This window comes from Manacus candei, unplaced genomic scaffold (genome assembly GCF_025592945.1).
Source record: "Manacus candei isolate 608988 ecotype Guabito, Panama unplaced genomic scaffold, ASM2559294v1 h1tg000028l, whole genome shotgun sequence".
In the NCBI taxonomy this organism is placed as follows: domain Eukaryota; kingdom Metazoa; phylum Chordata; class Aves; order Passeriformes; family Pipridae; genus Manacus; species Manacus candei.
In genome coordinates, this window is record NW_026138076.1 from 41,924,189 (window position 1) to 42,068,367 (window position 144,179).

A 144,179-nucleotide genomic window follows, 5' to 3' on the forward strand; every position below is an offset into this window, starting at 1 on the left:
AGCTCTCTTCATGTTGGTTTAACAGCAACTATCTTATTTATTTCAATCAATTCAACATGATATGTGAAATTATTTTTTGCCTGGGAATATTTTTTATCCCACTGGTGCATGTTAGCTGTCCTCCTTAAAGAGGATTGGGTCCATTTTCTCTGGCAGTTGTCTCCCAAATGATGCTGTCAAGCTAGGAATCAAATCAGCCTGTAGAGTGCTAGGATCTCAGTCTAGATATAGCTTAGGTCTTGTAACAGTCGAGGAATTTATCAGTCTCTTGTAGAGGTGTAAAAACTGTTGTAAGGGAGTATGTTTTTAAGTGTGTTTCATTGTTTCCATGCATTGATTGCAAGCAGTCTTGTATTCACATCCTCCATTTCCACCTGCCAGGTGAACAGACTCCGTCTTTGTGTTTCCCTGCTCCAGATGTTGATTGGAATTCCCTTTGTGTAGTGTTGCCTCTCTACTCTCACTTTCCTTTAACTAATATTATTGATTTTCTTTTTTTTTTCTGGATGATTAATTCATTATGAGGATGTCATCATATTAAACTGTTGGGAGAATGGCTAATGATGAAATCGTCAGCAGGTGCCATCACCCAGTTCATTACTGAATAGCTTGACTACACATCTGCTTGGTGAAGATGGCTCTGCCAGCCAGGTGTCTGATTCTGTGTATCTCCCATTTTTCTGTTCCATTTTTCTGTTGCTTTCTTTCAAAATCTGTAGGGCTTTGTCATATAAAATTTTGGAGTTGAATGGATGGAATGTTTGGGTAACAGTACAACAAGCAAACAAGAAGTTTATGCCACTGTAACAAGTATAGTGACTCATTTTGCTGAGTGCTTTGTGGTGATTGTGGGTCAGAGGCTCAGTCTTGTCCAATTAGGGCAGCTACTGCAGGAAGTGAAGTACCTCTCAGTGCCCTTTCATCTTGACCCACATGACTTCTGCTCTTGGGGCCAGCTGTAGCAAAAACGATGATAACCAACTTAAAATTATCTCTAACCTCTTCCATAAGAGGTTTGTTTGCGGGCTTTTGTAGCTTTTTTTTTTTTTTCTTTTTGTCTTTCTCTGCCTGTCCCACACTGGTTGTTTTAGCTGTTCCCTACTGCTAGCTGCCAGCTGCTTTTGTTTTGCTAACAGTTCACTCCCTCAGAGAGAAATGTGAGGGATGCAATGCCCAGATTGCTACATTTCTCCTCTTTTAGAATGGGTGCTGTCTGAAGTTGGACAGGTTATCACAATAGCCACATCTTGACATTTTGTAGGCCTTAGATGTGTTGTGTTTTTATTAAAGCGAAAGGATTAAATTCAAGACTTACGCTTGTATTTTATTTATTCACTGTTCGAGCTCTCCTGGTTTTGCAGAGAAAAGCTTTAAAACGCTACTTAAGTCTCAAAGACCAGAAGGCAAGTAAGAGGATCCCTTAACTTTTTCCCTAGAGCTCAGGACATTGGAGTGTGACTCGTGATTCTGAGTACTTGAGATAAACAAACTCAATACTGTCAGTCTCGCTTCTCTCAGCTGTTAGCTGCTTTGTACTAGCTAGGACAAACTAGAGAGCTCAATGGGGTGAATCACTAAGCTTTTCCTAGTAGAGGAGGGTCTACAGACAGTGAACACAATCCTGAGAAGAATAGTGGAACACTGGCACAGTCAGGTTTTCAAGGGGAATTCATGGCACACTGATACCTTGCCAAACTGTATTGCTGTGACCATAAATTGCAGTGACTTGAGGTAAACACACTGTATTTTTTCCTCTGATTTCCCTCTTTCTGCCCTTATATTCTACTCAGAAAGTAGTTTGCTTTTTCTTAGGACACTTAGCCATAGTAAACCCAGAGCACAATCACTAATTCCCCTTTTACTTAAATAAAATAAAGCCTCCATTTAGCATAGAAATGGCAAATAAATGAAGAAAGCTATGTCATAAAGCTTCTCACTAAATTTTGTTCTACAAGACTGTCTGCAAAGGCTTTTTTTTTTAAACTTAGCATTTAAAGGGAAAACTATACTGATTTTGGCAATCAAATGTGTGGGTGCCATTTTTGTGGTTTCACATCATGTATTTAAAAAGGGTGGCTTCTTAGTTGGAGTCTGAGCATCCAAATCAAAACAAAAGGGTGGAATTATGTGCAAAACTGGAAACATAGATCTAAATATTCAAACCTGTCTGATAAAAACTAAAGTATGAATTCTTGGTTAGGCATGTAACTGTGAAGTCTAATATTGTGCTGCACTTAGCTGATTGATTCTAGCCAAATCTGTCTAAAATTGTTGTTAACAGTTCTAACTCCTACCGAGCAGGCACTTGGCAAGGATACTTCAAGTGTATTCAACTTTGTTACAGATATACATATATATATATATAAAGGCAAAACCTTACATTTATGTAATGGCACACCTGAATCTAAGAACTGCTAACAGTTGCTCTGGAGAGCAACAAGTCAGATTGGTTGTAGCTTTATGTTTTCATTAGCAGTAAGCAAATAATTTTGGAAGTGAAAGTGGAAAGAAGTTTACTAAAAACTAGGAGTTTCATTACTTTCCTCTTCCCTAACCTTGCTTTATTAATGTCAAATAATTAGTATTTTATTGACAAAATTATTCAAGTTCCTTTATATCAAATAATTAAAACACCTTTAAATTTACTGCAGTTTGGTTTTCATAATTTTAGCTGAATGGGTGAGACAACATCCCATATTTTATCAAACCCCCAATAATGCTGTTATTGTGGTGATAGGTGGCAACTTACCAAGAGTGCACAGGTGCAGCTCACTCTCTGGGAGATAGCTCCCTGAAAAGACAGTGTATTTTGTCTGATGAAGAGAGATCCACCCTTCCTTAGTAACTTATTTTATATATATGCTCTATGAATGCTTTTCAGAGCAATTTTAAATTGGGACCATTATGTTCTTTAGTGTTTACAATGCATTATTATTATTATACAGTACTAATATTTACTATGTATTACTCAGTATTTAGTGTTTATCTGTTTCATAAAAACCATAGACTGTAAAAAAGGTAATCTATAATCTATGAAAAGCATAAAACCAGTGCCTTGGAGACTGTAAAGAATCTGTTCACTGTTCATTTTTTTTGACCACAAGCATCACCAGATACAACAACTAAGTACAATTTTACCGATTTCATGTCTTCCCCATCTTCCCCTCCCCCCATTATTTCTTCGAGTGAAGAATTTACTTAATGCTGCTTTTCATGTGAGTCTTCTGCATAGGTTCCTTCCCAGGTTATTTATGAGAAAAATGTTTTTGTAAAATATGTTAAATTTATCTTGTCTATATGTCATTTCTTTTGATCTGGAAGCACCTGCTGTACAAGCTGACATCTGTACACCTTTCTCGTTGCAGAGGAAAAAGGAATCATTGATCTCCTTTTGATGATTTGTTGCTTCACAGAGCTGTCATTCCATCTTGGGCATCCCTCTCTACAGCAAGAAGTTGCATTAAGGCTCAGTTGCTCTGTTTCTGCCTAAAAAATGCAAAATTCCCTGCCTTGTCTTATTGGTAGTAAATGCTTCATGGAGAGCTGGATTCATGGAATCTGGATTGATGGGGGAAAAAAAGAATAGAATACTGGTAAGAAGGTTAGAAAAAAAAGGATTACCCTCAGCCTTAAAAAAAAAGACAGTGAAAACAGGGGGAAATGAGGAAATGTTTGGAGAATAGCAAATATCAAGAACTTGTCTAAATATGACTCAATATCTTAAAAGCAATATTGACTTACAGATGTATGTAAAAGGAATGAGAACTGAAGAGAAAAGAGCAAGGACAGGAGCTATGTAAATTTGGATATCTAAAATGATTTCTCTAGTTAAATGTTTTTTAACATTTGGAAAATATTAAAATATTATTCACACACTGAAAAAACCCCTCACAGATTCCCTGGTTTGAGCACTTTGGTATCCATCCACACATTAGTGGATGGATAACTAAAATGCATGTGACAAAAGCTCAGAGAATCTAATAAAAACCTTCTTTCAGAAGAACTCGATGAGATCAGTAAGTCAGGAGAGGAAATACTTGGTCACTGTTTTGCCAAGTTTTGCTAAAAACCTTTCCAATAGCTGCTCATTCCTTCCCCATGCCAGCAAAGCCTTAGTTTTCATGCTTCATTGTCCTAAAAATAGAACACTCATTAGTGTTTTGAGATTGAGCTAGAATATAGTTTCATGTCCACAGCTAGGAAGTCTTCCTCTAACATCTTGAGAACTGAGAGAGAAATATTAACTTAAAAAGCGATATGATGGTAAGTTATTGAAATGTCTTTGTATTTTGTATTTGTCATTTATGTCTCTGTCCCTGTCATGGAAGCTGCTGTTGAAATCTTTCAACATCAACACTCTGCCATTTAAAACTTACCCTGCCAGCATGCCATCTGTTTTGATCAGGGAACCACTTTCTACGTGAGCTGACTCCTACACACATTGCACTTTGCAAGAGAAAAATGTGTTTGCTCAAAAGTAAAAAAATGTAACCCTCCCTTGAAAAGCAATGCTCCTTGACACGGTTTAAAAAAAAATGAAATCTTATATTTAGGTAAGTTCACTTTCTTCCCTCTCTCTCCCATTGCTTTAAATTTCTAGACAATGGGAAAAAAATCATAGTAAAGTGAGTCAAGCCCTCTGTGTAATCACATTCTGTATCCCCAAAGCTGGTTGCACACGTTGATATATTTCCATTCAGAAGGGAGATACTGGCTCTGAAGTCTATTTCTACAGTAAGATAATTTTGTAAGTTAAAACAGAAGATGTTTTTTCTATGTATGGCTTCTTCAAAAAGCCATGGAAATAAATTTCTCAAAGTTTTTCTAGCTTTTTGAAAACAGCTGTAACCAATATAATTTTCTAATGGTTGTATGTTATTTTTCATAACAGATACCTTTAGAGTAGGTACATCTGGATGATATACTGGTCTTCATATTTAACCCCATTATGCCTTGATAAGCTTTTCTGGTTGACAGTGTATCTCTGTCTTTCACAGACTAAAAAGTGCTCAGTGCTTGTGGGTGGAGAGAGACAAGAGAGGGAGATGAGATGTATATCCACACCCTTCGCTGAGGCAACACGTTAGCAATCCTGCTGCTGGGTCTCAGCACCTTGCTCTACACCCACAATTCCAAAGTCTGAACCTCAAGTCCATTGAGTCTGAACCTCAAGTCCCTAAAGTGATCTGGTGGATCATAAGGATTACTTGATATTTTATACTTTGGGGTCATTTTGTAGTGCTGAGCCTGAGAACAGTTCTGACTGGTGGCAGTTTCTGACTACAAATATCTCTTGGCAGCACTGCATCATGGAAAGACAAGTAAGCACAGAACAAATGGTGGTGGTAGTGATAGTTGCTGCTTTCTGTTGTGGAAAGCCTGACTACTTGTGTTTTAAACTGTCTTACCAAAAAGGAGAACAATTACCAGGGGACAAAATACTTATATGGGTAAAGGACTCTGCATTTACAGCCTATTAAGTTTAAGTAGCACGAAAGGGAACTGCATTATTCCCTTACCCCCTCTTTGAAGCTCACATTAGAAACAGCGTGAGGATTTCCAACTTCGGTTTCTTGCCTCTTCTGGAACAGCATCATGTAACTCTTTCCATGAAGTTATCAAATTCCATTTTCTAACTGCTTAAGTTCCTTGTCAAGATCTATATTCTTCTGTTTCTAGTTTTGACTGGCTTTTCTTCATGGCCATGTTCTAGCTAAAATAGTTCTTCTCCCTGTCTGCAGTTTACATATAAAGTAAAAATAAAGTGCATATCCCACCATTTCAGCAAACTAAAATAAAATACATTCTTTTTGTCTTTCCTTATTGAAGTCACTGTTCTTCTAAATTTTTAAGATTTACTAAGGGTCCTATAAGTACAGTGCTTCTTCCTTGCAAGCTCAGCAGAAATCCCACTCATTACCTATTTTAGGGAATAACAAAACAGTAAAGGACCATCTTTGATTGCTACAGAGCTGTGTGAAATGTGTGAAGGGTATTATATGAGTACGCCAAAAGAAAAGGAAAAAAAAAAGAACCAACACAACAAAATGTCCTATTGTTCTTCTGATTCCTACCCCCCAAATTTCCCTGAGCAGTTTTATAGACTATTATCCTGAAATTTATAATTTTCTGTAATTAATCTTAATACTGCACTAAAATCCCTAATACAATAGTGGTGACACAGATGAAACTCTCTATCCGCAGAAATATAAACACTTGGCCTGTGAAGAGTGGCTCAATGTTAGGAAAATTGTGAGGCAAGCTGTTAGTGAATTATTGTCAAGGTCAGAGAATGCACATTTATTTTTCTGGTAGTTGTATCATTATCAGGCTCTTATGATATATCCACTTGCACTGAAAATGTAGCTAACTTACCTTGGTGAATTTGATTTATTAGCATTGCAACTGACAAGGTTGCCCGTTTGTTAGTGCTTATTTTATATTTGAATAGCTTTCAGCACATAAATTTGAGGAATTGCTTGAATACTTTAGCTGTTCCATATTTCATGGAGAAAGCTAGACTAGAAGAGTTCTGCTGTTGATATTTCTATTTTGATACTGACCAATTTTTTAATAAATTAAAATGATGCCTGTATTTGTCCTTAAGTGTGCTTCATGAGCAGAATTTATTGGAAACAGTAAAATTTATATATAAAAACTCATTATCTTTATTCTGAATAAACTGTGACATAACCTTGAAATATAGTTTATTTTGCATTCAGAGCATATATTAAATGTCTTTTTTTTTTAAAAGACATTAACTAATTTCATGTGTTCTTCATGTTAAACTTAAGTGAAAGAATGGATGGAGAAAGTATAGATGAGTAAGAATATGTTGCAGGATAGAAGAAGCATCTCTCAAATGGGGCCAGAAATGAGGCCTTTAAGTTTTCTATTGACTTCAGTGGTGTAACATCAGGCAGAGGAGCACAGCTTAATTACAGCCAATAATAGCTCATCATCTTCCCAGAAGGATGCACTTTCAAGTAAACACAATTGTATAAAGAGACAAATAAAGAAAAAGCAAACCTAATTACTCGCCCTTAACATGTTGTAAAGTTTCTTTAACACATCTCTATCCTTTCAAGTCACCTTCTTTGCACTGAGGAAGAAATGCTTAATTTAACTCTCTTTATTCCTCTCTCTCACTGTGGGCCGTCACCTGCATACCTCCAATTCTATAGATCTCAGCTTGTCCTGATTTTCTAGGTATCAGGAGGAAAGCCAGTCAGAAGCAAAACTTAAACTCACAGTGTGATGGGAAGAAGGGGTAGATTTCTTTTGGGCCCCATGTCATCTTGTTGACACTCAGGATTTCTTAACTTCCAGACTGTCTTCTGAACCAGTTCTATCACAGTGACTGCATTCTTCAGAAAGGTGGAGAAGGAAGACAGGAAGACTCATCTCCTGTCCTCCACTTTAATCTTTCCTACACAGAAGGTGAAGGTAATGTCAACTATAGGAGCTGACAACCAGAGGTTGTTTTCTGTTGGATTGTTGGATTTTAGTAGTATGATTCAAGCAGCTGGTAATTGTAGGCTTTATTGTGAACATCCATGTGAGCATCTATCTACTATAGAAATCAAAGGCTGCACGTATACAATGCCAAACTGAGCTGGGCATGACAGCTCAGTGCTTTTTCTCAGCACTAAGAATATTTAATCTCACTGGTCTTTTCTCTAAATCCTGTGGGTCAAATTCAGACACTGAGTTTTCATAATTTCAGGCCTTTGCTGTGTTAATTGGTATTATCTGTAAAACTGCCTTTCTACTGCTTTTCTGCATGGCTTTCACCTCCTGTAAGAGCTTTATTCCACTGGGGCAACAGAATAGCCAGTGTCAGTGGAGAATTATATGTGTGTAGGTAGTAACCCAAAAAAAGGTCAGAAAGCAAAGCAGCGATTTGAAAATTTCAGTGAAATCTCAGTGAAATGCTGGGCATCACAGACAAGGGGTTGCCTCAATACTTCTTGCTGGGAAAAGAACATGAGAAAGTATTCTGTTCCTGAATTCATTAGTAGTGTTATGACTGGTGGTTGTCGAATTTGTCTATGTACAGAACTGCATGAAAATTAAATCTAAGCTATTTAAATTACAAAATATCCACTGCATAATTAGCAACACTCAATACAAAATATGCTCAATATATTTAATATGTAATAGAAATTCTGTAAGATTAAACTGTAATAATATAAATAATTTTTCAGGATGAAAAGTAGGTTAAAATAAGCAAATTTCATGCTTTAAACATTGAGTTAAATATTCCCTAGTGTTTTAAAATATTGTGTTTTTTAGACTGTTAATAGTTTCATTGAATAATAAATATGAGTTTCCCTTTTATGTAATTAATGTAACCCATATTTTTCAGTAGAGAAATGGAATGTTGAATCACATAAAAAAGTAGCTATGACTATTTTATTACCAAACTTAATTCAGTCATTTCCACAGTTATGGAAAATGTTATTCACTTCTTGGGGAAAACTTTCGGCAATAAAAAGTAGTTTTGGTTGGCATATATTTTGAGTTGCCTGAATCTCTGGTTAGTTAGTACCTTCTGGGAGGGGGGTGCATGTGGGGCTATAATGCACAGGCTGGTTCAGAACAATAGTTAGCTCTTTGAAGTATCATATATCTTCAAAGCCTTGTTATTAACATTATATAGGGCACCCTTAATAATTTCTGAAAGGATATTGAGAGGTTTACCTGCATTTTCTAATATTTTAATTTTCACTTATAAAACTGAGGGCTAACGTCACTGTGTGAAATCTGTATGCAAGAATGATTATCCCCAAAGCATTTCAGGGGACCATGAGTTTTATTTATCAGGCCGTTATTACATTTTCATGCAGCCAGTTCAGTGGTGTAAAATAAGGACATCATTTGAAGTGTGATTATGCTTTGAATGCCCAGTGAAGCTTTTAAAATGATACCTGACATCCAGCTAGATGTAGATAGACATTGATTTTTTTTTTTTTTAAATTCAGTTTTTTTCCAAAGGAAGTCTCTGTTAGAATCCAGGAGAAATGGATAAAAGAAACTTTAGTGTCTTAACATTCAGTGTAACCCCAGCCATGCAACCACTTGTTCACTCCCTGCAACAGGATGAGGGACAGAATTGGAGGTGTAAAAGTGACTATGGTGGTGACTCTGGGTAGGAGAGGTGCTGTATTGTGTTAAGTTATTGGGCATCAAAGACAAATCAGGTTGTGTCACTGCTGCACTTGCACTGCTTCTCGTAACACTTGTCCTCCACTGGTTTGAGCAGCTCCTGCTGTGGTAACTATTGCAATCTCCACCCCTGGTCCCTTTGGACTGAGTTATAGGGTTTAACATTGCAATGAACTCTTCCCCTTGCTCCTTTTCTGATTATCAACAAGGAGCTCCTGCTACAGGAATTCCCATACCATGCAATTCAAATCATAGGTTTCAACAATTTAAAAGGTATTTCCACTACAATCTCACACATTACAGTGACTTGGGAAGACAAATTCTATCACTCTAGAAGTCTGTCTGTCCCCATTCCCCCCCACTTTCTTCTTCTTCTTCCACCAGCTTTATATACTGAGTATGACACCATATGGTGTGGGATATACCTTGGGTCATTTGGGGTCAGCTGTTCTGGCTGTGTCTCCACCCAACACTTTATGCACCTGCAGCCTCCTCATTGGTGGGGTGAGTTGAGAGAGAGAAAAGGCCTTGACTCTGTGTAAACACTCCTTGGCAGTAAGGAAAACATACCTTCTTTATTAACTCTGTTTCCAACAAAAATCCAAACCATAACCCTGTATTGGCTACTGTGAAGAAAATTAACTCTACCCCAACCAAACCCAGTGCAGTAGCTCAGAAAAGCTGATACCAAAGGCAATTCAATTACACTTCCTTAATTCTGATTTGGCTTTTGTAAGTAAAGCCCTAAAGATTAGTTGGACATAGTTCTTCTTATTAAAATACTTTTGGTTTTGTGTAGCGTGGGAACTGGTACCTGGCATCCTTAGGCAGTCGGGAAAACTAGAGGCTTAGAATTATTAGTGTAGCACATACTCATCAGAGTAGTAGAGAACTACACTGCAGTTTTAAACGGTCTACACTGGCTTCTCCTAGCAGAGTAGCAGCAGGGACAGAATGCAGTATGGACTACAAAAATGTGTTTGAGGAGACTTATAAGTATTTAGGATGGCAACCTTTTCTGAGTTTTGCTCTGTTACAGCTGCCCACTACTCAGGCTAGTTTTGTCAAAGCTAGTTCAGATGCATCAATTCTAGCAGCAGCTGTGCCTGGTGTACAAGTATTAAAAGGGAATCTGAGGTATGTATTCTCCAGAGAGAAAACGTCACAAGATCAGGCCCTAATTATTTTATAATTGTGCAAGACTTTAATTATAAGACCTTAATGATTGGCTTCATTTAAAACACTTTAGGGATGTTGAGTTAAAAAAAAATGCTGTTGTTGAATTATTTTCTTACCCAGCAGTGTGAGCACTTTGTGTTTCTCTCTTTCTCAGTAATCTGCCGTGTCTAACAAGCAGAAGAATTATCCATATAATTAAGAGATTCTGGGTGCAAGTTCTCTGATTACCCTTACAGCATCTTATCTAGTAGGCACATACAGCTAGAAATGTTGAAGAGGCCATTGAAATCAGTTGTTTCCAAACTGGAGGGATAAAGTGGGGAGACAATACTTATGAAATTTTGATCAGGGTCACCAGTCAAGGATAATTAGCATCAGATCTCAATAAATTTACATGGAAAGCATAGAAAATCTTCTTTTGTACAGGTGCCATTGGAAATATTTTTTTTTTTACAAATGCACTTTATGTAGGTAAGTATTACCTCTTCATATCTGAAGTGTATGCTGAGAGTACTAGAACTGAAATGAAAACAATGTAAATGAAATGTTATAAACCACTGCAGAACTTTAATGATGTTGGTTAGGGATACCTTATGAGCCCCTGTAAATACTTTCTTTCGACCTCACTGTTTTAAGGTTAAATTCAAGTTTTAAATGCGAAACAGCTAGAAAAATCTGCTTTGAGGAAAAAAACTGATCTTGATAAACTGAGGTTTTTGTCAGTAGTTGGGCAATTTATGATGCTGAAAGGTAAAATGGTATTAATACAGTTCCTAGTACTTTCATCCTGGAATCTCTAAAGATATGAAGTTGTGATGGTAACACTTAATGATAAGAAACAATATTTAGCTATTTTTAAGATGGTCAAAACTCTGAATTTCTCTCTGTTGATCCTGAATCAAAATAAAAACCTAAAGGTTTAATAAAAAAATTCCAGACACCTCCATTCAGAGAATATTGAAAAGATGCGTGGAAGCATTTTATTTCAGTAAGACTGAATCCTTTTGAAGTGTATTTATGTACATTTCAATAAAATATTTTGAATTCATGTAGTAATCATCCTACACAGGGTAATCTGGGAGAAAAAATAAAGCAGTCTGAAGTAAAGGATAATAGTATGGTTTTTAGTTGGACAGGTTGTAAAATACTATGGTTGTGAAGAATATATTTCATTTTCTCTCTGGTAAAGAGACAAGTAGTAATGGCTTCTCTAGGTGGAAACCTTCCTTTGGGCACTTGGAGTCTTAATGCTTGTAAGTTTAAGTATCTAAGCTGGCTGTGGGTTGCATGTCCAGCTTCTCTGCTGTTCCTTGTAAGTAATTCTTGAGATATTAGTGGGAAATGGAAGATTTAGGAAAAATTCTGTGTTGTCTAACAGTGAATCATGTATCTGTATATAAAAAAAAAAGGCACTTAGACTCCACTACTGTAAAAGTTCATAAGCTAATAAAAATTATATCAATAAAATTAAATGTTGGGGTAATGGCTGGTGTTATTGAATGATATGAACACATTCGAGAAAATGTATTTAAATGAAACTACTGTTCTTTAGGTTATGCTAAAACAAAGAATAAAGCAAAGCAGTCATCAAATCAAATAGCAAATCAGATTCAATATTTAATAGAAATGGAACAATCAATCATCAAAATATTACCTAAAACTCCAACACCATTTTGTTATGAATCCGAAAATTCTAGTCATTGATATAGATGTTTATATAGCTGTGTAGACATATTTTGAATTTGTATGTGAAATACTGTCTTTCATCTTAGTTCTTGTGCCTTTCTCAAGTCCAACCTTTTTTTCTGCCCAAAGAAGGTTTTATAATGCTGATCTTAACAAAATACCCATTAGAATTTTGTTTTATAACTCCTGTGTATTAGGAGGTATCAAACATATTAAAAGCAAGGAGAAAAGTCTTTCATATCCCCAGGAACCATCTTCATCTCAGTCCTTAGAGCAGCATAACTGTTTTCAAGCACTGAGAATTTCACAGCTGCTGAATCCAAGCTTGGAAATTATTGTTGTTTATGTGATACATGTATTTGCCAGCTTGGACATCTTTGTATGTTTTCCATGTATGGTATAGAACGTGCTTTGGATGCCTTTCAGCTCTGTTTTCCTTACATCTTTGCTAAGCCATCCTTGGAAGTTAGCAGCTTTGCAAATAAGACAGGAATGATTCACTTAAGTTTGTAAGATGTTGAAAATGTAAGTCACCCTGTTGCAGAGCTTACTGAAATTAGTATAGATTGCAGGATCAGCTTTTCATCTGTGCTCCAGATAGAGGAAGATTAGTGGGACAAGTTCATATTTTGATTTTGTGGAAATATGGGAAGGAAATCAGACAGACTTTATTGCATTATTTTCAGTGTATTTCATTCTCAAGCTATTAGATCACAACTACCCTACTGCTCTCTCTTACAAACAGCAGTGTAGAAAGGGGTTTTAGACAGAACCCTGAATGTCATGTTTTTTGGAGATAGAGCCTTCTGCCACAGGTAAGAAGAACAATCTCTTGTGTGTACTCCTGTTATAGATGCAGTCAATCTACATGTGCTGAGTCAGACCTCTAGACTGTAGGCTTAGTGTAGGTGTTCCTCCACAAGGAGCTAGTTTTCTTCTTTCACTTTCTATCTGTTTGTGCCATGACATTCTTTGGCTGAAGTGGGATCCTTATGGCTGTGGAGATATATATCCTCATTTAATTGTGCAGGAAACCACTAGACCAACCTGTTACACAGCATCAAGGCACAGAACTTTCTCCAGTTATTTTTATAAGCCTTTGCTTGAAGCAGGTTCTTCTATTCTGCTGTGAGTTTTTTAAGCAATTAGAAATTCTTTGGGGGTTTGTGAGGACTTTTTTTTAATTTGTGTTTGTGTTCTTTTGGCATGCTCTTTCCCTTTCCTGTTATGGGGAGAAATCAGTGATACTAAGCAGCATTTCTTAAATGCCACTGATATAACGAACTGTTTCCTCAAGCACAACACAAACAAAAGAGGTGGCAATTTATTTTCTATGTTTCATTCTGACTTCCAGACAGCAGAGACTACCTGATAGTCAGATGGTAAGTGTTTCTCTTGCTTTTCCCTTGGCTTTTCTGGCTGTTTGGCTGCCTCTTCTGCACGCATCTGTAGATCATCATCAAGTGATAATCAGGTCATTATCCTCAGTCCACAGTAAAAGCCTCCTCAAACATATAGTCTTACTGCTGGGCAGATTTGTCCAAGTGCTGTGTTTTAGGGGGAAAGTCTTACAGCTTCAGTTATGATTAGGCTTTTAAAGAGCTTAGCTGCATGTGAAATGTACTACAAAAGAAAAAAAAGGATGTTAATGTGCACCATATTTTCAACAAAGCTTCCCTGAACCCCCCTTCTAGCAATTGCTTCTGAAAATACATCTTTTCTTCATTTGAGAGATAATGAAGGGAAATCCTATTTTTATTTATCAGCAACGATAAACCCAATAAGTGATTAATTATTTGAGTAATATAATTGTAAAGATTAGAATACTTATTTTTTTCTTCTGTTTCTTATGTGAAAAAGCCCATAAAGTGATCTGTGATGTAAAGTCCGTGCTTTTGCCAACATGAATCTCTTATCAGGAGACTCATTTCTTTAGAAGAGGCATTGATTCTTGTTCCTGGAATCAAAGCATGGCAAAAAAAAAAGTTATGTAAACTGCATTGTTGTTAGAGCCAAATCATTTCTGTGAGATCAAAGCCTGGGGCATGAGAGTCTGGAAGAGAGATTCCAGACAGGAGATGCTCAGGCTTTCATATATATTTACTTTAGAGTAAATAAACTTGGGATTTAAGGAGCCAGTAAGATGAAGTAGCCACTGTATTTAAAAATCTCTGTTTTCAGTTAACTTCTGGTTTCTTAGAAAATTACCTTTTGAATTTTAGTTTTGCATGTTTTGGTTCAGTTTAGGGACAGATCTTTCTGTGTACATGTCTGTGTGTGGGTGTATGTACATGTCTGTATGTGTATATTTAAGACTTGAAAAATGCTAAGCCCAAATGCAAAAACCCTTCATGTTAATAACTTTTGGCTTTATATCCATCATTATTTGGAATGTGATTAAATCTCATTTGCTTCATTGGGCCCAAAGCATGTGTTTAAAGTCAAGCATAAGTGTCTTCCTGAATAAGGATGCTTTCCTGAATGAGAATTTAAAGTGAATCCACTCTATATGAACAGTAAACATCTTTTTCCACAGAATTGTTCAGTGTCATACCAAAGTCTGAGTGTCTGTTAATATGTTTTTCCTTTAGTTAAAAAAAAAAATAAAATTGGATCGCATGGATTGAATTCCTTTTTAAACTGCATATTGTTTTGTTTAGTCGTAGCATATTATATTACTGTTAGAGCAAACCTCTAATTTAGGGCTGCTAAGGAATAAAGAAATATTCTTTAAATATCCTAGCATCTCATCATTGGTCTATAAATTTATTAACTTGCATGAATATTGGAGATTTTGTTCAGAGAGATTATGGGCTACCTTTGGTTATTTTTTTGAGAAACCTCTTTCATATGTCAACCGTGCAGTCATTTATAAAACATTAAAGCTTATATATTGCAAAATCAATGATGTAGTGTTAGGTTTTGAGTTTTTTAAATGGATTTTTAAAGGTAATATGTTTGTATCTTATTACTACAGAGAAAAATGGCTCTTTAGGATTAACTGTTATAACAATAGCTGTCTTTTTAAAAAAATTAAGGCAAATATTTGTGACATGAAAAATGAAATATTTTCAGCTGAAGCCCAGCAGTAGGCCACTTTTAACTTGGTAATATTTTTGTCTTGTTTTTGGGAATATATTGACTCCTGGTTATGGTAATGCTATTTGCAATGTTAAAAAAATCTCATACCAGTTATCAAACTTTAGAAGGTATTTAAGAATACACATTGTTTCTAGGAACCTCTTTGTGATACTTATTTATTTATTTTATTTATTTTCCAGAAAATGCATTTGAGGTTGTAAATTACTTGAACCATTAGACTATTTGCCCTCATTAAGAAAAAAAAAATAAAATCTGTAAGTCTGTGTTGTATTTTTCCTCAAAAATCCTCGTGTATCCTTTACCAAATTCAGGTATCTTAAAACCTACAGTGAAACTCTAATATTGTACTCCTGAAAAATGTTGAAAAGCATATTGATTTTAGCCAGTCTCTGCAAAAATAGTAGTCCAGTGAACCTCTTTTGGTGTTTACATAAGGAATTCTGGTTTATACCTCATTTATAAAAGGAAGAAACAAAATGATCGAGGAATGATTGTATTTTAGAACATATAAAATTGAGGTTTAGGATTTCAAGTTGTCTTGATTTTGTCTTATGTTTACTTCAGAATTTGTCTTCTTAGTTTTCAGTATGGTGACTTATGTAGTCAAATTCATTCCCCCACAGGCATTTACTGGATTGAGGATGGAGTATTTTGTGATACACAGCAATCTTCGTTACCTTGGAGGTACCAGCTTTCAGTGCAGCAGAATGGTAGGATATTCTGAAGAGTGTAAGTTGCTTTCCAGGAGTTAAAAAAATATGATACTCCTTTTAAGAGTGTCCATATGCTTTCAAATCCAGTTCAAAAACCTATTATAAATTTTGAGCCACTGAGAACTGCTGCAATGCTTTAATTTTTTACAGTTTTCTTTTAGGTTTGGCGTTTCCCCAATTTGCCTGATAGCTGGCATTCTGACGTATATGTATGTTCAAGTACTTTCAAATCCAATTAATGCACAGAGTGCAAAATGTAAATCCTGTACCTTTCAGTAATAGCAGGAGTTACTTATGGCATCAGATGAACAGAAAAAGAAGACAAGTCTAAGGAGATACTGTGGGTTCCTTTGATGTCTTTATAGGACATCCACTGTAATTCGCTCTGAAACTTTTGGGAACTACTGTAACAGATACAGTAAAAATAACTACAATGAAAAATAATATTTTTATTGGTGTAAAAGAATTTAATTTATATTTCAAGAATCTCTACGTAGACCCCTCTGCTGATTATGTTGTTCAGCAGCCCACCAAACTAGCTGAGTACCTCTGTAAGTGTCTTGACAGAAGTCAGAGGTTGTTACATAAATGTACATGTTAACTGTTTCTTAGGCTAGAAAAACCAAGTTCTGTGTAATTGCTTTTGCAAATAATTGGCTTTTACCCTATGGCAGCTAATCTTCTCAGGCTGTCTCTACAGCGAATGGAGTAGATGGGCTCCTTGAAAAGGAAATTGGAAGAGGCTGCTCTTGATCTCCTTCTAGAGGAGCCTACCTCTCTTCACTAGAGAGAAAACCCCAGAGATTCACCTCCTTAGGTGAACCTTAGTCCTTTGAAACTCCCTGCAAGGATGCCAAACAGCCACATGATATATGGCATTTTTGCCATGACATGCAAGGCTTTGGCAGCCATGAATTCCATTACTACCTCTGCTGATTATTTTACACTGCAACTGCTTGTTGCTGTTTCCTATTTATATTCTGCTCATTTCACTGGAGTGCAAGGTTATACCCAGAACATTCAGCACGTCTGCAAGTCTGTTCTTTGTGGAGATACCAGGCACAGCATTTGATGTTTATCAGAAATGTGCAGATAGGCGTTGTTCGGGAGTCTACTGAGTCAGGAGAAATACTCCAGTGGAGTTCTCTGTATTTTGGATCAGGCTAATGGTTCTGAAATTTCACCCTGAAAAGTGCTGTTCATATATTTCATTCTCTGTGAACATCAAAATTTAAGGTAATTGAGAGTTTTAAAAATAGGGCATAGTGTAGTGTTACAATATATATGAAATATATTAACTCTAATTTTTTATAGTTGTTTGCTATTATATGAATGTAATTTATTGTGCCTGCAGCAACCCGAGGACATGCTGGAAAATTAGATGATTCATTTCAAGTGTTTTATCCTAGTGAGCAAAATTTTAATCAGTCAGTTTTCAAATCCCAGCTCTGTTATTGGCACACTGTAAACTTGGCAAGGTCAGAGAAGGACTCCATTGTAGACAAAGCGCAGCATCTGAGCTAAATCATTACTGCATATGTTTTAATTTATCTGCATTATAGAATTTTTAAAGAAATAGAAAGGTACTCCTTGGATGAGCTATGCTAAAGGTAATCTAACAACATAAATTATGATGAATATAAGATTTATCTCAAACTATGGTTTCTATTTCCTATGCAAATGTTTTACAACTTCACCTTAAAAATCCCGACCCTGTAACCTGGTATAAAAGAAAGTAAAAACTTCATAACACATGGACTGCTGTCTTGTCACTCTTACGAATTTGTCACTGCATTGTTCACTGAGCATTGTGAATCGTACCATGCAGTGAACAGGAACTGTATTATCAGTTTGCTCTACCTCAAATCTTGCTGTTAGCTTTTATCAGGAAGATTCTACTTTTGAAGGTGTAGAAGTTAATTCAGAAATGTATAGTCCAATATCCACAAATTAGTTATGTCAAACGCATGCTAATGATGCTGTAGAAAAAAAATCTGATTGCCTTAATTATCACACAAGAATGGCCATGAAGTAAAAACTTCAGAAGCATTCAGTGTTCTAATTTTAAAGGGCATAAAGTAGCCTAGTGTCCATTAGAAGAGAATAAAATTAGGCCCCAAAACTCACAACTGGCTTTTGAGAATGTGACATAGGCTCCCAAGGAATGTTAGGAAGTTTTACCCTCAGATGACCATGAAAAGCACAAGCTCTTCAGAATGATAGACTGACACATCCCAGCGTTATACTGAGAGAGGGATCATGAAACATATTATATACTCCATCTTTTGAGGCTGGGGTTCCTTTTTTTTACAAAGTAAATATGTTTTTTTCCTTGGCTATCAAACCAGAATGCATTTCAAATTAACTGCCACATTAAAAAACAAAAGCAGACCAACACAAACCAGTGGATCAGTGGATATTATTAGTAAATCATAGAATAAGAGAGTAAAAGCCATAAAGCAAAACATATATAAAAGAAAAAGCATTTTATAAAGACACAAAGATGTTTAGTAGGGCATTAAATGAGGTAAATGTGTAAGCATGTTTTTGCAGACTTTGAGTGAGAAAGGAACAAGTAAATAAATTCTAAGCAGCGAGGGATATGAGGATTACATATATTGTAATGCACACGTATATTTTATACAGATAGATATATGTAGTAAATATATATACACATATATACCTACACACACACACATACATGAGTGTATGGATATTATAACTACAAAAATCAGATTAGAGTTAATAAAAATAAATTACTTAAGTCATACATACATCCTGAAGATTTTTTCAAAAAGAAGTTTGTATTGAAGCACTTGAATTGACTGGTAAATCAGCTCTGAATATTGTCTCAGGGAATATTGCTTTTCTATTATCTCATTTTCAAAAGTTTTAAATGATACTGCTCTCATGCCCCCTGTTTGCTTTTTTATTGCATCACTTATGTGGCACTTAGGGATTTGATTTAGTGATGAACATGGTGGTCCAGGGTTGACAGCTGGACTCATTGATCAGAAGGACCTTGGCAGGCTGGAGAGATGGGCAGAGAAGAACTGACTGAAATTCAACAAATGCAGGGCCCTGCACCTGGGGAGGAATAACCCCAAACACCAGTGCAGGCTGGGGACTGACCTGCTGGAAAGCAGTTATGTGGATAAGGACTGGGGGGTCCTGGTGGACAACAAGCTGTGTGTCCTTGTGGCCAAGAAGGCCAACAGTATCCTGTGGGGCATTAGGAAGAGCATTGCCAGCACTTCAAGGCAGGTGATCCTGCCCCTAGTTTGGCCTCACCCTGAGTTCTGTGTCCAGTTCTGGGCTCCTCAGGACAAGAGACACATGGATCTCCTGGAGCAGGTCCAGTGGAGGCTACAGGGATGATGAAGGGACTGGAACATCTCTTGTATGAGGAAAGACTGAGGGAACTGGGCCTGTTCAGCCTTGAGAAAAGGCAACTGAGAAGGGATCTCATCAATGCCTATAAGTATCTGAAGGGAGGGTGCCAAGAGGATGGATCCAGGCTCCTCTCGGTGGTGCCAAACAATAGGACAAGAGGCAATGGGCAGAACTTGATGCACAGGAAGTTCCACCGGAATATGAGGAAGAACTTCTTTACTCTGTGGGTGACTAAGCACTGGAACAGACTGCCCAGAGATGTTGTGGAGTCTCCCTCACTGGAGAGATTCACGAACCCTCTGTATGCCATGTGATGTGCTCTAGGATGACCCTGCTTGAGCAGGGAGGTTGAACCAGATGATGTGGTCCCTTCCAACTGTGATTCTGTGATTTTCCTGTCTTCTTAATTAAAAAGGCCTGAAAAATATAGGTGTGTAAATTGGAATGAATTCTGGACCACTTATTCTGGCCAATAATTGAGGTAATACTTGATTCCTCACAATGGTGGAAATGGAGTGATGCTAAGGAAACTAACATTCCAATGTAATCACAGATTTCAGTTTTCCCAGGAACATACTGGATGTTAAAATTATCATGTGTTCTCAGGTCTGGAACTTCCAGGACAGATATTCTGGAAGTAGAGTGACAATTGAGTTGTTGAGATATGCAGTTTTAGTTACAATTCAGCGTAAGAAATTTTGGAGAGATTTTTAGTAATGATCTTTACCTTGTTGGACACCATGTCTAAATAATATTAACGGATATTGAAATAAAAAATGTGTATGTTACATATTCTTATTTTCTTGAGTGAATATATCTACTTTACTGAGCCTTTCATTAAGTTTTGTTTTTTTTTTTTTTCCAAATATTTAGTCATTTTTGGGGAGTTGCTGCCTTTTTTTTTACCTGTTAAATGTAAAATCTCAAATAAGTGCCTGGGTCTGACTAATAGTGATGCAGTGATACCTGCATTTCTTTGAAAGCCCTAGTGATACAACCTTACAAGCTAAACAACAGCATACAGTATCATCACACACAGACTGCCCATTTCTAGTCTATTTTTACCTGCGTCTTCTGCCTTTCTCTAAAATCTCTGCATTTTTAAAGAACTCTTCAGAAGTTGATATATGAGGTTCTATGAATTGAAACAAATCACTGATCCGTTTTAATAAATACTATATTGTCATGCATTTGCTAGCTAATTTATCTAGTGATTCATCAGTTTAGCTTTCAATATACGTAATACCATTAAGATTTAGTAGATCATATATTTGATTCAAAAGATGTATTAGATTTGGTAGGTCCCGACTTCAGTTCAACATAAGATGACTTTATCTGTCTTACGAGGATATATGTGATTTCCAAAAACAATGTATCTGGTTTTGAAAAATCCTACACTGGAAAGGAAAAAAAAATTATTGTAAGGAATGAAACATTAATTTCAGAAATCTGAATATAGAAGTGACCCACATTTATATTAGAATTTCCTAGCAAAGCAGTATACAGTGCATGTCTTCACATTTCATATACTGAAAGGAGTATTTTGATCATGATAACTTCACTACATGTATTGTTGAGTTCTGAACTGAAGAGCACTTTGCTCTATAGAATAGAAAAATCAATTTAGCATAAAGTGATCTCATTAAACTCTATTTATCCAGGATTACAACAATTTAGAAGAAGATTTAGAGAGTGAAAGTAATTGTTCTTTTATTAATCCAAGTACCATTTAAAAGAAATCTACTGATTAGGAACTTCTGCTTGACTTCTAACTTGAATCTCCTAGGACTTATTCTGGGAGGTTCTGATTTCAGTGATGTATTCTGATGATATTGTAAGCAACTAAGGCCACACCCTGCTGAAGTTACAAAACCAAGATGGAATAACAGGTTAATATTCCAGTGTTAATTAGCCATAGAAATGTTAATAATTTTAAATGTTGTGCACATTTTTGCTCTCTTACCACAAGAGATTTACAAGCTGAAGCTGCAGGTAACCCTTTCACTTTTTAGGGATGTAGGTTTGTGGTTTTGCTTCGAAAAATTAATACAGTGCTTTGAAGATACAGTGCAATCCCCTGTGCACCAAGGTTCCATTGTTGACCCTTATGGATGTTAAGTCCCTCCCTCATATCCCTTTACGTGCAATATTTCCTGCCAAATGCAAGAAGAAAAGAAAGAAAGGACGCCTAGTGCCAGGAAGTCCAGACTTTCACATTACACCTCCAATATCAATATCTCTGGAAATGCCTTTGAATTTGAATCAGAGGTTTTTCCTTTTCCTTCCCCCCCCCTTTTTTTTTTCTTTCTTTGTTTTTCTTTTTGTTTTCCAGATATCAAATCCTTTACTTTGAATCCTTCTTTAGTTACTGTATTAGTAAGAGTGACAGGCTGCAATATACTGGACACTTAACAATTAAAATGTTCATAAAAATCGGCTGAAGAAGTGATGGCTATGTTTTCAACTTGCAACTACAAACATTAGCTCACTGTGGAAATTAAGTTGCATCTGCCAATTTTTGTTTCAACTCCAGTGAATCAAATAATATAGCTGCTGAAAGTGGGATCACACACTCTCTACAGGCTTCTATTCACATAACTTTTCTATCTTATAAAAAGCCCTCAAACCTCCTTGTAGACTCACACAAAATTCAACCATTTAGGTAAAGAATGTCAAAGAAGGGAGTAATTTATGCAGTAATTTAACCAAATATTTCCTTACTTTGTGGGGAAGAATGGTGAACAGAGAGTAACAGAGTTTCTGGTTTACAGGTATAAGTCAAAAATATGCAAGGATCTCTCTAATGGAGCAAGCCTATGGTTTCTGTGTCCCAAATGCCACTTATGCTTGGATTGTGACCTGTTCCTGCACTCTGCCTCTTTGCAGGCCCAGCCCTGTTAAGCTGTATCCTAGTCTGGAGATACATAACCTTTTAGGAAGCAGAACTTGCACATTTAGTGAAATCAGGTGCTCTAGTTGCTTTTGTCTTTCTCATGCATTTTGCTTTTGATGTTGGCAGAGAAAATTTGTGGCAAACTAAGTTTTTGTATTACACCGTAAGAGTAAGGTGCATACTTAGTTGGTGGTTTAATAAGTGAGCTGTAGAATAAATGGAGAGAAGACTTACAAGGACTGGTAAAATGGAGTATTAGTTTAGAGGTACCTTTTTGTTTATTTGGAGACCTCAGACTGAAAAATGTGCTGCTGCCTTAAAAAGAGCTGTACATTTTTTTACATAAGTGCTAGATAAGTTCTTTTTTGGTATATAAGGCCATGTCAGTGTTTTGTAAGGCTGGAGAGATGATCAGTGACTATGACTAATACAACTATTGTGCTTTTTAATGTTTTTGCTATCAAAGTAGTCTTTTAGTCCTGATCACGGAAATTCCAGTAGTGATAGTCAATTGGACAGTGGGGCCAGTCTTCAAGTGCAGCATAGAACCTGTAAAGAGGTTCTGAGGAAGGAAATCTTATTATATTTGAATAGATTCTTAGTTCTTCAAATTGTAGTGACATTTGGCTTTGAGGAGTTGAATTGAAAAATCTTCATAAGTTAAATTATTTCTGAGTAATTCTAAATTAAAAGTTAGCAATGGTTAAAACTGTAACAGATGAGCAGGAAAAGAAATATTTTTAATTGATTCTCTCTCTCCTTTCCAGAACTAACTGGAGAACTTTGTGCTGCTTCCGTACTTCACTATCCCAGAAAAGGTCTCTGAAGAGGTACTGTTGCTGATGTCTTATCATCTTTTGTTGTAGTTACTGTCTTTATTTTTTTTTTTAATTTTTTTTGGGGGGAGGGTTTGGGTTTTTTTGTTACAAGAAGTGGATAAAAATGAAGAGTCGAGCTAAATTTACAGAGGAGAGAAGTTAATATGGGGCTTGAGAGTATGCCTCAGAACTACATCTTTAGGTGGTGTTGGGCTAGAGAATCTGCTGAGTAAAGAATGCAGGTTTCTTCAGACTGAGTCAATTGCTATTGTGACTTCACAGAGACATTTTGATTTCCAGAGAATTGATAATAAATGTAAATGTGATGTTCCACCTTGTATGGTAGGACAGCATGTGGTAGACTGGTTGGTTGATCAAAAAGAACTTGACTGGCAGTCTTTACACATTGCTTGAGAATTAGATTCTAAGATGCCTACGTGTCCCTGGCTGTGCTAAACAAGCAGTTTATGGTTAACAATGTCTCCTTCCTTTAACAAAATGCTTAGTAAGTCTTCTACATGGAGATTTAAAGTAGCTACAGGATTCATTGGGGGTGGATTTCTCTATCAATATGATACGCTGTCCTAACTTCTGATACTGTGTGCAGAGTGATAAAAGTAATATTACTTTAAATATTTGTTGAAATGATCTGTAGATCCCAAGTTCACACTTCTTCAGACTTTAACTTGTTAGAATATTTAGCTAAACAGAAGTGTTGACTTCAAAAAATTGGAGAAAAACTGTAGTATGTCTATACTGGGGTTTTGAAAGGAAGATTATTCTGCACCTCTGAAAGTTGTTTCTGAACAACTTAAATTTAGATCTTTCATGTTATGTCTTGAACTTGGTATTTCTTTTTGAAAGACTACTCTGCATATCCCTATGGCATAGGTATAAATGACCTATATACTTTCAAATGGAAACAACTGTATACATCTGTCAATAGTGATGATTTTCGCCATCTCAAACCACTCTTAGCAAAGCTTTAGGATTTCTGTTTTGAAAAGTTAAACTACAAGGGCTCAGAGCTGCTACTAAATTCTCTCATAGATTTATTTTTACTTCAGAGTACCTTTGCTTTGACTTTTCCTCCATTTGTCAGCCATATCTATTATATCTGATATTGTATTTCTCTCATGCTGTACATTTTCTAGTTGTGTGTCTTGTTGCTAACACTATTCTATCTCAGATGTACCTGTGATGTGGTACCTATTCTGTTGTGACGTTTTCCTGCAGTACTGGTTTTTGTCCTATATTTTCTTCTCCATAGATACAGGTATCTTTAGACTGACATCCCCTCCCCTCAAAATATCATGTTTACAACCTGGTACTTGTTTGGAACTGTTGTTTATGCTATAGATTACTGTGCCTCAGCACCTGGAAGCTAAAGAGAAAAGTAGACTCATTCCCCTGTTGAGATAACAGGCAGGACACAGAGATTCCTAAATCCTGTGATACAACCAAAGAAAAATGGCAGAATTTTGGAAGCCTAGAGCTCCCCCAAACACAAACCACTAGAGAACAGACAGCATTCTGGAGCACGTTCCTTCAACTGACAGTTCAGTGCTCAAATATGTGTTGGTACATGTTATCCATGTTACACACAGAAGGAGAGAGTTTCAATTATTCCTTTGGAAGTTATAGCTTTTTTTAGATGTAAATGTATTTCTTCACTTATTGCAAGTCATATCCCATAAATGATGAAAGGCAGACAGGTTTTTAGCAGTGAAAGAGAAACTTATCTTACCTGTTAATTTTATAGTCTTGGAAAGGAACCATTTGTTCCAGCTGACCTGCACCGTATTTAGTATTCACCAGCAATTTTTTTTTGAAATGCAGTATTTTCATGCTACTTTTCTTTCTTCAGCAGGTTCGGATATTTGCAGCTGACCCCATAGTTTCATCTTTTTTCTTAGCCTTTAACATTTGCAGTTGTAAGTCAACCTGATATTTTTATTTCCCAAGGGACTGCTAGAGCTAATACCATTTTGGGATTGATCTGCAACTTTGTAGAAGGTAGCATTGCTGTGATGTCATTGTTGTACTTTTCTGCAGTGGCTTCAGAGTTTTCTCATCTCTGCTTCCCCTTAAAAAACAAGCAAACAAAAAACTCCCCCAAAAACCCAAAATACCGAGAACAGTTTTCTTGGAAGAACAGTTAAGAGAAACCTCTTTGTTTAAAATATTAGTTGTTTAAATATACTAGATTAGTAAAGCCTTTTGTAACTGTTAATAAGTTGGTTTTATGCATATTAGGAAAACCATGAGAAGTCAGGAGGTCTGTGGGTGATGTTCAGGACTATTGTTAACATTATGACAGACACAGAATGCTTTGCAACAGCTCCAGGGGTTGTGGTGGTGTCCATAGCACCCTTCTATAGATGATGAAAACAAGATTGAGTAGTTTAGTCTGAAACCTTTAAGTATCAAGCCTGTCTGTCCCATAAATAGTCAGGGGCTCCCCATTCCCTGATCCTCTTTTCAGGGAGTTGGCCAAATTCCAGGCTCTTTGCCTTTAAAACTATAGCTATACCATCCTAGCAAAACTTCTAACAATGGTGCTCTGCAGATTCCCATGACAATTCAGGAGTGTGTCCTATCTATTATAGTTTTCCCTCATAATCAACCTATATCTGCCCTGCTGTCAAGGTACTGGTTTGTTTCTTGTTTTGTTGTCACTACACCATACCTTTTACATGTAACTGTGTACAAAAGCTCTTTGATTTTCCTGTTCAATTTTTTTATTAGTGATCCTTGGGAAATTAAATCATCTTTGTGTGCATGTGAATGAGAATGATTTTCTGTGAACAGCAATGCAAGGAGAAAGGGAAATAAAATTACAGTCTCCCCAAAATTTGCTTTTGCTTTCATCCTACATGTTCTGTGCCTTCCCATTATCTTCCTTCCAAACATATTTTGAGAAGCAATACCTTTGATGACAGCACTGCAAGGTTATTCATTGCTCTTTAATAACTGGTAGGAATGCACTAGAGAGCGCAGATAGAGTGAGTCTAATCTGGGTTAAAATAATAGTTTGGAGGTAGAACAGTGTGGTGAATTTATAAAGAATTGCAGATTAATTTCCCAGAAACATCCAAGAAAAATAAGGCCCTTCTTGCTGCATCTGCTCTTAATAAAATCCTCCTTGGATTAAACACTACTCCCTTAATATTATCATTTTCAAGAATCAGATCAAGAACTCTAGGATCATTTTGATGAAGAAGTCATCTTTTCAATGATTAGAATTAAGAGGTTTCTCACAGAGTCCCCTGCTGCTCGAGTAGTCATTGTTTCTGTAACGAGAGGTTACCCTGCAGTGATGGTATCAAACTTTTCTGCTTCCTATGGTGCCTTCAGAGGTCAGCTGCAATGAGAATACAGACATCTGGTTGACAGAACAAAAGGGAAACTGCAATCTTATAAATCATCACGGAAGAGGTAAAAATTGATAGCTTAAGAAAATACAATTTCTCTTTTGTTCAGATAGGAGGATAAGTGAGCAGGTGATATGTCTGAACATCCTTGGGAAAAGAGAGAGGTAAAGGCTCTGTAGAATTTACAGTCATAGAGAACAATACCCGTTTTGGCTGGATTGCCACAATGTGAAGGTTGAAGGGGAACTTTATTTCTGCATTCCCATTTTGAAAAATTATTTTCACCTCTGCTGTAATTCTAAGATGATTTTAGGTGAAAATAATCCACAAAGCTTTAAATTCAGGGTCAGTGATGTTGACTAAAGCCTTATTTTCAAATACAGTAAGTCCATATTCAGGAAGAAAATAGTTATGACATACATCTAAATAATTTGATAATTTTTATCTTGGCTCCTTTGCTTCCCTCCAATTTGCCTCCTACCAACTATTTATCATGGAACCTGCTGTCATAAGAAATATAACATTTTATTTTTTACATAATTATAGATTTCTTCTCTGTATATATTTTCTTTCCCTGCAGAAATCATCTACATTGTTATTATTATTTATTGCAATAAACATTACCATGTATTTGACAAAATAAAATCAGCGTAATCTAAAATACATTACTACAGAGTAATATTTCATTCTATTCCCTGCAACAGAGAATGTTTTAAAGATACGAAAAGAATTTATTTGGAAACATCACACAGAATACTTCAGGCTTATAATAAACAATATTTAAACCTTTAAAAATTAAACTGATGCTGAAAACCCAACAAATTAAAAGTATTTCTAGGTGGTTAGTCAATATGTGTACAGTAATTTGAAACGAAGTGTTCTATCCTTGCTTAATTATGAGTGTCCTTGGAATTATTAGATGCAGTCTGAAGAAATATGGAAACATATGGATGTTCATTTTAACTTCTGATGCCCCTCTTACCCTTCTGAGTCGTCCTTCCCCCCATTCCTCTTATAAAGTGTATTTTCAAGAAAGCTAGAAAATTCTGGGTCACCACCCCTTCTCCAGCAGATGAGGATTCATTTAGTATATGGTCTGTCTGTATATGATACTTTTTCTCTCTGATGCAATTTATCTTCTCTGTTGCAGTGGAATTTAGGAATCCTTCTATTTTTCACAGTTTCAATTAATTCAAAGCTGGAAAAATAATCTAGACTGGCTTTCTGCATAACATCTGAGGAAATCTTGCATGATGCTGGAACTTCTGAAACATATTTTTTAGATAAACATCAAATCTTGATTTAAAGATTCCAGGTTATGGGAAGTCTAACATATGAGTTTTATCTTTCAACAGGCACCTTCAGTGTAAACAAGTACACTTCGTTCTCATTCTACCTGTTGGGTTTTGCTACACTTCTCAGTCTGATTAAAAAGCCAGTCACTGTTTGAAATCTTTTCATGTAGGCACATACAGACTATGATTTGTTGCACAAAACTTCTGATATTACAGAAGATTTTCTCTCTTACTGTCAATAAGTAAATGAGAAGATGATAGCTGACACACAGGGTTTACTGAATCTTTGTTTGTTGGTTCACACAGTAAGTGTTATTGGTTTGCAAGCAAATAAACCATTCAATTTTTATTGATTTCCTTAGAGATATTGTCTGTATTTGGTGAGATGGTTCTAAAGGAATCATCCTTTCAACTTTCTCAGTATCTTTTATTTCCAATGCTGTGGTTTAAAAAACAACACAACAGATCCAAAAATACACCCCTCCATCCTCTGAACCCCATATTTAATGACACCATATACTGTTTCATCCCCTTTCCAGATCTGAATTTATCTTAGTCCTTCTTTGACTGGCTACTCCAGATTCCTTTGTCTCTTCTTTATGAAGGAGTGGTGAAAGAAAACATATTCCTCACAGTGTTTTCAGATGGTGACTAAACCTGTTTCTTTACTGTCTGGTTTGAATATGGTTGGTGATAAGGTAACATTTTCTCCTTAACTCTGGGATTGGCTGTTTTCCTGATTTCTGGGAAACTAACACTGCTAATTGCTCATTTTAAGAGCAATGATACCCTTTATATTGAGTAGTGTTCACAGGAAGCAAGGGAAAACACCTTCTACATCTAGAGAATTTAACTATTTAACAGCTTTTAGTTGTCATCTATCTTTATGAATTCTGTATACATAACATATACATTTTCCTCTAAACAGCTGAGACTTTAAGATTATTTCCTTCCCTACTTTCTGCTGGTTTAGTCTAGCTTCTCTCAACATGATCAAGTAGTTTTCTAGCATTCTCTTGATTAAACTGAGCATATTGACCTTATCTGACCTTAAAATGTATTTTTCTGTTGTCAAAATATGCTTTAGTTGACCTCTGAATATTTTCAATTTTTTTTAATATGTTTTTAAAAATTCAAATTCCAGACCAAACAGTGTTCCAGCACTGGTGACATCAGTTTTCGAATTTGGAAATATTGAAAATAATCTACTTATTTTCAATATCCCTTTACTTTTCCAAGGATCAAATTAGTTTTCATTTAGCCATAGCTTTACACTGGGAATTCCCAGACAGTTCCTTATCCACCTACAGTTTCAGAATCACTTTTTCCAGTGCCCCATCCTATAACTATAACTTGCATTCCCTGTGCTTAGATTAATGACTTTGCATCTGTCCTTATTTAAATTTATCTTGTTCAAATGAAGCCACCAAACCAATCAAGACGGGTCATTCTATAGAACATTTGCCTTATTACTTGCCACTCCATCAATTTTTGCATGCTCTTCAAGTTTTACCAGCAATCGCTTTGTATTTTCTTCCAGAACATTGAAAATGATACTTAGTACTTAAGGCTTCAATACTGGCTCATACATATTCAAAATACTGTTATTGGAGAGGCCTTCCTATAGACTCCTATATAGCTGAAGAGGAATGTAAAATATATTTATAACAACTGTGAATAATAACAAATTTATAATTTTAAAAACAAACCTTAATCATTCAAATACTATTTCAGCCATTGTATATAATACTATCCAACCCTCACTCCAAGAAATCAGCAAGAATACGGTAGCTCAGAATGTGGAAATAAACCAAATGCTTTACAGTCATGTAAGTGCAGTATATTAACTAATTTTCCTCTCTCAAGAAAAAACTCTAAAGCTTGCAGCCAGAGTGCTCAAGGTACAATCCTCCATTTCCATAAAATCAATTAAACTTTTGAGGAAGATAAGAAAGCCACATTTCCCAATTCTTTTTTCTAATAGTAGGATATAAGCTCCAAAATATTATTTAAATTTTAAAACAGCAGTTTATTCTAAGCTTGCAGAAGATTGGTGCATTATAATGTCTCTGCTGGACTGTGAAGGACGAAATTTGAAACTAGAAAATGGTGTCGGGTGTTCTGGTTATGGGGATGGTGGCACCTTTGTCTCCTTGTTGGTCTGTTGCTGTTGAAGCAGATCCAAAATAGAGTAAGCTGATCTAAGGCAGAGATGCTGCGGTCCCTTCTCCTTCCCACTGCCCAGACCTGTGTGCTTTGTGTCCATGTCAGTGTTCACCTGGACCTGTGTCACGCGGGCTCCGGGAGTTAAACCAGCTCAAAATTATGTGTGTGGCAATGATGAAGAGAAGGCAGGAACCTGGCCAGCTGAGCTGTGCTGTAGGAGTGTGACAGTATGGTCTGAGCTGAGAAGGTCAGCATCAAGTATAAATTGGATTTAATGGCCTGTGCAAAATTTTTTAGGTCTGTTGTACCTCTCTATTTTGTAAGCTAGAGTCACATGATTTTCCAATTCTTTGAGTGGTAGGATCTTAAAAAATATTTGGGTTTATCTATCTCTGTTTTCTTCTGGAGTTAATGGGACTTGTCTTCCTGCTAATGATGGGAGAGGAAGGAGTTATTTACTCAACTGCAACATTTCCTTATGGAGCTAGTGCTCACGAATAAGTTCAAATGTATAGGCAGCTGTAAGAAGAAGAGATAAATCATTCTTTATCAAATTGCTCATTGGTTTTTCATGCAGGCACCGCTTTGGTGATAATTTTTTATCTGTAATCAACAAAACAAAGTTATGTGAGTAAACATAGAAATGAGGGAGAGAAGCATGATATAGTAGGTGCTTACAAGGTGAAGTGACAATGCATTCACAGATAATTTTTTCTACAGGTAGATGATTAGAATTAAATAGATGACATTGTTTTCCATAGAAACATATACTGTAAAGAGTGATTCAATCAGATTAAATAATTTATGGATGCTATGACCCACATAATTACCTATTTATACACAATACCTCAAGCTGCAAGCAAGTTTCCCTTCAATAATTTCCACCGATCCATCTCTTTAGAAATCTAAATTCATTGGCTCTGCAGATATAAGCATTTGCTTAATTTCTGTAAATACACCTCGGGTCACTTCTAGTCAACTTTTAGTCTCAACACTTTACTGAAACTCCTCTTAGCTAGTCAAATATTGGAATTGCTTGGAATGTCTTTCACTTTTTTCTCCTCCTTTATTTTCTTCATTCCACTGGCACTTTCAATTCAATTTTTCCTTTCAAAATATTAGCCTTCACAGAGTTTGCTGAAACATTCTTCTGTTTTTCTGCCCTACCCCTCTGCTTAGTTCTACAGCATCTCTTTCAGTGCCTTGTTCTTCACACTGAGTGTGCCGGGGCTTTCTGTCTGTCCCTAAAGGGCATTCCCTCTGCACTTCATCCACTGCCATTTTATATTGATGACTTATTTCTGACCCATCTTCTGTAACTATCAATCTTGCTTCTCATCACCCACTTTGGTGGTATTCCTGTCTCCAGCTTTCCTTTCCCCAGGTTGTGTATCTCTCCAGATTGTCCATATTGTCTATCATACCCTTTCAGTTCTTTAGCTGTCTCTTTCCTTCTTTCTAAATTACATTGTTTCTGTTCATTATCTTTGAGTTTCTTCCACAGCTCTACTTTTGTCCTATGTGTTTTTACCTCTACTACATCACTGGTGCTCTCTAACCCTCTTTAATGAAAACAAATTTGATAAGTGCTGTATTTGTGCCTCTCCTGTGCCTGACAAGATCATATGCTTCTTGAGACGAGCTACATAGGAAACTTCTCCCTTTTGCACATCCCTTCTAAAGCTGGTGTCAAATTAAATGTCTCACAAAAATAATTAGTTCATAGTGTTTAGGGTTGAGGATAGCTGCATTTTCTTCCTTTTCCCTCTTATTTCATATTGTTTTTCTTTGATTGTAAGTTCTTTGAATTTGGGGTTGCATCTGTACACAAGTTTGGAAAGCGACTAGCACAGGATACAGAAAATACTTTTAGAATATATTCTCTTGACTTATGAAGAACAAAGCCCTTCATAGTATTTAAATATTTAAAGTATTACTACTTGCTGTGTTTAGCACGTACAGCCAAGTAACTGCAAGCTGACTTCTCCAGAGAGTGTAGTGTTATGGCAATTTATATTAAAATACTTGAAAACTCACATGATTCTCCCAATTTACACAATTCTACAGATTTGACATCAGTAAGCCAAAAAGCTCCTAAGTGTAAATATCACCAGCAGTTCTAAGTTACTAAGCAGAAGACAATGTTGTTTCTGACCATTGAAAAGATTTTCAGCTGGGCACCAAGGAAAGGATAAAGGAAGGAATGTGACCCCTTCAAAGGGATGAAGTCAATGGGAGAGTGAAAAGGCTCTCTCACTGCATCTTGAACAACAGAGTGTTGGTGGGAGAGGAAATCACAAGCTTTGAGGAGCCTACGACAAAACCCGATTAAGGATAAAGCTCTGGAGGAAGGTCTCAGACAAGCTTGGTTATAAAAGATCCATAGGACATTTTCTCCTACTGATAAGAGTAATTGAGGCCTTGTGAATGCACCCCTCTTTTGTGGTATAACAGCCTGCAGCAAAACCAGGCTCAGAGTTTAGATGGAAGAAGGACTCTCTAAAATACTGTGCAAATACTACAGTAATTCACCTCTGTTGAACTACCTATAGATAATGGGTGTAAAATGATTGTCAATTAAGCTTTTCTTCATTAAAGCTCTGGTAATTTTACCTACATGAGCATTACAAAATGCACCAATACAGTGGCCCTTGTTAGAATAGGGACCTACACTGTATGTTCTCTAGATAAGACAGGGGTTTCTGTACTTCGTATCTGCGAGCTACTGATCGTGCCACAGGTGTGATAGAATACTAAACAGCATTAACATATTTAAAATATAATTACAACTATTGGACGACATTCATCCATAGCATAATGGGGCAGCTGTATTATTAGATAGTCCTTAGGAAATTGAATTACTCTAATAAATGGAAATGACTGTTATTTAAATGGAAGACTATTTGCATAAAACAGGCCAATGCTAAGTGACCAGCTGCTAAATAGGTGTAAAATCTAATCTCAAAGTTCTGGGTAAAAGATGGATGAGTTCTTGCCAAAGACTTTCATATTTGGGCTCTTAGCCTATAAATAAAAATTTTGTAGCAGAAGAAGCTTCAAAATCTGAACATTGCAGCTGAATTTATTAATTTTCCTTTTTCATAAATTTTCCTTACAAACAAGCTAATGATTGTCATTCAACAAAATCAACAATTTCTCTGAAGTGGAAATCAAAAGAATAAAAAGTTGATGCAGTTTCTTTTCATAATGCCACTGTTGGACTTGTGGCATTTCTGAGATAGCTGTTTCATTGTTATCTTATTCGATATCAGAAGATTGGAGACGACTCATTGTAAAAGAAATAATTAAAAACCATAATCACCTTAATAACATATATATTCACTTTATCAACAGAAATGGAACAGGTCCATTTCTTCCCAGCAATTTTTTGTGCCTTGTTGCAGCTGGGACTCAACTCAGACTCTTCTCTTTTAGAAAATAATGCCAACACTTGGGACAGAAAAGGTTTTGGAAAGGCCAGTCATAGGAGTTCTTCAGCAAGATTTTTGGTTAGAAAAAATATTGAACAAGTTACCTGAAAGACCACTTTCTTTAACGGTCAGCTCTGCATTCCCTGGGAAACCTGTCAAAATTTTACAAGGCTTGCATCTACCTATCTCCACAGACCACAGTGGACCAAGAAGGTGAAAGGTTTTTTCCTTTCACATGGAAGTTTCTAAACATGAGGAAATTCAGTACTTTATACCCCCTTTTATATCATGAGGCCACTTTCTCCTGTGACTTGACACTGGTACTTTTCCATGTCCATTAATATTTTTATTCATCTGATGAGTACGTCATAATCTTCATGCTCTGTAAGCATGTGTAGCTTGGTTTATGAATAACAAACACTAGCAAAACTGCACTCTTTTTTCTACCCATCTCCCTTTGGTGGATTGCACCTCATTTCAAATACTCTGAATCAAACCAACTTCTCTACAAGTATTCATCTCCATATTTAGATAGATAATGAAAACAAAATGTGTTTAACTAAATTTAGATATCTATCTGGAGTCAAACCACAGCAAATAATGGTAGGTAGAGGACACTGGTACTGTGATATGTAGTTGAATGCTTAAGTGATCCCTTTGTAAAAGGTGACATGGAACTTGCACTAGTTCATTTAGTTAGCTAAGTCTGTGCACAACGAAGGTATCTGATATTTGCTGTCTTACTGGGTGGTTAAGTAGTTCTCTCTGGGAATAAGAGACATTTAGAGCGTTTCTGGAGAGACAGTGCCTGAGGCAAATTTGTTTCTACAAAGAGAATCCCTAAACAACAGAGAAAAGGGAAGAACAGGATTGCTGAACAACAAAAAAAAAGGGGAAAAAATTCTGAAATGTTTATTTTCATGAACTCATACTTTCTTCCAGTTTTGGTACCCTATTCCTTGAGTTAGAAATACAGCAGTAGCTTAAATTATCTCTTTTTTTGTGTGTCTTTATTCTCGTACTGGTAAAAATGCAAAATGGACAATATTAGCTCTATTCTGCCTCAGTTAAAATTACAGTTTTCTAGGAGATAATGGACCAAGATGCTCTCAGAGATTGTACTTTCTTCCCTAAAGAAAGCTTTCTGAAATCCTGAATTATACTTGCCAAACTGAAGAGAGTTATTGGGTTGCATCTCTTAAAATTTTCTTAATTTGAGACCCCTTTCTTCTGTAATACAAGTGTAAGAAAGCTACAGAAAGGGCAGTATGAGCATAACCATATTAGCACACTGTGGTTAATTTTCATGCTTATCGTGAAATCCCTTTTTCCACATGGTGGAATAGGCTTGAGCTGCTACTAAAGTGAACTCAGAAAAAGTTCAGTGACTTCTAAAAAAATAAGACCTCCTGAGCGTGTTCGCTCACCTAACTGAATATTTCAGTAGACCTAATGCAATTATTCATCAGAGCAGGACTGGCACAGAATATGTGAGTAGTCTCCTTTTCCTTGCTATGTTTATAAAACTACCCAAATTCTATTAAATAAAATTTTCCCTAAAATAATCAGTTTCATAACTTCCCATAACCTTCAGCACTAACCTTTTTAGATACTTGTGAAATTAGATCTCCTGAGCCTTCCATGAAATCATCAGAAATGTGTAATGCATTAGGATTGTATTTGTTTTACTGCATAAATACAAGCAAGCATATTTATTCATTTTCAGAATGCTCTCCTCCCCATTGAGAATTTTCTAAAGACACTGTTGTTTTTTTCTAAATGTAAGCGGCAAAGAAATGTGTCCCAGGCATGTAATTTCAGTAGTGTCTTCTTCCCTTATGAGTCATTACTGCTGAAATCAACACTACTTGGGATGTGCTGAGGAACTTCAGTAGTTCTTTAATGTTTTCAAACAGTAACATCTGTGCATGTTTATGACTTCATGCTCTGCCTTAGCGTTGGTCTTGGCTAATGCTTCGGGCTGCTAAATGGTTGTACTTTTAGAGAGTAGGGTCCCTGCACTTTGCAAGAAGCAAGAGAATTAATGTTATTCAATATTTCATTGAGCAGAACAGCAGCAATGCTGCAGAAACAGACCTACTTTTATCAGAGCCGTACATGTTTGTTTTGAGCTTGCACTATATTTTCAAAGGTAACTGATATGCTGTTTTTTTTTGTTTTGACTACAAGTCATGACCAAATCCTTCCTTTCTACTTTCATTTAGAGACAATGATGTTTCTGGGTCTGAACACCTTTACATATTCTTGCATAGAATATTATTATTATTATTATTATTATTATTATTATTTTTTCAGCTATTATGATGGCTGGCTGGGGGGAGAAGAGATATAGAAGGGGAGAAGCAACAGAGGTGAATAAAAGGCTGGCTTGGAAATATATAGTGAGAAAGGGAGAGAGCAGATCCCAGGGACCAGTCATGACTTAAAACAACCCTTCTTTAGGAGGTGGCTGAAAAGAATTTAGCAGTGGAAGCCTGTAACCATTCTTGCTTGTACTTATGCTAACATGTATTTTTATAGAGGCTATATAAGAGAAATTCCTGAAAAAACTCTTACAAATAGTCTTGGTGGAATTTTGGTCATCATCTGTCAGCATACCTTGAGTATCAACATCAGAACGGTTGATCGTTGGACAAAAGATGCAACGCGCAAATTGTCAGAGGTGAGTCTGCAGTCTGGCAGGACTGTTGGTTCTGCTGCCCAGACACAAGGCAAGGATAGTAGCCAATTTTCAGGAAAATTATCTGTGTCTGACTGTACTCCATCATACCTTGCCCTACATCTTTACACAGTATACTCAAATTTTTGGGTCTTCTATGTATAGCACATAAATGAATTATTTTTTGGAGCTCAAAATCCTAATAAAACTGTGGGGTGTGAAATGAAAGTGCCAAAATGTGAGAGAGATGTTGCACACTTGCATGTGAAGAGGAAAGACAGTGTCAGATGGAAAAGCCAAAGGATTAATGCTAATATTAAGTCTTCTCATAAAAGATGTGTATCTGGTATTTGGAACAGTGGAGTACTGTATGCTGGAGAAGTTCTGGATATCCTGTAAAGCCTTTCCATGTACTTGATGATACATAAAGAAATCTTGAAAGGTTAATGCCAAAGACAAAAGTTTTCTACTTGATTTCCACATTTGAAATTCAAAGTCTCCAAGGAAAATTCTCTGTTGATTGAGGAGCTAATAACATGTTAATAATCCCAAGAACAAAGAGACTGAAGATTGTACAACTCTTACAAGAATGGGCTTAGGGTAATTCTGTTTAAAAGAGTTTGAAAACCTAAGGAAATATCTGACATAAGGAGATGAAAAATATGCAGCCTGTCTAACTTCCCCTGTGGAATGTGAATTTACTGATAACACTGAAACTAAACAAACTATTATCTGTGTTAAATAAACATTTACACATTTTGAATGCAAAAGAGGAATATATGTTTTACTTTCAAATTACAGATCACACTTGTATGCCACTTCATTTTACTGAAATTTAGGGGTTTTATTTGTTTTCTTCCCAGTATTTTTTATGTCTCTTACAAATATGAGTGTTTGCAAGAGAGAAGCTTAAATAAAGATCTATTTTGGCAGTGTGCTGAACTGGTATGATGGGGCTTGGAGGAATGAGTGTCTTCAGTTTTACCCCACCTAAATTGTACTTGTGGCATGATTATGTGGATACTAAAAGGAACAGAAAGCTTCCAAATTCATCTATCTGTGGTGTCAACACAGTACAAGATGTAAAACATTGTTAAAGTTAGAATATATTCATTTGGGGAAGTAAATGAGAAGTAAGAGGGAATAATTTTGTTGTTTAAGGAAAGCTTCTGAAGTGATGGGAAAGAAGTGGTGCTTATAGTGCACATATTTGAAGGCTGTTGAATGTTTTTGTTGTCTTTGGTACTTCTAAAACAATTGCTGAATGCATACATTCCTAATAAGATCTTTTCTAAAGCAATTTTGATGCTTAAAAGTGGTTTAGTTTTCTCCGTGCTAGTGAATATAAAACAGACCTATGTGGAGTGTGTGGTCCACTGGCATAATTCTTTGGAGTCCAAAATTAAATGCAGAGTGACATTGGAGAAGATGCCTGTTTGAACCATGTGCATGTGTTCATTGTTTTTCTGAGAAATTTCTCATACTCTTGTAGAAAAACACGATGTCTTGGTGTCTCTCTTGAACTGGCAATGCTTATATGTCTAGGAATAAATGTATTTTAGATCTTTGTCATATCATCTGCCTTTTTCATAGAGAGAATAAGTAGTTGTCTGGGATCAACTCTGTGAGCAGCGCTTTGGAGAATGAGAAAGAGGAGAACTTGTCTTTCAGGTAAGACTTGGAATAATTGGCTGGACTACTAATAGTTTTTTCTCTCAAAACCAAATAAGGAACTGACTGCCTTTTTACAGGTTATGTGTTGTATTCACTGTATATTCCTCACTCTAAATTCTTTCAGAAATTATAAAGTTTTACAAAATCTAGTTCTGCTTGCTTGCTTGTTTAAATTTATTTTTATGGAGTTCACTGTTGTTTCTTCAATACATAGATTATTCCCAAGATGTTACTGAAAAATGCAGGGTGAGCTATCTTGACAGTGACACACTTTAAAGACTTACATTCTTACAGGAAGAGGAATTGATCCTTCCTTTTTATATGTATAAACTTTTTAGTCTAAACTCCAGGGTTTTTTTCTCATTGATTTTAGTGGCCAAACTCATATCTACATTCTGTGATCTCTGGTCAGGCCCTATTCCTAAACTAAAACATGACTGAAATGTGATAAAACACTATTGGAATGTAAATTTAAAAAAAAAATCAAAACCCACATACATAATTTTTCAGGATATGTAATTTGCCTATATGAAATAACCTACCATATAGAAAAAAAAAGCAAGATATTTTGTTCTCTTGTCCTAAGCAAGGTGGTGATAATTTACAGCAGCTGAAGATCTGACCCAGTTCTACTCCCAAAAACCAGCTTTTCTCTTTGTTCAGCGTGAGGTAATTGTTTTGTGGCACATTTCTCCCTTGTGGTAGCACCATTTCTTGGGAATCTGCATAGACCTGGGCTATACAGCTCTGTCCTGGCATCTGTTTACTCAAGGCTGCAGCCCATGTGCTCTGATGAGACTATGTGTATGAACACATGCCCCCCCACCCACATGAGCAATGGAGCACACTCTAACACATTATGGATACTTTTATGGATACTTATTGACAGTCTCGGACGATACTTTGCGAACCAAGTTGCTTTTATGCTTTTGATAATTCTAAAGATTTCTCAAATATCCTTATTACCATTTCAAACACCTTCTTGGTAATGCTTCAAAACGGTTGACAAAAACTCCCTTTTATCATCTGAATTCTGACGCTTGAAGGAACATTCTTAGTGGAACATTTTCAATTTCAATTTGAGATTAAAATATCAGTAGGGGAATATAGAAGTCTAAGTGTGTGGTTTTAGAGACTTATTTTATCTGTTTAGCAGGGTAATTATATTTGCCTTGTGTAAGCACAACAAAATGGCTGCTCAGAGAAAACATTTTAGCTCTCTCAGAAAGCTTCACTGATTCTTTCCACACGTTCTCAAAGGAAGAGAACATTTTAGTTTATGAAAGACCTTTCATTTGCCCCTGATTCCATCCATCCCAAAAGCTCAAACCTCAATAAATTTACTAAAATATTTATTTGATGATTTTGAAGGATTTCTACTGTTTGGTATCCCCTCACCATCACCCACTTCTCATGTGAACCTAGATAGACAAGAGAAGTGGAATCATACTGAGGGGAGGAAGTAGGGAGTAACAAAGATGACCACTAAAATGCAGAAAAAGCAGTAGGGGAGGACAACTGCATGCAACTATATTTTCATTGAGGTTTATAATCCTGAATCTTTGGGCTTCTTTTTTGATTCTGTTGAATTTGCCTGCACCTTTGTGACAGCTTTTTTTGAGCTATAGCTCCATTCACTGAAAATCCTTGCGAGTTCCTGTTACAGTCTCGCACACCTGCGGTTGCATTTTCACCTTCTTACATGTTTTGTAAGTGAAGGTAATAACACAAACATGTTGCCAAGCTGGTTTAAGGGCACAGGCAATCCACTGCAGTGGTATATATCTACTGAGGTGCAGAGACCTGGCTGAAAATAAAATTGATAGTGCCCCACCATCATCAGTAGCACATGAACATGAAGCCTAAACTCAAAATCAATGGAAAAATCTATTTGGAATTTCTTCTTTGCCTTCTCTTGTATAAGGTGCTTAAGGTTCTTCAAGAATTCCAGGAACGCTCATATAGTCTTCCAAAATCCATGTGAATTCATGTAAGGTTCCAGTGGTGACACTCCCAAAGAAAAAAACCCCAGCTATACCTATACTTGTGGATTCATCTGATGTTGCTTTCAGTGTAACCTTTTTCAGCCTGAATGTCTCATGTAACCTTTCCCTCTCACTTGGAATTCATGAACAACCTAAGATCAGCCTCCTGGCCACTTCTGGAGTACCTTATAAAAGGACATGAGAGACTTAAAGCTAAGGCATATAATCTGGATTTTGGTTTGGGAAGTGTACCTATCGCAGTAATGAACAGAATTTGGTACCATGCTTCAGGGGGGGAACTGTTCTTGGTGGGTGTCACAAAATATTGGGGTAAGCAAAAGGTTAAATGCCTTTAACACTGGTGAACCCTGATAAGCCTCTAGTAACCTTCCATACATAATGTATCCTACATCTTCATGAACACAATTTTGGCTATTCAATTAATAAAACAGGATAAAAAATATGTTCTTTACAAGATGCCATAGTTAAAAACCAAGCTCAACTGCATACCTGGGTCGTGATAATGATTTCCTTTCCACGAATTTCCTGTTAACTTTTGATAATATCTGGGTTCTTGTGAGCATGGTTTCACAGCAGGTGTGGGAAAAAAATTGCTCCAGTTTTAAAAGCACTTTGTGGTACTGTTGACTATTGCAATTCTCAGTGGTTTATTGCCAAGCTAGAGCTGAAACTAAGATGTGCTTATAGCATGGAGTCTCCTGTGGCTCCTAGTTACTTTGCAACAGTTCTAAAAACTGCCCATGGAAGCAAACTCATTCCCTGGAATGAGAATGTGTTATGTGTCCAGCATTATGCAAAATTAACCACAGTCAAGCAGCTAGGTTAAAACATGTTAGATAAACTTATTTATGTTATTATAAATGTATTTACAGATTTAATGGAGCCCAAAAGCACAATGTCCACGACTGAATTAAAATTCAGCAAATATGGGACTGGTACTCACAAACCGGTACTCACTGAGTAGTTCTCAGTAATTGATTTTTCAAACAGAATATACTTTTATTTCTGAAAATTGCTTCATGCGACAGCTACGCACCACATTATTTTAATGGTAAAATAAATGAAACATCTGGAACTGACAGAATTACTCCACAGAACAGCAAGTGAACAGATGAGGAGACAGATTGGCATGGCTATGGAGAAGCAAAAGCCAGACCAACTTGCTCCCACTGATCCAGAAGAGAATGAAGCTTTACAAAAGTAATTCTCCTTGTCTCACTGACACCCATTATTCACATAAAATCTACAGCATATCTGTAGGCAATGCCACTTGCCCACAGCTCTTTACCAAAATGAATAAATGGGTGTTTTGCAGCGCTACCATAGAAAATGTTTGTTTACTTACATTTTTTGACTTCCATACCCACAATGCCAACATGAGTGGCAGAAAATTACAGTCACAATGACAGAAGTCAGTCTGTGAATAACTAGAGTGAAGTCACCAATTTATTTTCTATTATCACAAAGCAGTTTTTAGATTGTAATAACTTTAAGCACATTTAGAACAGCTAATTTAGAATTTAAAGATGCTGACATTAAAAAGTCCCCAACCCAAAACCTAGTGTTTATTCCAGTGGTTAATTTTGACTTTTAAGTGTTTAAAAACATATTTTGAATTGATATTTGTCTTTGTTTTTATTTTTATAAAGCAGATCCTTGGACTTACTCTGCGCTTTTTCTGGACCGTGTGGTATTCCTAGGTTTCAGATCACACACAAAGATAAAGAGAAGTAAATTCTGTTCTTGTATAGAGAATAAATAGAATATTATTAACCTATAGTGAGTATCAGAAAAAAAATTATCTTGAGTTTTTGGTGGGAGAGATATTTTTATAGAATTCCTCATGTTGAGTGTATTCTTTCTAATGTTCTACAAAACTTCAAAAGGTTTATAACACTGATGCTACACAAATTAATATGTATATTATTTTTTTAAAGTCAGACTTTTTTTTTGTAAATCCATGTAGCTCAGAGGCAACACTGTATGTATCTCCCAATCCCCTCCTACTGACTAAGCTTTGCTAGCTTACTTGAAATCTTTGTGCTGTGTCTTTCAAACCCAAAGTACAACGTGTCTTTTTCTGTGAGATATGACACATTTTCTTTGTATAAATGAGCATGTACCAAGGTCTTGTCTGACTGACAGCACCGTTGTGGTCTCAAGCAATTCTAGCATGCACCAACCCCATCCTAAACCTTACTTCTCTACTTGGGCAATCCAAAAGCAGTCAGATCACCTGGCCATAGGCTGTTCTCCAGGGATTTAGGTACTGGGTTTAAAGCTTAGCTGATGGTATGGTTCTGGTCTGTGATCCTCAGACCTAACACCTGTTCCTATCTGCTCCAGCCTTGGTTCTTGATGCTGACTCTTGGATATGTATCCCTCTGTCCTGCCTCCTGTCCCAATTTGTTTCTGCTGCCAAACAGTCACCCTAATCCTGCTATAGCCTTCTTTGTTTGACACCTCCATTTTTCAGGATGGATCTTGTAACCCTCAGCTGAGTCTTCCCTTGCCAGCATTTACTGCTTGAATCTTGAATTTAGCTTGTATTTAGCTTTTCACCGACCTAAGCTGCTGCAGTATAAGGGACAGCCAAGATCCTGAACTCCTCTTCTTCCATGGAAATTAACTAAAAATATTGTGGCTGAAAAGAGATTTGCAGTAAAAGCTCCTGATGCAAAATTGGAGACTTAATGCTTTTGAGACCTAAGGAACTTACTCAGATCCATCTGTTTCAGGCAAAGGTCACTGAGAAATAGATAACAATAGCTGATTCTTGCGAAAATAAGACACTTATCTGACCCAAGCTTTCCTTGATAAACAGAAACAATAATAAAAATGTGTTTGCCAAAGACGCTTCTTGGGGCTTTTACAGACTTAACTGGGCTCTGAATCATGATAGCCACTAAACATTTTCTTAATCTACTGCACTTAAAAGTCCCCAGATAGGCTGTTGCTAGCAGCAAACTGATCTGTCTGCTTTGATCTTCCCTTTTCTCTGCACTCTATAATTTTAGTGTAAGGAAATGTAAGGCTGTGAATAGCCAATGGATTCTGAAACCATCAGGTATTGAGAATGAGTTAACATCCGTTCTGTCTTGCTGTGCCTTCTGTTTAGGTCTTTTGAACATTTCGAAACCTAAATTATCCTGCAAACAGACAAAAAAGAACTGATCTAAGCTACTATCAATAGGGTACTAGTGTCTGAATGAACTGGAATGTTTAGACTGTATCCACAATGTGTTTTTGTAAATAATGTTTTAAAAGGCAAAGAAAGGCTCCGAAAACCTGCATTTTATTGTTCTTTAGGATTAAATTTCAGCATGACAACTTGCCTCAGCGACAGCCTATAGTTGTCCACCCCCAGATTAGATCAGGCAGGGAGCTAGCTCTCAATTAAGGCTTGTGCTTTGGTCCCTCGTTCCTTACAGGGGGAAGCAATCTGTTACAGTCTATTCAGCACAGGATTGCTTTTCTTTCCTATCTGGTCCAGATCTGCTGGCCAGCAAGGCTGGATATCCTGCTCCCACCACTCATGCTGTGCACGTTGGTGTATTCGATGAAGAGGAGAAACCTCTGTGGAGTCACCGGGAGCTGTAGTGCCGTTCAGAGGAACAGAAAAAATGTGAGACAATCTTACAAAAAAATTGGAACTGTCCTTTTCAAAGGACACAGTTGGCTTTAGTTTGTGATAATCTCCTACTTGGGTCAAAATGACTGTCCCCTTGATTGGTACTACCATTTGTACTATAGGTAGAGAAAGTTGAAGCTGAGCATCAGCTGAGCTGTGAGATGATGTTTGTTACATATCTTTATAAAAAAGCCTTATAATTATGTCCTCACAGTATCTGCAAAAGCGTTGATTTCAAAGAAAAAGTGTTTTTCAAATCTGCTATTTAATGGTTTTAAAGCTTCTGAGTCCATGCATGTGTAAAAATGTTATTATTTTTAATATACTAAAGGAACACAAATGGCATGTTATCCCTCTTTTTGAAGTAAAAGGATTCTTTCCTTGGGCTTAGTGGATTTTATCATTATGAACTAGGAACTGATAAATAGTGGTGAAAATGGCTAGGAATGTGCAAGAAAAATATGTTTTTAATAATTCATTCAATGATTAGTGCCAATATTCCTCAAAACATATTGAACCAACTGTCAAACTAACTGAATACCTAAGTCTTCAGTAAAAAAAAAAAAGTAATTTCTTTGATTAAAAATGTCAGGATTTATTCTAGAATATTTTTAGCAAATGACATTAGTCCAGCTGTCTTGCAAAGTAAGAGTACCAGAGCTTTTTCCTTATCTTCTGAGAACAAAAACTAATTTTGTAAAAGTTTGTACAGATTTAGTTGTATTTATTTGATTCTAGACTGCATATTAAGTGATGAGTATTGTCATTCCTCTTGTAGTAGAGGCTTGATACACTGTTAAAAAAAGCTAAATAATTAATTCAATTAAAAATATGAGGGAAAAGCTTTATGGCTGTGGACAAATACCAATTCTTTTATGTTGATAGCAATATTTATGTGTTTATCACTATACATGCATAAAAATAGATATAATTCCTAGGATCTACTGATCTATTTTGCTTACAGATACAGCACAGTTGATACAGGCCCTTTATTGATAGTACAGAATGGTTATAATCTCTTTATTTGTTAATGCCAAAGAATTATTAACCTGCCTTTTTTTTAAACATTCATAACAAGAAGAATGTACTGCGAACTTATTAACATAGTTTCTTACTGTATTTACATGGCCTTCTTGAGGCTGAGGAGAGACTGAGGGAAAAAGAGTAAAGGACTTCTTTTGCTGTCTTCTACCCACTTTTTTCTTTTAATAAAGCTCATATGAGTAACAGGATGCAGAGGAACCAGACAAGATTAACGCTTGTCCAAGTAAACTATGGAGAAGCCCTGATTCTTTTCCTCTGGTAGTCACTTGTGGCTTGCAGGGGCCTAAGGGTCTTGCAGGTTGACCTGGGGCCCATTTTTCATTCCTCTTGCTCTCAGCAAAATCTTTTGAACAAAACTTAGAAGTTGGATTTTTTTTTCTTTATTTTATGCTATAAATTATTCTGCATGTAGAGGTGATAGAATGTAGAATATTTCTCTTTCAGTGAGTGAGACAGCTCAAGATGTGACTTAGATCAAGGGTCTAACTTATCTCTATCAGCCAAAAACAATCTAAGCCAAAGGAGCTGATGACAAATACATGAGAAATCAAACATATTTGATGATAAGGAAGTAATGCCAGAAACCTTGCATTGACTTGGTTCATCCTTATTCATGAACAGAGATGAGTCATAATCAGACACTGGTTTGAACTTAGTTCAGCTTTTTTATTCTGTTTCCCACCTCTATTTCTGTCATACAGAATAATGATTTTCTAGCAAAATACAAGGAGACAAGTTAGAATTTAGTTTTCTCTAGTAGTCTGTTTTGAGGTTTTTGATTTTTTTTTATTTCGTTTGGTTGGGTTTGTTGGTTTGTTTAAAGAAGCATGTGCTCAGCAAAGAAAACATCAGCTTCAATAGTTGCAATTTCTTTAAGTAGCTGAAAACAGAGCCTTGTAAAGGAAAATCACTGACCAATTTTGATGGTAAGGTCTAGTAACAACAGTCCTGTTGCCCATTCATGGAAAATCATGGGTGAGGATATCTCAGTGTTGAGCGAAGTGCTTCAAATAAGGCATCTGATTTATACTTTGAAAAAATAATGCCATGCTGGAAACACTTGCAAGACCACTCATCTGTGGCCTGACTCAATAAGGTAATACTGTTCTCTCCAGAATGGCTCATTCTGGCCAACAAGGCCTGATTCAGCTTGTCCACTGTATGTACAGGACAAGTATGTACTGTATGTAGTATATGTACTTTCCTAGTTAGGCTGTGACAGATCTGGTACTGGAAAGAAAAAAGAATCCCAAAATCCATATAGCTATAAACATGTGCCAAACCTATAGTTTCTACAGATAGGTCCTATGTGAAATAATAGCACTTCTGAATGCCTTGATGAAAATTAGCTTTTGCAATGAAAGTCAGTTTTCCTGCCCTGACTTAACAGATGATGTCAATAAGAAATCTGTTTTCTGAATTAAAGGCTTGGTACAATAGAGGCCAGAAACTGAAAGGCCAAATGTTGGATGGTACTGCTTTATCTAGGACAGCTGAATGGTTTTAAAAATCTGATTTTCAGAGCTGAAGGAATGCCAGAAGTTGGAGGTCTTAGCACGCTGCTTGGGCTCATTACTAAATACAGAGATTGCAGCATCACTCTTTCTCTTGAGTCCATTCAGTGTGAAAAGATCTGCACCCCTTTTTCCTCTATAAAGGGACATTGACTAGTTGCTGATCCTCAGCAGAAGCATAAGTCTAGCTCCGATTCCCTTTTCTATCACCATTTTAGGTGATCTGTAGTTAGTCACACCTGTTTAGAATGGAAAAAATCAAGGCTGGGATTCAATTTTGATCTTCAATATAAATGGGTTTTTAAGAAACAATCACATTACTCCTGTCTGCTTTTTCTTATTTTGTAAGAGAAATGGCTATTTTTTCTTTCAAAAAGAAACAAATTGTGTCAGATGAAGAGATGTTATCCTTTTTAGATTCCAGCATAACTGTTTTTCAATTAATGGTTTTCAATAAAATGGTTAGGCTACTGGTAATTAACACTATCACATGTGTAATTTCCAAAAATTTAGCATAATTTGTGGGGGTTACATTTTATGATAACTCACTTTCTTTCTACAACTGGAAACTCTGGAACAGTTTATTTTTCTTACTTGATTCATCACAGTGCATGGTCACACGTCTATCAGAAAAAAACCCATACTTATTTAGTAACATGAAGATACAGAACTGATGAGGCTTTTTCGTGGGAAAACATCTAAATTGTTTCATTTCATAAAGGACAGTATTAGCTGGAAAGAAGATTAGGAAGGAGAGGAGAAGAAAGAGTTGTAGGACTGCAAATAAATGGTGCATTTTCAAATGCAGCTTGAACCATAAAATAAAAAAGGGTGAGGAGATTTCACTTTCTAAGACAGGAAAACAATTTGACCTTTATGAAAGATATTCACACTAGATATTGCTCAGGCCCTTTGATGTTTTGTTGATAAAATCAAAAGCTGTTTAGAGCAAATTAGAGTTATCTTGGTTTTGAAGCAATTGAAAAAAAAAAAAAGAGAACAGTTTGCAGAAGTGATAAAACAGACTTTTGGCCTCCCAACCAAGACCACAGTTGTTTGAACTAGAGTCTTTTTTCTTTCCCCTGTTTCTTCTGACCCAATATTATTTCTTCTTCATCTCGTATTTTTGCATTACAGTTGAACAGAAAAGCTTTGCTGAATGGAACGGGGTTTGTTTGGGACTGCAGCTTTGTATGTATTTCTGAAGGAATTTGTAGGCAATCTTTATGAGGGCTGCTATATTTTTAGTAGTCCTCTCACTTGCCTATTAAACACAGGGCTGAACAATAATAATTACTGCACAAATACCGAGGTCTAAAAGCAGTGCCATTCACTTCAATGAAGAGCTGCTGTGAAAATACTTTTGAAAAATAACCCACGTTGATAAGAGCTGGGGAAGAAGGGAGAGAAACTGCAGTTCAAAGGGCTTTTTCTGAGGGAGCATAATTCATTCATGTGTGTACAAGATTCTTTTCCCTGTTGTTTGCATTTTCACTACAATAAAATAGGCCTATGGAAGTGCCTTGTGGGCAGAAAGTGAGTTCTTTAGTGGAAAGGTTTATATGACTGAAATAAAAAAAGGCCATGAAATAGGGTATTGCTGGGAGGCTGGAAATGAGCTGGATCAGCTAGGAGGGGATCAGCTATACAAGGAGTTGAAGGGAGAAGATTAAATGTGGGATCAGAGGGAGAAAGTAAGAGGGACCAACAAGAGACCTGCAAGGTGTAGCAGGGGAAATGTCAAGGAGTGTCAGTGAAGACACAGTGTCTTTTCTGAACTGGAAATTTTAGGGTCATCTTCTATCAGTGTCCCTGTGCCAGTGCAACTACAGTCAGGGACCATCAAGGTGTTCAGATGTGTGCTAATTTAACCTCTATTTTGTTTGTAAATCCAGTATTGCTTTGGTGAAGGTGAGCCTTTTTGTTCTATAATATTTTCATTATTTGCGAACACTAGTTGTACACTGCAATTGAAAACTTTATTTATTTTTAAGTTTAATGTTTCCACTCTTTCAAGAGTGCTGTAAGCCAAGGACTGTTGAGTTTATTAAGTTTTTCTCTTTTTTTTAGAAAAGTATTTGAAAAGCATCACTCTTTCAAGGATTTATTTTATTTTTTTTGCAAAAAAAATTTCCCTGTGATTTTTATTTCGTGTTTATAGAGCTTATCATCTTTTAGGTTGTAAAAGGAATTAGTAAAGGGAATAATGAAAGAGAAAATGGAATGTTTCCTTTGTTCCAAAATCTTAAGAATATAGAAAATAGGACATTTGATACCATTTCACTCATTCTAGCATTCCACATTTTGTCTTTCTTTCATACATTATGTACTGCAGATCGCAAACAAATTTTTGTGTACTCTTTCAAGACAGGGCCACTGCTTAGTTTGGTAGACCATGTCATCACTGAACTCTGGCAGTGTGGGAAAAAAAAGAGTCAGTGGTTTTGCTCACATTTCTTTTTAAGCAGAATATCTTCGCAGATCTGCCTCAGCCATGTTTAACCAGTGAAATAAAATCCATCACAAGAAAGAAAAAAGCTCCTATATTGGAACCATATTTATAATTAGATTCCTGCCATTCGGGTTGAAGACTCCATTCTCTTCCCTGGTGAGGTGTGGGTGTGCTAACCCAGCAGCTGAACTGGGTGAATGAGACTGATATTACAGGCACTTGGAAGACATTTCAAGGTTTCTAATGCATAAAAATAAAGCTGCTGAGAGGATCATGACATAAACACTTAATTTCCTTCTTAATGCAAGCAGGAAATGAGACCAAATTTCGGATGTATTTCTTGAATTACTGTGGTTTTCTAAGTGCCCTTGAAATGTGTTGCATGTAAACAAACCTGTCCTCTGGGTTAGATAACCAGGCTAACACGTGCATTCTTGATTCTTCAAAACAGTTTCTTGCCAATGTAAAATTAAACTCTAAAATCTAGGAAAATTTTTAGGACATATAATTTCAACAGATCTGCTTTTTTATTGCTTGTTTTGGGGTTTTTGTTTTATTTTTTGGGGTTGTTTGTTTGTTTGTTTTTCTTTTTTTTCTTTTTTAATCAAAATGAAAAATTGTCTAGATTGTTTATGATTTGGAATATGCTTGGAAAAAACACAAAACTTTAATAGAGGGTAAATTTATTACAACTCCAGTATGGCCCTGCTCAGTCAAAGTATATACCAGCTTTTCTACAGGAACTCTTATCAGAGTTTGTGCTAAACAGGCAGCACAGTAACTGAAAGTCCAGTTAACAGAGAGCATTTTTATTTCAAGTATTTCTTGCATGTAGATGTTTTCAACATGTACTGACAAAATCACTTTGCATAAAATGTGCAGCAGTGCTACTACCTTCCTTAAACAAACAAAAAAGGTTGTTCTGTTTGCTTGTTAAGTCAGCTTTAGCAGTTCCTAGAAATGTAATTTATTAAATGTCAGGCTAATTACATGTAATATCAACCCTGAAAAGCAAACCTTTGTGGGTACACTTCATGAAGTCTTATTCTTCTCTATTCACAGTCTGTCTGGTACAGTTCTAGTAAACAAATTGATGTTTTTCCAAAGATACAAAATTATTTGCTAAATATGAATCTGTGTTTAAAATATAGAAGGTTATTTCATAATACATTAATGAAAAATAAAAGAAGAATCTTTATTTTAAATCACTATGTTTTTAAAACATGTCTGTGATACACAAAAAATGAATTCCAAAGAATATCCTATGTCTGGCAGTTACCAGGTCCACTTTTGTTGATTAGCAGGGATTGGTTTTGTTCTTGCTATAAACCTGACACCAAAAGTACAATTAGTGCAGATTCAATAGCTACTTCTATAGCATGAATCATTACATCTTATGTTGGCTGCTTGGACCTGGAAGTGTGGTAGCAGCAGTAACTGTGCTATTAGAAAGAGTAACAGACCTCCTTTTTCTGAGAAAAAGAGGTTAGTATAAACAAAACAAATGTCAGTGTTACAAATGCTTGTCTGCAGCAACATGTAAATCAATAAAATTGGAGTGAAAGTTTTGAATCAGTACAAATATAAAAGAAATGGACTGAGAATTTATATACTCTTTAGATTACAAAAGCAGAATTCTTGCATTTGAAAACTCTTCACAAGCCCTGAAGTAGCCTAAGTATAAATCTGCAAGGGAAAATGAAGATGAGCACTGTCATGATGTGTTAGTTAAATCTAGTAACATAGGTAACCTAAAGTAAAATTGCAGCAGTCCAAAGCAGCTAGGGTAGGGTGAAAGCTGAATTATAAGTGACAAAGAGTAAAGCTTGGAGATGAAAGAATTTGGGAATAGAAACAGTGATTTTTGCATAGGTAACTGCTGTACCTACACATGGGTAGTTTTCATTCTACATGTCAAAAAAGGCAAGTAAAAAACTCAGACTTCAGCCATAGTTTGGCATGTCAAAATGCAGTGTAAGCACTGAGCATTCTAGGAAAACCCATCAGGTTTTAATTGTTGCATTGATCCATATGGGAGTTAAGCTTTTAAGTTGCTCAAAATTCCATTAGACAAACACCTAACACTAATACTTTTAAAGTTCACCCCAAACAAATCACACGTCGAGGAGAAAGTTGGTCAGATGAAGTTTAAAATGACAGTAGTTCATAACAAAGGGATGTATTAGCATGATATTATGTCTTTAAATTTTATGAGTTTCTAATGAGATATTTTGTGGGAATATTATTGTGGAACTGTACTAAAAGCTAGGCGATGAGATGCAGGCTTTGAGATTTTGCTAGTTTTGTTGTCATTGATCTAGACAGCGAGCTTGGGGATATTTGAAGTGACTTATGGAAACTTTGGATTGACCAAGTAGGAAGCAGGTGTCAACTCCACTTCAGGGAATCGAAACTACTAGTTCAATAGCTTGAATTCAAATAAATAATGTGAAGTAATTTGGATGAATGATGTATTTCTCAAATGCACACTGATCTTCTCAATAGGGAAAGGATGCCAGGGTTGGTGAGGTGTGATTGCAGCAAATCTTGTGAATGCCTACAGCCAAGTGAGGCAAAAAAGCATGAAGGACAAAGAGGTATGTAACATGGCCATATATTGGGCAGGAAGGATCAGCTCTGTGTATGTTAGGAATTCTTGCATTTTAGTAATGGACATTGCTTTCTACATGAGTGATCTATAAAATAAACAATGTTGTTATCGAAACAGGGGAACAAATTTTATAGGTGAAGCAGTAGACAAGATTTTGGGTGCAGAAAATTTTCAGCTTACTAGATATATTTACACTATTATGAGTACTGTGAGTCCATTACTATGGATAAAGCAGTGCTTTAGTCTTGGTGTACTACCATGAGTAGGACTTCCATGAGTGTAAGTGAAGCCTATTGCATTACATACGTACATATCACGTACTGGATATAGAACAACATGTAAAAAACAGATTCCTGTTTTAAACTAAACCAAACAGTACACCTGATATCTGGAGTACACAGGCTTTTGAATGCTCATAAGTCACCATGTGTTAGATAACACAAGCTCATGTCAGAATTGAAATAACTTTATCTAGATATACCCTTTCTCTAAGAAGAATCACAGAATCAACAAGGTTGGAAGAGATCTTCAAGATCATCTAGTCCAGCTGTCAAAGAGAGATAGGTAGAGTGATATTTGATATCCAGTGTTTGAGTCTTCATGGCATGGCTAAATCATTGTTTCACCAACTTGATTTTGCATGAGCACGCTATCCAGAAACGCAAACCTTTTCCCCCTGTGGTCTAATAAAGCTGATATTATTTACCTAGGCTAAGGCATAAACTGGATAATTTAAATTACCATACCTCTATAACAATTTTAACAAATATTTTATGCAAAATACTGAACACTGCAGAGATTAAAAATTCTCACGTTCATGCAGTTAAAATTAGGTAAAGCTCAGAAAACTATAGAAACATTTAACAAAACTTTACACATTCTATATGCAAGATTAAGAAACTATATTATTTTGAGGTAAAAAAGATTAAACGTTAAAAGTAATTTAAAGTAACTAGCTGCTAGTGGAGGTAACTTACCTACTAAAAGTTTTCTGTTTGTTCTTAGAATTGCATAAATCATACTATTTGATAAAATAGTTGTGGACATATTTTAGCCTGTTCAAAAGTAGTTGTGAAGACTGAAAATCTTGCAAGGAAAAAAATACTGTTTTCTTTAAACATACATATTTTTTTCTTAAAAAGAAACATCTACCTATAAATATAGCAGAACATAAAAGAAGAGAGAATGTTTGATAGCTTATATTGAGTTGGACAGGATTCTGGATAATGGCAATTGAAATTCTAACACCTCTTCAGTGGGTGATGTTATTCCTAAAAAGCATCTTATGATAGTTATTTTTAAATATGTCATCCTCAGATAATCCTTCTCTGTAGTCTTTGGGAAACATTATCTAGAGATAATTCAATGTACTGTTGTATTCCTAAGTCCATTATCAATATTAATGACATGCCCAAAGTTGCCATATTTAGTCTCTATTACAAGCTTAGACTGATGATGACTAAGAGCAAAGTTTAACATTCAGCCTTAAGAGTATTCTAACATTTGGAATGTCTTAGGAATTTATTTCAAGGTATTTTAAGTTGCAATTAAGATGTTAACTGAAGAATCCCGTAGATGTATGAAATGACAGATGAAGTAATTCCTGCTAGCTGATGATGTGCACACCTTTCCAAGGAAACCTTCCTAAGGAAGAGTGAAAAGTCCACGGACTACACTTAAATTTAAAAAATATTATGGAAAAAAAATAGAAAAAAACCCCAGAAATCAGATGGGATGGGAGTGACTTAGTGATCTTGTCCAACTTTACATCAAGAATAATGTTCACAAGAAGAAGTAATGCTGGATGCAGCAAATTTTCAGTTTTGACAGAGTGGAAGAGTCTTGGGGAGTCTAGACAAAACAGGTTACCTCTTGCCTTGAGAGGCACCTGATCTTTAAATCTAAACTAAAACTCCATTTTTTATTTCTTTGAAGTGTGTAATTTCTAATCTGTCATCAAAATTCCTGGCCTTATCTTTCATAAGTAAAGAGTCTCTTAATTATTAGGTTTTCATGATGCTAAGGATGAGACAAGTATGGAACGCTACTTCCATGGAAGGAATGAAAGGAAGGACTAAGTGTCATCAGCAGGCATTGCTGAGAAACTACATACCAGGGTGACTTTATGGAATTAAGGGTGTCAGAGTAACTCCTGCTATGCTGCAAACACTTGCATTAGGACAGGGGCTGACTTTACTGTGCAGTGCTCATTAAAAAGTGTTTTTAGCAAGTTTATACTTGCCAGCACTTCCTCTACAGGGAGCAAATGACTGTGAAATATACACTGACTTTGGGCAAATCCTAAAGCTCTACAGTTGAAATGTTTTCCCCCCAGAAATGAGTTTCAGTGGCGTTTTCTCAGGCCTAAAGTAGTATCTGCTGTGGGGACTAAAGGGAGAAAACAGAAGTTCTAACCCTCTCGTGAAGCCAAGCATGCAGAGGGGATGTTGTGCAGGCTGTTGCAAAAATGAGGTTGAAATCACTTTGCTTGACCATTCAAGGCATTTTATTCAATAGGAGTTTCTGGCATCACAAGTGGTGGCCTTAGCCACAGTGTAGAATCTCTTGATTTTGTTCTTCAGCAAATCAAAACTAAACTTCAAAATCTTGAAATTACATGTGAAGTTGTGAATGAACCTGTAATGGACACACTATCCAAAAACATGACAGTGCTCTTTATTTGTATAGTTAAATACCTGCTTGAAAGAAGATTTGATGACAGGCTTGTACTGCCAATGTATTTCCACTGTTTTCACAACTGAATCCAGTGCACATTCTTATAATTATTTTCAGCATCGGTTCAGCTATTTACAAAGTCTATACTCCTGGTAGGTAAGTTACTGTGTAAACTTATGAGCTTGCTGCATGGCATTTTTACTCCATTAAAGCCAGCTACAGTGTCTAAGCTACCAAGAAGAAAAGCTACCCTTAATTAAAACATACACAAGAAGTGGTGAAGAAGAAGCAGAAAGCATGTCATGCACAAAGACATCTTTGTTACTGAATGTTTTATGTGAAAGAAAATCACCTTGCAGAGTATTTCCATCTCTGATTGCATTTTCTTTAATGAGAAAAGGCAACAGAGATCACTGTAGCTAGTGAATCTGGATAAAACAGTGAGTGGGCTCAGAAAGTGCCTGTAGCTTTGCTTACATCTGCACACAAGGGGTATTGTTTCAGACTGACTTTCATGTATTGTCTGTAAAATTAACAGAAACAAAAAAGTGATAATGGTTCATTAAAGTTTAAAATATGCTTAATAAAATCTTCCCCCAAAAGACACATGAGAGAGAATAAGTTATAAGCAAGGTGTTATATTGCCAGAATGCCATTATTTTGAATTATTTATTTGTTTTCTTTGGGGTGAAATAGATGTAGCTGTGGTGTTTTAAGAGCTGAGATAGCTTTGTTTGCTTGTGATTTGCACTTTAGTAGGGTTTTGCACTCGACCTAAAACAGGAGATCATTATTTGAATTGAAAGCTCTTTCAAAGCTAGCTGTGAATTACCCATTTCTGCACCGTGATTCAAGGCTGATAAAGAGTTCTACTGTTTATCATGCAAAGTGGTTCCATGGTTCAAATTCACCAGTTTAGACAGAATACCACAATAATCTGAATTGAACAAAATATGAAACATCTTTTCCACTCTATCATCTCTGATTCACAATAGAATGATCAGCTTCTATTCTTCCCATTGATGAATGATGCCTGTTTCAGTGTTCCAGTATGCAATTGCAGGTGGTTTTTTTCTGTGTTACCTGGTAGGCTTGGGAAAAACTTTGTAGAAGGTACAAAACAACCTCTTTAATGCACTTTATGCTCATTCTGAAGATTAACATTTACTGCACTGTCTGCTCTAAAGTAACAACATTAAGCTCCTGATGTACTGTGACAACTTCATGTAACATCAATTGAATTCACTTCATTGTTTCCTTGTATTATTTTATCTGTCTGTGCTTCTCTGTTGTCTCTTGATCTTTACTGCAATTGCAACTCATTTGAGATAGTAATTGTTCTATATTTTATGTATTCAGGCAGTATCCAGCATTATGGGACACGGGGACCATTACTAAAGTCTTGAGTTTCTTTGACGTGGTACCAGTAACTATAATAGATGACTGGAATTTTTATCTGCGGTTGCAAATTAGTCATGTCTTCCAGTCTTTCATGTGACACCCAGTCCAATTTTTGGGCTGCAGTGGTCTGTGGTTTGTAATTTTTTTTGTTTGGTTTGGTTTTTTGCTTGTTTGTTTTGTTTTTAATAATCTTTGGGACAGAAGTTGTAATAGTCTTTTGAGTAATAATATTCCTGCATTTCGGCTTCTTCCCAGTTTCAGAAATATTTTATATATCACTTTCCGAAATGGTTGGAAATTTTGGAATTATACTTTGAGTAATTTTCTATTCTTTTTGTAGATTAAAGTAATTATTATATCCATATATGTCCTGTCCTAGTAAGAAAATTTAACATAGGTCTTTGGCCCTGTACAAAAGAGGAAGCAGACTAACAGAGCTAGAATGGAACAAATTAGTTTGCTACCCCTGATTCTGGAGTAGCTTTCCATGCAGACATTATTCTTAAATGAAAGTTACTTTTACTCCAGAATAATTATTCTGCTCACAAAGCAGCACCGGCTCTGAGACAAAGCTGAGACTTCTAACACTTTGTAAGTTTATCTCTGAATTCCTGCTGTGCAGATGGCACAGTGGGCTGGCGAGCAGCAGGACTGGGAAACAGTAGAGGAGTTGGCAGGTTGGTGAAGAAGATAACAGGTGGCTTGTGAAGTGGAAGCAAGGTCTTTATTGTAGGCCACCCTTGTCTCAGGCAGAATTAAGCTTTGAATTCATCGGGGGGGAGGTAGCCTCACATGAAAGCATATCCAACCTATTGGATCACATACTGGAGACTTGAAAGGTAGTTTAGGAAAGTAAACGAATAGTGAACTTTTGGATGGCCCTAGTTAAAAATGGGAAATCTAGAGGTAGGAATGGCTGTTTGAAGGGTAACTACACACTGGATGTTGATGGACCAGCAAAAATAGAGGACTGTGGAAGAAATATATGTATGAGGTCTTCAGCTAGATGGGTTTGTCGCCTTTTTTTTCTCTCTCTCTCAGCAACCTTATCAGAGTACAGATTGCTGTAACAGCCAATTAAATTCCTTTTGCAAGCAGGAGGCAGGAGACTGAACTCAATTGGCAAGTGGCTCATCATAGTGTGAAGCAGGAACAGCTCATTCCAAATTAAACACATGCTTCACTGCACTGTTTTATATGGAAGAGTCTGAGAAGATAAAGCCATTTGACTCCTTTGTTACAGCAGAGTATCAAATGGCCTGGTGAGTGCAAATTGTAAAGAACCTATGTGTGTATTTCTCAAGTCCTACTTTTCAGAGGTCAATGGTATGATTTTCCTTATTTTTAAAAGGGAACATACTTCAAGCTATGTGGTCAACTTATTTTAAGAAAGTAAGGCACAATTTACTTAAGAAAGAATACTTAATGCTTAAGAAAGTATGGTAAAAAATAGCTTTTACTCAGCTGTAGGGGTGGCAATATGCTGATCTTATGGGTGGCAATATGCTGATCAAAGGTTTATCTTCTCAAACTGTTTGTTTTTGAAGTGAACAATACTTGTATGTGTTTGAAACTTGATTCATGAATATCAAAGATATTCTGAGATCTCGTCATGGCACATGCTGATCACTTGCATAGTAGGATTTTAGTTTCTATTGTCTGCTCATAGTCAGAATCACTGATATGCACAGCTGAAGGATCTATGAGTGCCTCAACAATATCTTCATAGCAATTGGGAAATTTCATGTTAATTACCAAGATACTGAATAACTCTCTAAGTTACTTCATGTGTCTATTTTGCCCTGAATTCATACATTTAAATCCAGAGCTGTGCAAAAGTCCCTTACTGTAGTGTTGGATCTTGCCCAGAAAATAACTTTTGGCGAGTGACTCTTAAAGTTTTATGCAGGTCCTATGCCTACTGCACCTCTATGTCCACTTTTTTCTCATGTTTTTTTTTTTTTTTTTTTTTCCCTCAGAAAGCCGGTGTTAACATCCAGACGGCATTAAAATAAGTAGGCACATCTCAATTGCTCAAGAAGCCTAATTTCATCTTCATATTAAATTATGGTTGGTGACTTTATTAGGCATTGTCTTGGCTTTAGAGCACATGAACTAAAATGTAGATTGCCTTTCAGCATGTATCGTACGTGGATGACAGGGTTTCCAAATTGAATTGATAGAGTTGATAAAATTATAGGCTTTAGTCACCCTATTTCTGGGAGGAGTAACTTTAGGACCCAAATCCCTAGATCACAACCAAAAGTGAGGACCAAAGTATAGCTGTAGTATAAAAGCCAATCAAACTGGACAAGACTACTCAGTGGTGACACAGAAATTATGAAATAAATGGACAAAAACTATACACCTATAAAATGAGGTACTAAATAGGACTATTCTTGAGCATCTGCATACATTTTAGCTCTCCCATCAGCTAACAGTTAATTGCACTTGTGGCTGATGATCCCAAAATATGCAAGGTTGTGGAGAGCCAGGTCTTCTATTTGCAATAGCAATTGTTTGAATTGCATTATCAGCTTTGCAGAAGAATGTTTTTTTTTCAACAGTTGAGTAACTGCTGGAAATCTGCAATACATGTCAGGGGACTGACTTGCAGCCTTTAAAATCTGCATTCTTTGCTTAAAAAATCATAATCAACATCTCAGTGAGTAAACTTGCTAAATAGAATGCTTGAAAGAGTGGTTTAGTTGTACTTAATGCATTGCCTACATTAGTCTAACATTAGAAAATGTTTGGTGGAGAGAATCACTCTACAGACGTACACCTGAATGAGCTCTGAATTTGGTGTTTTCACACAGGCAGGAACTTGGAATCCTTGTGTTTATTTGTATGAAATTGCTAACCAGAAGGAGTAGAGAACACAGTAAGAGGTTTGGTATGGAAAGGAAAAGAATTTAGATCTGAACAGAAAACATCTCCACATGTAAGGCAAGTAGAAGTGTGGGGAGAGGCTACAGTCAGAAGTTAGTGACAAAAGCCAAGTGCATCAGGTCAGAAGAAGAATCTGTGGGTGGGAGCTGGGCTAAGTACCTGGGAGTCCACAGAGGACAGTTGGGTCTAATGTGGTAGATAACAGGCAGGGATAGTGTACAGCTGAATCTGAGACTCTGATTTGAGTAAATGAGATTGGGGAGCAGGATTTGAAGCATGAGGTATCAAAAAGTATGTGGAAGCAAGCAACCATTAGGACTCACTTTTTCATGAAATGGATAGGAGCAAATCACCTGTCTTTCCTTCAGGCAATTGAATATGTCAGGTCCTTCACTGATAGGGAGACTCCTGAGACCAGCTGTAGTGCTGATAATCTAATTGGAATTTACTAAGAATATCAAAGTAGCTGTCTCCTGATCAAGAGAGAGTCCTTACTACATTCCTAGTACACCCATGTCTTAAATACCGTGCGTCAGTCATGCTGTCCTGAAAAGAAAAGAAATCCAGAAGGTAGTATATAGGATTGCCAGAAGTGCTGGGATAGTTTCTGTCATAAACCAGACTAAATAAGCTGGGAATCATCAGGTGGGGAAATGTTTAATTATAATGGATATCATATACCATTTTGCCATCCATTGATTCAGTATCATGGAGCCTAGGCAACAGAGGTAATCAATCAGGAACAAAATCTTGAAAGGAGGGGAAAGGCTAAGAAGGAATAATGTATGTGGTTTTTCTAGCTCAAGAACTAGAAGGTTCTGATGAAATCATCAGGTAGCAAATTTAGAGCAAAAGTAGAAAAATCTTTTTCATTTAATGTGTAATTGAATTGTGGATCTGGCAGCCACAGGTGTTGCAGAGTCTGGAGATAGAAAAGGGATCTAAAAGAGGTTAGGCAATTTGATGTCTCATTGGTTGTTCAGTGGCTATTAAAAGTAAGGGTGCAGATGCTGCCAGTAGCTCAGTCACTAAACTGCTGATAATCAGAAGTGTATAATGGAGACAAATCACCCTTGAAAGTGCTATGTTTCTTATGGCTGCCTATACTCCTTTGCTGGCCATTGTTAGGAAAAGCAGATTGGGATCAGTGGTACTTTGGTGTGATAACAGATATGCATTCTTTAACATGCTTTGTTTATCACTGTATTTCAGGAACACAGGAATTAAAATGCCAAGGACACGCTTCAACTATATACTGGGTGGGTTTTTTTCCTTCTAGTCTTTTTCTTTTTATAGATGGCATATCCTTTTTAAGAGGTAACCAGATCAAAAATACATCACAGCAAAAGCCAAACACCCTAATCTATAAAATTATAGCAAATGTTTGTGAGTTTTGTGTTTCTGTAATTCATTAAAGGAAAACACTGTTAGAATTATTTTCTTGTAGGACAGTGAGAAGTCATTGAGAAGATGGAGAATGGAAAGCAGTATTTTCCCTTTTTGAACCTATATATTCAGCCTTAAAGCATTGCTAGGTTCATCCCTAACATTTGCAGTTACTGCTTAGGTTGGATTTATTTTTTTGAACTTTTTAGTCTTCCTCAGTAAAGGTCTAAGTCCTATCTAGATTAGGAACATTTTAAAACTATACAGAGAGTTTTTGAAATATATGGCAGTTATGAGCTCTCTTAGATTTTACGTATATAACTCACTAGATCTTCCTTCTGTCTTTCTAAATTACAGTAGACTTCCAAACCAATGAAAAGAAAAGCATTCCATCAAGTGCTGAGTCAAAAAGGAGAAATATGAAGTGCAGGTGAAACTGATGTAATTATTTTCAAACTCATTTTTCAGTCTTTTTCTTTCAGAAATTAATATTGAAAACTAACAAAGAAAATAGAAAGCATAACTAAGGTCTTAGTCATACATTTACACTATTTCCAAGTAGAATCCATAGATTCTCAATGTCATTGAGTTCCCAAATCTCAGAAAGACAATTCTGGCTTCTTCTGTGTGATGAGGGAAATCTGTTTATTTGATGTGTATATTAACCTCCCATTAATAACACAGTCACTTTAGGAAACTAGGTAAATTTTTGTATCAGGCCCTGAGACCAACTAAACGGGGGCTGCTGAGGCTGAGGATGGTCTCCCCAGCTGGAAGCAAAAGCTGTTGCTGTACCTGTCCTTATGACTTGTCTTTATGCCTCCATTTTGTTTTACTGTTGCATTTTTATCTTCTGTGTACATCCTGAGTGAATAATTTGGGATGCATCTTTAAGCGGTATTTCATCACCTTATTAATTTATGTCTGCATGAATTGTAATTAGCTGGTCATCAAAATTCTACTCAGCCATACATTGATTATGTATATGCATATCTTCAGATTTTATTTGTAAAGTGATAATTTCTGGATTGAGAACATACTGACACTTATGAGTAATCACTGGGCTTCAGTTCAGCACTCCATCTGTATTCAGCAAAACACTTAAGCATATGCTTAATTTTAACTTTAGCTCAGGTAAGCATGAGATTGCCTCCATCCAAATTCAGCATAGCTTTTTAAGTATGTTCCTAACTTTTAACATATCCTTAAATCCTACTAAAGCTAAAATCAAACACATCCTTAAGTGTCTTCATGAATATGGATAACTACTGAATGAGGTCTGATGAAATGAACTCTGTTGGCCATTAAATAACAAGAAATGCCCAGCCATGATTTCATTGATGTCCTACAGGCAGGGAAGATATAACTGAGAAATAAAACAATTTTTTTGTGTCTTGAAATTCTGAAAGCTAAACTGTGTACTGCTGAAGATAAAGTATTTTGTAAACTGTGGGGGGTCTTTCTAACCCTTGAAAGGACTGTATCCATAGGGAGTCTAGACTTCATTCCCAGTGTTCATTAATTCAGAATGTTCAATAAAATTGTTTCGTTCTTTAAACGAGACATTTCAAATAACTTTATCTAAATCTAATTAAAATTACGAATTACAAGGAGAGTGCAGCCAGTCACAGAAACTTACAAAAGAAAGTGAGTATACAGGTGGTAAGGATGTTACAGCATGTTTTCTATGATGTCGTTTTATTTTCACTGCTGATGTGTTTGATTCACATCACCATTCTTCATTTCAGTCCATTTTCACTTTTGCTGCTTCAACCTCTACAGTCTTTCTGCACTATTTATGTGAAAAGCTCTTTGCATTTTTTATTTCAGATCCTCTCCTATTGCAGTTCATGAAGTCTTTCAACAGTAGGCTGTTAATCCTTTGCAGATTAATATGATTTCAGTGATAATCCTTTCATTTGTTGAATTTTTAAGACATATAATCATTAAAGAAAGTGCTTGACAGATTTTCCATTAAAGCAGTTCAAAGCAGGTGGTATGTCTTTAATGTATGTCGGTAGCACTTTATGTTGCTCATTTATAAAATTAAATTTGCAGATGAAGCGAATAAGTCTAGGGTTAGTTATTGGTCTTTTCCCTTTGGTATTACAGTTCAAATCCAGTTAAGAAAAAAATATTTAGGGGTTTGCAGGCAAACCAGGGTTAGAATATCTGTTTGAATGCTCTTTTCAAACTCCATTGCTGCTTTTCATCTGGAGTAAAGATCAGCTTGGGTTCTGTCTTGAGACCGTAAATCATTAATTTAAGTATATGTAGTAAGAAACAAAGTATGATTTAAATGTGAGCTTTGCCTTCAGGTAGAACGTAGGGTGTAAATGGTTTACAGAAGTTATTCCAGTTCTTTGTACAAGGCTAAATCTTACCTTCATTGAAGTTAAACTTATGACTGAAATACTCTTCCCCAGATGAACCTGAAGTCCGTAATTATCCCCCAATAATGGCACACATAAAACTCGTGATATTAGGGATTTTGGTTTACTGTTGATTCCCAGCTCACCGTCCATGACTGTCTTTTTCATCCAATTCCTTTAACCTCTTTTTTTGTCTTCTTTTTCCTCTGATATTTCCCATATTGATTTATTTCTGATTTTCCTGTTCTTTTATGCATGCTGATAAAACAATAGAGAGGAAGAGAAGGCGCAGGTATTAAAATACAGTGATGCTGAATGCTCTTGTAAGCCACATTTTAGCTAAGCTCTCAAAAGCGATTCTTCAAAGCTAATGGACAAACAGCAAAAATGCTTTTTACCTAGAGATCTGAAAAACATTGAAAGTTCATCAAAACCTCTGTTTAAATGAATAGATAGAAGTTGTGGTCATAGTAGGCAGAATTTTTGCTTTTATATACTGAAAACTCATAGACACTTTAGGCAGGAGGGAAAGGAAGCAGACACCACAACGCTTAAAGAAAATCAGGTCCTGAACTTGGCAAACCTTTAGCTGATTTTGTCACATATTTGCAGCTTTAAAATGATTTGGCCTTTGCAACAGCCAAAATAAGTGTCCTTTAATCACTTCCAACCTATTAACAGATGGGCAAACAGCTTTTATAAATGGGGCATACAAAATACTCCAATATCAGCCAAAACTAATTAGTAGCATTATCTGAACTGAAATTTGTAAGTGATGGGATATATATCAATGCAGATAAACTGATAGAAATTCCTTTTCAAATATCATGCTTGGTACTTGTTCTGCTCTGGTATATTCTAAACACTTATTAAATAAAACCCATTTTTTCTGTTTAGCTATATTCTTCCGTAAATTTTCCTGTAAAAGTTACCATTAGAGATAGTGTAACTGAGAGAAATTACACTGAGAGGCAGTTTAGAATACATTTTTGTGGCATACAAGAGAAAAAGCAGTGTAACTGAACACAACCATAAAATTAATTAATCTTTAAGAACAGCATAAAATACTGATATAAGACATTATTTATACAGCAGTGCCAGAGCATATTAAATATATCTTTGCACAGCGCTATTAATCAGAATATGTAAATTGCATGAAATTAAATTGTGATATTATAAAAAAAAAAATTGCCCCATGTATAATTCAATAGGAAGAGCCATTCAATGCATTCCCATCAGATCTGCATCATGAATTTGATTTTACAAAGACATCTGTAGTGCAGACAGCTGCTGTACCTAAGTGAGGAGTTGATTGTACACTTGATCTTTCAAACAGCCACTTGTCCATATCTTTCACATACTTCTTTTTATCATGGATCTACAAAAGAATGTAGTGGTTACAAAATCAGAACTGCTCTGAAATACGTTTTCATTTAAAAAAATAATAATTAAATGTGTTGATTTTAGGAAGACTTTCCTTCTACCCAAGTGCCCTGCCTTCTTCAAATAATCTACCTCTATCTCAGCTTTTTTTTTGATTTGAGGATCTTGTTTGAAAAGTCAAACTTTATGTAGAATCTGAAATAAATCTGAAAATAATGTTATGGAAACATTTCAACCTTTTCTTCCTGTAAGATATCACGATAGGACCTGCCCTCCCACCTTTGATAGACTTTTTCTCCAAATTTGGAAAAAAAATAATCTCTAGGAATACTGTGTATACTCTATATACCCATGTAGATAATCAGTCAGGTAGTTCCCTTCCTGTGCATCTGATATAATGTTGTTCCTTGGTCTTTGAAGAGAGTGGGTTTGATTAGGCTAGAGATGGAGCCCTTGGATATCCTTATACTGGGTACATTCTAATGTCTCAGAGTAGATACATCACCTGGAACTCACTGGACTTGTCTACTAGAAAGGTTGTGGTGATGAGTATCCAGTCAGGGTATTCCCTGTGCAACCTATGAAACTGCAATTTCCTCAAAATCCTACAAACAAATTAAAATGTTGCTCTTCCCTAATAGAATATCTGGGGGAAAAGTAAATGCACACTCTCTGCTGGTGTGGAGCTGAATTAAGCTGGTAGAGTGTTCAGTTCCTTGATCAGTGAAACAGATTAGAGGGTGTATCAGATTAAAAGTGAATGTTGAAATCATGGTCCCATATTGTGAGGTTATATGAAACACCTGGAAGATTTTATAGCCAGTAGAGAGATCAAGATTGATGGAACAGATTTGTCTTTGTGGCATAGAGTGATGAATAAGTTCAAATGATATTTTTTAATTATAAGAAAATGGTCTGATGAGAAATCCTGCAGGCTCTTGGCTAGATGAAGAAAGTGCCATAGAACACCAGAAACCAATAATTTTGAAATTCATCATTTAAGTTATTTTGTTTTTAAAAGACTCAATATAATATAACCACAAAAACAAACAAAAAACTAGCAAAAGACAATATTTTGAGAAATACTCAGATCTCAATTTCTCAAGCATTTTATCTGACTAGCACCTTACTTTATGAATACCAAGCATCAAAAACCATTTTTCTCTCAGTTGAATGATATTTCCAGCAGATTGGTTTAATCTTGGCACAATCTAGATGTATTAAGCAAAATTAAGGCTTTACAACATAGAGCTGCTTATGACCTTAACTATAAAATGACTATTTCTATTCACAATTATACCTTCAGGAGAAAATTCTAAATCTGATTGATGAAAAATCCTCAGCTATGGTTTGGTTTACCTTTTTGCCAGTTACACTGCTTGAAATGCAAAATCTAACATTTTTGATTATTTATCATATGCATTGTGATCATTTCCTCAGTTGGGACATAGTCAGGTCATCATATGGGAGGACTGTAGAGATGAAACTTCAGAGAGTTCCTTTCTACTCCTCTGTATCAAGATTAAATTGAGAGCTTTCAGGTTTTTAAAATTACTTTTAGCAATTTTACTGAAGCAAAGACATGTATAGTCCAGGGTATTGAATATCTTGGCTTTTCTGGTATTTCTGCTATCTTGTTTTGACAGGAAAATCTCCAATACAGCATTTCCTGCTGTGTTCTTATGAAAAGGATTGGTTTCAATACATTTCTCTGGTCTCGTAAAATCTGGTTTTATGTGTGTGTGTGTTGAAATTTCCTGGCAACTTTGATGAATACACATTAATAAAATCCATGAAAGTTTGCATTCATATGGAAGAGACACTTAAAGCTTTCCCTGTCTATCAGCTATAGCTTGTATTACCAGTTAAATTGTAAGAGCTGGCAGGTAATTTATTCCTTTAGTCTTACTCAAATTACAGTGTATTTGCACACAAAAATAGAACTTTTTATGTTCTCCGTTTTGTAAAAGAAAAAACAAACCAACAAACCTGTACAGTTAAATAGTAATTCAAAATGTTAACAATTTTGAAAAGAACTTAATCTTTATAGTTTACAAAGCCATGGGCATTGTGCAGATCTACGCAGCTGCAGCAGAACAGTTGGCAAGCAGATTTGGATGCTAATTCTGTAATTGGAGATGGTAAATGACCAACAGTTCCTTTTCAATCTTTTCAAGCTATTCATGTAAATAAAAGGATTCTATGTGATTCTGTAATTATTTTAGGTGCACGTTACAATTTGTCTTCTAGAATTTTTATTTATAGTTCAACCATTTGTTCACCAAACTAAAAAATGATTCTGCTGTACCTTAATTTCTAGTGACGAACACCTTGACCTTCAAACCCAGAAGAAAAATATCACTCAGCTGGAAGTCTTTGAAGCCTCTCGAGATAGTAGAAAGCATCCTAGCATTAGAGAAGTACTTAAAGCTGTCATTTGCATTCTAAGATACATGAGAAGGTGGTTTGAACACAGGGCATTCAAGATAGTAAAGGTTAACGCAATATCTTGATTTTTTAATCCATTCAGCACTTATATTTTAGTAGTATAAGAATTCCTGATTATTATTATTTTGCTAATAAACAACCCCCCTGCTCAGCTGGTCTGACTGTCCTGGCTGTTCTGCATCCTCAAGGTTATGGAGAATTCAGTGATAGCGAGTGCTGTGCTGGTACCCCTGTCCATCTCTTGATCTCAAGAAGGCTCTCTATCAGTTTTTAGAAGAGAATGCCCCATGTGAAGCTCAATCCCTCTGCCTTCAGAGAGTCTTGGTGTACAAGCATATTGTACTGTTAGTCCTGGGGCCTGCAGTTTTTCAAGTAGAGAAACAGGATGTAACTAACAGAATGTTTATTTCACTTTTCTTCTCCCACGTTGTTTTAAGTTGCAATTGCTAAAAAAAAACATGTATTCTGTAGAATGTAGACCTTGTATTCTATAGGATAATTACTGTCTTTCGTGTATATCCTCTAGTATTGCTAATTGAAATACCAGTTCCTGAGGAATGACATACCAGTTCCTGAGAAACTACATGCTGTAATATGCACTTTTGCCTTCTATCTCAAAGTTTATACCAAGTTAAAAGAGCTTTTGCACGTTGCAGACTGAGTGTTTATGGAGGCTGCATAACTTCGGTTATCATTCATCTAATGATGGCTAAGCCTCCTATCTAAGAAGTACACTGTAAGAAAACTTGTATCTAATTCAAAGAAGGGGGTCAAGTAGGAACTGACTCCTACAGTTAAAATCCATTAAACAATCTATTTTATTAGTTTTCCAGAATCCTAAAATAAGGTAATCAAAATCAGGTCATATTATTTGGTAAACATCAGCCTTTAGAAATATTATGTTGCTTTATACACTGGAAGAGAGGGAGTTGTTGCTGCTAATATAATTAATGATGAGGTGAGCCAGACTTTTGTGATATCTACTTTGGACTGTAGAAAACAAATACATATTTTTCTTCCCACAACATATGTTTAATAAAAAAAAAGGAATTGAACACAGATTTTCTCATCCTGCCAAATTTCATGGTTCCAATTTTCCTCTTCTGAGGTACAGAACCTTGTCTTTCCTCCAAGACTGATTATGGGCAGATAGCATTTCATATTGTTCCTGATCAACTTCTGAAACTTGGGATGAAATGTACTATCAGTACTATGGAGTAATTGTTTTTATGTACGTGTTCATCTGTTTGTATGAGTTTACATGAATGGAATTTGTTGTTGCTTTCTTTTAAGATTTTTCTTGTACGATGTACACCTCTTACTTCCACCTTCTCATCTGTTTCTTTAGTCACCCTTCACTTGTTTCTTACAGTAGTGAAAGTGAAACATATCTGTAATTACAGTCTACAAGTCATGGACCATCCCTACCAGCAACTGGAAGGTATTATTCAAAGATAACCTGCATTAGGTGTCAAACTCGTGTTTTGGATCTCTCTCCACCAATTTGGTATTTTGAATTAGAGCAGTGGGTAGACAAGAAAAAATGTGAGTCGTCCTATTTTTTAATAGAATTGTCTTTTATTTTAATTTCAGTACTCTGTTTAATCTTAATTAATGTTCCGTGTCTGCAACACAATTATTTTAAAGTGCTTTTTGTGTGCAAGGATGATTTCATGCCTCCATATGCACAGCTGCATTCCTTAGATGTCATAGTAGCCCTATAGAACTGTAAGGTTTAGCCTGAATAAAAAGTTTCTCTTGGTCACTTGATGAGTTTATGTAAATAAATTCAACTTATTTAAATAATATTTTGAAATATTAATATTTTAATTTTTATTTTATAAATAAATATCAAATAAATAAAGACATTAAATAAATCAGTAACTAGATGAGCTTATTTAAATATCTTTTATCATTAAATATTTTATCTCTTTTAAGCTGCTGTTTGTGATCATGTCAGTGTATTTTGGTTCTTAGTCTGTAACTTTGCTAGCCGTGAAATGATGGGCAGTGTCACAAACTGTCAGAAAGGAGGATTTGTAATGGCATATTAGGTGAGAAAGTGCAAAACTGAGTGTCATCACAATTTTCTTAACACTTTATCCTTTTCATCATTCTAGCCAAGATTTTTTTCCTAGTATTATTGCCATTGTATGTTGGGAGGATTTTGTGGAAAATGAATAGCACTTGATGAGATGAATGGACGTCTCCCATAATGAAATAATAACTTGTGTGTCTACAGAACCTCTTTAAAGAAGATTTCTCTGCAATTTTTTTTGAGCTATCCGTGTATTGCCTATTTAATTCGTGGAACTACTTTTTATGCCTGCACTTGTTTCCCCTGTTTCCTCATCAGTTTGGTAGCTCACTATAAAGTCAAGCAAGTGTGGTAGAGAAGATAGATGCTGTTGTTCAGCTGTATGGTAGGAAAGTCACTAAACAGCAAGGATCAGGAGAAGCATAAATGACAATATGAAGAAGACACAGAGACAAGGGCTGCTTCTTGTGGTACATAAGCAGAGAAGTATTGAAAGAAGAGGAAACAGTTGACTAATACCAAAACTGCCTGTCTTTAGCTCCAAATGCTCTGTTCACTCCCCTCTTCATTCTTCTGGATGTTTTTGTTTGTGAAGTCCGTATCACCCCAAGGATTTTATGAAGATATTAAGGTAAATAAAAAGCAGTTTAGACTGAAAAATTTAGTCTGAATTTCCTTTTTGTCTGATCCATTGCCCTTCCAATTCCTCTTCCAGAATAAGAGGTGGTCATTTCATCACAGAATATGATTAGATTAGTCGAGTGTGTACACTAGAAAATAACTTCCCTCCTGGGAAAAAGCTGAGAAAAAGAGAATAGGTATGAATTTTTACAATACTGCAAATTGGACTTAGGTGACCATTTTCATACCTAAGAGTTAGAAATGTATTGACTTTTTTTTTACCCTTCTCCTTTAAGTAGATATTTCAGAGAAATAAGAATGTACTACCCCCTAAATAAGATGTTGCAGCCCAATGTATTGTCTTTTTTTTTTTTTTTTGCTGTTTTTTGATTCATGGCCTTCAAAGACTAGAGTACAAACAAGGTAGATGCTGTTTTTCTGAAATGTTAAAGTGACATTAATTTTCTCTGCTTTGAAGACAGAAAGAGACATGTTATAGATGTTCAGGCACGGAGTGCAATATGATCTACTGGTGTTAACCCTTACAGGAAGTCTGATGGCTTTGTTAATTAGTAGTGTATGAGCTAGACTACTAACCTCTGTCTCTCAGGGAGAAAGATTTGCAAAATCACACCAAATCAGCAAAAATCTGTATATTACCTGAAATACTCTGTGGACATGAAAGTATAGGAGACTGCGAAGTTTTTGTATTTATTTGGTACTTTTCCTTTCCTGAGCAGTACCAAATAAATCACACAACACCTATCTCTGAGTTACTCTTCTTGATTGAAACTATATTATATACTATATTTAATTGACTGTTAGCCTACTGCTGTGATTTCTCCCTTTTTTTTTTTTTTAAGTAACTGTGGTATCTATGGGCATTTGAATTACAATAATACTGGAGAAAATTTCTTCCACTCTGAGTTTTCCCCTTACCTTTTACCTCAGGGGGGTGGTTTAAATACTGATTTAGGTTGAGTGTATCTGCCAAGTAAAAAAGAGTACTAACTGCTATAATTTTTCACCTCCCTCAACCTCTTTTTACCAGACAAGTTCTACTGACCATCACTTTTTCCTGTTGAGAAATTCTAGTAAAGAGATGTTTCTCAGTGTAGCTGTTCTCCTTTTCATTCCGCAAGGATGATGCATGACCTTCCCTTCAGTGCAAGAGTAAGTCAGCAACAAACTGCACCATATAACCTCTGCATAGGCCTATGTTTCCATACAAAGTGTGTCAAGCATACTAACTTGGCTTTGAAAAAAATAGTGCTAAAAAAGAAGAAAATATTTCTGAAGAAAACATTTCTGAAAAAACCTTCAGTGCCCAATACTTTATTGTAAAGATATATATGAACAAACTTCTCTTTTTCAGTTTATGAAACAATGTTTTCCTAGAGAGAAGTTGACAAAAAGATGGAGAGAAATGATCTGTTTGAATTTTTGAGATAGTGTGGATGGTAGGATACAGCAAGTCTTCCAGTATGTTTGTTCAGGTACATGGTCTCTTATAATGGCTTTACAATGCTAAAAAATTTCAACTGCAGGTTCTGCAGGATTTGGGCTTTTTGCTTGTTTGATTTTTTTACTATTCTTAAAAGCATAGTCAGGACAAAACTTACCTGATACTGATGATCTTTTTCAAAATGGAGCATTTTATCATTATACTTGAAATAAAGTCCATTTTTCTGCAATTCCACTGTGTCTAAAAATGCTGGGATATAATTCCACACTATTTTTAAATATACTTAAGAGGATGTAGAGCAATTTTGTGGCAGGTTTGCGTTTGCAGATGTCTCCAGGCAAAACATTAACCCCTTTCTAAATTCAATGGTGTTTACCTTCCAACATCCTTAAACGACTCAGTGCAGAGAACTTTTAGAAACATTAATAAATGAAAATATTCTTAGAAGACTGTAAATAAAATAAGACATCACAAGGCAAGAATTAGGGTATCCTGAACTGTAAATTGGAGGGAGATCATTTGTTTAAAAATCAAAATAAAACTGTAACTAATAAGCCCTTCAAACACATCTAGAGTCTCATGTTCCTTCTGGCTTTTGTTTTTCCCGGGGAAGTCAGTGGAAGAGCCTGCAATGATCCTCTCAATGTAGAGCAGCAGCAGCAGCTCCTGTGTGACTTACAGAGAGAGAGTCTTTTTGGGAACCTCACAAGTTGAGGTGGGAGATGCCACTTGCAGTTTCTCCTCTAGCACACTTTAATAGCTCACTTTTAATTTATAGTGACATATGTAGGTGCTGTGAACAAAACTGGTCTAAACATGAGTTGTCCTAAGTTTGCAAGTTATCACAAATGGGGGATTCTTGTGAACTTCTTTGGAGGTTATGGTTAATTTTATGTATCAACACTTCCAAAGACTGCTTTTAAAGACCAGCTTTATTTAGTGAGAGAAACCTACATCTAGTTGGCGCTTTTGACTTGTTGATGACCTACATGTGGTTTCTTTTTATCATAATTTTTTGCATGCCTTTCCAAGCTTTCTTTCCAAGCTGCATCTTTGAGTGTCTGACCACACATTGTGCTTGCACATTATCTGCTTTCCAGTGTTGGCTTCCAGTAAATGCAATCACTTTTTCATGGAAAATCATGTATTACATGTCATTTAGGTCACATTCCTAAGACAGTGTGAATAAGACCAGGTATTTTTAGTCATTTGCTCAGTCCCCATCACTATGGTAACAGGAGATTTTGTGACTGGGAGACAGATTTCTGTCTTGTATCCTAGATTTGGGAGACTATTGCTACTTTTCCCTGTGTTCAGAAAAGGTTCATGCTTCCCAAATCATTATTCAATTTATTTAGAGTCTCTTAGCTGTGAAGTGCTATCAAGACTTGTTTGGCCATTTGAGGCAATGTGTAGGCTTCTTATGCATTTTGATTTTAAAACTCTCCTAAATTGTTAACATGTAAATGATGAATAATTGCTAAAACGTGGAGATGTGCCTGTGTCTAAAGGGCACCCATAAAATGATTTCCAACATGGAAGCATTTTGAATAAATTCCACTTATCTGCAAAGTGCCCTCTCTTTCTCAATATTATAATATAGATGTCATTATTTCTGAAGATGAATTATTAACAGAGTAAAACCTTGCTAAATTGCTTGGGAGAGACACTGCAACTGGTTGAATGTTTGGAATTCCTGAATACTGATTTGATGAAACCATCTTCTGTGCCAGTGCAAAGCACCCCACAGCATCAGTCTACTTATTCAGGAATGGAAAGATAAGGGGGAAGGGGAGGTCTATGTGTCGAGGCAAAATGGTGGAGAGATCTACTGATAGTTACTACACTGAACTTTTTTGGGTGAACATTGCATCCTGCATGGCCCTGTGACTAATCTATGGAAGGTTAAAACAGGGCCCCTGGCCATGTGGCTATTTAGTCTGAGCACAGGTAAGAAAAAACATAATCAGATCTCTTGAAAATTTTTCCATCTCATTTTACTCTTACTGCTTTTGTTGGTGGCTTTTTTTTAATTGAATCTAAACATTGCTGAAAAAACAGGGCCCATGCAAATATCTGTCCAGATGCTAAATGTCCTGTTACTTTTCCATTTCCAGTAATGAATGAGTACTGTCTTTGGCTAACAATAATTTAGGCAGGAAAATGCCGAAGACTTTTAATTTTACATGTTATCTTGTGAGTTTTAATTACATCAGTACCATTCATAACTACAAATCTGATTTTTATAGAACCTGCTTATTTGATATAAAGGTTAGACACTAAAGACAGTAAAATTATTAGAAAAAAACAAGAGTATATCTAGCAAAACACAAATATTCAGCATTAAATAAAAAGATCTTACTGTCAAAATAAGAAAGAAGACTCTCTGTTGCAAAATAACAGTGAAATGTGCATTAGAAATATTAGGTGAGATAGGAGAAAAAAGCTGAATAAATGAAAGTCTACTAGACATGTTGTTTTGAGTCTCTGTGTTTGTATAAGCAAAGCCAGTAGAATAATTTGACCAAACAAGACTGTAGTCATGACACTGTCAGGAATTAAAAAGACAGTGGTACCAAGAGTGGACTCATGAGTGCTGAATGGAGGCTTATACAGACAAACATGTTTGTGTTTTCCTTTAGAAATCTGCTTTTTGACTCCTGGGAGCTTCCTTTATGTCAAATGAACTTAACCACAGGTGATTCTTCAGATGTATTTGTACATACCTTGTTCTTCACAGCGTGAGGAAAAGTCAGTGTCTGTGTTACCAGATAACACAGTGCTTGCTGAGAAGTTAGGAACTGACTAGAAATAATTGAATGGCTTTCTATCAGTGGTGGGGTTTAGCTGCTGGCTTAATGAAAAAGCCAATTAAAATTAAGGTCATAGTGCAGTGATTTTTAGATTTCATACAGCAGTAATGATGCTATTTCATCATATTTCAAACCAATTTGTGCTGCTACTTCATTCTGCTATTGAAAATCAGAATGCCATGCACTATGCAGTCAGGAGAATGCCTCAGTGAAACACTGCTGTACTTTGTTTGAAAAAAATAAGAAAAATAAAGCTAATGAACCGATCAATTTTGGCCATATGCTTTCAAATAGCTATTGAAATTATAGCTAATTGTTATGAAAAATATTTCTTTAAATATTTTTTTTGGAAAGCAGTATTGTAACCTATTTTTAAATATACCTTTTATTTCTCTGGTTGACTCATTGTGCTGCTTGTTCTATTCAGGTAAACATTTATATCAAGTTCAGAGGAACTATGCATGTGTGTAGGTAAGGAAATGGGACTGCAGTTATTCTGCTTCTATATTTGCTGAAAAGTCCAGCCATATTATCTTGTTATTTAATTCTACAGTCACTGAAATTACTACTATTAATGCTGGTTGAGGCTGGATCAGGTAAATAGTTGTGAGCTAATCCTGTTTATATGTTGTTAAGGCAAACTCTTCACGGTTGCAGCATCCTGATAATTGGAGTATTTTCAAGTAAAATAAACACAGCAAGGATTTTCTCTGCAGTTGGACCTTTTTAGTTGCCTCTGATAAGATCCATGCTTTTTCATCTTTGCATTTTTGATCTTGATAACTAGTCCTGTATTTGTACAAAATATCCAATGTTTAGGCTAAGAATATGAAATATCACATGTTCTACTTGAATTTGAATAATTTCCTGTAAACAATCTTAATTTATATCAGCCTCGCCTCTTGTTGATTGTTCTGCATTTGCAGGGAGGTAGTAAACCATTTCTTCATTTAAGCACAGAAGTGTCCAGATTTTTCATATACTTAAATCTTCATGTATATTAGTGGAAGGTAAGGTTTATATAGGTGTTTTTAGTTTGCAGACTGATCTGGCTTGATTTGAAACAACAAATGAGAGTGTAAAACAGTGAAGTCTAAGAGACCTGTTGAAGCAATGTATCCTCATTAAAGTCAGTGCCCATTTGCTTCCAAGCTGCAGACAGACAGGGGAGATGCAGAAGGTCCCCAGCATAGGTGTTAGCATGAAGCTAACAGAGGATATTACAGCTGTCCCACACTGCCTTTGTCACAACCTGTGGTTCAGAGCTTGACTCATGCTGAACTTTCATCAGTTTTCAGTCCCACTGGGCTGTTCCATGATAACTGGTGCCTGTTAGTGGGACTTTTGGAAAGCTCTCGTGGTTTTGGAGGTTCAACTCAGAAGTGTCACTCACTCTCTGACTGAAGCTTTCCCCAATGCACCTTGCAGTTATTTTCTCTCTGAATTCTTCCTTACTGTGGTTCAAATTTGTAACTATGCATAAATTGTTAAATAAACAACACCTAACAGTAATTTCAATGGCAGTCACACCAGAAAAGCCTTATTTGTAGAGCTGGACCCCTCTGTGTTGAGTACCCTTCATGTTCTGAAGAAAAATAAGCTTCCTGCATCACTGATGGGAAATTGCCTCCTAAAGCTGTTTATTTTTCATTAAACAAAATCTTAAAGGACAAGCAACAGGAAGCTGTGAATACTGCAGTAGGAACAAAGGTGTAATAGCTTTCCTACATCTGGCAGAGCACAATACTCAGGAGTTTCTTTCCTTGTGCTGTTGTTTAATAATGTTCTCCACACCTCTGCAGTAATGAACCCTGGGGCAGACGAAGGTTATCCTGATGACCATTTAAGCCAAATATAACATCAAGAAATTTAAATTCCACTGTGTGAGAACTCTACAAGAGAGCTAGTGATAATGAATAGATGCATTAATAGAATGTCTTAATAGAGCCATTGTAAAGCTTCGCATTTCCTACATAATGGTTGCTGGATCAAGGCTAACTGCAAATCTATCTAATGATTCCTTCAGGTCTTTAGGGCTGTGGGTCATTCACTATCAACTGCAGCAAAAGGAAATAAAATATGTAGAGTATACCCTTCTCCTTGACTGCTGATTCTCTCCTGGAAGAATTACAGATTAGTATGAGTTTAAAAGGTTAAAGAATTCCCATAACATCTGGAGTGTTTGTCAACAAGGATCCCTGCTGAATCCAAAAGCTATCTAATCAATGTTTGTTCTAACCTTCCACATATATACAAACAAAGCCTGTGTTTCTCTGTGTTTCTCACAAACAAAAACCTGTGTTTCTCTTTTTGTCATTTCCTTCTTAAAAGAAAGGTAAAAATTTGTGTTTAAGAACTTAATTTGCTTGATTGTTTTGCTCTTAGTGTATGATCACTATGCTGGGTGGGTGGCACATAGAACTGGAAAATGCAGTTTGGGTTACTCACCCAGCCCAAAGTACCCTGGGCCAGCCACCAACCTTGTTTTCAACATGGTTTAAAAATTATTTTTTTTTTGACAATAGTTATAGTCCAAGATTATTATTAAGATGTTTTGATAATAAAGTTGAGATCTAAACAAAACAAATGTCTACTAAGTTGATAAAGAGAGTTTTTGCAGGTCTGTTCATATTTTACATCACATTTAGAATTATTCTAAAAATCTACTTTGGAACAACAGTACAACAATCTGAAAAGTAAATTTTCTCCTTAAAATTCTCCTTTGCTACGATGTCTACAGAATAGTTGACAACAGTTGAACTAGTAGTGTGCTGACACTGCTGCCTGTCATCCAGACTGATGCTGTCTTGTTTTTATTCTCTTGTCTTGTCTCTTCCTCTTATACCTAAGCTATAAAATCTTGGATTGGCTTTTTGTTCCAACTGTGTTAGAATCTGGCACTGAGGGTCTTGTTCTGTGCCTGGGGCTGCTGAGCACTATCCTAATACTAATAGATTGTACAAATAATGATGCATTGTCAAATCTGCTTTAAAGAAAGTTGGAGAATAATTAAATTTAAATGATGGGACTTCTCTACACACATCTTCTATCACAGAGAATCCAGTGGCAGGTTATGAGTGGGAAGCACAGCAGGCTTGTGCTCCTTATCCATCAGTGTATGGCCAGAGGTGGAACAAAGAGCAGTGTGCTTCTGGGGTCATCTGAGCGATTACCGGGCAGAAAGGATCTTCCTTGGACCAGCATTTTTCATTGTAAGGGCTTTTTTCAAATCTGTGGGGTGTAATCGCTTGACTGAAGCTTAGGATGATTTTTTTTTCCTCCTCTCTCTAATGACACCACTTAGGATCACTGAAATAGAGGGGATTGTTCAGATTTCTCATCTTCTCTCTTAGCAATTTGTCCTGTCACAGGCCCAGAAGGAAATTTCTTATTGCAGCCTTTTAGTATTTGAAGGAGACCTATGAGAAAGATGAGGACAAATTTTTTGCAGGACCTGTTGTGATAGGACGAGGAGTAATGGTTTTAAACTGTAACAGGGTTGATTTAGATTAGATATAAGGAAGAAGTTTTTTTTACAATGAGAGTGGTAAAACCCTGGCACATGTTGCCCAGAGAGGTGGTGAATGCCCCATCCATGGAAATGTTCAAGGTCAGGTTGGACAGGGCATTAAACGACCTGATTGAGTTGAACATGTCCCTGCTCATTGCAAGGGAGTTGAACTAGATGATCTTTAAAGGTCCTGCCCAACCCAAACCATTCCACAGTTCTATGATTCTATGATCAATCATACCACATCCCTTTCCACCTAGCAGTTTGTGTTTTCATTATTGTCACTACAGGAAATTTATATTTTTATATAAGTATTAATGTCTCAGTTTCCCAGTATATTTCATGCAATATTAACAAATTTCCCTTCACACAATAACACACGTTTTAAAAGCTTTTTAGAAGTGTAAGTAAATTAACATCTGCACCACACTGAAATGGTTAACAAATAGCCATAATGCTGCTTTGTCTATTTTGCATTTGCAATCTTTTTGTCTAGGAGATTTTCCAAATCACAAACTGCTACAAGTAAGAAGTTCGTATTTCATTATTATGGACAAACATGAAAGTATTGTAGCAGTGTGCATCCACTGATTTGTCTCCAATTTGTCCTCATTTGTCTCTGGCCTCAGGTTTTCTCTGTGCAGTAGCTAGATCATATTCACCTGTTGAAGTCTCTGACCTGTGCCAGTGTTAATCTCTGTGTGTTAGTATACACATGAAGTAAAAAAAAATTAAGTGCTTTCCATTAAGAGAACTCTACAGGTTCACTTGTGTCTTAATGGCATTGTCTTTTTAAACCCTTTTTCAGGTAGATTTTGACTTTAGTTCCTTAATTGGATGAACTGCTCTTGAAGGCCCTCCAATGCTGATAGAGAATGTTCATCCCTTCTATACTTGAGTGGCAGCGTGTCTGTTAAAACATGCTCTGTTTGCAACTGTGCTTTCAGCTGCCATTCTGATGGTTGTTCTCTAGAGCACAAGTCTTTACTGCTGCCTAGACATTCTTCCTCATTTTTCAGCATTTGACTGTTTCTTTCCAAGTTTACTACTTTGCACTTGTCTTTATTGAATTTTATCTTATTGACTTTGGGCCATTTCTCCAATTTATCAAGATAATTTTGAGTTTGACTACTCTCCTGTAAAGTGCTTGTAACTGCTTCCAGCATGGTGTCACCTACAGGCTTTATAAGTGACTTCTCCATTCCATTATCTTAGTAGTCATTAATGAAAATATTGAATAGAACCGGACTTGGGACAGACCTCTCTGAGACCTCACTTTATATTTCATCTCAGTTTTGACAGGAAAGTATTTATTCCCCCTTTTGGTAGGATATTTTGATCCCTAATAAGAAAAAGTGAATCAGCAGAAAATATGATCTTAAAGATTAGGTAGCTATTAAGAGATTCACAAATTGTAGTGCAGAATAGCAGTATGTGGGAGAGAAGTTGAATGTTCACCATTTATTGCTACAAATATGCCTTTTACATGATTTAAGAAGGTTTATTATTCGATAATACATAAAAAAGATTTATTATTGCAGTATTATTGGTCAGAAAGATATATATTAGGTTTTAAAAGTTTAGAAAACTTGGTGTCTGTGAGGAGAAGGACCATGTAAATTGATTTAACTATCACTCCTATTAAAATATATGTTGTGATACTTATAATGTATTTCAGTATATGCACAGTATAATGCGTTTATACAGATATATGGGTATGTATTTATAGTACATATAGAATATATAAAGTTGAAGACTTGCATAATATACCTTAAAATAAAAAAAATCTGTATCCAGTGAAAGAAACTACAGAGCAGGAAATGTGAATTATCATTGCTCCCACACTCCAAGATCTCTTGACAGGACAATGAAGATAGAGAGTTCAAACTTGTTATTTGATAACTATGAAGGGAGAATCATTCCAATATTCAGTTTAGATATTAGTCTATGTACGATGTTCGTGTTTCATCTTTTTTTTTTTTTTGGCTTCCTAAGGAGCAGCTTCTTTTTTTGTCCTTGTTTCATATGTTTATGTACATACACACTCAGTCCTTTCCTCCAAGCACTTACCTAACATACATGTTCTCAAGGTCTTATCGCCTGTTGAGACAGGTCCTTGAATTCTTTCTGTCAGTAGTGAATATATGCAGGAGATTGAGTAACATAAAAAAGCTTTAAAACTTGCCTTTTCAGAAGAAAAATAGTTGTCAAAGTAGAGAATCCACCTAATTTCTTTACTAGAACCATAAAATTGTAACATTGCTTTGTTTTTTTTCCTGTTAGGTTTTGATAATTTTTAGGCAAATTCCAATCTATCCATAATAACAATATTCAACTTCTTGTCATGATTACAAAATCAGGACCACAGGGGCTTTGACCCACTAAAATTACTTTACTGATTAACTCTATGTTGTTATACGGGATTCTTTTACAGTTGAAAGCAGTGGCAAAAAAAACCAACCCATGTTGTAAAATGGAACAACTACAGTGTAGAAGCGTTTTTAACAGCAAAATTTATCTATACAACTTTATATTCAAAATAACAGGATTGTTATATGCTATCATCTGCTTGACAGTTTGTTTGTAATATTTTCTTACATTTTTCCTTTCTTCAACAAAGGTAGTCTTTGCTTTATGCTGCTATCTCAGTTATTTGAGTAACAGCATTTTGCTTTTAAATGTCCTGTCACGTGTTTCTGTAATCTATTGTTACATTGAAAGCTCTCTAAAGTATATGACATAAAAATAATCAATTATTTGATTTACATAGATGTGCTTCCTTTTTTTGAACAGCAGCACTCCATGAAGTCACTCATCCACTCTTCAAACTTATAGCAAAAAAAACCCAACAAACTTATATAGCAAATTTATATTGTGCAATATCATCAGATCAACCATTTATGATATCAACAATTGATTTCCATGTAAATCATTTGTGTTAATATCCAGAAGAATATTTTATAGACTAAGATTCTACTCCTTCATACCTGGTTTAAAAATGACACAGCTAGAAAAAATATAATCGAAGTGCTCTATAGTTATGTGAATTCTATTATTTAGGCATTCTGTGTATCAAGACAAGAGCTTTGTTTCCTTTCAGATTATGATCTTTTTGCATTCTGTTGTAGTGACTCTATACGAACTAGCATTACTTAGCCTAGTGAGTAATTATTTCTTTTTCTTCTAAATTATCTCTTGCATTCTATTCAGTAGAAGGATTAAACACTTTTCTGGGTATCAACTGTTATATCTGCTTGATCAAAACAAACACAAAAAGTCTTTAACCTAGTGAATTCTCCTAGAGAATGACCAGTCCTCCTACCAGTGTGGGATTTGGCTATCAGTGTTCATGTTTCTCCTAAAGAAAACAGACTTGGTTGTCAGTTTTGATGATGAGTAACTTTTTGGTTTTCTATTATTTGTTTTGCTGGGATTACATTGGTCTCAGTTCTGCTATTCTATCTGAAACTGAGTTTTAGTGTAGCATCTCTAATACTGTCTGTCACCCAGCAAGGAGCTGTTTTTTGCACTGGAAGCATCTGTCATCTTGACCATTTTGGTTGGAGTTTTCTCCTCTGATTCATAAATTATTATTTCAATTCCTTTAAGTTGTGCTGAAAGTGGAATGCTTGCGGCAATTTCTTTTGAATCCATTGTTTGAAACTGTACCCCTGGCATTGGATACCTTTGTGATAACCATCCAATTTCTTGAAGGAAAATCTCTACAACAGATGTGGAGCATAAGATCCAAGATATCTCTCTGCTGTAGTTCAAGACAGTAACTAATGAATCTCTGTTTGGTAGATGACTGAATACTGTAAGATACTCATCAACAGACTGCATTTTCTTCACAAAAGTCATCAACACTGTAGGCTAAAAAGTCCAGTTAATATATTTTTGTCACTTAAAAAGCTATAAAAAATGATGGATTTTCTAATTTGCATATTAATAAACATTTTCTGTTAAATGAAAAAAATTGCTATTTCCTATGCACTATGCTATGTCCTATTGCACTATTCCTCATTTCTTATCCAAGAACATGCAATAATGGCTTAATACAATGATGGTTAAAATCTCTGTAGTTCTTTTGTTAGAAAACATTCCAGACTAAATGATTAAGTAAAAAATAGATATTTCCTTTGAAATGTTACTGTCTTCTAAATACACAGACAGGCCCTGCTTGTAGTGTTTAATCCAGAGGCCAATGGCATCAATAGAAAAACTGATTTGAATTAAGCTCATCACTCCAAATGATTGGTCTTAGTCATAGGTTAGGAGGCATAAGAGTAACTTTCATTTAAGTATTGGCATAATACTGTTACATTGACTTAAATACTGTGTGAAAGTAATTAAATAATGACTTAAGTCACTTATATCCCTGTTTTGAAACAGTTCATGATTGAATCTCTGTAAAAATTAATTTGAAAGTTTTATGTTAGTAGGATGGAAAGTTTTATGTTAGTTACTGAGGCTGCTTTTACTATTTTGTTTTTCCAGTGCTGAAAGGCTATTTGAATGTAACAGGAAAGGTCTATGTAAAAACTTAATAACTTAAAATTTTTATTAATGTCTTTATCCTGGGAAAACAAACCAGCCTCATTTATGGTTCACTCCATTAAATTCTGTAGAAACAATTGGAACAAAGTCTCTGGAAAATTTTTGTATTTTGTGAAGATTTATAATTTTCATTAATATTTCTAGGTCGAAGAGAAAATTGGCAATCTATTATGAGAAAGTATTTTGACAATATTCTGTTTTATTGATGGTTTGGGGACTGTTTTTTTCCAGAACTTCCATCACAGCACTGGGGAAAAAACTGCTTATTACACTGATTCTCTCTTTCCCTTGAATATGGAGTACTTCAAGCAATACATCATGCAGAGGAAATCTACATGTACATTTTCTCTTATTAAATATGTTGTAATTGATACCTTAAAATAAAAGGTCATGAAATGTATTAGCCACAGATACAATTATAGAAATGACAGAGAAAGGGAAGAATGTAGAAAATGGAGATAACTACCCCAAATTGTCTCAATATGAATCCTAATAAGTAAATAGAGTTATGGTACAAGATGTAAAAAAATTCAATTTAGAACAATATGAAATTCTTTTATTCTCCTGAGTTCAGTTCATATATAATCAAAATTTCACAAGGACTATCACCTGCATGAAATTTCATTCAAATAGTTAAAAATTTGGCATAGAGCTTATCTTCTACCACTTTCCAATTTAGAAATTTCTTTAGGCTTTAGGGGATCACTCTTCATAACCTTGGTTCTGTCAAATACAAACATCACCTGAATTTATCCTCAGACTTCACTATAGCCTAAACAAATTTGAAGGCATATAGTTCTTTCTTCACCACAGGACTACCAACAGTATTTGTTTGCATACCTCACTTAGGATTTAGCAGACCACGTAGAATTTTTATATTTTTTTTCCCTAGCTGGTGTAACTCCTCCATCCCTTTAAACGAACATAAAATTGAGGTAGATAATTTATTAAATGTTCACAAGAAGTAATGGAACATGATGTTTTGTGGAAGACCTTAGATGGAATAAAATGTGTAATGGCTGTTTCCCTGACACAACCTTTGTCTGTTGCCTTAGGAGATATAGCTCATCAATGTTTTCCATCTACCCTTTCTCTAAAACATGATATCTCCTAGAAAGAATAAATTTCAGCTTGCACAGTTTTCAAAATATTATATACTATAGGAAGTATAAATGTGTAGAACTGTCCTAATTACTGAAATCCATTTAACCTTGCAGGCTATCAAAATGTCCTTTGTAGAATATGGTGAGCTTTGAATGGCTTTACAGAATGTTAAATACAAAATAATATTTTAAGATATAAGCCAGGGTCAGCATTAGACCTTCCTGTCTTCAAAAGCAGTGGCAAGATTCTCAGTATTTGTAATAGTGAATGATTAGGGGATGACACAGGGAGACTCATAGTTATCTTCCCTGCGCCATCTGCATGTTCCCCACCACCCTGCTGTCCTCAGTTAATTTGTATCAGCACGAGAGATGAGATTAATGCATATGAAGTAACAGCTGAAACTTTGAAATTCTGGTGTCTTTTGTTGGTTTGTCACAACCTGAGTGTTATTTAAACATCTATTTTTTCATATTTAATACTGGATAATACTCTAGAGGCCTCCATAAAACAGCTAATGTTCCCTTTGGCATCGAAATCCACTTACCTTAACTGACTTTTGTTATACTTCAACCTGATTCTCAGAGTCACAATGGTAATATTCATTTTAATGTCCCAATAGACTCTTAGTATTCATCAAATATTTGATTTACATTTCTAATAAGGCTTATGGAATGCAGAGACATGAAACCCATACTCTGCCATGATTCTAACTACTGTCTCTTTCATTAACACTGCAAATTATTTCTCCAAAATAATTAAAATCTGTAATTGAATATACTAGAATAATTTTGGAAAATTAGTTTAATTATTCCAGTGCTTCTATTTGGAAAGATCACATAATTTATAATAACAGAATAGGCAAATACAAATTTGCTCTCACAGAGTTCTTTTGTTTATACCTACCTTTAAAGAAAACATATATACTTAAAATGCATATGCTTGTTTAGCAACACAGTTACAATGTAGATGTTTTGTACTCTAGAATTCTAATGAAAAAAACCCACAAACTCAGAATTATTTCAACCATTAATAGGCATGGTCTCCCCTTTAGGAATTTGGCTTTTTTTCTATATACATACTGTAATATAAAAGACCTAACTGTGACATATAATTGAGGCCTTCCAGTAGCTGAAGGGAGCCTAGAAGAAAGATGGAGAGTCTATTCACAAGAGCAAGTAGTGATAGGACAAGGGAGGATGACATTAAACTGAAAGAGAGTAGGTTTAGAATAAATACTAAGAAAGAATTCTTGCTGTGAGGGTGGTGAGGCACTGGCACAGGTTGCCCAGAGAAGCTGTGGATGCCCCATCCCTGAAGATGTTCAAGGTCAGGTCAGACAGGGGTCTGAGCAGCCTGGTCTGGTGGAAGGTCTTCCTGTCCATGGTAGGGAGGAGGGAACCAGATGATCTCTAAGATCCGTTCCAATCCAGGACATTCTACGATTCTGTGATTTAGCCACAGTAAAAGCGCATACACAAATGAAGCATGTATACTAGATGGACTTACTTATACACCAGAAATCACTACACTATGTATACAAAACCAAAAATGCAACTGCAATAACTGGGAGATGAATTGGAAGGGTTAGAAATGCCTGGCATATCCACACTATTGGAAGTATATGCTGCTGTATAGGCAACTGCAAACCCTTGCTAGGGTTCATCAGCGACTCCCTGTGCAAGAAAATAAGGAGGTTTTTGATTCATCAGAGGCATGACTAGAAGGTCTGAAAACTGGCCATAAACATCTGAAAAGCGTTTTCCAACTGCTACTACAACATATTGAGTTGTGGGACTGAATGGTGTTTTAACTACTACAAACATAGGCAGGAAGGGTATTGAAGAAAGCAGCAAAAATAGGCTGAGGGAAAACCTGAACCAGAAAATTTGCTGGAAAAAGAACTGAATTGGAGGATCAGGACAGGAGACCAACGCAATAATAAAAAGACTTTGTAACTTGAATTAAAAAAAAGAGTCTTCAAATTGTGGGACTCCAACTGCCCCAGGGATCCCAGTTAGTTCTTTGCCATGATGCCAAATGGTACCTTTCTAGGGACCTCTTCCCAGAGGAGGTTGTATGGTTGTATCTAAATTTTCTGAGGTATTGGACTGATGTGGTGTGGGTAATCACAGAACACACACAGCTGTACCAATACATTGGTCACATATGTAATTCTGGTTATACAGAGGGCTTGTGGGTGAATGGCTTCCAGGTTGCCTAAAAACAAATGCCTCATAAGCTACTGATTTCTGTCATGGTAATCCATGTAGGCCACATTTCTGGTGCATCCACCACCTCTCATTCATAAACAGCATTACTTGATATACTTTTTCAGTATGGGTTATAACAGGAGATTGGACTTTTAAGATCTTAAATATCTTGTGTGTGTGTTACTTCAGAGGCTGCTTTTGTTGCATGATGGAGTTTACTCTGTAGCACTGCAAGGTTAGCTCTTCAACCAGGACAATACCACCATGTCAGCACACATGTGGAACCTGGACTAATTAGCCTTGCTGGGAGCTGTGGCTAATTAGTCCAGACTTAACGCAACTGTTTCTGGAAACTGAGCTGGTAATGCTGCATAAGACAGCCTGCTAATTCATTCGGAGGTCTCTGTTGGATCCCTGAGCAGATTGGGTCATCAGCTACACCCTCAGTTGCCTCCATTTTTGGGAGACTTTATGGGACGGAAGCTCTAAGGCACTCACCAGGTTTAACCTTAGAGAACTGACAAAGGTGTCCAAGACATTTTCCTTACTCTAAATTTTGTTTCCATACTCAGTCTGACAAGTGTTTTTCAGTTTATGTCAGAGGAGGCTTATTTCCTCATCCAGACTCCTGAGCTTTCTGTTCTTCTCTGTCTTACTGGCTCTGGCAGGTGAATCTTCAGTGTCATAGTCCTCTTTCCAGTCCTAACAGGGCCACAGGCACCCAGTGTCAGGAAATGAGGATCAAAACTTTTTGTTTAAAGGTAATTATTTTCTGTAGTAGTGATACAAGAAGAAAGGGATAGAATCTGTTTAATTCTACCTCATTTCAGTCTGTTTCAAATCACTGGCTGGTATTTTGTCACCTAACCTTGCTTGGCTTTGTATTTTGCTTCTGTAAACTGTATGAAAACATTGAAGACTACAGCACAGGAAGGACCAATAAAAACCATGAGAGGGGAAGATGGGGTGCACGGAGAGGAAAAGTAGATTATTTCCCTGTGCTCTTCCCTTCAAGTAAACAATGTTAAGCCGTTGAATTGCTCAGTGAACTCATCTGGTCTTACTCCATACGTTTTACCAGAGTTAATAGTGATTATTAATAAGTGAGTTTTTAATAGATCTTATAAAAATACTGTTCCACGTAAAGATTGCTGATTTAGCCCCAAAAGAACTATTACAACAGCTGTGTATAATTGCGTTTTTTCTGAAAGAAATACTAGAGTTAGACAGCTGGGGGTCCACATGTACTTGGGGGGCAGAAAACAGCTTTTATTGTTGTCTTATTATTTTGAGAAAGGATATTTTTTGAGTTGTTTAGCACCTTCCTTGTTCATGTCAGAGAAAATCACACATTTACTGCTAATGAGTAGAATGGAGTTTTATGACTTTGTCTGAATATTTTCTGTGAGATGACTTCCATTACCACTAAAACCATTGACAGAGCCCTTCCTGTTGGTTTTAATGAGAAAGAATTGGACCTTTAATAAGCATCATGGTCACGTAAACTTGGGGTTTGTTTTTTTAGCATCATGCTTTTTAAGTGTTTTTAGTTACTGCCTGCAGTGTATACAGCTGTGAACTTGGATAATAAATAAGGATTATTTCTATGAAGAAACCTTTGGCAGCAATTTTTGCTTTGCTGAGGTAAGCTGTTAGTCATCTGCCACCAAAGGGTAATCAGCTAGATTTTAAATATTGCTGTGTCTTTCTACTTTTACTGTATTTTTGATTAGTCAATAAATACATGTTCAGTCTCTTTCCAAAGCCCAGCAATCAGTAGAGATGTAAGATACGTTGCTGAAAAGAACCGAACCAACAACAGCTAATTGTAAAGCTTTTGGTTGTTCCAAGAGAAAGTCGGGCTCACTTGGAAATTAGTGGAAGGTGGTAACACTTCATTATAAAAACGTCTTAACCAAAAATTTGTGTTGACAGGTGGTAAAGTACATTCTCAAGATTGAATAAACTTATTTTCTGATAGCAAAAGTGAAGCCAGAGAAACTGCACTCCCTGATACTAAGGGTGAATTTGAGATTGCGTACCTTCAGGCAAATACAATTCAGATTCAAGAGCCTAAATTTAGGCTTCTAAATCCATGTTTAGGAACCTGGCAGATTTTCAAAAGAGCTTAGTACCGAGTCAAGGAGAATGTCTTGTGTAATGGAGTAAATATAGAGAGGAATCATAATTTTCTTTTCTTGCTTTTTATGAAATAATTCAGATCCAAACATCCTTACCATCCTAACTCCCCCTCCTGATTCCCAAACAAAAAGTCTAAGAGGAAGTTGCAACAAAATGTACTGTGTAATGAAATTTTTTGGCATATTGAGTAAATACAAGTGGCAATGGCCTGACATGGCTAGAAACCAATACATATATCCTGACTTACGGATAAAGAGTAAGGAAATTAGCTGTTTGGGTTCTTACTTGACCAGCAAAAAAGAGAGAGTTATTAGTTGCATTACAGGCAAACTGGGTGTGTGCTGTATTCAGTCATTAGATATATTGCAACAATACAGCAGGTAGTAGTGGTTTAGCCACATCTAAAGAAACTCTCTTGATAAATAAGGAGCACAGTGTATGATCAGATATTTTTCTTCATCTCTGCTATTTTTTTGCCTGTGATATGGATGTAAATAAGGACGTGTGTTATACAGATGCCTTCTAGTTCAAATTTGGTTTCAATAGACCTTTACTTGGTATTTTAGCTTGTAAAGCCTTTAGCTCATAACAAAAGATTAGGTTGCATAAAATTTCTTCACCTCAATAGAGCAGTCCTTGCGGTAAACGAATTCATTCATTGGAGTAATCAAGATCATATTTGTTATCATGCGGCAAAGTCTTTCTCTTTTCCACCCATCTCAGTGAGAGGAATTTTCAGTTAGAAGGTAAATAGATAACATAAAAATTACTGTAATAGAAAATAATCATATTTAACTGTACAGTTATAAAAGATATGAAACTGTGAGCAGTTTAAGGCCCATTGATAAAACTGTCAAGAGAAACTGTTTGAATATTCTACTCCCAATGTGTCAATCAGATTTGTAATGTAGGTATGGATGCTTGCAGATGTTTGGCTATTGATTTTCCACTGCTGTATCTTCAACAGTGCATTAGCATGTATGTCCTACAACACACCAAAGAATTAAAGGTTTCAAACAGATCACAAGTTTTCCTTTATGACACTTATTTTTTCAGACTATGCCAGTTTTCAGGAGAAAGCCATCCTTCAGCTCTTCGTTTTATTTTCAGCCATTGGCTGTATTTCAACAATGCACCAAATGAATTGTGCAATCTGAGTGCAGAAGATGAATTTATTAAAAGATTGTGCATCACATTGTTCATTTTGCATATCCCCATTTGCTCCTAATCTTTGGGATGCCTTAAAGATTGCTCCTAATCTTTGAGATGCTGTCAAACTGTGAATTTGAAAACTTGTGCTTTTGCAAAAAAAGAAATTAAAAGAACCATTATAAAATTAAGAAACACTGTGGAGAATCTAGTAAAAAAAGTAATTCTGACACATGAATTAGTAGTTTGTGGAAAACTGAAACACCTACAAAGCTGGAAAATGTGTTGCAGCCAGCCAGTGCTTGGCTGCCATGGATGGCAGAAGAACATACAAACAGATTAGTTTACAGTCAGGTCTGGGAAGCAGGGCACAGAAACAGAACTATAGAGGTTTGGGAATTGTGTCCAGCTCTGCTGCAGTTTTACTGGGCAACCTGAATAGTTGTTTCATATTTCTGTTTCTTTCCAGGTTTTGACTATTCCTGACATGATGTTATAACATGGAGGTTGATGGGAAATCAAGGTTTGAACTGTAAACCCTCCTGGGCAGAGCACCATCCTGTGTACTTGTACAATGCCTGGCACAATAGAGCTGTTCTCTCTGTGGGGCATTACTGTAATATAAGTATCAATATTTTAATCATCTGCCTTATTTCATCTGTTATCTCATGATTGTTTAGAGTAATTTGGACATTTGTTTTCTTTTCACATTTAAAATGGTCCCTGGGAGACTTCAGTGGATTGAGGTTCAGGGATCATGTGGACCTGATTATTCAAATTCCCTGCACCTGTGGGGGTTTCTTTTGATATTGCATGTTTCAAACTGAATGTTCGCTAAATACAATGAATTTAAAATATGGAAAAAATGAATTAAATGAAAGCATTAGAACTGCATCTAAGTTTGTAATCAGCATGATATGGGGGATGGAAATGAATGTGGAACCCAGCTGAACAGTGTGTTGGCATAAGAACTCTTGACTTACAGCTGTTCCTTTGTTCTTTTTCGTTAGTTTTACAGCATTTTTTTTCCAGAAAACCTTACTTCGCATGAAAGACAAATTCATATGAGAAGATTGTTTAGCTTTGTGCATCATAATTTAAACAGAGTGAATTTAAATTTGTTGAAGTTGCTCAGGATTCTGATGGAGTGGGCAGTTTAGCCTATTAGGTCATTTCTGCCCAAAATTAAAAACTAGTAACTTCTGAAGCATAAAAATCAGCTAAACCAGAAATATTCTTATTGTTTAGTAAGGCTAACATGTCTTCAAAAACAGAATTACTGAGATAAAAGAAGAAAACAGAAATCCATTTCAAGAACTATGCATGGAGATTGCCTGTAAATAGCTTCTCTAGACACTGTGAAAGAATGAGACGGATGAGAGTGAAGGACCCTGTCTGGTAAGCGTTCCTAGTCTGCTGCAGGTAGTTCTGAATTCCTCATAAGATATGCTTTTAATTGTTGATTTTTTCACACAGCAACTCATGAGGAAGACCACCATTCACTTTTCCTGTGAGAGAATAGAATAATTCAGATTGGAAGGAACCCCAGGAGGTCTCTCATTCCACCTCCTGCTAAATGAAGGCTGAATTATGAGGTCACATCCGGTTGCTTTGCATTTAATCCAGTATGATCCTGAAAAACTGCAGGAATGGAAACTGCGAAACTCTTCTCCTCCTTGACTACCTTCATAGTCAATAAGTTTTTCCTTTTATCAAGTTAATATACTTTGTTTTGGTTGTGGGGTTATTTTTTGTGTGTTTTTGTTGTTGTTGTTTTGGGGTTTTGTTTGTTTGTTTGTTTATTTTGGGGTTTTGTTTTGCATTTGGGGTTTTTATTTGTTTGTTGTTTTTTTTCCTGGAACATGGTATTTCAAATTCCAATGCTTAACCTTAAAAGATTCAAATCTGTGTTTTCAGCATCTTGGATTAATATCATAATTACGATAGAGGTTGGTTAGGTGGGTTGGATTGTATGACCTGTAGAATTTGTTCTGCTAGGCAGAAAGGACTTCATGAATCACTAGACTAGAAAAACAGATCTAGGGTCAGCAGAAGTCTAGTGTTGCAGTTAGGGGAGAAATGGACTAGAAAGAAGAGGTATTGGGTTTCTGGTCCATACTGTAAGAATTGTTACTATGCATTCCATGTTAAATAACCACCATGAAAAGTACAGGAAGAGAAACATAATCCAGGTTTCTTGCCACTCATAGGAGCATCCTGTTTACAGCATTAGAGAGTCATATCATAGTTCTGGGATTTTGTTATTTTCCAGTTTCATCTAATGAAACTTGAATACTTTTTTTGCTGAGATTGTCCAGCTTAAACAGGAAAGCTATCATATCCTGTATAGCCAGGTGGTGAGAGATCTATTCAAACAGATGGATTTTGAGTCTCCTCCCCCTGAGGTGGTTTAGCCAATGCTTTAGCATCAGTGCTTTCATCACTGCTGTTACTGCACAGTGAACTTTTACTAAACCCTCTCCTGGGCATCTCAGTGAAAGTGTCATATTCATAGCTACATGTCAGCCCAGGCTCACCAAACAGCCACTGACTGCATTCATCATAAGGCAGGTTTATTCCCTGCTAGAACTGTGATTGGGTTCAGGTATAAATATTTAAGGCAGCAGTGTAAGGTGAACAGTAAAAGCATCATTCCCACCAACATCTGTCTCCTGGTTCTCCAACATGGAAGGCAATTAAAAAGCACAGTAAAAAAATTTATATTATTTCTCAGATTATTATTATTTTCCTTTCTTCTTTCTCACCCTTTTTGATTGTCTGTTCATTTGTTGCAGGGATTGTCACGCTCAAGGTGCAGAACTGTTAGGGTGAAGGGGTTCAGGTGACCAAATGCCACTGAGTTCCTCTCCTACTTTCACCACCATGTTCTAATGGGATCATTGGCAGATGTCTTCTGTATGAGTTTTCACAGACTCTTTTACAAATATTTTCTGTTTATGGACATGCTGAGAGATCACGTGCAAAGCAGAAACTGATAGGGGCTGTATTTTAAATGTGTGCACTGCTGCATGAATTACAACTTAGTTGTATCAAAGCAGGCACCCAATTCAGTGAATATTTAGCAAAGTGGCCTTCATCTCTCTGTGCTTCAATTATATGATTTCTTAGAGGTGTTGGGAGGATAGATTAATTATAGTGAGAGCTGAGAGCACCACCAAAAAAAAAAGCTGAGAAAACCACAAAAAAGCCTATGAAGAAATTGGTAATTTTGTATTCAGTGCAGGGTTTTGATGATGTGTGCTAAATAAGGTCTGGAATCAAACACAGAAGGATGAAGATAAAAAGAAAAACTGAATAGCTCCCCATTCAGTTAATGTTCATTTTATACCCTAAGTCCTGTAAGGGAGAAAAATGCAACATTATTTCTCATATTTTATAACTTCTGAGTTCTTGAATCTGCAAATTTAATATTTGGGTAGCATTGAGATTAGAGAAAATGCACATTAGAAATGGCACAAAAGAATGCTCTTCCATGAGGACATCTCACAGGTTCCATTTAAGCGAGATATAAGAGTTTGTGCAAATTTTCATGTACAAAGAGCTTTGGTTGTTGTTGTTAGTGCCGGAAATGAAGCTGCTTGTTATCAGTAAACTTCTCAGCAGCTGCCTAGCCAAGAGGCTCCCACGTTTCCTTGTCCAGCTACCCGGTGCTGTGCGCAGCAAATATGCCTGGGGGTAGTAAATAAACCTGGAAGAGATCTAATATTCCTGAGCTGACATGATGGGGCTGCCTTTGTGTGAAAAGAAATTGTGGGATTCAGATGCATGGGAGCCTAATTTTTAAGCTTTATGATTAGAGGTACAGTCTTTACTGCCCTCACCTGTACTATTACCTGTTTAATTGTCCTTTGTGAATTCCAGTCCCCTTTGGAATCAAAAGGCAAAGGAAGCCTCAGTTTTTAATTTCTGCCTGTCAGTCACTCGAGCAGAATTGATGACCCATTCACAAGGATTACTAAAGCTACACAGGCAGGAACCCATTTGACAGGTAAAGGAAAACTCCCTTTTTTCTTCGGTACCTTTGTGGCTGTAATTAACATTTCTGTTTTGTTCTAATTATAGTTTTTGTATTTTAGCCATTATGCTAATGGTGTTGTTCAGTAGTATGTGAGATTGCATTCATTATCACTGGTGAATTAAACCTTTATTAAAGAAAAATTCCCTCAGGCCTCATTCTGAAGTTAAGTAATTATTCATTTGGTTTTATCCTGGCAATTAGCGTATATACTGTAGCACTCATGATTGGATTTCTATACCTCCCCAGATGAGATTAACCCACTATGGTAAATAAATGTACAACAGCTCCCAACGTGTTTTTTTAAGTGCACTATTATATGGGAAAAAAAAACCCCAGAACCAAAAAAAAAAAACCCCAAACCCAAAAAGACTCATCATTCAGTAGAAGAGTTTTTGAGCTCCCAGCAGACCATACAGTCAGAAGGAGATTGTGCTGGACAGCTGGGGCTCTGTGGAGTAACAGTAATAACAAACGAGTTTATGAAGCCCTCCAACAGAGCAGTTAATTCTTTCTTCAATTGCAATGACTTCCTTGGTCAATATGCTTCATATCTGAGATATGCACTATACTCAGCCACACTCACATTGTAAATCAAGCCTTCTGAGAGCCTCCAGACATAAACAAATTACCTGGATGATGTAGCCTAGTTCTCAGCCATGAGGGGGGAAAAAATGTCAAGGAAAATCTTATTTGGCCACCCCTACATGCTAGAAGCTTTTGAATGCCTCACAGACACTGTTGAATTTAACCATAATTCCTCGACAAAAGACGAGGTTTTATGTCTATTTTACTACCAGAACATAGAGGCATGGACAAATTAGGGATTTACCAACAGTCACAAAGAAATCATCAATAGAAACAAATTCTGACTGTAGTTCCCCTGTGGCCTAATCAGATGTTTTACCTGTGTTAACATTTTTTGTCTCATATCTCTTTTTAGCACATATCTAGTTTACAGATCTGTCACAAAATGTGGTGAATGCATTTCAAGTCTCTTTTTAACTGATCCAATGCATCTTATGCTTCTCTGTGGGGAGGGGCAGCCATTGTCCTACCTTTAATTACAGCTAGAGTTTTTAGAAGTACTTTTAAATAGAAACATCTTAAAGACATTAAATGAATCAATCAAGCATCCTTGATTCCATACAAGACTTCAGTGATGGCTCATATATAATCATTGCATAAGGTGAAACCTAACGTGCTACTACAGCCAAAACATTAATCAACTCCCTGAGAGTTTTGCCTCAAGAAGTAATTTAGGATTTGACCTTGAGTTTGGGTAGCTAGTATATACAAAATGCAGGCATTACCTCTACTGTTGTGAACCCATAAAATTTGCACAGATAGGAAAAATTAGTATACATTGATTTTTGATAAGCATCATTTAATCTCTTGTATATTCTGGCAATATCTACCATATACCCACAGGATCTAGGAACAACCTTAAACATCTCCACTTTCAATTCCAAATGCAAGCTGCATGTCATTAACCTTGCCTCAATATCAAACATGTGAAGCACAGCAGACATAAAATAAATAAATGAAAAATAATTTTGAAAACTGCCACATAATTTTCCCATTGGGAAAGAAGACAGAGAAAAAGAAAAAGGGAAACACAATGCTTGTCCTGTCCTTTAATGCATGTCATGAAAGTATTTCACTTCAGATTCTCAGAGGTCATCTGCCTCACCTATACTGCTATCAATGGAAGTAGCATGCCTAAATGTATTTGAGTTTCTGGGCTTCAGTTCCATGCAGCTGAAGATAGAAGGAAAATCTGAATAGAATTCAAGGTCATTAGTAAATCTTATTAAATTATGAATTATATGTGGAGCTATAGATCACACAACACAATATTGCTAACAGTAGGTGTTATCCCACCTCTCGGGATGCTGAAGAGGTTACTTGATTAATATTCATAAGGTGTTTTAAAATAATAAACTACTATATAAGTGACAAATATTATTGTGCTGTACTACATCTCATTACTCTGGTAGGTTTGTATTGTGTACTGTAAGCCTTCCACACAGAAGTCATTCTCTTCTGAATGTGCTTTGCAGACCACCACATCCATTGAGGGCTCACTGGTAGTGAGGTGTGATGATCAGGGACATTCAACTTCCAGGCTTTGATCAGGGACATTCAACTTCCAGGCTTTGCTCTTAACCACTTCGTGGAGTTGCAGTTACATCACTATGGAAAGCAAACTCTCATTAAATTGCTGTTTAGGAGTAAAGGGAGGAGTAAACTTGGGTTTCAGCTGAAAAATCATCCTGTTAGATTGCATTAAGAAGCCTTCCATGTTTAACCACACGTCAGTTATTTTAAAGCAACTTCTGATTACCAGAAAATCTATTTTTTATTTCCACAACGACAAAGGAAATCAGGCTCAGTTTTTATCCCTCCTGCATTATTAGAAATCATGCTTTCATATTAATGAAATCATGAAGACCAAATTCTTTTTTCACTGATATCTGTTCAAGTGAAATGCTGCTGGTGCCTTGACCATCCACTGTCGAGATGCCAATAGATAATGCATGTCTGTCATGACATCCATTGCAGTTGTGCAAGAAAGAAGTAGGTATCCTCCATATATATATTATCCAAAATACCACAGAACTTTCAATCATGGCCCCTCAAAGTTCTCAAAAAAAGAAAGTGGAAAACAAAAGACAGGAAGAAAAATGAATCTCCAGAATTTTCCACTGCTGTAACTGTCTTCTGTTGCCTCTTAATGTCCCCGCAAGAATGAGAGAACTAAACTTGCATTCTTGATTGAAGAGAGGAATTTTAAATAAAATGTCAATGACACAAGTGATATTCACCTATCCTTGATGGGACATCAGACCAGTTGAGGAAGGCACTGAGCTGTTAGGTAAAACCTGCCAATATGCTGATTCTGTTTCCAGACACTTTGGCCTCCACCAAGAAGTCCACTAGCTGCTGCAAATGCTTCTACTATATCAGATTAAGTTTTACAAGGTTATTTAGTTAGCAAGACTGATTATTTTTCTCTTTTGCATAGGGGGAAAAAGCACTCCTGTTTATTCTTTTGAAAGCTACTTTCTTATTGAAATGCTGAATTTCCGTTATCATAACTGTACTCAGTGTAAACAGGAAACATTTGCGCTTTGAATCAGGCGATCATGTAAAAGTAGAAGGTATTTCAGCAGGAGAATTTTGGACATGTCTGTTTGAAGACTCTGTAGTTTTATGATGGTATTATGGAGGAGGTACTAGGAAATTGTGACAGGAGCGAAGAGGATTTGGTTAGAGCAGTTTATTGCTTCTGGTAGACATCCCAACAGTGAGACTTGCACAAAATATTTGAAATCATTATTATAACTGAAGAACTGTAAAAGCCATATCCAATTGGAGAGAAAGAAATTCTAAAGATGTTCAAAACTTGCTGATTTCATTGATTGGTGAGCAGCATACTTCTCTTAGGGGGCTTTGTATGTTCAAGGATTCAAATATATCAAACTTGTGTTAGAGCAGTATCTAATGATGTTGGAAAATGGTGCAACTCCAGCTTGTTCTCAGCTCTGCATCACTGTCTTCAGTGGTGCTCATAACAACATATACAATCATAGCAACACACTTTGATTTTAATTTAGTAGAAAAAAATTCTTGCTAAAAGGAGGTAATGTTGATTTTCTGTAAGGCTCCAAGTCCTTGAAGTGGCTAACTGTGAAATGGTTACTGTAGAGGTTGATTAGGAAAACAGGCCTTGCTTTACAGGGACAGTGCTGTTGCCTTGATGAAATGTGATCATCTTGAAGAAAGCTTCCAGGTTTTCCAGTAAGAAGGTGCTAAAAAATATATTTATTAATGGCCTTTAGAAAAACGTTAACTTTGCATTTTATATGCCATTACCTCATTCACATCTCAATCACACCAATTCTTTGAACTGTTCAGAAAATAAATGTTAGCCCATTAATTATTTCCAAAATTCCTTATACTTCTTAGATATGGAATTCCTAAAATTTCAAATCTTTTAATCTGTGATATATAGCACTTTTTAAAAGATAAATTAGAGAAACTATCCATTTCAAAAGAGTTGTCACTATCCATTTCAAAAGAGTAGTCCAGAATTTACCTACAACAGGAAAGTTCAGGACTCCAAGTTTGTTTTAGTTTTAGAATCTTTTCAGGAAGGTCGTCCTTATCCATAGTAATCCTGAAACTATTCATGGGCTACTACAAGTCAGGGGGTTTAATTATGCAGGATACCAAATCTGCTATATATATTTAGGGCATGGGTGACAGTAGTCAAATTTTCCTCTAAAATTTCCTTTATAAATAGAGTGAAAGTTAAGAAATACTCAGATTCTTCAGTCATAACTCTTGACAGATGTTGGCTTGACTTGTTACCATTATAATACACTTTAGAAAACCTACAGGTTTGTTTCACCTCCATTTGGCTCTATCTCTTATGTTTCTAGATATATATCTGTGCATTTACTCCCACTACAAATGTGAAGAGAGGATTAGGAAAGTTTTAGTAAATTATTGACAGTACTTTTTATAAAATTTGAAAGGTGCTTCAGATTTCTGCTGACATATGATGAGAGCTAATCTGCAAGTAAATAGATCACAACATGCTATGCAGATGAGCAGACAAGCATGTTTTTATTCGTGGCTGGTACCTGTTCTTTTCCAGATTCCCTTAAAAGGAACTGGGCAGAAATGTTACCATTGCTGTGTTTTACTGAGGCACATTTGAGTTCCATTATAATAATGACCAAATTAAACTTCTCTATATTGAGGCTGAGAATGGATTTCCTGAAGAAACAGAGATAAAAATAGTTTCAAATCAGGACAAGCTTTTGCTTACTCTTTCCACAGTCAGGTGAAACAAGATCTTAGAAGGTCCAGAACCAGGAACAAGAAATCTGCAAATGACTTTGCTACAGGCAAGTGTTTAGTAGTGTCAAAATATTTTTTAAAACTTTTTTGTTATATTATTCCAGGAGGTTGCAGGGTCAAAAACAGAATTTCCAGCAGGTTGAAATATCAAGGCATATTTTTAAAATCCCTTTGACATATTAGTGTTTTTATTGCGCATAGCAGAGTAATGGCTTGCTGCCAGTCAGACACATTCTGCTTGCTTTATTTACACATTGAGGTCAATGAAATTCCAAAGTAGGATTACTCATTTGTGCCTAACAAATTTAGATTTGCCAGTGAAATGACCTATGTTGTCAGCAGGATTGTCTTAATCCAAAGATCCTGAGTCTGTGCCTCATGAGTTAAAGGGGTTACTAGTATAATGGTAATGACAACATCTTTGGTAGACATACTCTTCAGTTTGTTTAAAGACTAGCAGCTTTATGAAAAGATGATATTATAACCCTAATATTGCTAACAGCATGTAATGTTGTTGTTGATATTTTAATGACCTTCTTTCTATTTCTTGAACCCTGACTCGTGGTTATGAATGGTCAAGCATCTTGCATTGCCTGATTGTGGTTCTAAGCTCGAAGTGACTGAATGCTTTGGTGATTCTTGTTTGTTTGTCTTTTCTACATGGGTAACCTTTGTTCCAACGCTAGTCAACAGACCATAAGAAATATAAATTTTAGGTCACTTCTCGAATTCCAAGTCTTGGGTTTTGTAATTCCCTAGCACCTGGGTTAGGTGCTAGGATCTCAAGAACTTGCATTTCCATATTTTTTTTTGCCTGCATACTATAAATGTTTTTAAATGTTTTCTTTTCACTGTTTACCCATGGAAGGTAAATTGCTTCCCTTTCAGTGCTGGGTTACCATAAAATGTATATTAGCCTGAAAGAGAGAAATTACTTAATGTAATTTTGTAGCTACAGTCTTTGTCATTCTCAGGGACTTGTTATTTAGCCATCCAATTGTATAACCAATTGTTCCCATAATCCTCAGCGTTTAAGAATAACGTTTCCATGGTAATCTTAGATTCTGTAAATGCTTATCATTCTCTAAATGGATAGCTTTAAATAAATAAGTCATCAGTTACCTAGTAGACAGCATATACTCTATTGGTATAAAAAGAAGAAATACACCTCAGTTATAAAAAGAGACTAGTTTGTTCAGCCATAATAAGTTCACAGTCTGCAGAATCATGACCCTACTGATAGTGTTAACAAAAGCTTGCTCCTTAATTATCTGCCTTGCATTCAGCTGCTGTTTCCCTCCTAAACTCAATTATAATTCTAATAGCAGCTGTGCTGCCATTGTTTGTTGCAATTCATTTTAAAGAACTTTGATTGGATGTCATTGGTCTTTTTGACTAAATGTGCAAGGTTCAAAGTATCCACTGCCACTAATAGCCCTCATCTCATCTCAAGATTATACTAATTATTTACATAATTATATATTATACATTATAGAGCTATTATGTATTATTTCTAAATGATAGTTCTCCATCAAAGATGATGAACAAAAGAATATATATAGTTTTATTGTCCTTACACATATTTCAGTGTTGAAGATATGCTTATGATTACTCTCTGTCTCTGTGTTAGCCAACAATTGAAGAATCCTTCCAGTGCACTGCAAATTTATTAGAGTATTCAGAACTCTCTACTGCTTTCAATTTTGACTCCTTGTTTATTATTTCTTCTGTACATCTATGTCTGCAATGAATGTGATAAGCTATTACTTTTACAGGAACAAAAATGTCCTCATATGTCCTTCAAATTTTGAGGTCCTAGCATATGATAAAACTTAATTTGATGTAATAATTACAAAATCTAGTAGAAATACACTGCATGATTACCACTTATATAATTGTAAAAATCCAGCTCATCTCTAATGCAATATGAGAATTTGTATGGTGGAATATTTCAGCTCATTTATACAAGATAAGACGAAAATAAATTAAGAAATTGTTGCAAGTCCTGGATTTTGGATTGGATTCCATGTGTGGAGATTGTTCTACTAACTTTATATTACTACTACAAATACAACTTTATTTCAGGATAACTCATATATGTCAAGAAAAATAAAGTAATAACAAAAATAAAAGTTTAGTTATCTTAAGGCTATCTGTTTAGACAGAGAGCAAAACTTACTTCATGTTTATAAGTGAAGTAAATTGACTTGAAGTCACAGTTTTATTCTGAGGACTCTGGAACCCTGAAGTTTTGTTTGGGCACATCTAACACAAAGGCAAGACCATGAATTCTGCCTTCTTATCATGGAAATTATGATCAAGATCACCTGCATGTATGTAGGGCATCAAATGGCTCATTGCCTGTTGAAAACTGTGGAGTGTCAGTGCATTAAATCATGAGGACAGTCTCGCTTTTTTTTTTTCCTGTTTATTCTTTCTAATATCTGAAATGCTACCAAAAAAAGCCCCCACCAACAAGTCTGCAAAGAATTAAAAGAACCCTGCTGGAGTCGCAAAGTCAAGTGATTTGTAGTTTGCACATCAGCTGCATTACATATACAAATTGGCCTCTGCATGAATACTTGGAGTAATGGTCTTCAGTTGCACGATCTTTGTGGAGAAACTGCTGCCTCATGCAGTACAAGAGATTCAGAATTTGCAGTGAAAGAAATTGCAGCCAGGACTCCTCCATTTTTTGCAGAAGCTAGAAGGTATGTAGCACATGATGATGAGAATTGCAGAGAGAGAATGGTTACACAGTTAAAGTATTTGAAAATTACCCGCAGCAGCTCCACAGAGTTTCTTTTTGCTGATAGTTCGTTTATGTAAAAGTGTTTGCAGAGGTATTCAGTATTTCTGGATGCCTGACTTGGGATCTTGATAGCTGATATGCAAAAATGCTGAGGATTCAGAATACAACTGATGTTTTGATTTCTGCTGCAGCTTGAAGCTTGTGTTTCAGGCATACAAAATATTAGTAGAATGCCAAATGCACTGAAGATGAGATCCAAGATGTCTGAGAGTTGGAACCCACAATTCATTGAAGCCCTCATCCTTAATCTTTTTGGTCAGATTTTAAAATGCATTTATTTGCATGGCTGGTGATGGGCATAGTCTCATAGAAGAAACTTCAAAAGCACCCTTGTGCTGGAAATGAAGGATTTTAGCACTTTTTGGGAAAACTATCACACTGCTTCATGCATTTTTGGGTACCTATTTAACTGTGAAAAATCTGATCCTCAGTGCCTTAGCTCCTGAGCAGTAAAATGACCATAATAAAACCTATTCCTCCCTGAGGCTGTTGCAAAGGTAAATTTTCTAATGTCTCTGAACATCTGATACTCTCGTGATGAGTCCCATGAAGAAGCTCATGAGGAAATTCTTAATTCCTTCTTCAGCTCAGAGCATGAGTACTGTATGGTAACCAAGTATAACACTAAAAATAGAGAAAAAACCCCAAACTAATGGCTCATAAGGTGAACACCATCAGTTTGGTGCATCAAAGGAGATAGGACTCATGTGGATTGTGACTGTACCATAATACACATGTGAAAGGAATTCTAATGCTTGAGTAGTTCTTGACTTCAGAACCTTAGTATTGATATCAGAACACAGTTCTATACGTAATATTCTATGAAGTTTTTGTTGACAGTTGTTTGGGGAAAATACATATATCTAACTTACAGCTCTGCCACCTGTTATTAATAGAGTTTTCCCAAACCAGAGGGAATACAAGTTTTATGGCACCCCAGGCTCTCATATATCTACATTAGGGCAGTGATTAATACACTTTTTCTTTTTTCAGAGTTGGCTACCAAATAGTTTCAATTGAAATCTTCTGGAAAACAAATATGAATCTGGTTAATGAGACAAGTCTGCCACGTTGATGAAAATAAATGTAAAGTTTATTGTAATAGAGTTTCAGAAGCACAATCCATTTAGAGGAGTATTGTATATCTGTTCCAACTATCTCATTGCATGAAATATGAAAATGCATTTGACTTGTGTATGGCATTTCACACATAATCTAAACTTTAAGCATGATTCAAGATCTAAAGGGTAATTTTCCTAAGAAAAAAATACACATTTTTGGAATGAAATCTGTGCTCTCTGCCTTTTTTTTTTTTTTTTACTATATTCTTGGTATCTCTTCCTCTCTGGAGGTCTGGTCTGGACTTGGCAAATTCTGTGATTTCCTTAGATTTCTGTTCCAATACTGTCAGGAAATTATTTTTTTTTTGTGAGGCCTTCATCCTCTGAATATATTTCTAAGTACTTACAGAAGGCACCAATATGTGGGATTCAGGGTTGTTTAAGTGTCATTACTCCTGCTTCTTCTTTGCCCAGTGGATGAGGAAGCGCCAGAAGTTGTACTATGCTATTCCACTTCGAAGTAAAAGCTTTCAGAGGTCTGATTTTTGCCCCATAGAGGAACATTTAGGAGTCATTTAAAAATAACTGAGGATTTTGTTTGGTTCCACAGATTGTTTACATTTTGACTTGAAAAACTGAAGGAAAAAGAAACGGAGGACAGCAAAATAAAATCCCAGGGTACACCATTAAGAAATTGCACTTTTGAGATTCCAGCCTAACCTGCATCTGTTTTTCTTGCATATTATTCTAATTAGCTTGGATCTCTCTCACATTCCTGTTTACATTTCTTTTTAATAGGTCTTTCTGATTCAATATTTTTCCTTCTATTTACAAATTTAATACAAAGTGGCACATGGTGTGAGGTGCCAGATGTGGATTACTTTCCTGCCTCTGAAGCAAATAACACACAGAATAAGTGCAAGTATTAGGGAAAAAGGGCAGTACCCTGTATTTGGTTGGAATCATAGTTCAGAAAATACAGACAAATATTCAGAAGAAAATCTGTGTTTTCTAATAATAAGGGCATAATATTTTAAGAAAAATTAAAATCTAGGATGAGAATAATTATTAAAGTAAAAACAGCAAGCAAAAGTTGATAATCTTTTACCAACATAACTATATGGTTTTCAAAACAGATGCAGCAATGGTGGCAACCAAACCAAGCATGCATTCTTATGTTTGTTATATTATTGGTCTTTCTAATCAGCTCTAACCATTCTAGACTATTATTTTATATTATATTAAAAAGAACTATATTATTATTATTGTATTAAAATCAGTTACAAGTATACACATCCCTGTACTTTTTAGATATTCCCATTGAATATAGTATAACTAACAGAAGTGAAGCTTTCAAAATGAATTATAGCGACTAAAAAGTTTCTGAATAGCAGTAAGAAATAATGTAAGTAAAACATGCTGCTGTGACTTTTATAGCCAGGTGATACAGAATTCCAGTAGTAGAAAACATTTATATTCTATAGAATTACAGAGCAAATGCTCTAGTTTTTGCAAGGACAACATTCACCGCTTGTGGAATGGGCTAAAAGATGTTAAGTTAGCAGCAGCGTAGCTGTCCCTGCCTGAATTTGTACTTTTTAACAGCTTTAATAGATAATCTGTGTCCATTCTGGTTTGTGATATTGCTTATGCCTGGAATTATCTCCCTCACTTTCTTTTAAGAAGGACAAGAATTGTTTTTCTTCCATCAGTCTGCAAAAGGTAGTCCCCATAAGAATTTTTCCACTGTACATATCGACACGGAAAGAGTTGGGTTCTGAGTCCCTAGTCCAGACTGAGGAGCTACATACAGAATTTAAATGTAGCAAATACAGGAAGATATGATATGCCAGAAAGTAGGTTATCAGTAATGAAGAAGCAAAAGTAAAATGGTTTGTTTGATTGCTGATAAAATGCCATGTATGTTCACACAAAGAAGGGGATTTAAAAATTAAGAGAGTTCAACTTTTTGATTTTTTGAAGGATATATAAATACATATGTTTGTTAAGATGGATAAAATTATTTATTATGTGAAACTTTTTGATGTATTCTGAAACAGATGAACTCATTATTTATCCAAGTACTTAAGGACTAAATTGAACAGGGATTTTTTGTGTATGTGTGTGTTTCCTGATAAACCTGGCTGTTCTGTTTCTGTGTTTCTGTGTTTGCTGGTTTCCAGTTCCCCTGTCCTGTGGGAACAAAGAGGAATCTATTTTTATTGTTTGATTTTCGACACGAGAAGCTTCTTCTAACTGTCAGGGAAATGCCCTTCCTAAACCACGATGAATCAAAACCTGACAATTGGTTCTTAGACTGTTTTTGTTACTGTTGCAGACCTAATCCTCAAATAGGAATACTCCCATATGAGTGTGATGGATCCAAGTTCTGTTATACATTGTGAGTCTTTTTAGTGTACTCAGCATGCAATTTAAAGCCTGGTTTTTGACAAGTGCAAGGTGATCTAATGTTGTAAAATATTTGAACGGTGTAAAGGGACATTAACAAAATAAAGTTTTTCTGTGCAAGTGGTGCAGAGAAATGAGGAATTAATCTTGCAGATTGTTGCTCCTGTGGTCTGGTAAAGGGTCACTATTGTATTAGTTGGCATATGTGGAAGTGTCTTAAGGTGTTGAGTGGTACAGTAGCACTAAGCATGAGACCTGTGTTCAATAATATTTATATTGTAGACATGCTTTGTCTTTGCCAATTCTTATTTCCATTGTTTATCACCATGTTTCAGCATGACTTTGTAGCAGGTTGCAAACTGACTGCTTTGCTAGCTAACTCGGCAACTCAAATTTGAAGTCTCTGTTCTGTAATTCCTCTGGTAGGTTGCCTGTTTTATATGTTTTTCTCTTCAAAATAAGTAATACAGTTTGTCATTTCCCAGCTCTGGGACCTTTACTTTTCTCCATTAGTTCTGAAGAATAATAGCCAGTTACTCCAACACTATTTCTGCAAGTTCCATTAACACTCTGGGATATATTCCATCTGAATTTTGTGAATTTTCTTTGGTTGCAATAAATGTATTGTATATTAAAAGATCAGTTATTGCATTGCTTAAGAAAGTCTGGGTAAATCTGTTCTGATGGATTATTTAGGAAGAAAGCTAGGAAAGTGTGTATTAGTGTCTGGATGGCGAAGTGAGAGCTGCATTTATGAAGGACAACTGAACTGCTGCAATGATTCTAAGGGACAAAAATGTAACATAACACAACATCACCAGCTGAACTGCCAAAGGGTAAATTTGGGGTTGTTGCACACAAATGAATTGTCTTCATTAATAATAACTTTAATTATTTATATAAATAATAACTTATAGTTAAAATTGGAATAGTGACCAAAAAATCTATTTTGAAAATCCTTATTGTTAGCATGAAAGTGCTCCTTGGTTATAAACCTGACCCTTCCCTATTACATATGCTTGATTAGTCCTGCATCTTCATTTTGAAGTCAAGTTTTAATGAACTTTGTTGTCCTTTCTCCTTGTCATGTGTTATGTACATTTAATTATAATATCGGAGATCAATGATCCTTACATTTATTTTCCTAGACTATATCACGCCATGACAAGATTTTGAAATGCTTTTAAGCAGTTTTGCCCTTCAGCTGTAAATTGTGATTCTGTACTTCTTCATTAATGATCTTGGAGTGCTTACATAACTACTTAAGAGAAAATATTAAATGTGAGATGGTTCCATTAATTTAAGAGCAGGGACATTCTATTTAGACTCTCTTTCCTTGCTCAAGGAGTACAGCATTTTTCATTTTGATAAATGATTTACCCTGTTATAACTTTTTTAACTAATGGATATAGAAAAAAAACCCTGTTAAATAAAAATGATATGACAAAAAAGTATGACATTCACTTTATTTTATACAGAAATGAGTGTAGCACAAAGTGATTTTATTGAACTGTAACAACAAAACATTGGAAGTTCAGTGCTGAATTGGCCTTGAAATTTATTTCTTGTGTCATATAGATCCTTTTGCCTCCAGATGAAGGTTCAGTTAAAGACCCACACCACTAGCAATGCAATCCTTTAGGGTATTAGGTTCCTTTCCCTTTTCTGATGGGTGTATCAGGTGTTTTTACCCTGAGCACCAGTTTCAGTGTCCCAGATTTGTATTGCAGTTGGATGTTAATCAGAAAGGAGAACTGTCTCCCCCCTCACCCCTGACATGCTTCCTGAGAGGTTATTACAGTTGTTGCTACAAAAAGGTCATATCCAGAAATTTATTTTGCTATAATTGTTCCTGTGGTCAGGAAGAAGGCTGTTGTTTCCAAGGAAGTGAGTAGTGTATAAAGTGTAGGGATAACGGTGTAGGGATAACGGTTTCTTACTAAAAATTTTAGCTCTTTCTGTTTTTGTTTTTTTTTTTTTGGTTTGGTTTGGCTTTTGTTCGATTGGTTTTTTTGGGTTTTCGTTTTGTTTTGTTTTGTTTTCGTTGTTGTTGTTGGGAGGGTTTTTTTGTTGTTTTTGGGGTTTTTTTTGGTTTTTTTTTGTTTTGTTTTGGGTTTTTTTGTTTGTTTGTTTTTAAATAGGCTTCTGTGAATAGGCTTCTGAAATATTTCATCTAACCAAGTAATTTAATGCTAACATCAGGTGTGTTACAGTTTGTGATCAATAAGTAGTAAGTATCAAGACTGAGATTTTCAAAGGGTCTGAAGAATAATTACACATTCATCTCCCATTAAGTTCTGAATGCCTTTGAAAATTTTAGTCATGCTTATCACTGGACTCTACTCAGAAAAGATTGGATTGTATTATTTCAGAGAGTGTCATCTGCATATTGAACTAGCTAAAGTATTAGAACAGTAATCAATTAAATCTCTCCAATCTAGACACCTTGTACTGTTTTTAATCACATCCAGAAGCTCCACAGTTTATGAGCCTACATACATCTCAACCTTTTAACTTGCTGAAGCTCCCAGTTCCATCCTGATGTGTTTCACTTAAGTAATAAAAGTAAAGGAATCTGTGCAGGTTATTACTGTGAATGTCAGTTGCATTTATATGTATATCAGAGGAAAGATATTGGTCATTATACACTTTTTCCCCCTCCTTTTTCAGCTTCAACTGCTGCTGTAAGAAGCATCAAAAAGCATCGAGCATTTGAAATGGCTTTCACATTATTTCCTTTTCTTACTGCAAAGCTTAAGAACCTGATTACAGTGCTGCTACCATGGGTGCATCATTTCATGGATGAAAAAGATGGATCCTAGATATTAAGTAAAATTTTCAACTCCTCAGAAGGATATTGATTTAATGAAGGGCATAAAGTTTTTGTACCTTCCACATCATCTGTTTGAACCTGTATATATGGTATATACATCTCCACAAACAAACATCACCATCCTTGCTACTGAAGAACTGATGTACACTTTCCAAAACTGAGTTAGTTTACCTACTGGCTCTCCATAGGGTGAGATAAAATCCTTAGCTTCCAACACAAACCCCTACCAGTTCAGCTACTGAGCATCACCCTTAACCTGTAACACTTTTTCTATGTGAGTTAATATTAAGCAGGGTATGTTTGGTTGTACTCTCTTTGAAGGTTCAAATTCAGGAGCAGATATGTTTTTCTGGCACTTTTTTTGTCAGGATCATGGGCAGAGTAACTCCACATTTACGTCTGGATGTGTAGAAAGAATCCAGTGTGTATGCTGAAGTGGGGGGGGTGGAAAGGGTAGAGGAGAGAAGGATACCTCTTCAGGTTGTGCTATCATTGAGAGCTTCTGTGAAGTCTAAGTTGATACACTTAGCTTGTCTCAGGGAATCATTCCACTAAGAAATGTACGAAGGCTGCAGTAAGGGTTTGTGTAAGCAGGAGGGAGGTCAAAATAAAAGGAAACAAAACTATGACACGTGTAGAAGGCTTTAGTTCTTAATGTCAGAATAAAAATATTTTTCCTGACAAGAAGTTTGGAGTCAGATAAAACAGCAGAATAAAGTCTGTATGGAAAATGGTCCATGGTTTACACTTATACGCTTCCCCCTTACTTTGCCAGGTAATAGCAGCCAAGCTGTATTTGAGAAATTCAAGACAAAATCTTGTCAGTTACTCCCACACCTTCATGGGATTTTCCTGCAGTTCATTTATGCTCTAAACTTATTTTTAGGATTAGCCCAAAGACAGCACTCTGTAGGTTGCGCAAAAATGTGAAATTTAAGGACACCGAAAGAGGAACGCCCATCTCTACAAGAATGTGTTATTTTTTCAAATGAATATGTAAGTCAGAAGTTTGGTGGAAAGAAGGAATAAGTGGCATAGGAGAGTGGGAGCCATCCCTTGTCCAGACGTTTGGTGTTCTTGTTCTGCATTCAGATGAAAAGAGACCTGGATTGAAATTAAGAGAGTTATGCTCATCTTTGGTACATTAACAAGACCTACTCCTTCTCCCATCACTTTTTACAAGTGTCCTCATGACAGCTGCAGTGCTGAAGAAATTACTATTCAAAAAATAACTTTCTATCTCGCTTGAACTTCAAGTTGCCAGATCTGTTTTAAAACTAATTTTTCATTACTATTTTTTCATAGGTAATAATTCATGACTCTAGCAGCTGTAAGCCTGCCTCTGATTGAAAATGAAATGTCAAAGAATTTTTTTTTCCTGCAGACATAAAAGGTACTTTTAAGGCAAATATAAAAAAGCTTTCCCCTGTTTTTGATGTACCATTAGCACTGTCTTTAACTATGCTTGAACCAGTACCATGATCTGTTGAATTATATTTTCTTTGGGGCAGATCCCTGTCTACTGGAAGCAGTCATAAATTCATTGATTTTAATGCAGCAAGACTGGTATATAAGACTTGTAGACAGGTGCCATTTTTGTGAGATTATTGAAGTCTGCCAAGACCAAGTATTTAGCTGCTCACCTCATGATGGTCAATATTCCAGATAATGACTTTGCATTTAAAATGCTTATTTGGATCTTTGATAGAATATTGGTCTGTCAGATTTTGATTGTAACACTGACAAAAATAGATCTGACAAGAACAGATCTTCAAATGAGATTATGATGCATATGGTAAGATCTGGCTCTGGAGGCTTTTGAACTTTTTTGTGCAGTTGACCAGAGTGTTGCATCTTCTTGAGTTACAGCAGATATTAAACTGCTTGACAAGAGCAATGCAGTAGCTGCCTTGAAAAGAGATTAGTCTATTGATGGAGGTCTCTCTGTAGCTCAAAGTCTCCTCTTCCAATAAGCATTTAGCTCTGCATAGCCCTGGAAATTTATTGTGCGGTCCACTGTTAATACTCATAAACACCACAAGATTCATACACCCCTTTTTTGCTTGCTGTGCCTATTTCTGTGGCTTCTGAGATGCACTGAGCTTTCAGTGGGTAACTCTGAAACAGTGAACACCCACTTACCAACTCCTCTGTAGGCAGGGCTCTCACTATTTGATAAAGGTCTAACCCAAGATCCTTCAGCTGTGACTGTATTTAATTCACAGGTGGAAGTTCCTAGAGCCATATATTTACACCACGTATGTAAATTATGGATTTTTTCTTATTTTTCTAATAAGAATTGTACATGTGCTTAAATGAGCAGGAATTAAGCGTTTAAAATTTTTGAAATAAATAGTATTTTCACAGTATGTTTTCATAACTCTTCCGCACTTATATCAAGTATTATTGTTCCTACATTACCAGTAAGTACTGTGCTAACACCTCTTTTAAGAATGAGTAATCTTCGCTGTATTTTTTAGCTGGGAAAATGAAAGATAAGATTAATTTCCCCTTGGCAAAAAATGACTATATGAAAATGCATCTTCCTACTAAATTTATTTGCCAGCTCTTTTATTCAGATTGCTTTACCGATTAGAGAGTCAGGACATCAAGGTTTAATTCACATTGGATTTTGTCACTGTGGCAAGTTTTGCAAGCATTTCAACTTTCCATGTATCTCAGTTTCAATATTTGAGAATGGGACAGTATTTCAAATTCCCTTTCCTGAAATACTTTTAGGTGAAAGAAGGCATGGTTTCCTTATTTAAATAATGGCATGGGTGAATGATCAATACTTTTATTTTGCCATGTAAGCAATTTGAAGTAAATGCTAAGCTGTCCAACTCTATCAGTGATGACATAGAGTCAACTTTTCTTTATTAGACTTGTGGTACAATATTTCCTCTTGGTAGTTAAAGGAAGGACACAATTTTTATACTTTATCTATTATGGAAGTCTTGTTTCTCTATGGGAACCCCCATACAGGTTTGGGGGTTTTTTGACTGTAAAATAAGACTTTTTTCCAATGTTTTACTGCAATAAAGAAGCAACACCACAAAAAAAATTAATGTTATTGTACTTGCTGGAAATACATATGTACCTTGAAATTACCAATATTGATAGTACAACCATGGTTTAAGTGTGGCTAATTCAAATGGTTATAAAAGATTTTTGAAGACAAATCTTTCATTGAGAAACTAATTTAGAAACACACTGTTAGTACCAGAGCCTCTCTGTCTCACAGGTGTAAAGAGTCTCTGCCAGGGATGGTTTCCTGGTGATATTTAGAACAGACACAAATCCATCAACCTTTCCTTTGGTTGCTAGACTAAACTGTGATGAGAAGGCCCTGAAAGTCTTGTGTCCTACCAGTTACAGGAGTTGTAATATAGTATGGTCTTGCATGTGAGAAGAAGCTTTGTAAACAGGGGGTTAAAAATTCCCTGGGGAAAGAAAGAAGCAGAGAGGAAGCAATGTAAAATAAAAGGCTGAAGTATTCACATTTCAAGAGGTAGACTGATTATTCTACTACCTGAGGAGGAGAGGATATGACAGGTGTTTAAATGTCTCCATGTAGTGCATGTTAGTTCTTTCTTTTAGCTTTGATGTGATTTTTCCAGTTTAATTTACATGGTATAGCTTCAAAAATAATAATAAAAAAAAGATATTGTAGAGCTATCATGGCAAGCTTTTCATATGGTGTCAGTTTGGGATAAAGGAATAAAAAGTTCTAATAATATTTTTCAAGCATTAATCTCTGCAAGATGTCATGAAGACCAGAATTAGAGCAATATGTGGTCTTTGCCATCTTTGACTGTTGCGACTCAAAGACACTTTTGATCACTTGAAAAGAAAATTCAACACTTAAAAAGCATACGAACCAGTAGAATTTCCACAACAATCCAGTTCCCCATTTACATCCCGACAGGGTCAATTTTCAATGCATTTCATATAAGAAAAAAATATACTGTTCTCACGATTGTTTGTGTGTGTAGCTCTGCACACCCCATGCTGTAAATATACCCCGCAGCCTCAGATCCATGCTGTGACCAACAATATATGCCCAGTGGGCTAGGCTAGCAATGTCTACTGTGTGTTTATGGTCTTTCCTTTGCATTTTTGTAAAGCTGCTTCTTCCTCTGTCGTAGCCTGGCAGTATAGCTTTCTATAGTTTGGGGTATTATAAAACTGTCCCTAAAAAGCATATTGGAATGCAGCATTTGGACCCACAAACGAAAGCTCAAGCTCTCTACAGAAAAGTCTTTGTTTTCTAAATGATGTCGGGGATGTAGGAGGACAGAAAAGCTGCACAACAGCACAAGCACTTGTAGAAGATGTAGATAATGCAGTGGCATCTTAGTGCCTCGCTTCAGGTGAGAGTTAAGGCTCTTTTACAGTGTGGTATTTCATGTTGGAGCACACTTTAGCTTCCTGAGCTGTGTTGGATATCAAAAGATTCTGAAGTAAAATTCAGTCTCAAAGTCCTTTAAAAATATTGGAAATGACAGCTTGACTGCTCAGAAAACAAGATTTTTTCTTTTTTTTTTCACAAAAACTGAACAGTAGTTTCTGAAATTTCTTTAGAAGGGCAAAGGGAGATGTCACATCTCTTCTAGTCCTATTTTCATATGATTTTGGGAACATGGCACTCAGATTGGTAACATATTAGAAATAAAATATATCAATTAATTTGAGAAAAGTCAACCCTTGACTAATTTTGTGTTTAAGAGGTTCTTGCAGTGGCTGCAGTTTTCTAAAATTTCATCCATCCTATTGTAAGACCAGGGTTTGAAATCAGACCTGTAAGCATGTTTGCGACTAGTCAGTTAAATCTCACTGTTGTATTTCTGTTTCCTGGTTTGATTAACAGAACCCACTAAAACAGCAGTAATGGAACATGAAAACTTCATGTTGACTTTTCAAATGGGATTTGCATTACTCGAGCCTGTAGTGGAGAGGTATGTCAAGGTAGAATTATGGAAAAATGCCACTAAGTACTGAAATTATTCCAAGCATGTACTCACAGTGTCAAGCCTGAACCATTTTGAAGTGTTCTAGGATTGTCTAGAAACCCTAGAAATGCAGATTTCAGATAATTTCTAAACTATTCTACATGTACTAGACTAAGCTAGTGTTTCTTAAATGTAAAGTATAATTCATTGCAACTTGTGAGGACTAGTATTTGTATAGAATTTCTTTTTCAGTTTTTGACAACGAACATAATATAATACATCTGCTAAGAATAAACCTCCCAAAGCACTTTAATAGTGAGAAATAGAGAATTGTATATTCATTTACATCCATTCTATATAAATGTATAATATATGAACATTAAATATATGTAATTATTATTTATTTTATTACATCAAGTTCTTTAAGAAAAGTGCAGCTGCCAAATTTTTAAATATTTTTATTTTTGACTGATGTAGTTGGCATCCTTTTTTCAGCATCCTTTGAATGAAAGATGTCGGTACTCTTCAGTGATACTTTTTTTTTTGTTAAAAAATTTCCTTCCATGTATTTGAAACATGAATTTCAAACCCTTCAAAATAAAAGAGAAAAATTTTCATCAAGCCGCCACTTTTTTTAAAGTTCTACTTAACTGAAATATCGTTATTTCCTTGTAAACCAAGACAAATTTTAAAAATATCAAAGATAACAGCTAAAATTATTTGTATGTTCTTTTCTTAACTACTGTTTAGTACTGGATTGGGATTTGCAATCCTTATCCTGAAGCAAGATATAGTCCTTTCTAAGGAATGATAATCAAGTAGTAGAATAAAGAGATTTTTTAAAATTTATAATTGTATGATTAACTGAAATTACTCATCAATCTAACTGGCCAAGAAAGTCAGTCCTAATTGAAACCCAGGGTCATGTTAGACTTTGTTAGAAAGTTTATAAAATCAAAGTATCTTAAAGGTCTGCAAAGATGTTACAAGTGGATCATAAGGGATTCCAGTATCTAGATAGAATTCTGCCCTTGAATTAAGGATTTAAAGTTCTGAGAAACATTGTTGATAAATTTATGACAGAATAAGAAATATTTACCCTACTCTGCAAATGCTCTGGAGGTAATTTACGTCCCAACAGTTGCATGTAGAAATCTGTGCTATGAAAAAAGGAGTGAAAATCATTTTTGCTTGCAAATTAACGAGAAGGCTGGGAAGTTTGCTTAATCTAAGAAACTCTGTTTTTAGTTCTCCTGAGCAGAAAAGATAATGAAATTGTCCCATTTATTAACTATGGTAATTAACTATGGTACTGGTCCGTTCATTAGAAATACGAGGAAAATTTGTGGGTTTTGTTATAGTTCTTGCCTACTGTTTCAGAGCTTCCTTGAACAAAGATTTCATAATTCATATGAAATAGTAAAATGCATGTGGTTCTTTGTGAAGAGCCAGTAGAGTAGGAACATCAAGTTATCCCTTAGTCCTTATATTAAAGCATCGCGTGCAAAAAGAAAATTTAAATTTTATCTTTTGTGGTTACTGGTATAGATATGCAATCAGTAAAGCAACTGATTTGCTAACATTTTTCTCACTTCAGGATAAACAGCAGAAGAAAATTCTGAGCAAATTCTAAAAGACATTCAGGTTGGACTCTAGCAGTTTCAATAAACCCTTGACTTCAGAGGACCGTAATTGCCTCAAAGAAATTATTTCATCTATTATATCTATAGTAAATATAGAAAGACATGCAATTTTAATAACTTAAAAGCTTTGAAATTCCACAGCAAGAAGAGCTGCATTTCAGCTGTATTTCAAAATTCTGTTGGGAATGGGTTACAAGTGTAACCCTGAAATCATATCCATTAGAAACCAAAATTGCAATATTACAGTTGAGGAACATGATACTCAGAATGATGAAGCTGTAAACAAGACAGCGTTTCAAAATGTTCAAAATGTTTTTTAACATCACAATTACCACCTACCCTTCCCAGATAGATATCTGGAGATAGCTTAGTATCTTCTTGATAATTTTAAGAAAACAAGGCTTCTGTGGGGAGATGGGGAGGGTGTTGGGGAGAAACTTAACAGCACTAAAAAGTCTTTTTGTTTTAAAAAAACATGTTTTCAAATAACCAAACACAAATATAGCTTCATGACTACAGTCAAGAAATTTGGTACTGTCAAATTTGTGATTCAAGCTTGCAGTCCTTAGAATGTGAAATCCATTGGCAAGATTGATTTATAAAACCCTAAAAGGGAGTTATATTTTATGAAAATAGAGATTCTTTCCTGGTTCTTGAAACATATTTGCCTTTAATTACCACACACCTGTTTACATTCTTTTCCCCTTTTCTAAGTAGTTAGTGTGCTAATTTTCACAAATATATTTACGTTGGTTTTTTTTATAATGTTTTAAAATTAAATTATTTTAAGATATGCAACATATTTGTCTGTCTTTGAAATCAATGTAGACTACATGCTTTGTAATCCTTCTAAAATGCCTTCTTGAATTTGCTTTGGTTGCTATAGGCAAAACATTGCCTACATTTATTTCACTTGTTGCCAACAGAATTTTTTAGTACAACTAATCAGTTTGCTGAACATATTCTATTGCCCAGGCATTCTACTTTCTAGTATTTATAACTGCTCTCAGGATTTCAATCACAAGAAGAAATGCTGAAACTGTTGCTTAGCAAACCCTTTCCTTTATCGGCACTGAAGGCATTTCAGAAGATCTAATTCAAAATAAGAAATTTGAACGAATGATTTTATTGAACAGATTGTTTGAAATCCTGATGACATCTCAATACAGGCTAGTGAGTATGACAGATTATCCACAGACGCATAAGAAGCCGCATACGTGCAACTATTTTCATCGCTACATCCCATAAAACCAGGCTCGTGGATTAATAGACTCAGAGATCAATAAAATATTGGCCACGTTATAAGAAAGTGCTAAGCGTCAATGAGAAGACAGTTTCGAGTCAAAGTACTCGGAAAATAGGAATCCATTTGTGTCAGGGCATTTTTCCTCCCCTGGAGTAATTGTTACTGGCCTAATTCCTCCGTCTGATTTGTTCACTTGAATAGCCTCCAGCAGATGCCATATTTAATACAAATGCTCCCAGTCCTGAGTAACGCACTGGAGTTAATAATGGAGTGGCAAAGTTTTAATGTTCGTTAATCTGTTTTCAGTTTGTTAACCTGAAAATAATGTCTGCCTGCCCTATTGGCAGCTCCCAAGACTACAGAGAACAGGTGGGGTGTTTTCTTTCCAGGAAATGTCAGTTTGATGTCTGGAAAGCAGATGTAGTTCTCCCCGACTCAGTGCGGGTCTATCTTCTAACTTAATAGGAGCCCTAAATAGCTGACAGGTGATAATACATCTAGTCAGCTCTAAGCATATTCTGACTGTACTGCCAGCTAGTAAATGGGAAACTTTCACTTCTGCAGAAAAAGTGATCACCTTTTAGAGCAAGAAATCATGTTTAAAAAACTTTCTGATTAGAAAATCGAGTCAGACACCTTCATAGATATACGTAAATGATATATCTACCTGTATAGAAACATTATTTGGTAAAACAACTGATATATTGGTGATCTGATGTTAAAAATAACTCTCAGGGAAGAGGAGATTATTTAAATCTCCATTCTAGGAACCCCTTAAATGAAGGAGGATACAAAAGTCCATATCTAATCTGACCTCTGGTGTCAGCCCTAGGGCAAGGGTTTAAGCCTAAACTGATAAGTAGTACTTTTCTTTCAGAAACCCATTTTTACTTACTGAGCATTTTGGGTAGATCCAGTGTGGTTCTGTGAATGCAGTTCTTATGGGCTAAAAGCTTTTTCTCCAGGATGTGGTGCTTTTTTGGTGACCTCTGTAGTCATACTAGTTATTCCAAACTTTACATTATTTAGTTTTTCTGAGAGAACTGGGGGAGGAGAGAAAAACAAAGGGAGTTCAGATACTAGGTTTTTTCACTTACTCTCAATCCTTCTGTTTCCCTTCAGCCTGCCCTGGTCTGAGCAAGAGCCATCTGTTCCTCTCACCTTCCAATTTTTCCCAGCATTTTTGGTCCAGCATTTAGAAAGCAATATTTTCTTCTAGATATAATAATTTGTTCTCTGACAGCTGCACTGCTGAGGGTGCTCAGCTAATACCCAGACTTTTATTCCTGTTCCTGTTGGTTTTTGGTTATGTTCTTGCAAATTGTGTCCTCTAGAGTGAACCTTTGATATCATGCTGAGATGGCATCTAACTCCAGGTTACAGTAAAATTCTGCTTTGGAGCACTGTACACTTCGATTTTTTTGTCATCAGGAAATCAAAGTTAATTGGACTGTATGGTGGGTAAATCATTTGCCAAACCTCACTTTTTACAAGAACAGTGATTTTGAGCTCTATAAAGTGATATTCTGAACAACTCACCAAATGAATGATTCTGTCTTTTGGTATTGTTTACAACAGGAATGTAGATTATGTGTGTAGATAATAGACAGACAGACTGACTGACTGACTGACCAACCGACTAACCAACTTTATTTGTGAAGCCTGGGATTCAAGGAAGAAAAATTACTGTCAAGTTAAAACTTCCTGAACAACAAGATTTAAAATAGAAAGGATGACACAACTCTAACCATAGCGTTGTGAATGGCGACATTGTCATTCTGAATGGAGATCTGCTTGAGTCAAATTGAATAACAATGCTCTTTTTCTTCATTAAGGCCATTAAAATCTGTAAGGCTATGGGACCTGGATAGACATAAAGGTTTTAAAAAGCAATGAGGAGAGACTAATGCTCGTTGCTGCATACTTACTTGAAGAGCCCAATTAGGTAAAAAGTTTGTGCTAATTTGTGCTCTCTGAAAAATCTAAGCAGAAAAGCCTCATTTTTGTATTGGTTCAGAAAAAAAACATTTTTTTTCTTACTACATTTTTTTCACCACATAAATATTACAAATTCTTTTAGGAGTGCAAAATAATTTTTCTACTGTAAGTGGAGGTAAGTATTATTTGTGAATAACATAAAAATACAGAAATTCACCGAAATTCTTTCTCTGTGCCTCACTATACTGTTTCAGTGGAGTGTCTCTTGGAATATTGCAGTTTTCTATTGTTTTTTGGAAGTGCTAATATTAGCATGAGCTGTGATAAGAATTATTTAAGAACCTAATTGCATGCTCTCTATTTGGCATTTGAATTTTGTATCTTTGGAATTCATCTTTTCAGAGTGCTTCATTTAGTTTCTATTAATACCCTATAATTTAATAATTGTAGTGGGAGGCTAGGGAGAATATGGAACAAGGAAAGATTTGCATATATCTTTGATACAGTAGTTTGTGATAGGCTCTGACCTTTTTTTTTTAGACTGATCTTAAAAAGCAGTTTTGCTAAGGCTGGTGTGAATACCACGGAACGTGGAGAGACAAGATAGGGAGACTATTCATCCTTTATTGCATTCACTTGTCATATGACTAAGGAAAGGCTGAATCAATCTATCAAAGCTCTGCAAAACAGCATTAAGCAATGTAATTCTTGATTAAATCTTGCTTTCAATGTAGATATCAGCCTGAAGAAATGATCGCCTAAACTAAATCTTACCGTGAAAGAAGAAAAAAAATATTGCTTTTTCTGTTGCCCGAAGACTATGATGAAAAGCACATCTGAAAAAAGACTGTGGCTGTGACTTTATGTTTGAGGTTTTGCCTGTTAAAACAGGCCTCTGTTTTTTGCTCTTGTAACCCAAGTAAGAAAATAGCATGCAAGAAAGAAATCTTCTGGAAAGATTGGCTAATGGCTATGTAAACAGCAAATGCTTGCCACATATGGACATTAAGAGTTTTTATTGCAAAGACTCAGTGACTACTGTGAACAGGGTAGAGCTCTGAAATGTAGTAGCAAGGCAGATCTTTTGGGTGAGGCTTGGAAGTAAGAATTTGGCAATGACCTTACCAGAGGCTTTGGGACTTTAGGACTCGGCCTCTGTCAAAAAAGGACTACAGCAGCTAAAAGACAAGGTTGGACTGCGCTGCTTGGGTCTTCTACAAGGGCCTGGGGTGATGTGAATGAAGGGAACATGTAGTTGTGAGGCTGCACCTTAGATACTGCATTCAATTTTGGGCCCCTCATGACAAGGAAGACATTGAGGTGCCAGAGTGTGTCCAGAGAAGGACAACAAAGCTGATGAAGGGTCTGGAGCATGAGTCTGATCAGGAGCAGATGAAGGAGCTGGGGATGTCTAGCCTGGAGAAAAGGAGGCTCAGGAGTGACCTTGTTGCTCTCTATAACTACCTGAGAAGAGGTTGTAGCAAGGTGAGGGTTGGTCTCTTCTCCCAGGTAACAAGCAATGGAACGAGAGGAAATGTCCTCAAGATGCACCAGGTGAGATTTAGCTTCGATATTAGGAAAAATTTCTTCACTGAAAGAGTTGAAGAGTATTGGAACAGGATGCCTAGGAAAGTAATGGAGTTGCCATCCTTGGAAGTGTTAAAAAACCCTGTAGATGTGGCACTTGGGGATATGGTTTAGTGGTGGACTTGGAAGTGCTGAGTTAATGGATGGACTTGATGATCTTAGAATCTTTTTCAACCTAAATGATTCTATGATAATCAACAAAACAGAGCTTAAGCAGAGTCACCTCAAGTGTTTGCATGTAAGCAAGAAAGTGCCTGCAAGGGAATTGCTCCCTGACCTGTTCTGGGAAATCCACATGACATTTCTTTACTGTGAGGGTGTGTGAGCATTGCCACAGGCTTTCCTGAGAGGTTGTGGAGTCTGCACCTTTGAAGATATTCAAAAGTCATGGTCCTGGGCAATCTAGTGAAGGAGGCCCTGCTTGAGCAGTGGATTAAACAAGGTGACCTGCAAGGCCCTTTCCATCCTCAACCATACTGTGATTCTGTGAGCTGACAAGAAAATTGAAAAAGGCTACAAAATACTGTGATGGTCCAGAAAGAAGTGGGCTCCCTGCTGTGCATTTGGCCAGGATGGAGTAAAGGTTTCAGGAGTCTTCCTTAACAACAGCGAGTGGAAAAATCAGTTTCTACTCTCAGTCTACTTTTTGAGGGTTAGAGAACATGCCCAGGACACAGCAAATATTATTCGGGCATAAAAGGGGATAAAAATACTCTCGCTCATAGAAGAAGGGATCTGAGTAACTGTCCAGTTTGCATTTCCAGTGACTGTTTCCTTTCCTCAAATAACATTACCTTCTGTTCTTCTTGTTAACAGGGAAGGGTCCTAAATTTCTCTACAGATTTTACATAGAAATTCTTTTAATTACCCTATTTATAGGCCTAAATACAGACCATAAATGGAATGGTATTTGAGGTCAGCTCAAATAAACAGAGTGTGTCGAGAGGAGAGAGTTACTGTGATTTAACAAGGAAACCCAGTGTAATATATTTTTATTTGGTTGCATTACATCCATGCATGGCTTATAATCATAATAGCAATTCTGAAGACAATTTTCCATCATCTAGTAATAATAGTCCTAAAAAATAGGATGCTTTGCACCATGCTACCATGTCTTAACTTGCTCTGGAAAGATAAGGAATGATAGATTTTTGCCACAAGTCTGCAGTTTGCACCAAAGTTTCCTATTTTCTGACAGTGGGCATCTGATGTCATGAATGTGTAGATCTTAGTGTTTAATCTTTATAACTTCTCAGAACAGAATTGTTCTAAATAAATTTTTGTATTTATGAGAGCTGACAACACAAAGAGTAAGAAAATTTAGGACCTCCGAAAGCATAAAATATTTTTATAAAGAGTTATTCATATAGATAGATCAGTTCATTCTGATAGAAAACTTGTGTTGATTTCCCAGGATTCAGCCATTGATAAAATAATAAATTCTTATAGGACAAAAGATGTGTTTGTTGCTAACCATATACTGGCTTTCAACTTATGAGAAGTTTTTTGCTACCAGATATAAAAATTATTGAAAAATATATTATGGCAAAATGAGTCGTATGCATTATCTCTGGAATTCTTGATTTAGCATTTTTATTTCAGCATTTCTATGTCATCACCTAACTATCCGGCCACTTTCTCTGAAAGAAAATGTCGATTTTTCAGGAAATTATGAGCTTTGTTGAATGTTTGGAATTTGACTAAAGGCTGAGTAAGGACTACTTGCATGAGAGAGTTTTTATAGCAACATCTTCCCAGATGTGTGGGTATGTTTGAATGTTTTAGGAGTGTTGTATGAGGACATGACCTAATATTCTGTTGTGAACTAATTTTCTCAGTTTCTCAGAGTTCAAGGAATTTTTGCTTCAAATGTAGCAGTAGGAATAATTGTTCTTTAGCAAACAGTCTTGGACAGATTGCAGAAGTCTGTTAAATATTAATTTCATTAAGGTTGAATATTCAACTAAAATTAATTGCAATACTATGTAAAATTAAAGTAATTAATTTATTTAAAAAGGAATGTAATGAAATGTATAGAAATTTGTAAGTAGTATTTTAAATAGTACAGTGACGCTTATAATAATTTAATTGCATATTTGAAGGTAGTACAGGCACAAACTTGAGAAAAAAAAATCATATATATATATCTATACACACATACATGCATATATATGGATGTGTTGATTTCACACACACATACACACACACACACACACACAAAACATGACTGTTGAACCAGTAAATAAAGCAGAAAGTAAACTGATCTTGGACAGCCAGCCTACAGATGTCCTCCTATCTGTGCTTCCCCAGATGACTGAATTTCTGCATCCATGTGCACAAACCTGTTTGCACCTCGATTTCCTGGTACGTGGGTTTTAGCAACATGGAATTATGACTGGATATGTGTTGATCCAGATTGATGCCTGATCTGAACATTTGGGGAAGCTGGTTACTGGAGCATGGTGTAGCATGATAAATTAGCAAGGAAGTACAGATGCAGTGACTGTGTTCTCACTGAATATGATTGGAGACGATAAAGAATTTAGAATATTAGGAAAGAATTATGGTGCCTGTTGTCCCTTTGATGCACAGATTTTTAAGAGAAATAAACCTTTTCAATTTATTTCTTTCTTGCTCAATATTTCTCTCCATCCTTTCTCATGTGGCCCATCAGCCATGTGGTTATTTTGCAGAAAGAATAAAGACAGATATATGAGTAGGAAGGGAGAGAGAACTCAGCATAACTACTTTTTCCTTTCATATATGTCTTTTCTTGTGGTGTATTTCCCTTCAGGAACATTCACAGGGTGAAAACAACATAAGGGCTACTGAAAATATGTAGCAATGTACTGCATGCTTCTTATCCTCATTAATTCAAGACAGATAGCATTTGAATGTAAAATAGTCCTCAATATCACTACAAAAAAATGGAAATACAACATTAGCAATGCAGTATTTGTTTCAATGATCTTAGCATGAAGTTCACTGCACCGCAAGGGACATGACATAAATATTCAGTTGTATTAGTTTTTTCTCTCTGCATGTGAGAGGGTTCAAGAGAAAGCTCTGTGGGATGCCTAATCTGCTTTTCCGAACCAGATAGGTGGGTAGATGCTGCTTCTAAGCCCTGGTTGGGGAGTTCAACCACTGTGGGGAACTACTTGCTGTTCATAACCACTGTGGGACTAGATATTAAATTTAGTATTAAAGGAACTTAGAATCATAGAATCATAGAATCAACCAGGTTGGAAAGGACCTCTGAGACCATCAAGTCCAACCCTTGATCCATTACCGCTGTGGTTACTAGACCATGGCACTCAGTGCCACATCCAGTCTCATTTGAAAAACCTCCAGAGACGAAGAATCCACCACTTCCCTGGGCAACCCATTCCAATGCCTGATTACCCTCTCTGTAAAGAATTTCTTCCTAATATCCAACCTAAACCTCCCCTGGAAGAGCTTAAGACAATACTCTCTTGTCCTACTACTGGTTGCCTGGGAGAAGAGACCAACCCCCACCTGGCTACAACCTCCTTTCAGGGAGTTGCAGAGAGTGATGAGGTCTCCCCTGAGCCTCCTCTTCTCCAGACTCAACAACCCCAGCTCCCTCAGCCTCTCCTCGTAGGACTTGTGCTCCAGTCCCTTCACCAGCCTTGTTGCTCTTCTCTGGACCTGCTCCAGCACCTCAATATCCTTCCTGAACTGAGGGGCCCAGAACTGGACACAGCACTCCAGGTGTGGCCTCACCTGTGCTGAGTACAGAGGAAAAATCACTTCCCTGGTCCTGCTGACCACACTGTTTCTGATCCAGACCAGGATGCCATTGGCCTTCTTGGCCACCTGGGCACACTGCTGGCTCATGTTCAGCTTTCTGTCAATCCAAACTCCAGATCCCTTTCTGCCTGGCTGCTCTCCAGCCACTCTGTCCCCAACCTGTAGCGCTGCAGGGGGTTGTTGTGGCCAAAGTGCAGGGCCCGGCACTTGGCCTTGTTGAACCTCATCCCGTTGGAATCAGCCCAACTCTCCAGCCTGTCCAGGTCCCTCCAGAGTCCTCCTGCCTTCCAGTTGATTGACACTCCCCCCCAGTTTAGTGTCATCTGCAAATTTGCTTATAGTGGACTCAATCCCCTCATCTAAACCATTGATAAAGATATTAAAGATATTAAACAGAACTGGGCCCAACACTGATCCCTGGGGGTCACCATTAGTGACTGGATCACAACTGGATGCAGCACCGTTCCCCACCACTCTCTGGGCCCGGCCCTCCAGCCAGTTCCTAACCCAGCACAGAGTGCCCCTGTCCATGCCATGGGCTGCCAGCTTTTGCAGGAGTATGCTGTGGGAGATGGTTTCAAAGGCTTTACTGAAGTCCAGGTAGACACATCCACAGCCTTCCTCTCATCCAGCAGGTGGGTCACCTGGTCATAAAAGGAGGTCAGGTTGGTCAGACAGGACCTGCCCTTCCTAAACCTGTGCTGGCTGGGTCTGATCCCTTGTCCATCCTGTAGGTGCTGTGTGATTGCACTGAGGATGATCTGCTCCACAACCTTGCCAGGCGCTGAGGTCAGGCTGACGGGTCTATAGTTTCCTGGGTCCTCCTTCCAGCCTTTTTTGTGGATGGGTGTGACATTTGTCAACTTCCAATCATCTGGGACCTCCCCAGAGAGCCAGGACTGTTGGTAAATGATGGAGAGCGGCTTGGCGAGCTGTTCACCAGCTCCCTCATCACCCTTGGGTGGATCCCATCTGGTCCATAGACTTGTGAGGATCCAAGTGGCTCAGCAGGTCGCTGTTTCCTCCTGGATTACAGGGGGATATTCAGCTTCTTATCTCTGTCTACAAGCCCCAGAAGCCAGCCGTCCTCAGGACAACCTGTCTTACTGTTGAAAACTGAGGTAAAGGAGCCCGAACACTCCTCTGCGAGAGCAGCAACTGAATGGAGGCCTTGCCCACCACAGAGGCACTTTGCCTATTCACCTGGTCTGGGCCATCAGTAAGTGCATTTATGCTCTGATCAAAAGCTGGCACATTCTGCATTGGCAGCCAGTACCGAAACCATTAGCGAATTCATGCCTTGTCCTGTCTCTTTGCAGCACACAAGTACACTGTGGACTGCAACAATGCTGAAAGGCTCCAAACTCCCACTGGTCTGACATCCTGCTACTTACAGATAGAAACCTTGATGCTATGGTATTGGATGTCAGGAAAAGGTTCCATTAAGTTTGGTGGGCTTATGGAAAGGATCTCTTCCATTTCATGCTGTATCAAGGGGTTTTTCAGATGAAGATTTGGGTACCTGACTGTCCAACTTCAGACATTTTATTAAAAGATTAACTCAGGGCTCAGGACTTTCCTCCTGTGCCTCCTGTTCTTCTAGACCAATTGCTATGACCAAAATCAATCACCATTTTAAAATTCCTGGCACATATACATAAAGATGAAGCATTTTTTGTTATGCTTCTATTATTGCAATTATGTGATGAAAAGGAGAATTCAATCCAAAATACAGAAGCCCAAAATTTTCAAATGCAAATGCTCTTGCAAATGAACCCTCTGCCCACATGGAGAGAAAAGATCCAGGCTCAGATTCACAGCCTGGCTCTTATTCTATGTATGAGAAAGCTTACTGTAAGACCAAAATCAAATTAATTCTGTGTTCAGAAGGTAGTTACCATTAAATTCATCTCTTTACCATCTAATTTCATTTTCAGATTTTTGCATAGTTTATCTTTGCTAATGAAGAATGTTGACATAGTAGATCATGTTGTGAAGAGGGGAACTTGACTTTACTGGCTTTAAAATGGTTGTCTTCCAAATCCTTCTGGGCAGAATGACATGAACAGAATAACAAACCAGACTTCCAGATGAAAATCTACGAAAGCTTTATGCTAGTGTTAGCATAACAGGGTTGCATTGTCAAGAAAGGGTAAAGATGCTAAGAGCATGGGAAAGGCTTTATTTTGTGAATATTTAATTCCTAATGAAAGAAAAGTAGCATAAGAAAGGAAGTAATTCTTTTTCATAATTTCAGAATACATGTTAATGTCAGTATATATCCACATGCCTTTACAATGTGCTTTATTCTAAAAGTACCAATTTATTTGTATTAGAGTTTTATTTCAGTAGTTTTGTTTCAGGCTGCTATTTTCATATGAGAGAATCCAAATTAGGAACCTTGTGAAGTCTGAGATGTTTCTATTAATTTACACAAGATTTTCTTTTTCTAATTACTTCATGATTGTTTCAACATCTTTTATTCGACTTGGTACTGCAGAAGATTAGACCTCAATATTACAAATATTTTCATTGGGACTGGTATATGAGGCAGATAGGGCAAGGTATCACCTGGGTAACATGGCTTGCTATGAGTGAAACATAGTTCTAGGGCAAAGTTCCAGGACATATAATTCAACCTTTCTATCACATGAGTACCCAAGGTGTGTCCAATGCATCACTTTTAAACCCATGAAATCACTTCAAACACAACCTTGGCTGTGGCCATCCTCAGAAGAGTTATCTCCTTGTTACATCTCCTGTGTGTCACTCCACAAAACTTGAAAGTTTAAGGACCTCTATAGTTGTACCTGCAGGAGCCAAAATGTTCTCCAAATTCTGCTGTCATTCCTGCAACAGGATCTGTCCAAATGCCATTCCTCCTTGGCACAGGCAAGGTATCAAGTTCCAGTGTCCAATGCAGCCCTCATTCTCATGTATACATCATTAAGTGATCCCCTTCAAAGAAAACTCAAAATTCTTCTTTTCCATTGAAATCTCAGTTCTTCATCAATCCTACTTTTAGTACTTTGCATCTGATAAATTTATTCTTGGAAAACTGAATAGAGGATCACATACTCAGATATTACTCAGACTTTCAAAATGAAGTCAGTCATCTCCCATGTGTTAACTAGATCATTTAGAGGCTACTCCACAATTAATTTTACCCTGGAAACAGCAGGGATCAATATCCTCTTGAGAAAAATCTGAGTTTTACTTTAGTTTGGTTGTGAAGAACGGCTGGTACAGGAGAATGTGAATTTGTATTTATTCTATTACATGTATCTTATGTTACAGGGAACGTGTTCAAACATCAATGTACAGCATTATACAGTAGAAAATGTGAGCAATAGCACTTCCAGGAGCCATAAGAAAACTGAAGATAATACCGTCCCATCCTTCAACCCATGTTTATTAGTCCCACAGCAGTAAGACCACCCTTTACTGGCAAATGTAGTTATCTCACTTGGCATCTGAGCAGCTTAAATACTAACCAGTCTGTAGCTTTTCCTTCTCTCCCCTTAATACACAGAGGATTACCCTTGTGAAGGACTACATAAATAGAAAATGTGATGGCTTTACTTTAACTGCACTAAGCCCTGTCTTTTTTTTCCTGGCAACAGTTTTAAGTGTCAGTGTTGCATCCATATTAAGTGTGAATTCCCTCGTGTAAATCCCATTAAGGTTAATAGAATTTTAGTTTTACTGCTTAATAAATTTCAAAGTGGATTAATTTTTGAGAAATATATAACCAGCCATAACACACAAAACATAATCCCATATCAGCATACATATACTGTAGCTAAGTATGGGAAGTGCTAATAGAGACATGATACAGCTTCGTATTGTATGTAAAGAAAATAGAAAAGATTATTTTCAAGTTTTTAATTTAGCTAATATTTCAGTATCATTTGTCTTTTATTGTTTGTTGGTTTCTTTTTTCAGTTCTACTCATACTGAAATAATGTTCTTCCAGCTTTTGTGTTTCAGGATTTAAAATCATAATGAATTATTTGAGACACCAGTTTTTCCAAGCTGTTAGATCATAGTGCAATCTCATATACATAGTGATCACTGGACTCTTTGGGGGAACTGTACAGCAAGAGAGTTGGTACTCAACTGCCTGTACTTTAAGAGAATTGCAGAATCATAGATTAAGAAGATTCCGTGACTTTATGTCACATACATACACCTGTATGTATTCAAACTTTGTGAATTTGAAATTGGTTTATAATATTAGGTATAGGCTTCTTCTATGTGTATGTGTCTCTCAGGAGTTTTAAGAGTCTCAGTTGCCTTTCTCCAAGCTGTTACATTGGCTTTGCCAACTTTAAAAGACATACTTAAAGGTATAGGAATGGTTTTTCTTTGGAGGCAGACAACAGTCCTGGTGTTGTCTGGTCATTGGTGCTGCTCTGAAGTCAAAGTGAGACTGTGTCTCTGTGGGCTGGCAGCCTTTTCCCTGACCCTCATTCTTCTCAACCACAAATTTAACAAACAAAACCAGACAAAAGGTAATCCCAAATTGAGCAAACAAAAGCAGACACAAGGTCTAAGCTTTCTAATGCTCACCCATCTCTGCATTTGCACTAGAATTCTTTGCCTTTTTCCCACTGTTCACATCCCTCTGTACATCTCACATTTTATTTCTCTTGCTAGTGTGGTGATTTGGGAAATCTGCCTATGTGTAACTGTAAATTGGAGCCAAGGTTGTGAAACAACAGACTATCTGGTTATTAGTTATATTCAGGAGACTGACCGAGAATGTCAGTACAGGTTTCCATATTTATTATCTCAGAGAATTCCATATCCAGTAGAATATGATTATTTTTTTCTTTACATGCCAGCCCTGTAATTCTCCCTGTGATCTGAAAGTCAAGCTGTCATCTTTGCTTTTAATGAATTTTTTGCAACAGAAACCTACATTACAATATTGCTGCTTACTTGAGCCAGCATAGGACTGAGGCTGTTTTCATAGCTCCATTGCTTCTGCAAAGAGCTGAAGTAAAAAAGGAAAGAACTAAAAAAGAGAAAAAAATCCCAAGAAATTATTTTTTATTAAAAATAAATAGTTGTGATACTAAGTAGTTACAACAATATCAGTGGTTCAAAAATAAAATGGTGTGTCTTTATAGTCCTTTTTAATGACTGTAACTGTATTTTTAACATCTAATGGCAGTAAACAGATGCAACAGCACCCATCTAAACAGACAATGTGACTTATGCTTCTGTAACGCATATAATATCTTAAAATTGAAAAGCAGCATGTATGATTCATTCATGATAACAAAACTTAGGTAGGAAGCTCTAGAAAAGTATCACTGATGATCTCAGCCTACAGCTTCCTTCTCGTGGAAGGATCCCAACTGACCCTCTTTGCTTTACCTTCCAGTGTTTTAGGTCATACTTGGTTTCATCTTCAATCTCAGCAGTTTTTAGTGACTGGCTATTCAAAATCTGAATACTTGTATTTGTGTTACTACCTAAAAATGCTTTCCCTTACAAATAATTTGTAGTTCTTTGTCTTCCCTCTGTGACTGCAAGTTACAGTTAGATTTACAGTCATCTCTGTGACAAAGTCATGCAGTTATGTCGTTATTCAGTTCAAGGTAACATTGTCCAGGGTGAGTTAGGCTGCTGTACCTCTGATGCAGACTAATGCAACAGGTACTTTTGCCATTGCACTTTTAACACCGAGTGATACATAATTGTTCTATAGATTAAAAAAAAAAAAGTAGTTAATTAACTTTTGGAAAACATTTAAGTATTATCCTAATTTTCAAGATGAGGAAACTGAGGCAGGTGACCAAAGCAATCTGTTACCTTGCCCCATCACAGTCGCAAAGTATGTTTAAGGCATTTATCAAAAGCAACAAATAATTGCAGAAATGGACACTTCAAAACCAATTCACTTAAATGATCTGTTTTAGACTTTCTCAATTTTTTTACCTGTAGTAAAAATACTCAGTATCTTGTCAAAATATGTCATAATTGTACAGTGGCTGCCTCTGCTGAGCAGTAGACTTGTACAGCTTTGTGTGTGAACACTAAAAGTCAATCTTCAGGTAGCATGGATTTACCTCAGAGACCTGGCTTGTGGCAGCTTTTTCTTCATCTCAGCTATAATTAATTTGAGGAGTAATTGTTTAACAAGGTGTTTCTTTTTTTCTTTTTTAATGAAATACTTCTACCATTACTTCCTGTTCTTTCCACTATCCAGTTCCGCTTCTGCACCATGCAGAACAGTACACTTTTTTGTACTGTTCTCCAAACTATCAAAGGTCCTTTTTTTTTTTTTACTTGAGTAGAATAGGTAATAGAAAAGTTTAAATATGTATATTATTTAAATCTTTATTTGGTAATGGGTTATTTTATACGGTTCAGTTCTATGGATATGAGTCTATTTGCCAGAGGTCCTGCCAAGAGACTTTCCATTCTGGGGCTTCCTGCTTATTTCTTCCAGCTACTTCTCTTTCTTGTCCCTTCTGCTGTTATTCTCCTCCTGTCTCCTTGTTTTCACTACTGATGGAGGAGAGGCTTGGTTAAACTTTGAAATCATAATATAAATGTTCTTGGCAATTGTTTCTTTCTATACTCTTCATAATTATTCTCCAGCGATTCCAATTGTATTTTCCAGTTGGAGACCATCACTGAGAACTGCATCACTCAGCCAGAATGTTAAAGGTGCAAATAATCTTTTAAGAGGATTCATAAGGAACATGTTCAACATCGAGACACGGCAGGAGCAACACAGTGGCCAAAATGATGTTGGCTCTGTTGATCAGAGTGATGCAGGAAGGAAAACTTATTCAACTCTACATCTCCTGCCTAGTCCTTGACATACAATAGAGAGTCTATCTGCAACACAAAGCCTCCTGCCAGTCTCACCCTGAAAGTTCACTGTCAGCAATAATGGGATTTGTGGGACTCGTTGGCCCAACTTTCTCCAACGGTGTGGTATACTGGGTAAATGCATGACACAGGAGTGTGTGTGCATGTGTCTGTGTGCATCATTTGAATCCTCTATTGTATTAATGACAGATAGTTATAAAATAAAAAAAAAAAATTATTTTACAGCTGTAGAAGTGATTTGACTACCTGTTACTCTGATGGCAATAATGCTAGTCCTGTTAGAAGGGAATCAGCCCTCCTTCCTGCAAAAATAGCCACTGTCATGAAGGCAGCAAAATGCTGCTTTCTCACATGTGAAAGTATTTGCAGAACGAAGTCCCTTGTTTGTTTGTTTGTTTGCCTCTCTATATGTGTTTGTTTTCTCTACTTCTGGAACATATTAGAAAGCATCCTGCTCTTGTTATTTCTTTTGAATAGTCTATTTTCTGTAGAAAGTAATATCCACATGGTAAACTCCTATTCATCAAAACTGTGCCAAATATGTGCCATTTTAAAGCTAAATATATGTTATTTTATTTTACTTTAAAGTGAACCAAAATACATACCAGGAACATAGCTCTGGATGGTGCTGGTCCTATTTTCAAGTGAGTATCTGCTGTGTGAGGCACTTCTGTGCAACAAGCTGAGTTGGTTAGGGGCTTTATGAATGCAGAACACAAAGCAGTATTTCTTCTTCCTCTTACTGTCAATTTACCTTTTAATTGAAAAATATGTATTGTTTTTACAGTTCTGGTGGAAACACATGAAGCATGACCTTAAGTGCCTAATGTAGTCATACCTGGCTCCCTAGGTTCCCTTTTCACTTTCATTTTAGGAGTGTTTCTCCCAGGGACATAAAGTGTTCAGTTTGAGGAAAATAAAAGGTTAGTACTTAGGACCTTCTGTGTCAACTCATATTCTTCTATAAGTGACTGTGTGATGTACAGGGGTGTATTTTTGGTCCCATTTTTATTCCCTATCAATGGGTGCTAATAAGTCTTTCCTCTTGTCATGTGTTGATAATATTTTTTCTTCCTTAACTTAGTCAGGATGAGAAAAATTTCTTAAGCTCTCCCATTCCTTTACTATACACTGAAAAAAGGCTCAACATCAGGCAAGAATAAATAAAATAGGGAGACTTCTGGATTTACAGAACCATGTGGTGAATAACTTCCCTTTTCATTATTTTTGTTTATAAAATTTTAAAAAGTGCTTTTTCTCTTTTTGTAAGGATTGCATTTTACATATCTGACTCGAATTTTCCTTTTCTAAAAAATCAAAAAGCATTACAGATCAAATGTGTTAGCAAATGTTAAAAATTAAAAACTCTGTTATAGAATGACCAAAATAAGGATATGTTATGGGGTTTATAAAGTAAAAAAGAAAAGTTTTGTAAAGAATCAAGAGTAATCCAAAACAGCAGTAATTTCTTTTTGATCACAAGAAAAGAGTTCTACATGATCTACACTCTTACTGACCTGAAGGAATCCAGTAATTGAAACTAGGAATAACTTAAAAATTTCACGTCTTAGTTGGACAGCTGAACTGAACTTTACTTGCAAATATGTCATGATTCTGTAAATGGAGTATGGTCACTCTGGCTAATAATTTGGTTATTTAGAATATGTGTTTGATCTCCTTGAAACAGTCTGAAAAATCATGTTAGCTTTTCTGAATAATCTCAACTGGGAAAAGAAATTTATCAGCCTTGTCTAAATAATACAGAATTTGGGGTTTTTGGTATTGAAATGTTATTGGTCTTTGTTGTCAAACATCAAATTATTAAACTTCTGATATGTTTCTAATTAATAAATTATTTTTTTTTACTGTAGCATTTTCTGATTGAAAATCAGAGAACGCTATTTTCAAGTGTCAACTGTGTTAACAACTTCTTCAATGAGAGAGTAAAATCATCTCTGATCAGGATTTCTGGTGCCACTGCATGAAAAGCTGCTGGTGAAGCCTTAAAAATTGAGTTCCACTGTAGAGACATTCCTTTGTAGGGAAAAAATGCTCCATCTGAGATAGAGCAGGATACAGGACTCCTCCTTCATGTTGAAGACCTTCTTAGTGAGGACAAATAAATGAAAGTGAAAATCCAGCAGATTACAAAATTTTAGAACATTTTAAAGAACATATGTATCAATTTGCATATGGTAGAGTGAATCAGTGTGCAATGTACATAATGGATTCAAAGATCAAAACAGCATGGCATAGTCAATTGATAAGAAAAATGTAAAATTCCAAGGGCAACATATGTCAATGAGTTTCTTTATTTAGGGTTTTTTCTTTAACCACTATAAGGGATAAATCTTTATTCTGACAGCCTCCCTGTAAATGGAGAGGAAACATCCTCTAATTTTTCTAAGTGAGTGCAGTGGTACCTCTGTCCCTGAATCTGGCATAAACCTGTTGTGCAGCATGCAGGCAAGTACTGAGGACTGCAGGCAGGACTAGTTTCTTTTGTCCCATAAGCACAACTGACAAGTAATGCAAGAAAATTGTTAAGGAATATTATTTTCACAGAGTTTTCTTCCCCCTTGCCACACAGGCACACCAGCAGCTGGTTCAGTATCCAGCCCACCTGGAGGTGAGAGGCAATGGGGACCCTCTAAAATAGATGTGCTGCTTAGGTATGAGTGTCTATCCACTGCCAGTGGATGCCCTTTAGGAGTTTCCAACTGTCCATCCCCTGCTGTTCATGATCATTCTGCCAAAACAAGATGCTTAAGCATCTGGCAGAAGGAAGTCAATCGATTATCATTTCTGAGATTAAAAATTACCTAACAGGTTATCAGTTTACCACCCTCCTGCTGATCAGTTTGAAGGCATAAGCATGTTGCCTATGTATAACTGATGCTTTAGGTTTGAGGATAACTTGGGTGCAGAGGAAAATTTGGAGAATATTTGAAGCATTTGCTGCTGCTGCTACTTTCTCTCAGTGGAAAGAGTAGGGTAATTGAAAGGCTTCTTCTCTGCATTCCTCTATCCTTTTTAACATAAAAGTAAGAAATAGTCTTGTGAATAGATGCTGCTGTGAGACATGTACTCTGCCTCTGTCCAGCTATCAGAAGGAGTTGCCCCTTCCAGGTTTTTTCAGTATTTTTGTTATTAAGTTTTCTGCTATTCCTTGTTTACTATTTTTATTATTAACTAAAATTTTCTATTATTAAGTCTCTATTATTATCTAAAAATTCTTCTACTGTGCCTTTGACCTTGTCAATTATGCCTTTCAAAAGTGAAGTTAGTGAAGTTAGTAAAATTACTAACATTAATCTGAGTGGTTTACTCTCCCTCATCCTCTGCAGACAGCAGTTGCACATCTGTCATCTGTTATCAGTGCCAGACCTTTGGGTACAGTTCACCACTGCTCCTCTGGTCCTCTACTCACCATATCTCCTAAATACAAAACCATGTTCACAGGGACTGAACCCTATTTTGCATTAGCCCCAGATATCTGCAGCCCACAGCAGGCTGGTCCCCTCTCTGTGCCTTGTCAAGTTGTATTTTTTCCATTATTATCCACTATCAGGAGTGGCATCCAGATTACCCTCAGACTGCCTTCTGTCCCCTCTCCTTCCAGCCCCAGCGTGGAGTGTGGTTGTTTTTCCAGCTGTACTCCACGGAGCAGCAGCCCCCACACCTCTGCATTGCCCAGCCCAGGTGCTGGGGCACTGCAGGGGCTCATCTCCTCCCATTCCTCCTGAATCCAAACCTCAGTGGCCACTTTACGGTAAATGTGACTTGTGCTACCAATTAAGGCACCCAGGGCATTTTTTTCTATGAAATGTACAGTTGCTCTGATATTTATTGATACCAGCTTGCCCTCCACTCCTCTTTGGAGGAATGAACTTGTGTTTAGTGGAATGACAATATGTCACTCTGGATCTGCAAAAGGCAGTGTAAGGTCAGTGAAGAGAAGAATTCACTTTCCAATAGTTGGTTTCTATGTATAAATTGGCACTTGATGCTCATCAAAGAACAAGAAATATTGGATATGCTCTAAATGTCCGTTGTATTTTTGAGCCAGCTACCTGATGGAAGTCATCACTTATATGTAAATGAACTGTCAATGGCTTGCCTCTGTTGGCAGTCGGTGGACTGTGAAGGGTATGTCTTAATAAGAACCAAAGCTCTTCACAGACTTTGATTTACTGGAAATAAAATAGAAAAGTCCTCTGAGACTACAAAGGACACTTGTTTCAGATAAAATGTCTAGACAGTAGCAATATATTTGGGACTTTTATTATAGCGAAACTGCAAATTAGAATGGAGTGCTGAGAAAGTTCCTATGACCCAGCTGAGTTCAAAAACACTGTTTCAGACTGATCCTTGAAACACTTACACTCAAATTAAGTTCATGAGCATTCAAAAAGTGAAAGAAAAGATGTGCAAGGTCAACGTTCAGGTTTGCTAGAACTCTAGAGCTGCCCAGACTTTACATTCACTCTGACAAGGAGGAATTTGCAATGCAGCTCTGATTTAAATCAGTTAAAGAAAACACAAATCCTGTGTCGTGATTCACTGCATTAGATAACATTCTGCTTTATAGTCCGTTCCTGTGTGAGAGCTTTTTTCTTTGATTATTGTAAATAAAAATAAAATAATTAAAAAAAACACAAAAAAGACATTAATTCTGTGAAATGTTACATTTTGGGAAAGAAACAGTCAAAATGAAGCTGAAGCAGGCTTTGGCTTAGACGTGTGTCTCATTTTGAGGAGGGTAAATCTACAGCATTTCTGATAAAGATTTGGAAATTTCAGAACATCTAGTTTGTCCAAAAATTATTATTTTTACTGAAATTTATATTTTAATATTATCATCATTGGAAGTGTTTTTACCATCCAGAATGTTTTTGAAGCTTTGAAAGGCTAATGGAGAATCCAGAAGGCAATGCAATGAAGCATCAATTTCAAGCACTAGAGTGCTCTGAATCATCTTCCGTGTGATTTATCACAGCTTTCCAGGAATCATCCTGTGCTCCTTGTGATCACCTCCTTTTCCATCTGTACAGAGATCAAGTGGAGACACACAGTGGTTCACCCTAACAGCATTTCTTCCCAATTTCCTTCTTTGATATTGGAAACTGGCTTTGGAAGAATAACATTAGTCACTAATTTTCAGAGAATTAATGTATTAATGGTCGTGTTTTCACATACCTGAAACAAGAGCTCTGGGGGGTATGGACTGCCTGGGAACCTATATGACATATTGCATCAAATCATTTAAAAAAAAAATCAATTTTGTTAGCTGTCAGTTTTTTTGCAGCGATGCTTGGGGGAGTGTAACCTGTCTGTGACATGGGTCTCAGAGCAGGGATTTGTATGATGCTCTCAGCCTTTGAGTGCTAGCTTTGAAGGGGAAGGTCAAGGTGGGATGCAGACAGAAGACTGAATAATTCTTGCTGGCTTGAATGAGATAATCCATTTACCATTGCCATCCAAATATAAAACCAGAAATAGTTTAAGAGGGTCAAGCTGAGTCTGCAAGCAATCTGAAATCTTATCTCTGAGATGTACAAAAGGCCCCTTCCTATTCAATATCTACTAACCCTGAAAGCTGAACAGTAACAATTCAGTGTCCTTTTGAGAGCATAGAAATCTAGATTCAGCTCAAGGCTTGTATACCTAGGTAGTCTATCAAATGATCGTGGCCTACGGTTTTAGTTCCACTATAAAATTAATGTAAGCCCTAAGGTTAAATGATACACATTGTCAGCATGATGACTGCATTAGCTGTAGCTGTTCCAAAAATAAAATTTATTTAATAGTAACTGAATTTTCACATGGTCCAACAGATGAGTCATCAGATAATGTCCACAGAGATCAATTTTATTTATATTTTTGGAAGATTAATATCCACTGTTTTCTAAATCTAAGGATATGCATAACACCAGACTGAATTAAACCTAAGAAATTAAAATGGATAATCAGAATGTCTTTTGGGGCTTCTTACTGATTCAATATTTGATACTCTGATAGTAGCCACAGTGCACCGTGTGTCGTATCCTGTCACACGGATGGTAAATACCATTACAAATACAAAATTAACAGAAGGAATCCCATACAAGTATAACTTGATGCAAGTCATGAAGACTTTGTACCCCGTCTATCCCTGCATGCAATCCTTCAAATATTTGACAAGTCACTGCTGTGAGAGAGTACAAAGCATGAAAAAAACCCACATGCAATATTAGAAAATCCAGGTTAAAAAGCATAAAGAAATCAGATTTAGAATGTTAACTTTAAATGAACAAAGGGCAATATTCCCAGCTATGTCTTCCTTTTTTTGAAGTATGTGATTCAAACATTACCTGTCATCACAGAAATCATGAAAAGGGCTGTTTTCTCTGATTCACCGACATTACACTTATAAGCAGTACAGTGTTGTAGTAGTTCCACTGCCTGAAGTATTATCTGGAACATCAATTTTGCTTTCAAGTTAGTGCTATATTTAGAACCTATTTTTATTCTGCCTAAAGTATACAGTACACTAGACCTTAATGTACCCTCTAACTACAGACATGGGCACAGAAGATGTAGGTTAAAAATAGTTATTACTCTAGAAGCAATAATTTGTTTGAAAGCCATCACCTGAATTCCCAAGCAGTAGTGAATGATTAGGACTCGCTTGTCTTCTCTGCTGGAGAGAAACCTCCTCAGCAGATCCTCTTTTGCTGTTGGCAAATTTAAAATTTGTACAAAAATAGTAGTAGAAAAAATTAGAAAAATTTTAGCATGCCATTAACTCCTGAAGGAGGACAAAGTACTCTTTTTGAATTTCACTCAGCAATAATTTTCAGTGCTTTATATTCTCCGTTGGGAATAAGGTAATTATCAGCAGAACTAGCAGTGAGGAAGAAAAATAAAATTGTTTATTATTGGACAAATTTGGCCCAGCGAAACGAAAGCCAAATTGTTTTTTGCTTGTCTGAGTTTGATTTTTAGTCAGTCTGGATGTGTTTTTTGTTTAGCAGAGAACTTCAGTGAGGAGTATGTTGTTTTATGACTGAGGCCAATAGAAAGTCATTGGCATAATAAAACTGCAGATTTTACAATTTCAACGCAGCTGCTCTGTGACTTTTAAGCAACTGTGAAATCACATTGTTTAAACTATGTTTATAAGGACTGACGCCCGTATCCATCCTTTTTCTTCCTTTTTTTTCTGATGGACTGGTATTGCAGCCTAACCATTTTAGTGAGTGTTCACAAACCTCCTTGTAGAAATAACCACCTGGGCACTCCATGTTACACTTATGTATGAAAATGAACATAATCATCAATTAATTTGCTAATACTAATTCATCTACGAAAATACATTCATTTAATGACAAACACACTTGTTTCCATACATGCCAATTACGTGCAATGCCCAGAGCAGACTGGTATTTCAATTGTTTTTACAACTGTTTTATGACTTCTTAAACTACGGCAGTGGGTAGTGTTAGGAGATACTTTTATACTGCATCGTTGAGTGTATATATAAACCCCATTTATAGAAGTGGTTTTTGCTTCTTAGGGACCACGTTTTTTTCAGTGAGAGGTGAATTCTGGACCTACACCTTCCCATCCTGAGCTGTGATCCCATAAACATCCACAAGTGTGGGAATTTATGCAAGTGATATCAAAGTGGTTTGTTTTCTGAAATCCCAACACTTCAGTAAACTTATGTGTTTAGCAGATTAGGAGTTTATGTCTAGAGCCTGAAACATTGCTATCAAAGCTAAATCCCCCTTATTGACAATAGGGTATCCATGTCTGGCAGCTCTCAACGAATTACGAGAGTCCTGAGGGTTCAGCCTGCCACCATGCATCTGCAAATGTGTCAATCCCCACTCCTGCAGCTGTGGATGCAGCTCGGGAAAGATGGGTTTTTCAATAAAAAGTGCGTAGCGATGTGTGGAGGAGAGATAGGAAGCCAACAGGGTTTGTGTGCTTGCCAGAATGGTGACAAGGAATAGCTTGTCTACAATCAGGATCACTATTAAGTTACAGGGTAGGAATTAATTCTTGTGGTGGCTGACCCTTAAGATTAAAAAGACCAATAGGTCAAGAGTCCTGCAGAGAAATGTTAATCTAGTTCAGAGATTTCTGTGCATTTTGTTTGGCTCTTGAGCTTTGCTGAGAGCCTCAAAGAAGGAGGCTCTCAGCAGCTGCTGCCCTGATGAAAAAACAGATGTAGAGAAGGCATTGGAGACACAGGAAAAATCTGACAGAGCATTTGAATTGGACCACAAGTTTGTGATATATCTGAAAGAGGGCATAAACTTCAGAGGAACCCAGAAAAAAAGACCACATACACCTTTATAGGTATTTTCTGGGATAAAAGTACTGAAGATGTCATCAGGATGGTTGTACATAAATCACATAATCAACATAACTGTGAAATTCTGAAAGCTCAAATAGAAGAGATTTTAGAACAACTTTTTAATTGGGTCTTATGATTAAAAATTAGTGCCAAGGAATAAAATTATCATTTACCCTCAGTAGAACAACTTGGTTTATTGTGTCAGATTCCAAGGGTCAAATCTTTTGATTTACACAAGTTTAACTTACAGTTGGTTTGTGTTAGTAAAGTTGTTCTACATCTTACAGATGTAGAGAAAAATGAAGATTTGTCCCCAGAACATTTTCGGTTTATTTCATGTTACAGCCCATGTGGGGCATGAGGCAAAAGTACAGTTCCATGTTCTTAGGCAGGTAAGTAGCCACATGGAAATAACTGTTCTGTCATTGTTCACCAAAGGGAAGGATCAGTGCCTGCCCTTTCTCTTCTCCTCACAAGAAAGTTGTAACTGCAGTGAGGTCTCCCCTCAGTCTCCTCTTCTCCAGGCTGAACAGACCAAGTGCCTTCAGCTGCTCCTCATACGGCTACCCCTTGATGCCCTTTTGATTTTAGTCATGTATGCACAGACTTTCCTCTGTATGTAAGAAAGATTTCTGGAGTGTAGAATCATCCTTGGCTTTTATTAATAATACCATTCCTCTCTGGCATTAACATGGTCATCTGTATAAGTTAGTTATTCCTATACTTGTATTCGAATGATGACTCCTTGACACTGAAGAGGGAAGATATAAGTTGAGGGGTTAGAACTAAATGATCTTTAAGGTCTTTTCCAACCTAAGTAATTCTATGATTCTGTGAAGTTGTAATCATTTTCTCTGCGTACAGTGCTCCTGCACAGATGAAGGGAGACATCATTTAGCCTGCAATGCATAAAAGGAGTCGGTTAATCCATGAAATGTACTGGTTAGATAAAACCTTTACTCAAGTCTGATATATTTTTTTCATATACATGCAAAAATAACAACTCAGGAATTCAATTTCTGTTTTGTATATCCACAGCACAAAGAAAACAAAAGTGCATCTGTTGTTAGTCTTTCTCACTCATTTCTTTGCCATCTCAATCAAATTGAGACAAATCACTTATGTTTGTCCCTTGAACAATAACACTGTAACATTGAACAAATATATAAACTGGAGTCTCCTTCTGACAAGTTTTAATTGTGGGATGAGTCAAGCTGGCATTTACCTAGAGAGTTCACACACACACAAAGACTCTACTGTCAGACTCTCTCTGCTGAGTTATAAAACCAATGAGCTGAATTTCACAAACGCAGTAAAGAAAAGGTGTGGCATTTACTGTAAGCCTGGATATTCAAGCATCATAAAAACTTCTTAGCAATTCACGTAACAAGAGTGTATTAGGTTCCCTTGCAAGGAAGGGAAGAGAAGGCTTTATCCAACTGGCATGTCAGGAATGATCCCTTCAGCTCATGCATAACAGTAGGGAACAGAGCACAGAGCCCTTCTATTTACGAGAAAGACAGTCTGTTTGAAGTGGGTGTTTCCCCAGAGATCTCATCAGAGTTAAGGTATCAGATTATATAAGTATGGTTCTAAAACCAGGAAGATGGCTAATGTTAAGCCTGCTTTTAATACATGGGTGTGTCTATTCTTTCACAGCCATATAATGAACCAAGGAGTGACCGAATGAATGTGGTATCGAATGTCCACTCCTGAGGACAGAATTCATCTCTGTTGATAATCGTTTATGCATGCCACAAAAAATATGAAATACAAAATTATTCAAGAAATCCTGCATCTCCATTCATGTCTTTCAAGGCTGACACCTTGCTACAATATAGTCATTGAACAGCAAAACACCTTGGCAACCCCAGAGCCAGCATCAGGATAAAAGTGGAGTATAACTCTACTTTTCAGTAGTGTAACTGAAACTTGAGAAAAGGGGGCAGATTAACATGTGAGCTTTCTGGTCTTGATGAAAGATCCCCGCCTCTCTGACCTTCTTGCAACCTCATATGTCTTGTACGTACGATGAGATGTATGATTTGTTAATTATTTGTAAGGCTAAAATCTTTGATACAGTGGCATAAATAACTGAAACTACTGGCAGAGATAATTCCTCCAATATGTTAAGGGCAATATAAAATTCACCCACTTACTGCTGACATAGGATGCAAACAATTTAGCTTATACCTTCTCCTCACATCTAACCTACTGGCTACAAATGTACCCCAAGTTAAACACAATTAAATTGTACTGCGTTGTCGCAAAGGCCACAAAACTTATTCTGGACTTGACTTGATGCCATGAAATACCTCAGATTTTTACAATGCCTTGATATTATGTAACTCATACACAGTAAGGCACACACAAGAAAGCAAATATCCAGCTCACTGTGCTCTACAAAATGATATTCAAGACACCCAGCGACCATCGACATGGTGGGTTAGGACGCAGAGCAGGAATTATTTCTGAGTTGGTAAGAAGCACCTTTAAACCTCCACACTGAAACGATAATAGATTCCTCCTGTTCATCAGAAACAGAAAAAAAACAGTAAATTAGAAGTTTTGAGATTTCAAAATTATAAAAAGGAAAAGCCTTAACTTTCCAATAGAAGTGAGGACCTGGTAACATTTATACACTTTGTTTTGAGTTTGCAGAAAATTACATGATATGCATGTTGCTTACCACAAAACAAAGAGAAGGTGGTGCTTTATTAATAGGAATTGAGCTGGTTTTCCTTCTTCCTGGCTTCTCCATTTGCTCTATTTTTTTTCAAATACTTAGTGCAAGAATTCAGAGATCAGGAGAACAGCAATGATGTAATCATAAAATATATACTTAAGAAAACAATAAAAGCAAATGTATTTTAAAAATCAGGGGAATACTTGATGGCCTACATATTTATAACTGAAAGCTGTTCAAGAAGGAATGACTTTTTTTTCTAATCCTAAGACAAAAATCTTCCTGGGTTCCAGGAACGAATAAATCCATCAATCAGAAACCAAGGGATAAAAACGTCAGAAATTGCCAATAGGATATAAAAGATATTAACAAGAACTCTCTGTTGAAAATGAATATTTGTCAAATGTAGGAAGGTAAAATTAGTATTACAGTCCAAAATATACTTTTTTTCCCCCTTATTTTTAATTAAGGCCTCTTTAAGAGGCCCAGTGGCCTCTTTAAACATGGATTTCTGGACTTTAACTGTTCTGCGTAATGTCTTAACAATCTTTTAATGAAATTTTGATGGATCCATTTTAAAAAAAATTATCCCCACAGTTTGGCTGAATTTTAATTCATGAACTAAAACCAATCTGATTTTGTAGCAGAAGTATCTGAAAGTGGATACAGTGCAGTTCTTTCATTGACATCACATTAGCTATTGGAGCTAATCCAGACTCACTGGAGGTTTACATGCAAACCTGATTCACTGTGGGTCTTCCATTCATATCTGATCTGCTTCCAGATCTGATGTCAATGGAAGCACTGTATACTTCATGCTGATGCTATCCAGCTTGGCTTCCCTCCAGAAACTTAATGTTTTTCTTCGGTTGCATCAGTGCCTCTGAGCAAAAAGAGAATGACATCCGTATGTTTTAAGATTAAAGCCGAGTCAACATTTCAAGTGAAAAAATATATGTGCTTGTAGACCTACAGTAATACTGCGAAAGGCTAAATTTCTTGAAATAACAGTTTTTGTCTCAAAGCTGCTGAGGTCATTGTATATGTTACATTTTCTTGAAAGGGATCAGCAGAAAGATACATGTAGATTGCCCTGGTTTTCTTTTGGCAGCTAAATTTTGAACCATATAATTTACTGCATATTTTTAAATCAAAGAAGATGATTTGGCAATAAATATGTCAATAAACTCTCATTTAAAGAAAGAGAAAGAGCAGTTAACTCAGAAAGTTGATGAAGAGAGACAGTAGCCTACTGGTGCACAGGAACAAGGCTCAAAGGTGTTTTCTGAGGAGAAATTTGTATTATTGCAGTTGCATAATGCAACAAATGCAAAGAGATCCCACCAAATAAAAGTCACTTGCATCCATAGTGAGACCAGCCTGGCATTTTAAAGTAATTTATTGAAGAATTCTTCAAACTGGAATTATTCTTCCAGAAGCCTGGTGTCCTCCAAATATTTTATAATAAATTGTGAAAGAGCTGAAAGGCTAAAAAGGACTCAGTAGGGTAAGTCCAGGAATGTTTTTTTTAAAAAAAAAAATCTTTTTTTTCTTCTTTTTTTTTTTTTTTTTTTTCAGTGAGAGTGAGATAGGAAATAATTGGTTCTTGCCAGATTTCTTTAGTTGTTAAAAAACAATTTCTGAAATTGCTTTCCCTAGGTATGGGAATTTAACAGGTAACTAAATTCTTAGATGTTTGTGAGATTAAGATGATATCAGCTCTTGTTTGCTATGGAAACTCAACAGACAGGTCTAAGCACCACCTAGTTAGATAAACATGATCCTGATTTTAGCTCATGTATGTCTCTTGATCAAAAATCTTATTACAGTTGTTTGAACTGTCTATTAGTTTCCTGGAGTCTTTATTCATGAAACCACCACCAAACACCATATTCAGAGCATTTGCAATACCCCAGACTACCTTGTAATGCACAATATGGAGCAAAACAAGCAGCATTCTGCAAAGGTGACCACCTTGGAAATAGCTGAAGCAATTCAGGATAGGTGCCCATGCGTTTCTTCACCTCAGGTCATGAAGAAAAAAGGTCTGAGGGACTAAAGGAGATGAAGAGTGTGCTGGCATTTTCCTCTTCTCTCCATGGTGGGCAGGAGAAGAGCCATGGTGTGCTGAGCTGGGAAAACACCAGAAAATGGCAGCTGCCACCACCACAATGATGTGCCCCTGCCTTCTGGTCTGTCTGCAAGCATGTTCAATTGCACTTCACAGATATTTTTCATAGCTTTCTAGAGCATTTTCTTTCACTGCTGCCGTAGAAAAGCCATACATGAGAGATCCTTTTTTTATTAAATCTAAACATAAAAAGAAAATTTCACAAATCTGTTGGTCTGGCTGTTTCCCAGTTATATGTCATCTGAATTACATTACCACAATATTCCAGACGTTAAATTAAAGACAGTAGGAACAAGTATAGTTGACATCTGTGCAAAATTTAAAACTAAGGAACTTCCAGTGGTTTCTTTAATCCCAGCCAAATTATGGCTTTTACCACACTCTTCCTTCTATGATGCCAATTTTTTTTCTTCTTTCTCTCTCAAACACATTCACAAGATCACAACCATGCAGCTGCAAGGCACCCTGTGCTGTTCCTGTGTGGGCTGGCCATGCCAGCAGTCTCACTGGGGAGAGGATGCTGGCTCATCTATGAGGGTTGCTGCCCTGGCCTCTTTGCTGTTTGGTATCACCAGGAATGTGCATGGCCTGGAAGAGGTAATCTCTGCTGTGCCAAGAAACAGCTTTCATACCTTGTTTTGCCCAGTATAGGAAAGAGATAAGTAAGAGTTAAATTTCCTTTCTAGGAGGAGTGTCCAGCGCTGGAACACGGTATCCAGGGAGACTCAATCCCATGTCCTTGGGGGTTTTCAAGACTTGCCTTGGCACAGGCATGGCTGACCTGAGCTAGTGATACAGGGGTTTGGACTAGGTCACCTTCAAGATTCCACTTCAGCAAAAGCTTTTAATAGTGACTTTTCTATCACTGGGGAAATGGGCAATGGCCATTTCTAGTGGCACAGCAGTGATTGCTTAATTGTAACTATGACTTCTAACAATCCCTCCGCAGTGAGGTGGAGGAGTTTTGCATTTTCTCCTCAAAGATGGTAATAGCTTCTAGTAAACATGCCTAGGAGCAGTCAAAGATGTGGTTAAAGTGAATGATCAACCTTTCGTTCAGGTCAGCTAAATGCCCTGATGAGTAGTGCTGGTGAAGAAAGGCACAACTCACGGCAAAGCCCGCTGTGGTCAGACCAATTAGGAGCTAAATCACGTGCACACACTTACACGGGGGTCAGGGAGAGAAAACAATACAGCTATTTGGCTGAGGCTGGCACCCTCCCGCCCTAAATCAGTGGTGCAGCCTTAGGCTGCCCACCCTGGTGCTGCAGGTTCCCCTCAACTCCTGCCCTTTAGTGCCCACCATGTTTCCCAGAGCTCCTCTCTGCAGTGTGCCCATGGCACAGGCTGGCACACATGGGAGCAAATCAGGCTGCCCTGCAATTCCTTGCATCCCCTCGTTTTCCTGTGTGTTTGTTCAGCTGTGAGTATATTTGGAAACTCATTGGTGGTGCATGGGTTGCTTTGACATTGTAGAAGGAAGAGTGTGGTAAAGGCACTGTGTTTTCCACATTATCTGATTGCTACCATTCTTCTCTCCTCTTAATAGAAACAATCCACTATGGCTTTGAGATTGCCCTAACCACATAGGCCAGAAAAAAATAAAAGGAATAATTTTCCATTTTGGCTTGGTATGTCCAAACACGAATAGTATTTCCTGTGGAGCTGATTAGGCAAAAGTAAATAAAATGTTGTATACTGCCTCAGAAGAAACATAATTCCTCTGCTTTTAATGTTTTTGTCAAGAACTGTTTTGGTGAAAAAGCTGTGAGTTTGCATGTTCTTTTCCCAAGAAGGAGAGGAATAAAATAACTTGAGCAAACATTGATGTTTTCTACTGCAAGGAAATGAATACTTTGCATAGACGTGTATCTGAATGCTAGTAGAAATTAACTTTTCATTTTCTGTTCTAAATATTAGTATTTGGAGGCTCTACGGTACAGAAATTAAAGTTAGTAGTATATTTCCCTGTTTTTAAAACTCAAACCCATATTCTAGACCTTAGAAGAGGTGGCTTATAAAGACTGCAAATTGTGATGCGAGTAAGGAGGACCATTTCTTAATCCTAATTTTGCAGAGCACCGATGGCCCTTTGATGTATCCCTCTGTGGTGACCCTCTGAGTTCAATGTCATTAAGGTTGTATAATCTTTTAATTGGTGCATAATGGAGGGAAACAGAACATGCTTCTGGGCAATTCTGTTTCCTATGGATTTGTTATCCCTCAGATGTGATAATTGCATTGGGAAATCTGCATTGGGTTGCAAGGTAGAGTGGTTGGATATAGTCCCTGGGACAGGGAGGTGACAGCCAGTCATGGAGACCAAGTAGACCATGAAGAGGACCCTGGTACATGGTGGCTGAACTACCAGCCTTGATTCTTCCACATCTACCCAGCCCACACATTTATAAGTGAAACTGGGATGAGATACTGGTGCTCTGGCAACTACCACATGTATATTGCACCTTGTTTGTCAGGCAGAATGCACCCATTGATCTTACTCTTAGTTTAGGAAGAAAGTCATGAGACTTCCCCTCTCCTGGGCTTCCAGTGAAAGATGGAAAATAAAGCATGTATAACGACTCCACCACATCTATTATTTGTTTGTTAGGTGTTGGCAACCTGCCTTTGGCACTGTAAGGCAGAAATGTGAATTATGACAGTCCCCTGTAACGTCTTCACTTTATGATCCAGATGTCAACTCGTGTATCCACACAGGCAAAGTGAGTTTTAACAAAGTGCGTGGAGAATGTCCTGTGAGTAAGTCTTTGCATACTGTCCTCTCTGAGAGATAAGAGAGGATGGAACAATATATAATGTTTTATTTCTATTTCCTTCTTCTTTTTCATTTACTTGCTATTCAATTATGATTTTTAAACAACTATAAACAATGAGATTCGAATAAATAGTCCAACTGTTTTCTAGCATCGACCAGATATCTGATATCTCCTTGGCAATCAGGGATCCAAAAATCAATGAATAAATTGCCATCATCCAGCGAATAAAATAGTCATCTGAATAAGTACAGCACAGATGTGCCCTTTCACTTCACTAACATGTACTGTAGGCAGATGCAATTTTACGTTTCATAATACATGCTATTTTGTAAAACAGCATATGTTTTCAGTTGTGATTGTTTGAAGGTACGGCTATAAATGATGGCTATTATTGTGTCTGTTGCTGTTGGCTAGTCTTTCTAGAAACCTTTTTTTCCCTGCTGGTAGAAGAGATCACTTTAACATAAATTAGCTCAGTAAAAATATTTATTAAAACAACAGTCAACAATCTGCTCCTTCTACCATGCATCCTGTATGGTATTAGAGTGAAAGCACATATTATCATGTTACTAAAAAGAAAACTACTGAAATAAAAAGATTTATAAAAGAATAACAGTAAACAATCTGCTCAATCAAGCATCCTAACTACTTAGGTGTGTAATTATAGAAATGACACAATGTTTATGCAAGCATCTTCAGAATAACAATAAAGTGCAATGTGTTTTCTATCAAGGAAGGTTTACTTAAATAAATACGTGATTAGCCCGGCAGGGCTACTCACATGACAACAGAGAAATAAACAGGGAGAGGCATTCCCTAATGCACAGTCAAAAGGGTATAAAGGCAAGGCTATGGAATATGAGGTTTCATTGGTGTCTGAAAGGTTAGCCCTCAGTCTCATTATTCTTTAGTTGTGTTTCAGTTATTTGTGCAGGAGGGGTGGGAGGCGTCAACAGAGCTTAAAGCTGTGACACTCAAGGCTCTCCACTGTGTCAAGTGAATGAGAAGTCAAAAAGGTGGAAGGATGCCTGTTTCCATTTAGTGCTTACGTGCATCTTGCTTTGTCACTGTCTCTGTTTCACTTTTTTATATCTTGTTTGCTCCTGGTCCAAGAAAGAAATCTAACCTCTGTGTCTTACTTCTAGATATCTCTCCTAATCACTCAACTTACAGAGCAAATTCATCCTCTTTGCATCAAGTTTTTACTCTTTATAACCCTCTT

The 144,179-nt window shown here is 36.4% G+C and overlaps 1 protein-coding gene across 1 annotated transcript; it reads left to right on the forward strand.

Moving 5' to 3' along the window:
• The first annotated feature begins 29,684 nt into the window (after positions 1-29,684).
• IQCM (IQ motif containing M) lies at positions 29,685-105,013 on the forward strand. The gene is given in 14 exon segments (XM_051790140.1): positions 29,685-29,780; positions 33,192-33,275; positions 33,277-33,381; positions 33,383-33,438; positions 35,760-35,901; positions 36,064-36,293; positions 41,231-41,308; positions 54,866-54,932; positions 55,530-55,584; positions 62,068-62,122; positions 65,261-65,441; positions 66,792-66,933; positions 69,423-69,500; positions 104,862-105,013. Coding segments are annotated over 14 exon segments (1,521 nt in total).
• Positions 105,014-144,179: the final 39,166 nt, after the last annotated feature.